Source organism: Sorex fumeus, unplaced genomic scaffold (genome assembly GCF_029834395.1).
Source record: "Sorex fumeus unplaced genomic scaffold, SorFum_2.1 ptg000067l, whole genome shotgun sequence".
In the NCBI taxonomy this organism is placed as follows: Eukaryota; Metazoa; Chordata; class Mammalia; order Eulipotyphla; family Soricidae; genus Sorex; species Sorex fumeus.
Window position 1 is genome coordinate 2,553,739 of NW_026606124.1, and position 111,661 is coordinate 2,665,399.

Here is a 111,661-nt window from a genome sequence, read left to right on the forward strand (position 1 = left end):
GCAGACCCGGGTTCGATTCCCAGCATGCCATATGGTCCCCCCAGCACACCCAAGACTAATTCCTGAGTGCAGAGCCAGGAGTAACCCCTGTGCATCGTCAGGTGTGACCCCCCAAAAAAATTTTTTAAATGACACAGAGCTGGATAGTATAAAAGTGTTCAGGTGCTTGTCTTACACTCAGCCAACCCACTTCAATCCCCAGCATGGCACCTGGTCCCCTGAGCACCACCAGGAGTAAGTGATCCTGAGTTTCAGAGCCTGGAGTAAACCCTGAGCATTACCAGATATAACCCACAGACAAAAAAAATTTTTAAAGCAACACAGAACCAGAGAGAACACAGGGTTCAGGCTCTTGTTTTATCTGAGTTTGATCCCCGGCACACCGTATGGTCCCTGGGCATGATCAAGAGTGATCCGTGAGCACAGAACTAGGAATATGCCCTAAGCACCACTGGATGTGGCCCCCAAACCAAAAAATAAAAGCTCAGAGCTAGTGAAGATTGAGAGGGCCACGAGGAAGGGTGGGCCGGGGTAAGACAGGCTCTGACTGAGTCTGTGCATTGTAAACTCTTGTGGATTCTCTGCAGCCAGGGCCACCCTCTGCACTGCCAGCCCAGGGCTCGGGTGCTCCACCATGCCCTCTGCCCACACCATCCCCGGCCTGGAGGAGCCTCTGTGGGCAGGAGACACTGCATGGATTCTTCGCCCCGAATAAAGGCCCATTGTCTGATGCCAGCCTGCTGGCAGTGGGGCCTCACACCCACAGCTGAGAGAGAAAGAGAGCAAAAAAAGGCAGGCAGAGACCAAGGAATGGAGAGAGCCAGTGCAGAGCAGCTCTGAGCTATGGAGGCTTGAGTAGGGAATGACGGAGCCATCAGGAGAAGTCTCAGGGGCTCCAGAGCAAACCAGGGGGTCCTGAAGTTGGTCCTGCTCCTGGTTGTCCCAGAGTTGCTGCTGTCTGTCCACACTAGCAGGCAAGCTGGAGCTAGTGCCAAGGATGAGCAGAGCATCCAGGAGGCAAAGGTCGGGTACCTGCAGAGGGGCGTCATGCTGGAGCCCCCAAAAGGCCGCAGAACTGGTACAGTGCTTCCCAGGAGCCCTCAGCACAGGGGTCTGCAGTCTGGAATTTACTTCAGGGCCCATATCTTTCACAGTTCCTCCAGAAGAAAGTTATGGGCTCCCATCCACCAGCTGCAGACCCCATTTCCCCGGGCAGGAGAATCAGGGCTGTCCGGCTAACTACGGAAGCAGCCCAGACCATCATGTCTTCAAAGGTTTGGTTAGTGGAAGAGGAAAAATGCTGTCAATGCTGATCATCGTTTGGTTTTTGTTTGGGGTCACACCCAGCAGTGCTCAGGGTTTACTCCTCACTGCACTCAGGAATCACTACAGGTGGGTTCAGTAGAGCTTTGGAGCACCGGGGATTAAACCTAGGTCAGCTGACACAAGGCAAGTGCTTTACACACTGTCCTATCTCTCTGGCCTCTGAAAAGAAGTCTGCTTTGGTGGGGGTGGCTGGTTTTGGTTTTGATTTTGGGTTTGGAGGCCACATGCGGCAGTGCTCAGGGGTTACTCCTGGCTCCGCACTCACGAGTCACTCCCGGTGGTACTTGGGGGACCGTATGGGATGCTGGGAGCCAACTGGATTGGCAAATGCCCCAGCCACTGCACTCTTGCTCCGGCCTCAGAAAGAGAAGTTTGTTTAAATGATTATCACAGGGCTTGTCTTGCAGGCAGCCTATCCCTTTCAATCTCCAGCACCCCATAAAGTCCTCAGTGCCCCGCCAGGAATGATCCCTGAGCACAAAGTCAGGAGAAAGCCCTGAGAACCACCAGGTAAGGCCCCAAAACCAAACACTCTGCCCACAGCACTATCACTCAGGTCCCCCAAAATAAATAACGTTGAGCCTTAGAAGACATATTCTTCCTGCCCCTTCCCAGACACCTAAGCTTGGGCAAACATTCCTCCTTACTCAGCCTGCATTTTCCACCCGGCACACCCACGAAATAAAACAAATGAACACGTGTAACCCAGGGGACATTGCTTGGTACCCAGCAAATATTTAGTAAGTGCCAGATCAGCCTCTGTGCCAGGCACCGGGAGTCTGTCCTTTTGTTGTTATTCTGTTGTTCATAGTGTTCGGCAGGCCACCAAGGTCACACCCAGTGGCCCTCGGGGTCTCCAGTTCTGCCCCCTACTCTACCCAGCAGTTTGGGGGCCACTGATCAAACCCAGGGTCTCACTGGTAAAGCGTTGCTCTTCCCTGGAGCGGCACCCTTGACCCCTGGGAACTTGCCCTTTTCTGGAGAGACAGGGGAAAGCCTGAGTGACAATGAAAGCTGAGAAAATTCCATAAGGCTTCTCAGGTGTGATAGATGTCGCCCGTTTCCATGCCCTTCGCCAAGGCGTGTCATATGCCCAGTGCATGGGAGAGGAAGTCACGCTCTCTGAGAGGACCCAGGGTCTGAGAGCTTTGGGGATGTTTAGACATCCCGTAATGAGGGAGCAGGTCAAAGGTGTCCTCAAATGGTCCAGCAGTCAGCTCCCAGCTTCTCTGATGAGCTGGGGTCCATGGGAGACCACCCAGGGCCAGTTTACAGCCAGAACGAAAAAGTGTGAGGCCAGAGAGATGGCAGAGGGATAAGGCACTTGCTTTACACAGGTTTAATTCCCAGAATTCTGCAGGATCCCCAAGCACCATCAGGAGTGATGGCTAAGCACAGAGCCAGGAGTAAACCCTGGGCACCGCTGGGTGTCCCAAAAACCAAGAAAAGAAAAAGAAAAAAAAAATAAGAAAAGGGAAGTAGTATTTATGGACAGACCCTAGTGTGTCTGAGTGAGATACTAAACCCAAGTGCTGTCAGAGCCAGAGTGATAATAAAGTAGGCAGGGCATTTGCCTTGCATGCGGCCAGCCCTGGTTCAATCCCCAGCGTCCCATATGGTCCCCCAAGCACCGCCAGAAGTAATTCCTGAGTGTAGAGCCAGGAGTAACCCCTGCGCATTGCCGGGTGTGACCCAAAAAGTTTTTAAAAATATTAAAAATATAAACCCTAAGTGTGGTTTATTCTCCGTTAGAGGAAAGCAAGGCTCCAAGAGATAAGGTGGTTTACACAGGAAATTGAATGGCTGCTTCCAAGACGTGGAAGAACCTGGATCTTTTGGCTGCACATACTCCAAGAAACAGGGTGGAGGAAGTTGAAATAAAGAAATGAAAGAATTCAATTCAGGGCACACTTTGTTCTGGAGTCACCAGCTCCCGTAGACAGCTATGGGGGCTACTCTTCCTTTATTTTATGGGATTGTCTGTCATTCAGTCTCTCTCTCTGTCTTCGTTTCTTAGTCTTTCTGTCTTTCTCATATTATTTTACTTTTTGTTTTGTTTTGGAACCACACCTGGTGTTGCTCAGGGCTTAGTCCTGGCTCTGTGCTCAGGGATCATCCCTGGTGGGGCTCAGGAGAACATAAGGGATGCCAGGGATCATACCTGGGTCTGCCACATGCAGGACAAGCACCCTATCCACTGTGCTATCTCTCTGACACTTTCTCATAAACCTTAAATTATTTACTAAGGAAAGAAAGAAAGGGGCTGGAGCAATAGCACAGCAGGTAGGGCGTTTGCCTTGCACGCAGCCAACCCGAGTTCGATTCCCAGCATCCCATATGGTCCCCCAAGCACCGCCAGGAGTAATTTCTGAGTGCAGAGCCAGGAGTAACCCCTTTGCATTGCTGGGTGTGACGCAAAAAGTAAGAAAGAAAGAAAGAAAGAAAGAAAGAAAGAGAAGAAAGAAAGAAAGAAAGAGAAGAAAAGAAATAAGAAAGAATGGAGGGAGGGAGGGTGGGAGGGAGGGATGGACGGGAAGAAACAAAGGAAGGAAATGAAGGAAGTCAAGAAAGAAAGAGGGGGGATTCAGGCTGTAATATGTTTGGGGCCAAGGCTTTTTTTTTTCAGTTTGCTTTTTGGTCACACCCAGCAGGTGTCCAGGCTCAGTCCCAGGCAGTTACTCCTGGCAGTGCCTGGGTGAGATCGGTGCTGGGAACTGAACCCAGGTCTCTCTCATGCAGAGCATGTCCTCTCTGTGATCTCTCAATGGCCAACAGGCTCCTTCTCTGGCCCGGGCAGGAAGACAGTGCATCATCCCTGCGGGGGCGTCTGGAGCAAGAGCCAAACGCACACAGTCCTCCCATCAGAGGAAGGAGGATGCCAAGAATTGAAGGCACTTCCGGTCTGCCCTCTGGGTTTTGTGGCGGGGGCGGGGGGTTCCCCATCAGTGCTCTGGGCACCACACAATGTCTGGGGTCCACACAGGGCTAGGGGCTGAATCCAGAGAGGGAGGATCCAGACACGGGAACCATCCCCTGGGTCCCACTAAGCAGTGAAAGCCCCCAGGCTGAAATTCCCCAGGGCTCGCCATTGGGGAGGACTAAGGGGTCGGGGCAGTAACAGCCGATCTAAGGCCTGGTCTGTCTGTTTGTCTGTCTGTCTGACTGTCTGCTTCTCAAGATGCATCATGGCAGCTCCAGGTAACTGGCTAGTTCTGTGGCAGTCTGCAATATAGACTCTCTCTCTCAAACAGGGGCCACACCCAGCCGTACCAGTAGCCATTCTGGAATTGCTGTGCTCAGGGGTCCCCAGAGACACATTAGAGGTATTGGAAGACACACAGTCGCAGGCGTCACACTCAGGGCCCCGCACACGTCTGCTTGGTCACTGGCTCCATCCCTTCGGCCCTAAGGACCCTGCCCCTTTCTTTTCTTTTCTTTCCACTTTTTTTTTTCACTTTACTTTGGGGGTCAGAGCAATAGTACAGAGGGTAAGTTGTTTGCCTGGCATTTGGCCTACCCAAGTTCGAACCCTGGCATCTCATAGGGTCCTCTGAGCACCGCCAGGAGTAATTCCTGAGTGCAGAGCCACAAGTAACCCCTGAGCATCGCCAGGTTTGACCCAAAAAGCAAAAAATAAAATCAAAATTAAATTTTATCTGGGGGCTACACTTTGGAGTACTCAGGGGTTACTCCTGGCTTAGGCAGACTCAGGCAGGGGATGGGTCACCTGCACGCAAGGCAAGAACCCTCCCCACTGTCCTCTTGCCCTGGCCCCTGGAGTCTTATTTCTTAAGAAAGTGCTTCCTGTGGAGCTGGAGCAATAGCACAGTGGGAAGAGCATTTGCCTTGCACGCGGCCAACTCGGGTTCGATTCCCAGCATCCCATATGGTCCCCTGAGCACTGCCAGGAGTAATTCCTGACTGCAAAGCCAGGAGTAACCCCTGTGCATCGCCAGGTGTGCCTCTCTGGAGTCAAGAGATGAGAAAGTGAGGAAGGTGCCTGGTTTGCCCAAAGTCGGCCCTGGGTAGATCCCCAGCACCACATGGCCCTCCACGAGCCAGCCAGGAGTGACCCCTGAGCGCCACTAAAAAAAGTAGTGGGAAAAAGTACTTAAAAAATAAAAAAGCGGGGGCTGGAGTGGTAGCATAGTGGGTAGGCGTTTGCCTTGCACACGGCTCCCTCAAAAAAGTTAAAGAAAGATTCTCCTCAGGTCCAGGTATGTGTCTCGGTGGCGATCCGCAGGCCTGGGGCTCTGTGTTCTTCCTGGCACTGTCCCACTGCTGGGTGCCGGTGGCAACTCTGCCCTGCCCTCGGCGACCTCTGACACTGAAACTCGCAGCCAGCACCAAAACCAAAGTGCACTCAAACACCGCCACCTAGTGGCCAATCCTCGACATAGCAGCAGCTCTGTGAAGGGGAAGGGCGGGGGTCCCCGAAGGTACAGTACAGAAGACCTCTGCTTGCATGTGTCCAACTGGGCTCCATCCCTGGCACCCCATAGGGTCCCTCAAGCACCGCTAGGAGTGGTGCCTGAGCACAGGACACCGCCAGGTGTGGCCCAGAAACAAAAGACAAGGGAAGGAAATGGGAAGGAAAGAAAGGAGCAAAGAATACCCAAATCAGATGAAAATCAGTGATACTGACACTCCATTTTGAAGTCGCCCTCATCTCCACTCAGAATAAATAATTTCGGGGGCTGGAGAGATATCACAGCGGGTAGGGCGTTTGCCTTGCACGCGGCAGACCCGGGTTCGATTCCCAGCGTCCCATATGGTCCCCTGAGCACCGCAGGGAGTAACTCCTGAGTGCAGAGCCAGGAGTAACCCCTGTGCATCGCCAGGTGTGACCCAAAAAGGGAATAAAAAGAATAAATAATTTCTCTTTCTTTTCTATATAGATCTCTCTCTTCCTGTCCCTCTCCCACTCTCTTCCTTCCCTCCCTCTCATCCTCCCTTCCCCTCTCTCATATTCCCTAATTAAAACTACTTCAGTAAAATAAGAAAAGAGGAAAAAGAATAATGGTGTGGAGAGATAGTATAGGGGCTTGCCGGAAATGGGATCAACACGGGTTCAACTCCCTAACAGTCCCCAGAGCCCAGCCAGGAGTGATCCCTGAGCCCAGAGCCAGGGAAAGAAATCATTCACTCGTGGGGACCAACCCAGTCATGGTCGGGGGGACCGTGCCCTGCAGAGGGTGCATGCCAGAGGGCCTGCATGCAGAACATGTGTTTCAGCTCTTCAAACCATTTCCCCAGCCCCACAATAAGCATTTTTTAATTTATGGGGGGGCACACCAAGTGATGCCCAGCCCTTATTCCTGCCTCTGTGGACAGGCTCAGGGGACCAGATGTGGTTCCAGGGGTTGAACCCAGGTCAGTCATGTATCCACTGTACTATTACTCCAGCCCCAGAAATATTCTTTTTTTTTTTTTTTGGCTTTTTGTGTTATACCCTGTAACGCACAGGGGTTACTCCTGGCTCTGCACTCAGGAATTAATCCTGGTGGTGCTCAAGGGACCATATGGGATGCTGGGAATCGAACCCACTGTGCTATCGCTCCAGCCTCCTCTTTTTATTTTTGTAAGTACTTTTTCTACCCCACCCCCCATCTCATGGTCCTGGTCTTGGCAACGTCAAGCTCCTTAGCACCTGTGCCAGGTGGCACAACCCAGAGTATACTGGAGACACAGTTTTTTTTTTCCATTAAATTTTTTTTAATTGAATCACCATGAGATACAGTTACAAAGTTGTTCATGATTTGGGTTTCAGTCATACCGTTGTCCAACACGCATCCCTTCACCAGTGCACATTTCCCAACACTAATGTCCTCGTAGGGTACAGGAGCTGTCCTATACCTCCTCCCCGCCGACTCTATGGCAGACACTTTTCTTCTTTCCCTCTCTCTCTCTCCGTCTGCCCCCCTCCTCCAACCCTGCCAACTTCTAATTTCCCTTTTAGGCACTGTGGTCTATAATACAGTTACAGTTACTGCCCCTTTGCCTCTTTTCAGCACTCAGTTCTTGTCCAGACAGACCATTTCCAACTATCATTGTCATAGTGGTCCCTTCTCTGTCCTAACTGCCTCCCTACCCCCGCCTTCAACTTGTGACAAGCTTTCTACTCCTGGCCCTCCTTCCTACACTGGGTATTAGCTGAGACACAGGCTTGCCTGCAGATCCATAACAGTGTCAAAGCGACTCTTCCAGTGCCAGGGGCCATCTCTGATGCTCAGAGTTCACCAGAGACCCCGCCCCCAACAGTCCCACTCCCCGCCTGGATCTAGTTTCACCTCCCATGGGAAAGCCACAGACTGGAAAGTATTTTAAAAGTGTGTATCTCAGTATCAGAACACAAAGACAACCTACAGAATGGGAAAGGATATTCACCCAATACCCATCCGATAAGGGGTTGATATCAAGGATATACAAAGCACTGGGTGAACTCCATAAGAAGAAAACATCCAACCCCATCAAAAAATGGGGTGACAAAATGAACAGAAACTTTCTCAAAGAAGAAATCCAAATGGCTAAAAGGCACATGAGAAAATGCTCTACATCATTAATCATCAAGGAGATGCAGATCAAAACAACAATGAGATATCATCTCATGCCACAGAGACTGGCCCACATCCAAAAGAACAAAAGCAACCAGTGTTGGCACAGATGTGGCAAGAAAGAGACTCTCCTTCACTGGTAGTGGGAACGCCGACTGGTTCAGCCCTTTTGGAAAACAGTATGGATAATTCTTAAAAAATTAGAAATTGAACTCCCATTTGACCCAGCAATACCACTCCTGGGAATATACCCCAGAGAGGCAAAAAAGTATAGTCGAAGCGACATCTGCAGTTGTCTGTTCATTGCAGCACTGTTCACAATAGCCAAAATCTGGAAAAAAACTGAGTGCCCAAGAACAGATGACTGGTTAAAGAAACTTTGGTACATCTACACAATGGAGTACTATGCATCTGTTAGAGAAGATGAAGTCATGAAACTTGCATACAAGTGGTACCACATGGAAAGTATCATGCTAAGCGAAATGAGTCAGAAAGAGAGGGAGAGACATAGAAAGATTGCATTCATCTGGGGAATATAAAGTAACAAAATAGGAGACTGACACCCAAGAGTAGTTGAGATAAGATCCGAGAGGTTCACTCCTTGGAGGCCAGCTGCACATGCTAGGGGAAAAGGCAGCTCAGAGAGAGAAGGGAGCACCAAGTAAGGGGTGTTGGGAGGATCCTCCCACGATGGGAGATGCATGCTGAAAGTAGACTATATAGATCGAACATGATTGTCACTCAGTGCCTCTTTTGCAAACCACAGCACCCAAAAGGAGAGAGAAAATAAAATGGAATGCCCTGCCACAGAGGTGGGGTCGGATGGGGGTGGGGGGATGGGAGGGATACTGGGATCATTGGTGGTGGAGAATGGGCACTGATGGAGGGATGAGTACTCGATCATTGTATAACTGAAACCCAAGCACAAAAATTTGTAAGTCTACAACTGTACCTCATGGTGTTTCACTAATACAAATTTTTTTTAAAAAGCGTGTATCTGATCATCTTGTATGTAGAATATCCGAGGAAGTTTAATGACTTAATAATAAAAAGACAAATAACCCATTGAAAACGGGCCAAGGATCTGAATGGACATTCCTCTAAAGATACACAGATGGCTGATAAATCCATGAAAAATGCTCAACATCATTAGTCATCAGGGAAATGCAAATTAAAACCACAATGAGATACCACTTCACCTCTTCTCGAATGGTTGTGATTAAGGAGCCAGAGACGGGACTGGAGAGACAGTGCAGTGGGTTAAATTCCAGGCACCCCACATAGTCCCCTGAACTCTGCCAAGAGTGGTCCCTGAGTGCAGAGCCAGGAGTAAACCCTGAGCACCTCTGGTGTGGCCCCAAATCTCAAAAACAAAGAACAAAAGAATCCACACATCAAAAAAAGACATAGGGGGCTGGAGCAATAGCACAGCGGGTAGGGTGTTTGCCTTGCACGCAGCCAACCCGGGTTCGATTCCCAGCATCCCATATGGTCCCCTGAGCACTGCCAGGGGAAATTCCTGAGCTCATAGCCAGGAGTAACCCCTGTGCATTGCCGGGTGTGACCCCCCAAAAAAAGCAAAAAAAAAAAAAGACAGAAAGATGGGACCAGGGAGATGGATCAGTGGAACAGAGTGAAGGCATTGCATGCAGCCACCTCCGGTCCCCGGAGCACCCTCCAAGGTCCCCAGGGAATATCCTCTCAGTGTGCCCTGTCATCTATAAAAGGAAAAATATATGCTCTGTGATTCCACTTAATGAACTTCAACAGCAGGAAAATTAATGCAATAGAAATCATAACCATGGTTGCTTGTTGAAGGCAAGGAAATGAGCAGAGGTGTAAGGGGAGAGTTTAAATCCCGTCCAGAGTAGCCGTTACCAGGTACAGAAAAATTGTCCATTGTTACCCAGCTAGGGACCCGGGAGACAGCCCAGCAGGTGGGGCGCTTGCCTTGCATGTGGCCACCCCTGATTTGATTCCCAGCACCATATCTGGTCCCCCAGAGCACAGCCAGGAGTGACCCCTGACAGATATGGCCCCCAAAAGAAAATGATCAAACTGAAATTTTATTCTGTGCAAATCAAAACTCAGGAAGGTACCGTTAGTTTAAGGAAAAGGACTGGGGTAGGGGGTGGGGGGTGATGGGAGGGAACCTGGGGGCACTGGTGCTGAGAAATGTCCACTGGTGGGGGGGTGGGTGTTGGAATACTGTAGGACTGAAATCCAATCATGAACAGCTTTGTAGGGGTCTGTCTCACAGAGATTCAATTAAAAAAAAAAATTTAGGGACCGGAGCTGTAGTACAGTGGGTAGGGCGTTTGCCTTGCATGCCGCCGACCTGGGTTCAATTAATTCCCGGCATCCCATATGGTTCCCCAAGCACCGCCAGGAGTAATTCCTGAGTGCAAAGCCAGGAGTAACCCCTGAGCATCGCTGGGTATGACCCACAAAGCAAAAAAAAAAAAAAAATTTTTTAAATGGTAAAAAAGGGGCTGGAGAGATAGCACAGTGGGTAGGACGTTTGCCTTACACGCGGCCGACCCGGGTTCGATTCCCAGCATCCCATATGGTCCCCTGAGCACCGCCAGGGGTAACTCCTGAGTGCAGAGCCAGGAGTAATCCCTATGCATCGCCGGGTGTGACTCAAAAAATCAAAAAATTAAAATAAAATAAAAAAAGGGAAAGAAATGTGGGCTGCTTGAGTCTTGGGAATAACATTTTGGGGGGCTTTTTGAGTCACACCCAGCGATGCTCAGGGGTTACTCCTGGCTCTGCATTCAGGAATTACCCCTGGCGGTGCTCAGGGGACTATATGGGATGCTGGGAATCAAACCGGAGTCCACCGCATGCAAGGCAAACGCCCTCCCCACTGTACTATCGCTCCGGCCCCGAGTATTGGGAATAGGGGCCGTTCCCAGCCTCCTGCCGGTTCCCCCAGCCCCCTTCTCCCCCCCCCCCAACCGTCCCTAACCCAGCAGCCCCTCCTGACTCCCTCTGCCTGCAGTGCCGCCCGCGCACCACACGAGGGCACCCTCGCCCGCCGCGCTCGGAGTAAGGGACTGACTCGCGGCGCTGATTCTCCACCGTTCTGGCGGGGAGAGCTGGGCATGGGAGCCCGCTGGCGGGCACGCCGCTCATTTTCAGCTCACCACCACCTCTTTCAGCTCTGAACTCGCAACGCCCCTTGCTCCTGAGTTAGAACGCAAAGGCGCTGCCCAGCTGCCGGGAGGGGAGAGACCCTTCACGGCTGCGGCCTGACTTTGGGCACAGACAGCGGGTGGCACTTGCGAGACCCACCACTCATACGCCAGGCAGGTCTTACTCCTACCTCTGCTGCCTCCCCCCTCAGCCTGGCACCTTCTCCCCTCACAACCCCAGGTCTCCTCTGCCTCTGAGGGTCTCCCTTCTCTTAGCAGCTGCTGCTATTGCAATGGCCCGGGCTGCACACTTTCTGCAGTGCCCACAGTTGTCCTAAAAGGACACTCATGGCTGAGCCTGATCACTGACTAGCAGGAAAATGGAGCATCAGGGTAGGACCAGAGTGACAGTACAGCAGGAAGGGTGTTTGCCTTGCACTAGCTGATCCAAGTTCAATCCCCAGCGTCCCATATGGTCCCCTGAGCCCCATTAAGGGTAATTCCTGAGCTCAGAGCCATGAGTCGCCTCTGAGCATTGCCAGATGTGCCCCCCAAACAAAACAAACAAAAAAGGTCATGTCTTCTGATTTACAAATAAGTTTAGAAATTAGCATTTTTTTTTTGGCTTTTTGGATCACACTTAGTGATGCTCAGGGGCTACTCCTGGCTACACTCAGGAATTACTCCTGGCGGTGCTCCGGGGACCATCTGGGATACCGGGAATAGAGCACAGGTCAGCTTCATGCAAAAGCCCTCCCCGCTGTACTATCACTGCAGCTCCCCAAATCAGAACTATTTTAAAGTGGGTAGGGCACTTGCCATTACACATGGCCAACCTGGGTTCAATCCCTGATACCCCCATGGGGTCCCTCGAGTTCTGCCAGGAGGGATACCTGAGCATAGAGCCAGGAAAAAGTCCTGTGTACTACCAGATGTGGCTTCAAAACCAAAATAAATAAAATGGCAAGAATTGCAAGTCTAAGTGAGTTAAGGAAAGTGTTAGTCCAGGTCCTCGGAGAAGCTGATACCAAAATGGGACGAAATCTGCAAGACAGCTCCCTGGGGAGCCAGGGCACTCGCTGGGAGAGAGCAAAGACCAAGTTATTAGTGTGACCCAGAGAGCTGGGGGTATGGCACAGCAGGTCTGGCGCTTGCCTTGCATGAGGCTGACCTGGGTCCGAGCCCCGGCACCCCAATGGAACACCGCTAAGAGTAACTCCTGAGCGCAGGGCCAGGAAGAATCCTGAGCATCGCCCGGTATGAACCAAAAACCAAAAACCAAACAAAAGCCAAGTGTGACCAGAGTTAAGGGAGGGAAGGCGGAGAGCCGAGAAGCAGCTGAGGGCGCTGTCCAGTGCTGTCCAGTTCTGAAGACTCTGCGAAGGCCCCGGAGGCTGGCTGGCCCGGATCTCTCTCCTTCCGTCCGGCTCCCAGGGGCTGATCTCACACCCCATCTGTGCGCCTCCGCTGCCCACGAGCAGCCCACGGGCAATGTGGCCTTGGCAAAAGCGCAGTGACGGTTTCTGCGAGCCGCAGCTGGGCGTCCACCAATCAGGGGGCTGCTCCCGGGCCGTGGGCGCTGCGCTCCCGGCCAAGCAGCCGCAGCAGCTTCCTGGCGGGGCAGGTGTGGATTCCGCTTTGCTCCGTGTACAGCATAGCTCAGACAACGGCGGCGGGAAGACTGGTCTTGTGGTGGTGTTGTCTTTGGGGGCCACTGCCGGCAGTGCTCAAGGATCACTCCAGGCGGGACTCAGGGGCCTTATGGGGTGTTGGGGCGCCATCTCCAATTGGTTGTGCAAGGCAAGTGCCCTACCCGCTGTAGGATCGCTCCAGCTCTCTGGGCTTTTTCTCCCATAATGAGATGTCCAGAAAAAAAAAAAAAGCGAGTTATCCAGGAGTCTAGGAAAGTCTCTGTGATTCTCTAGGCCTTTTTTTTTTTTTTTTTTGGTTGGAGGAGGGAGCGTTGGGGCGTACCAAATGGTACTCAGGTCTTACTCCTGGCTCCGGGCTGAAGGATCACTCCTGGCGGTGCTCAGGAGACCATAAGGGATTCTGGGGCTAGAACTTGGGGGTCAGCTGTGTGCAAGGCAAACACCCGGCCCTCTGCGCTATCACTCTTAGCCCTGACCCCAGACCCTGGTGCCTCCCATCTGCAGCCATGTGGCACGCCAGTTGCCCTACAAACAACTGCCAGCAAGAAGGACAAAAGGACAAGTCCACTGACTCTGCTCCCCATTTCATGCGCTCTCCGGAAAACCCATTTTCACTTCTGTCTGTCTGTCTGTCTGTCTGTCTCTCTCTTTCTCTCTCTCTCTCCAGAATGTCACAGCACCACCCCTCTTTCGCCAGGCAGTGACACCTTGTGACACAGCACTGCTTTGGAACCTGGCACGCCTTCCTGGCTCCTCCATCAGCCCCGTGTTGGGTGGAGGAAAGAGGGGGGGTCCCCACGGTTTCTGCCACACGTGAACACACCTGCACTAGAAGAGCGACCCAGGCGTGGCTGCACGGTATGGGCAGAGCCAGGCATGTGCCAGGCTCCCTGGGGAGATTCAGTGGCCGGGAGGTGGTGATGCGTATGCTCACTTTGGAGATTCCTTTTTCTCCAGAATGTTCCACCCAGCGTGTAATCCCACCAACGGCCAAGATCCAGAGACTATAAAATCCAGCTCCCGGAAGAGAACAGTGCAGTCTCCTGCCCCGGCGCCTGGCTGTCCTCACCGGGGCCCCTTGGAGGGGAGCGGGTTGAGCTTTCCTCCCCGCCCCGACCAGGGCTCCGGCAGCCAAAGACCTCCAGGACCAGCCACCACCATGCTGAGACCACTCTCCGCACACATGAAGGTACTGGCAGAGGGACAAATCCACACGGGTTCTGGGGCCGAGATCTCCAAGCCTACTCGGATCGGGGCTGAGCATCCTCCACCCAGATCCTCCGAATTCCAGTAGGTGGGGGTGGGGGAGTGGGGGGGGTGTCACACCCACCAACTGGCCCCCTGTTGCCGTGTAATCCCAACAACGGCCAAGACTCAGAGACTATAAAACCCAGCTCCTAGAACCGTGCGGCCGCGAATGTGAATACGGCCGCGCGACATCTTATTATGACATCTTATTATCTCATTCCGACTTTGGACAAACTGGCAGGCTACCGAATGTAGCCTGCCCACACGGCAGAGTCTGGCAAACTCCCCGTGGCATACCCAATATGCCAAATACCAGTAACAATGATGGATCTCATTCTCCTAAAGAGCCTTGAATATAATCTCAGGGCTAGGATGAAGGAGACGTTACTGGGGCCTGCTCGAGGCAATCGACGAATAACAGGATGGTCGTGATTCGTTCCACCCAGCTGAGCTGTTCTCAGGTTGTTTGTGCTCATGTCCCCACGCCCCCATCATGTGGCAGAGCCAAGCCCTCTATTGAATGAAAGAATCATCATCACTGTCACTTTCCTCCCTGAGTGACTCACTGTTGGCTCCTGTCACCAGCTGTCCTTGAAGGTGGCGCCTGCAGAAGCCCCGTGGGGAAACTTGCCCCAGTGTTGTCCATCCAGTTCTTCTCAGAGGGCTACCCCACTCCTTTAGGGCGAGATACAGCCTCCAGCCTTCCTCCTTCCTCACTGGCTGTCCCAGAAACCCTTGAGGTCTCCTCCCCAGTCCCTCAGTTAAAATCCTGACCCCGAGGCCAGAGTTAGTACAGCGGGTGGGGCGCTTATCTAGCATGCAGCCAACCCAGGTTCTATCCCTGGCACCATAGGATCCCGAGCACCACCAAGAAGTTCCCTTGAGTGCAGAGCCAGGAGTAACCCCAGAATACCACCGGGTGTGGCCCCAGGACAAACACAGACACACACACACAAAATCCTCCCCAGTCCCTCCCCACATAGGATGCAACAAGCAATCAGCTGTCTGCGTGACGCCCTCAGGCCCCTGCCTGGGGCCCGACCTCTGGCTCCAGCCTCTAAACCCTTGAGAGATAAATCCGTTCCCCATATGTGCCCCTAATGGCCCAGGCAGATACTTCCTGTGTTCTCACCCCACCCCTTAGTTCCTCCGGCATCTGAGTCCCTGAGACCCCACGTCTCTGTCTTCAACATCTTCTCACTTTCGTTTTCCCCCTCCCCAGCATCTCCCAAAAAGAAAAGCAGCATGGAGGCCAGGACATGGCCTGTGCGTTGGCAGCAAAGTGCTTGCCTGTGTGCGTGGGCCTTGGTTCGAATCCCCACTCTAAGATTTGTTTGTTTGTTTGTTTTGGTGACATACCCAGCAGGGCTCAGGGCTTACTCCTAGCTCTGCACTCGGGGATCACTCCTGGAGGGCTTGGGGACCAAATGGGATGCCAGAGATTGACCCTGCGTCAAATATGTGCAAGGTAAATGCCCCCTGTACTATTGCTTTGGCCCCCTGCATCCACTTTTAATCTGTTAGATTAAAAGTGGATTCATTCATGCAACCTTTGGAAAATTCCGCTGTACATTCATGATACAGCAAAACTGAAAAAGGCAAAAAATATCTTAGCATTGTTATATAGTTTTGCAAGATGCCTGCCCCCACGTTAAAAAAAGGGGGGGAACCATATGTGGGTGCCAGAGATCAAACCCCAATAGGATGCAAGGCAAGTGCCTTGACTCTTGGACTAAGGGCTCCCAAGGGTTCTGGCTTTCACACCTACAGAGTCCGGCCATCCGTGCTGAATGAAGACTGTCAGAGGAAGAGCGACAGATACAGAGTGACAGCTCTCCAGTGAAGAGTAAAGGTGCAAATCAAGGGAATAACCAATGGTGACAGCCCTGAGAGTCAGGCTGCAGAACCCAGTTTGCCAGGCACGTGGGTGGAGGGGAGGAGGGAGGGGAGATACACGGAAGGACACGGACACTAGCAGTGCTAGCAGTGGGGGTGGGCTGGAAACGCCCCACAGCTGAGTTTGGGTAATAACAGTATTTTAAGTCCCCGTGCCTAAAGTCAAAATGCAAACTGGAAAGAAAAACTGTGCATGCGAATTGCAGTACTTAAATTCAACATGTGGAGAAAGAAAGCAAAAGAGAAAGAAAGAAAGAAAGAAAGAGAGAAAGAAAGAAGGAAGGAGGAATCCCATCATTTTTATTTACACACTCACCAAATATCGTTGTTGTGCACGGGACCTGAGTGATACAGGTGTCCAGGGGCATGCCTTGATTGCGGTCAATATAATTCATTTCAGTTTGCTTCTTTGTATCTTTGTTTGGGGGCCACACCTGACTGTGCTCGGGGGTCACTCCTGGCTCTGCACTCAGGAATCACTCCTGGCAGTGCTCTGGATACCATATCGGATGCCAAGGATCAAACCTGAGACAGCCGTGTACAAGGCAGCTGGCCCTTTAACTGATCAAGGGCCTACGTGACTGTGCTAGGTATGGTTATCTTGACCTACGTGACCCTCGGCAGGTAAAGCCTGTACTATGTATGGTTATCCTGAGAAAGCATCTGTCATGGCTGTCACTGACGATGAGTAACTTTGTATAAACTTGTAATGCATGGTATGTCAAACTTATAGACTCTGTAACTCTCCTAACCACATATGGGCACGACCCTTTTTGTGTAACTGCACTGTGCTTTTCCTGTACTGATGGGTGTTTAAGCCCCTGCTGCCCTGAATACAGTTCTGTTCTGTCCTCTCCTATCCTGTCTGCTGTCTGCCCCTTTTTCTCTCTGTTTCTAAACTGCATGATGTCTCTTGTGTCTTGTGTTCATTCGGTCGGTCCTTCCCTGCACCTACGGATCCTAGGGCCACCTCCGCGGGCCGGAGAGTGGTCTGGCGGGGCCCCCCTGCAAGCGCTCTCCCTGCTGTACTATCACTCAGACTCCTCCACGTGCTCCCGAAAGTCACGCCAGGCGTAGGTCTGGAGGCCTTGAGCACTGCTGGGAGACCCCTCAAAAAATGACTGTGGAGAGCTGGAGTTTTAGTATAGTGGGTAGGGCGTTTGCTTTGCACACAGCCAACCCGGATTTGATCCCCAGCATCCCATATGGTCCCCCAAGCACCCAGGAATAATTCCTCAGTGTATAGCCACCAGGAGGACCTGAGCATCACCAGATATGACCCAACAGGAAAAAAAAAAAGTTTGTGTATCCCATTTGGCTTCAGACACTGTTCTGGGCGCCTCAGGTACAGCCAGGGGCAGAACAAGTCTCTGCCCGCACAGAACCCACAGCCTGCTGGGAGAATTCAGCTGGCAACAAAAGACAAGTATGGTTATGAGAGGTGACAATAAGCCTCATGAAAGGAGAAGTGGTTGAAGGAGGGGAACCAGCATTCTATTTGGGTGGTCAGACAGGTCTCCTGGAGCAAACGACATCTGAGCAGATGCTAAAGGAGATGGAGAGGCCTGGGCTGTGACTGAGGGGTGGGTGCTCACCTTGCAGGCATGGATACCGGGATTCATTGCCTTACACAGAAAGAGGGAGGAGGGCCGGAGAACAGTACAATGGGGAGGGAACTTGCCTTGCACAAAGCTGAGTTTAATCCCCTCAGCACCCCATATGGTCCCCTGAGCCCCATCAGGAGTGAGCGCAGGGCCAGGAGTAAGAGCTAAGCACAGCGGGTATGGCCCCAAATGAGAGAGAGAGAGGAGAGAGAGAGAGAGAGAGAGAGAGAGAGAGAGAGAGAGAGAGAGAGCTCTTCTTTTTCTCTTCTTCTTTTCTTATTTGTTTGGGGGCTACATTTGGTGACACTCAGAAGTTACTGCTGCCTTGGGAGGGACAACCTGGCAGGCTACTGAATGTAACCTGCCCACGCGGCAGAGTCTGGCAAACTCCCCATGGCATACCCAATATGCCAAATACCAGTAACAATGATGGGTCTCATTCTCCTAACTCTGAAAGAGCCTTGAATATGACACTTTCATAAAAAATCTCAGGGCTAGGATGAAGGAGACGTTACTGGAGCCTGCCCGAGGCAATCGACGAATAACAGGATGGTCGTGATCGTGATCGTGAAGTTACTGCTAGCTCTGCACTCAGAAATTACTCCTACTGGTGCTCTGAGAATCATATGGATGCCAGGGATTGAACTCAAGTCAGCTATGTGCAAGGCAACCACCATACCTGCTGTACTGGCGCTCCAGGGAACGTCTAAGGGACAAATTTCCCACGTTAAAGGAGCAGCATATGCAAAGGCCCAGAGGCAGAAGTGTGTCTACCATATTTGAGCAGCAAGATAGGGGTGTGGCTTGAACAGAGAATGGTAGAAAACGAGGTTGTCGGATCACATACATTTGAGTCTACTTCGAGGAGAAAATGAGGATTTTATACTCCCCTCTGAGGTTGTAGCTGTTTCTCCAAGAATAGCCATAGCAACATTTCTAGTCCCATGCTCTTCCCAAACTCTGCCATTCCTCACTAAGAAATGAAGATACTGGGGCTGGAGCAATAGCACAGAGGGGTGGGCGTTTGCCTTGCATGCGGCCGACCCGGGTTCGATTCCCAGCACCCCATATGGTCCTCCGTGCACCACCAGGAGTGATTCCTGAGTGCAGAGTCAGGAGTAACCCCTGAGCATCGCCAGGTGTGACTCAAAAGCAATAAATAAATAAATAAATAAAAATAAATGAAGATACTGGGGCTGAAGTGATAGTACAGCAAGTAGGGTGCTTACCTTGCACATGGCCAATCCAGGTTTGAACCCCAGCATCCAGTAAATTCCTCTGAGCACTGCCAGGGAGATCCTTGAGTGCAGAGCCAGGGGTAACCCCTAAGCATCACCAGGTGTGGGTCAAAACCAAAACAGGAGATTCTTTCTTTCTTTTTTTTTTTTTTTTGCTTTTTGGGTCATACCTGGCGATGCACAGGGGTTACTCCTGCCTCATGCACTCAGGAATTACTCCTGGCGGTGCTCAGGGGACCATATGGGATGCTGGGACTAGAACCCGGATCGGCCACATGCAAGGCAAACGCCCTACCCGCTGTACTATCACTCCAGCCCCAGGAGATTCTTTCCTTCTCCTGGAAGAAGTCTTCAGCGACTTCTAGTGGTAAGCAGAATGTGACAAAAGTGGCACCCGATGGGGCTGGAGTGATAGCACAGCAGGTAGGGTGTTAGGGTGTTTGCCTTGCACTTGGCCAACCTGGGTTTGATTCCCAGCATCCCGTATGGTCCCCCCCCTCCGCCCGAGCACCACCAGGAGTGATTCCTGAGTGCAGAGCCAGAAGTAACCCCTGTGCATTGCCAGGTGTGACCCAAAAAGAAAAAAAAAGTGGCACCCGAAGCTGAATAATAAGATGCAACACGGCTTAAGGCTGACTCTCCATCTGTCCTTAGATGTTCTGTGAGCCCTGGAACCCAGAAAGTCCAAACTATTCCAAACAGAGAGACCTCGGGAAAAGACCTGCAAGGAGCCTGGGGATTTTCAGCTGATAGCAAAAACCAACAGAAAAGCAAATGAGGTCATTTTCAGATTATTCTAGTCTTTTCCCTTCTTCCAGCTGAAAGCCGGACATGGTGGAGAAGAGATGAGCCATGGCCCATGCCCTGTTTAAATCCAACGCACGGAATCTGGGAGCATGATGAGTCCAGACACACTCCCTGGATCCTTGCTGGGCAGCGGGCGAGCTCAGAGCGGAAGCCTCTGTGTCCTGGAGAAGCTTCTGTACCTGGCCATCAGGGTGGGCCTGAGGAAGGCTGTGCCCGGACTTCTCAGGCCAAAGCCGGTGAGTCCATCAGGGCATTAAAAGAAATCCCAGGGCCAGAGCGGTAGTACAACAGGTAGGGCATTTGCCTTGCATGCAGCTGACCCGGGTTCAATTCCCAGCATCCCATATGGTCCTCAAGCACCACCCAGAGTAATTCCTGAGTGCAAAGCCAGGAGTAACCCCTGAGCATTACTGGGTGTGATCTCAAAAGAAAAAGAAAATCTCAGGGGGAGAGAAAGAGAAAGAGAGAGAGAGAGAGAGAGAGAGAGAGAGAGAGAGAGAGAGAGAGAGAGAGAAAGTGCCAGCCATAGAGGCAGGCAGAGGGTGGGGAGTAGGGGATGATGGGAGGGAACCTGAGGACACTGGTCCTAGGAAGTGTACATTGGTGGAGGGATGGGTGTTGGAGCACTGTATGACTGAAACCCAATCATGAACAGCTTTGTAAGGGTCTATCTCACAGTGAGTCAATAAAAAAGTTAAAAAACAAATGTTAGGGGGAAAAAAAAAAAGAAATCTCAGGGAGCCAGAGCGATAGTACAGAGGATTGGGCATTTGCCTGGCATGCAGCCAGCCTGGGTTCGGTCCCTGGCATCTCATATAATCTCCCGAGCACTACCAGGAGTAATTCCTGCATGTGGAGCCAGGAGTAACCCCTGAGTAACCCCTGAGCATTGCCAAATGTGACCAAAAATATATATATATAAATAAATAAATAAAATATAGGGGGCCAGAGCGATTGCACAGTGGGGAAGGCACCTGCCTTGCACACAGCCAACCCAGGTTCGATCCTCAAAATCCCATCTGGTCCCCCAGCACTGCCAGGAGTAATCCCTGATTGCAGAGCTGGGAGTCAGCCCTGAGAACTGCAGGGTGTACCCAGAAAAACAAATAAATCAAAAAACCCTAAAGCTTGTCACATATACAAAAGACACTCAGAGCTTTAATTTGTAAGACCCTGGACCTGTAGGGCACCGTCTGAAGGAGGGGCGGGCCAGGGATATGGTTCAAGTGGCAGAGCACAGGTCCAGCCCCAGGTTCGATCCCTGCAGATCCCCACCCCCATCTCCAGCACCGTGACGGCCCTGAGAGGTCACGAGAAGACGGGGAGAGGGGGCAGCTGTGCCTGCCAGTTCCCGTGGCTTTCCCTGATGGAATGGGGACACCCAATCATAACTCTATTATCCTTCCCCAGGCAGGCTCGGGGGCTGTCATTAATCAGCAAGTGTGCTTAATTTCTGGGCAGACAGAGAGCTTTCTCCCAGGAATCTGCAAACAAATCATGTTCTTTCCCCAGCGGAAATGTATCAAATGTGTCTTCTGGGACAGCAGCAGCTTGTGATTTACCGCAGAACCCTGGATGCCGGCACACTTGGTTGCCTTCGTCTTTAGCTCAAGAGACCGAAGGGCCAGAGCGCTAGTATAGCAGGGCGGTGTTTGCCTTGCACTCTGCCGACCTGGGTTCAATCCCTGGCATCCTGTATGGTCCCCTGAGCCCGCCAGGAGTGATCCTGGAGCACAGAGCCAGAGTGAACCCTGAGCACCACCACGTGTGGGCCCGAAACGAAAGAACAGGAAGAGATCCTTGATTATCTGGAGGTTACAGGGAACGGACATCACAGGAATTTGGCCAAGCACCTCCCGGAAATGGGCAGGACTCCCGATTTATTCAGTTCAATTTACCAGTGTTCTGGTGGGCTTGGTTTGGGTTTGGGTTTGGGGGGGCCTAACCTGGCAATGCTCAGGGCTTACTCCTGGCTCTGTGCTCAGGAATCCCTCCTGGAGGTGTTCCAGGGACACTGTGCGTGCTGGGGATCAAGCCTGGGTCAGTCGCGAGCAAGATGGCATGGTCCCTCCCCGCCATACTATCTTTCCAGCCCCAATCCAGGTTCTGAACAAAAACACTTAGCCTCCCCCACCCGTTTTGAGAAGGTACGAACAGGGCAACTTCCTGGAACAGGCGACCCAGAAAAAAAGGGAAGTATTTCTGGGTCTCTTCCCAAGGCTACAAACTTGAGGGCCCCTAGAGCAAGCAGATCCCATTGTTGACGGCAGGCTGACGCTGCAGGAAGCGATGGGAGAAGACGCTATAAATATAACACCGAGAAGAGCTGACACAGCCACTCCCCACGGAAATGAAGCGGAAAATGGTAAATCACACAGAAGCAAAATAAAACCGCTAGAAAACTGCTGGGCCGGCCGGCCTGCCCGTCTGTCAACAAACAGCTGGGACCCCGCACTGCCCCCCTAGCTGCACTGCCCCCCCACCCCCAGACGCTGATGCACCTCCACTCAGATCAAACACGGATCAAACACGGCCTGCAGCTTCCTGCTCTGAGCAGAGCTCGGTCCCAGAACTGGGTCTGTCTCTGCAGAGTAGAGGGAAGCTGCCAGGGAGGTTGGACTGAGAACCTGAGGCCTCCCTACAGGTAAATAATATCCTCATCGTTCCCATCTCCCAGGGGAGGAGACGGAGGCTCAGAGCAAGGGCACCGCCAGCCATGGCAGAGCTGAAACCCAAGCACTTGAGCACAGAGCTTCGCTGGCATCTGCTAACACAGGCGTGTGCCCGGAAGAGCAGAAATCCTGGCATTTGCACATCTGCTGGGAGAGGCAGGAGAACTGAGGCCTCGCTACCCCTTTTCCCATCCTTCTCCAGGTGGTCCGAGGGCAGACCAAACACAGACTCTGGAGACAGATCATTTTTTTTCAGAGATGGGGGCACTCTCAGAGATGCTCAGGGATTACTCCTGATGGTGTCTGGGGGGACCATCTGGGGTGCCAGGATCAAACCCAGGTTGGCCGCATGCAAGGCAAGAGCCCTACCCACTGTAGTATTATTGTTCTGGTCCCAAAGAAGAAGGTGTAATTTATTTATTTATTTATTTATTTATTTATTTTATTTCAGTTTTTGGGACAAACTTGGGGGACCATATGGGAGGCTGGGGACAGAACCCAGGTCGGCCACATGCAAGGCAAATGCCCTACCTGCTGCTCTATGACTCCAGCCCCGGATCATCTGACTTGAAGCGTGGTGCCATGTTATATGGGAATGGGGGTCAGCCTCCACGCAGTGCTCCTTGTTCTATATGAATGAGTGAAGGACCCAGAGATGTGGCTCAGAGAGTCTATTTGCAGGCCTGAGTTCCAAGTTCCACCCTCACCCAGCACAGGATCCCAACAGCACACAGTAAGTGAGATCTCCAACACACCTTGACCAGTGCTCAACACCCTTCCCCTCGCCCCCACCAAACAACAAAGGGAGAGGAGCGGGGACCGAGGGAGTCTCTGTGAGTGCCAGTGTAGTGCCTGACACACAGCAGCACTGATTCAATGTCTGCTGTGACTGACAGCTGATGCTCTGCTCTCCCGGCCCTCTTGATAGCTCCAGACCCCAAATTCCTCAAACATTCTGACTTTTTTTTTGGGGGGGGACTTTTGAGGCCACAACCCACAGTGTTCAGGGGTTACTTCTGGCTCTATCACTCAGGAATTATTCCTGGCAATGCTCAGGGAACCATACGGGATGCTGGGGATTGAACCCGGGTCAGCCCATGCAAGGCAAACAACCTACCACCGGCCTTATTTAAAAAAAAATTCTGATTTTTTAAAAAATCACTTTCTATGGAGCCAGAGAGATAGTACAGCAGGTAAGGCACTTGCCTGGCATGAGACTGACCTAGGTTTGATCCCTAGGTTCGATCCAAGCATCCCAAATACCCTGAGCACAGCCAGGAGTGATCTCTGAGTGCTGAACCAGAAGAAAGCCTTGAGCACTTCTGGGTGTGTTGCCTTCAAAAAAAAAAAAAAGAGAGAGACAGAGAGGGAGGGGTGGGAGGGGGGTTATATTGGGGTTCTTGGTGGTGAAAAATGAGTACTGGTGAAGGGAGACGTGTTTGATCGTTGTATGACCAAGACTTAAACCTGAAAGCTTAGTAACTTTTCCCACAGTGATTCAATAAATAAATGTAAGAAAATAAATATATAAAACTATGAAGGGGTGGAGTTCATGCCCAAATCAATCAAAATCAATCAGCTAATCAGTGGCTTGAATAAATAGCAGTACTCCTACGAGAGCGAGCGAGAGAGAGAGAGAGAGAGAGAGAGAGAGAGAGAAAGAAAGAAACTGGACAGATAGCACAGCAGGAAAGGCATTTGCCTTGCACACGGCCAACCCAGGTTCGATTCCCAGCATCACATATGGTCCCCAGAGCACCACCAGGAGTAATTCCTGTGCATCACCAGATGTGGCCCAAAAAGCAGAGAGAGAGAGAGAGAGAGAGAGAGAGAGAGAGAGAGAGAGAGAGAGAGAGAGAGAGAGGTTAAAGTTGATCCAAAGATAGGAAGCAGTAAGGACTGTCCTGAGAATTCACTCTGCCCTTCCTGCTAGAGTATGGAAGGAAGGCTGGGTTGAGGGTGGGGAAGGCAGCAGTCCCCCGCTTTGGGGGATGGAGGAGCGCCAGTGTCCGGTTTTGCCTGGCCTTCCGGGTCCAACAGACCGCTCTCCTCTCAGCACTAGGTCTAGGTCCCACTCAGCCCCTCTCCAGGTCCACAGGCATGAAATTGAATTTCCTGCAAGATTAATGACTCTCCCCAAGCACTGCTCAAGGGCGATACAAACCCTTCCCCCGCCTTCCCTGTCTATGGGGCTGAGCCAGCACTGGAGAGGCCTGAGGCTTGGCTGCTGTCCACTCTGGGTCCTGTCTTGGCTGGCCCCAGGGAGAGCGCAATGACCATGGTGAAGAGCTGGACTGAGGTGGGGAAAGAGGCGAGGAGCGGGACCGCAGGACCTGGAATTCAGTCTTAGAGAAGAGGTACCCGTCCCATCACAACCGCCCTCTCTCTCTACCTGTAGGCAAATCACTTAGCCATTCTGAGCCTCAGTTTCATATCTGACAAACTGAGGGTGGAAAAGAAGATTGTAAAGACTGAACTAGCGAATAACTAGGTGAGAGAAGCTGACCCAGGGCTGGGTACCGGTGCTGAATATCTGATAAATGAATCCCCTCTCATCCTGATATAAGTTCCTGACTCTTCTGTGTGTTTGTGTGCAGGGTGGGGAGAGGGTGGTGGATGTTTTGGGCCACAACTGGTTGATGCTCTGGGGCTAGAGGTTACTTCCAGCTCTGTGCTGGGGGTGACTTCTAGTGTTGCTCACTGGACCATAAAGTGCTAGGGATTGAAGCCTGGCTTCCTGCCTGCAAAACATGCTCTCAGCCCTTTGAGCTCTCTCCAGCCTTTGGGAGGGGTAGTAATGGGTCATACCTGGAGGTGTGTGTGTGGGGGGTACTCCTTAACTCCGTGCTCAAAAATCACTCCTGGCTATGCTCTAGGCATCATACGTGTGTGTGTGTGTGTGTGTAGGGGGGAGGGGGAAGGCTGTGAACCTTGTGAAAAGCAAACACTTTAACCATCTTTGAGCCCTTTTCGGTGTTCATTTATTTATTTGGTGCTAGGGTGGGAACCCGGTTCTCATGTGCACAAGGTATGTCCCTTGCTGCCAAGTCACATTCTCAGCCTGGAACATCCTTCATTTGCTCACAAGACAGTACCTAGAGACACAGAGACTAAGACCGGGGCTTTGGCAGTCTCTTGGGGACCTGGGCACCGAGGATGCCACATGATTTTTGTCTTTTTGTTTTTGTTTTTTCTGTTTTGGGAACACACCAGCCATGCTCAGGGGTTACTCCTGGCTCTGCACTCAGGAATTACTCCTGGTGGGGCTCAGGGGGCCATATGGCAGAAGCCAACTCACTGTACTATCACTCCACTCCTTTTAGGGGACCATATGGGATGGGAGATCAAACCCCGGTTGGCCGCGTGCAAGGCAAGTAACTTACCTGCTGTGGGATTGCTCCAGCCCCAGTGGCACACGCTGGAGGACAGGAATTTTCTCCCAGTCTTGGAAGAGAGGGGACTTCCCATCCATAAGGGGTGGGATTTATAGCTGGAAAGGTCCCAGGAACCTTCACAGAAGTGGGGCAGATGCTGGGCTCCAGGCCACAAAACCAGCATCTATTTTTCTGAGGAAGAAAGAATCAAATTAGTCACTCCCTAGTCCACAGCCTCCTAGGCAATGTGCTATTTTCCAGGCTTCCCCATTTCCTTCCTTCCCAACAGATTTCCTTCCCCCTACCTCCCCTCCCAGATTTTGAAAACTGACCTTGATCACAAATAATACATGAAAAGAAACACATTAGCCAACATCGCCTAGGAACTTGCCAACCAAGATTCGAAGACTGTTGGAAATCTCGCCAGCATTTCAAGTTGCTGTGCTAATCCTCTTGTAAGGATAGGAAAGGGCGTAAATTGTATCAACTGCCCCCCAAAGGGCTTCAGGATCGATACCTCACTTACTCGGGGTGTTTCAAAACTTAATTTCCTATTCATTTTTAGTAACCTTATTGTTTGGGGGCCAAAACAAAACTCAGTGGTGCCCAGGGCTTAGTCATGACTTAGTCATGACTGCACTCAGGGATCAGTCCAGGAGGTGCTTGGGGGACCATAAATGGTGCCCAGAATAGAACCCAGGTCAGCCTGCTGCAAGGCAGGCGCCCACCCTTCAAACATCTTCCTATCCTCCACCACCGGCAGTTTTTTTTTTAAATTATTATTAAAAGACTGACACTCAAGGCTGAAGCAATAGTACAGTGGGTCTACTGTACAAGAGTGCTTGTCTGGCACATGGCCAACCCGGGTTCAACCCCTGGCATCCCATATGGTCCCCCAAGCACCACCAGGAGTAATTCCTAAGTGTAGAGCCAGGAGTAACCCCTGAGCATTGCTGAGTATGACCCAAAAAGAAAAGAAAAAAGTCTGACACTCAAAAGGTGGGTGTGGCCTCCAATAAAAGATGTAGTATACTGCTTTCTACCTAGGTTTTTGTTTGTTTGGTTGGTTTTTAGGTTTTAGGGCTACACCCAGGTGTGCTCAAGGCCCCAGAGGGGAACTTACCCCACTGTATTACCACAGCACCACTAGCAGGCATTTTTACAAATGCAATTTTAGGGGCCAGAGCAATAGTTTGCCTTGCATGTAGTCAACCACGATTTGATCCCCAGCATTCCATATAGCCCCCCAGCCCACCAAGAGTGATCCCCGAATGCAGAGCCAGGAGTAACCCCTGAGCACCCCCAAAAATACAATTAAAAAAAAGCCAGTATCATGGATAACCACTCACAAACGGGAACAGAGGGTTGGCCCTTTGAAAGCAGGTGTGGCAGTAGCTGATGAAGTAGCTCAGCGATAGACCCTGGGTTTGATGCCAGCACCTAAAAAAAAATGAGTATGGTCTTAACTGTGTGTAGGGTTGGCACACAATCTTTCCCACTGCCCCTGTTTCTTAAAAGTCGCAGGGCGTGCGGGGCTATGAGGACATTAGGGGCCAAGGCGCTGGCCTTGCACTCGTCCAAAGAGCATCGCTAAAGGTACCCTGAGCACCGCCAGGAGCGATTCCTGAGACAGACCCTGCAGTAAGCCCCAAGCACAACGGGGTGTGGCCTTAAAACAAAACAAACAAAAACCCAACAATGGGTTCTGCTCTTTTAGCCTTTCCCTCCCTTTCCCCACCCGCCACCAGGGTTCTTCTCCGCTTCGCTGCGTTTCCTCCCTTCTCCCCGCACCCCACCCCGATTTCTCCGCTCCAACTACCCCCACCCCGACCACCGCCGCACCCACGCCCCATCCCCGTCGTCCCTAGTCCCAGCGCCAGGCTTGGACCGGCCAGTCCCGGACCGGCCCCGGTTACCTCGCCCATCGCGCCACCCCCCTTCCTTCCCCGCCCCACGTCCTCCCAGCCAACCTCGTTACCCTGGCTCCAGCTGCCCGAGCCACCGCGGTCCCGCCTGCACCCCGCACCCCGCGGGCCCCCTGCCACTCCGCCGCGCCGCTGGAGCGCACAGCCGGCGGGCTGGGACGCGCGCTGACAGCGTAATGAATGGCTTTGGCGGCAATTAGCGACCCCGCGGCTAATCACGCTGTACATTTACATTTTAAGTGCTGCCGAGGGAGCGGGGGAGAGAGGAGCGAAGGCGCGCGGGAGGGGCGCGGGGCCTGGGGGCGCTCGCCCTTCGCCGATTGCCGAGGGGCGCGAACCCGCGTCTTCTACGGCTGGAGCAGTGGGTAGAGGCGCTTTCGTGGGGTCCAGCCAGTGCAAACGCAGAACTGCCCCACTCTCAGCCTGCGCAAACCCTGAGCTCTGGGGTGTGGAGGGGGGGCCCCTCCTCCGAAGGGCACACCCCTGTCTGCGTCCCCTGCAAACGAACGTCGGCCCAGCGCGGACATGCATGCCCAGGGCAGGTGGGGAGCTCGCTTCTTCCCTACCCAAACAGTTCCCACGGAAGCTTCCCCGCACTCGCGGGCTTTCTCAGGCCTAGGCGACACCCCACCCGTGTCGGCACCCACCGGGGTGCCCGTTCCGACCCGCGCCGCGGACAGTTCTGTGCATCTTCTTCGGAACCCTCGGTCCTTGCCAGCTAGGGCGGGAGCTGCGGCGCGCAGAGTTTGGGCGCAATCAGAAATCCTGATTTCTGGTACAGGGTCGATCATCCGTACGTTGGGGCGCAAAGGCCCACCTGCTCCAGACGCTCAAGGGGCAACAGGGATCAGCCCTGGGTTTTGAACAGCAAGGCCGGAGACTTGAGGGTTACGGGGTGCCGGGGAGGCGCCGACAGCCGCGGGGAGCGGCGCGGAAACCGGGGCGCAGCTTCCCCTGGCACTCATGTGTCCCAGCGTTTTTCTCGGGGTCTCCGCGCCTCCCGGCCATCGCCCCCTCACCCGGTTTTGCTTTGTCTCACTCGGTTCAGAGGTTCAGAGGGCGTGAGTGGAAGTGGGCTGGAAGGATGAAGGTTGGGGCTTCAGGGTTCTCGAGAGGGTCCCGCCCCTTCTTCCCTGTCCCTCCCGCCAGTGCCACTTCAAGCCTATCCTCACCACTCGGTCCCCCCAGTAACGGTTCCCGAAAAGAAGCACCCCGGCAGCTTCAAAATGCCCCCGAACCCCGACAATCAACTTCCACTCCTTTCTCCAAACCTGCCCCTCTTTTTTTTTTCTCCCCCAGAAGACTGCATTAGCTCGGGATAGGTGGAGCTGGGAGTGGGGGTGATAATTCCACCCGGAGCACGCGCCCCCCTAACGGTGGGGTTGCAGGCAAGCGGGCAGGGGGCTCAAGGCCCCTCGGTAAAGGGGTCTCCTTGCTCGCTCGCTCTCCCTCTCCCTCCAGGTAGCTGGCGGAGCAGCGCGGGCCGGAGCCTGGCGGCGGACCGGGTTGCTGGGCCCCGCTCGGACCGCTCGGAGAGGAGACCCAGCCGGCACCTCCCGCGCTCGGCTGACCGCGCTCCCGCCGTCCTTGAGGCGACCACGCCGGCTCGGGCGCGGGCGGGACCGCGGGGGGGGGGGGGGCGGGGAGGGCGGCGAGCGCAGCCCCTGAGTGGGGGGGGACGAGAAGCCCCGCTCGGAAAGCTCTCGGGGGTCCAGGGGCGCTTTCGTGGGAGCGCGCGGGGGCGCCGCTGCTTTAAGACGAGCCGCGGGCGGGCGGGCGGGCGCCGGGGTGGGGGGCGCGGGGGGCGCGGGGGGCGGGGCGGCGCGCGCGGGGCGGGGCCTGGCGGGAGGGCGGGGGCTCCCCGCGGCCCGGCGCCCCCGCCGCGTCTCCGGGCGCCGCGCGGGAGCGGGAGCCGCCGCCCGCGCGCCCTCGCCCGGGCCGCCCGGCGCGCCCGCGGCCATGCAGCGGCCCCGGGGCTGAGCGCATGGAGAACTTCCGCAAGGTGCGCTCCGAGGAGGCGCCGGCGGGGGGCGCGGCCGAGGGCGGCGGCGCGGGCGCCGGCCCCTTCGCCGACCTGGCGCCGGGCGCCGTGCACATGCGGGTCAAGGAGGGCAGCAAGATCCGGAACCTGCTGGCCTTCGCCGCCGCCAGCATGGCGCAGCCGGCCACGCGCGCCATCGTCTTCAGCGGCTGCGGCCGGGCCACCACCAAGGCCGTCACGTGCGCCGAGATCCTCAAGCGCCGCCTGGCCGGGCTGCACCAGGTCACGCGGCTGCGCTACCGGAGCGTGCGCGAGGAGTGGCAGCGCCCGGGCCCCGAGCCCGCCGCGCCCGCCGCCAGCCTCAGCGTCCTGAAGAACGTGCCCAGCCTGGCCATCCTGCTGTCCAAGGACGCCCTGGACCCGCGCCAGCCGGGCTACCAGCCGCCGGGCCCCCAGCCCGCGCCCTCGGCGCCGCCCGCCGCCCGGAGGAGCCCCGGGGAGCCCCCCGCGGGGCAGGGCCCGGCCAAGCGGGCGCGGCCCGAGCCGGGGGCCGCCGAGGGGGGCCCGAGGGCCTGACGCCCGGCGGACCGACCCGGCCGCAGCCCGGACCCGGATCCCCCCAGGCCGGCGGGACTCCCCGCCCTCCGGGGTCCCCGCCGCTTCTCGCTCCGCCTGAAGACCCCGAGCTCCGGCTTCAGCTGCCCTGGGACCTCGTTCGGGCAGGGCCCGGCGGGGCTCGAGCGCTGCCCAGACCCCCGAGGGCTCTTGGCGTCGAGCATCTGAGCATCGGAGAGGAGGTGGGGGCAGCGGGGTTCGAGGGGAGCTCCCGGAACTTCCCCGGAGCACGGGCAGTGGAGGACCGAGGGTGAGAAAGGGACGGAGGGCGGGGGCGAGGGACTGAGTCGTGGGAGCCGCGTTCCGCCCCTCGCCCCCGGACGCTTTCCTTTCTGGCTCGTTCCCCTGCTTTTAAGGAGCGCCCCGAAATCACGACGTCCTCCAGGGGCTCCTGAGCTTCGGCTCCCCCCGTCTCGGAGCTGGGCCTGGAAGGAGCCTCTCGGGAGCTTCGCTGCACCCCAGCCCACCCCCCATCCTCAAACCCACAGCTGGAGTCTGGCTTCCAATAAAACAGACGCAACAATGGCGCTGTCCGTGGTTCTTTCCTAGCCGCTGGCCCATGCAGGGGCTGCTCTGCCAGCCGCTCGGTCCCCATTGGCATCTTCAGGGTGAGGCATGGAACGCCGAGAGCTTCCGGAGACCAGGGTTCCGTGCCCGGTCCCCAGCTGCCCTCTCCGCTGCCCTCCCAGGCTCTTCTAACTCCAGGGGCTTGTGACTGGAGGGGGCCGGTAGTGGGGAATTGTGTCCCCTCCGAGTGCGGTCACTTGGAAGGAGAGCACCCAGTGCTTTTGTGGAAGGGGGAAGGCGGATGCATTGGTGAACTGTTGCTGGGGTCACTGCCCAGGGTGGCAGGCTTGCTGGGGCACGTAGACCTATGGAGCCCGAGCTCCATTCAGGACGCTGGCACCAAGCCCCCCATCCCCAGGGTAGGTGTTTCCCTTCACTGCTCTGAGAAAGGACAGCACACCCTTGGGAGAGGGGGAGGAGAGAGACCGAGCACAAATCCCCTGCTGGAAATTACTATTCAGCAGAGAAGCCGGTACTCGGCCGTGAATCACTGCAGCTCCCTGATAATCTGCTGCCTTCAGCCCTGCACAGCTGTCTTTGGGGAGATAACAGCCTCGTAAGCTGCTGGGCCCAGCTCCAAGTCAGCAGGGAGCAGAGGAGGGTGCCGGGTGCTGGGAGAACTCTAGCCAGGGAGGGGGCACAGAGCCTCCAGTCTCAGCTGCAGACCCCACCCCAGAGGAGGCACTGGGGAAGGACCCTAACCTCATTCTTGCTGGTGACAAGAGGTAAGTGCCTGCGGCCCCCCGCAGGAGGGGCTCTTTGACAGGCGCTCTCCTCCTCCGTCCTCCCCACCAAGCTTGAGCTTTGAACCGTGAGCCCTGTCATCTACTTGCTGGTACCATGGCCGCCCTCCCACTTCCTCCCTGGTGAGTCCCTGGGAGGGCTCAGGGGTCTGGCTGTGCTTGTCTGACTCCCTCTGAGTCTGCCAAGAGGGTTGAAAGAATGCAAATGATGCCAGGGGCAAGGGGGCAAGCTCAGAGGGCTGGTGTGCATGCCTGGCATGCTAGCTTTGGGGGGTTCGAGTCTTGGTACTGCAATGCCTCCTGAGTACTGCCAGATTTATCCCTCAGGGGACCCCCCCCCCCACCAACAACAACCACCAAAAAAAGTAATGTAAGCTGTCCTGGTAAGGAGATGTGCCTTGGTCTGGAGTTCCACATCTTAAGCAGCTTGGAAGAGGTTCTGGGCCTCCCAGAACTCGTGCGGATTCTGGAAAAGAGATCAACGTTCTAAAACCACTGATGCTGGGGGCTGGGGGTGATGAGGACTGTGCCCACAGATGCTGGCCAGGGATTGGAAGCTACTAGGGCCACTCTAGATGGCTTGGGTAGGTAAGCAGGCCCCATTCCTCCAAAAGACTCATCTCAGGGCCTGGAGAGATAGTACGGTAGGCAGGGTGTTTGCCTGGCACCCAGTAGACCCAGGTTCGATCCCCAGTACCCCATATGGTCTCTGTCCAAGTACTGCCAGGAGTAATTCCTGAGTGTAGAGCCAAGAATAATCCCTGATCATTGACAGGTGTGCCCCCCCCCAATAAAACCTCATCTTAGGTGTAAAGAGAGGGGCACACTGCCTCTCAGCCTCCTGCATGCCAGCCTGCCCCTGCAGTGGGCAGAGTGCCTGGTGCCTGTGCCAGAACATGGGACTGAGGCTGCTTCTTATCAGCACACTGCTCCAGCAGCAGCGTCAGATCCTGGGCTTTTGGTAGGTGGTACTGGAGCAACCAGGCCTGCTCACTGAGGGGTCCTTGGGCCCTGCCAACCAGGGCAACCTCCCCAGGAAAGAGACAAGCCCCCAGTCCTGGGATAGGGCCTGTGATGGGGTGAGGGGAGAGGGAGGGGGCTGCAGATGCCCAGAGATGCCCCACTTCGACATAATAAGAAGTCCCATCTGGAATCTGGATATACATGATAACCTCCCAGTACCTATATTGCAAAGCATAATGCCCAGAAGGGGGGGAGAGAGAAAGAGAATGAGAGAGAGAGAGAGAAAGAAAATGAGAGAGAGAGAGAGAGAGAGAGAGAGAGAGAGAGAGAGAGAGAGGATGATGGGGGTGGAGGTCCAGGTGTGTTCATATCTTCAAATTGGTTTTAGGAGCTGTTGTCCACTGGCCATGACTCTGCCGGGGCATATTCATTACGCAGAAAGGGAAAACCTGGGTCAGACACACTTCCCCCGGCCCCCTTACACTCATCCCCTCTCTTCACCTCCAACCTTACCCAGTACCCCCTTTCTTCTGCAGTGTGGGTCACTGCAATACCTGCATTTGCCACTAGGAATTCTCATCCCCGATGAGTCACTAAAATGACTTCTCAGGTATCCGGAGTAATTGAGGGAGGAGGGAGAGGAAAGGGAAGAAAACACTGCCAGTCTCTGGGGAGCCAGCTGAGGGATGCCCCGGCTTCTCCTCAGAGCTGAAATCTTAGCTTGTAGTTGTGCTCTCAGCAGCGTGAGCCTTCGTTGTCGGTCACCTGATAAATCACAAGCCATGACTGAAGGGAGCTTACTGGCTGTGCTCCCTATGCAGCTCCAGCCACACAGGAACCCCTCAAAGAGCTGCCCATGGAAAGGCTGAGAAGAGTCTTAGCTGGGGCAAGAGCACAGTGGGAAGGGTCCTCGCCTTGCATAATTTGATTCCCCAGCAGCACCAGGCGTGATCCCTGAGTGCAGAGCAAGGAGTAAGCCTTGAGCGCTGCCAAATGTGGGTCCAAACCAAAAGCACAAGAACAGGCCCAGAGCCATAGTGGGCCGGGCATTTGCCTTGCACACAGCTGACCCAGGTTTGACCACCGGTATCCCATATTCCCCAACCCCCAGATGGGCTCTCGAACTGCCTTGATGCCACAGCAAAGCCTTAATCCTCCAGCTCTCTGGATAAAAGGTAAAGGTAAAGGCCCTCCCGTTGATCGTCGATTTGCTCGAGCGGGCCCAGTAACGTCTCCATTGGAGACTTTGTTGTTACTGTGTCTGGCATATCGAATACCCTTCTCTCCCAGGGTCCTACCTGCCCCTGGGGAAGGCTCAGGTCACCATGGTGATTGGATTTGCCTATCGAGCTGGTTTCTTTTCCTTTTTCACTTTTTGTTTGTTTTTGTTTTGGGAGTCAGACCCAGTGGTGCTCAGGCCTTACTCCTGGCTCTGTATTCAGGGATGCTTCAGGTGGGGATCTGGGGACCATATGGGATGCTGGGGATCAAATCCGGATCAAATCTGGCAAAGCACATGCTGTACCTATTGTACTTCAGCCTCCAACTTGACGTGCTTTTTGTTTTTGTTTTTTTGCTTTTTGGGTCACACCCGGCGATGCACAGGGGTTACTCCTGGCTCTGCACTCAGGAGTTATTCCTGGCGGTTCCCAGGGGACCATATGGGATGCTGGGAATCGAACCCGGGAGGCTGCGTGCAAGGCAAACGCCCTACCCGCTGTGCTATCTCTCCAGCCCCCAACTTGACGTTTCTGATATTGTGTCTGATACTTCCTGATCATCATAAGATATAGTGGGTTGAATTGTGCTCTCACAAAAAGATACTGGCACATAAGTTCCCAGTATCTGTTCATATGACCTTACCTGGAAATGAGGTCTTTGCAGGTGAAATTGGTATGTACGCTGGGGTCATACTGAAGTTGGAGTGGCCTTTAAGTCAACGTGTTGGGAATTCTTAGAGAGACAGAAAGGGAAGAACAAAATGTAAAGATGATAGAGGCAGAAGCAGAAAGAAAGGAAGAAAATAAAGGAAGAAAGAAAGAGAAGAAAGAAAGAAAGAAAGAAAGAAAGAAAGAAAGAAAGAAAGAAAGGAAAGAGGGGCTGGAGCAATAGTACAATAGTACAGCGGGTAGGGTGTTTGCCTTGTATGCAGCAGACCTGGGTTCAATCTCGGCATCCCAAATGATTCCCCAAGCAACGCCAGCAGCAGTAATTCCTGAGTGCAGAGCCAGGAGTAACCCTTGAGCATTGCCGGGTGTGACCCAAAAAGAAAAAAAAAAAGATAGAGGCAGAGATTGAAGATGCAGCTGCAAGCCAAGAATGACTGGAATAAAGCATTTGTTCCTTTCAAAACTCTTCAAGGAGAGAGAGAGAGAGAGAGAGAGAGAGAGAGAGAGAGAGAGAGAGAAAGAGAGAGAGAGAGAGAGAGAACAAGCAAAATTGGCCCTGCTCACATCTTCATTTTGTATTTCTATTTCCAGAGAGAATATCTGGGTTTTGTTTTTGTTTGGGGGTTAAAAAATGTTTGGGGGCTATGCCTGGCAGTGCTCAGGGCAGACTCCTGGCTCTGCACTCAGGGATCACTCCTGGCAGGGACCAGGGAACCATATGGGAGGCCAGAGATCAAATTCAGGTTGGCCAAATGCAAAGCAAGCGCCCTACCTGCTGTGGTATCCTCCAGCCCCAATATCAATTGTTATTTAGTCACCCAGTTTATGACACTCAGTTCCAGCAGCTCTAGGAAGCTGATACTTTCATCTTGTTCAGTGGACAATATGTGAAAGGAATATTCAAAATGTGGGCAGAGTAGTGTGGGAGCTAGCTGCTGCAGACCTTGCTCTGGGGTTAGCTGTGCGGGCTTGCAGCCCCACAGGCTTGAGCTAGTATGGCTCTGTGCTCAGGGATCACTCCTGGTGGTGCTCAGGGAACCAGATGCGGTGAAAGGGATCGAACCTTTATTGGCTGCATGCAAGACAAGTGCCTGGCCCCCTGAACTCTCACTCCAGCCCACACTGGTTGGTGAATGACATAAGAGACTGACTGGGTGCCAGTTAATTCTTTGTTCCTTCGGAGCTCTCCACATGCTCAAATTGAGCCTCAACCTACAGTGAGCCTATTCCTGGACCATGCGGCTACAAATGCAGCTGAACAATATTTCATACCTCAAACCACTAATATTTCAAGAGTGGCGCACCACATTTGATGGGGTTTAAAGTAGAAGACAACCTGGCCTGTTCCCCCTGGCGGTCCGGTGGCTGCCATCCTCCAGAGGCCACTGGACAGTCAGGTTTGGGCCCATAGTGACGAGACACACGGGGCCTCACGGGATGGGGGTGGAGCCGGCTCTTTCCTCCCCGTCCCAAAGAAACCCCAAGTCGTCACCCACAAATGGCCTCTCTGGCTCCTGATCAAGCTACTTAATGGCCATGATCACAGAGACTCAGAAACAAATCTTGAAACCCAACGGCTTTTGGCAGAAATGCGTCCGGACCGTGCAGTAGGTTACTATTGCTGGGACACCCCAGTGTGGGAAAGGGTGCTGTCCTGCCACCTGCTCCCCCTTGGCAGTTCGGTGGCCGCCATCCTCCAGAGGTCATTGGACAGTCAGGTTTGAGCCCGCAATGACAAGACACGCGGGGCCTCACGGGATGGGGTGGAGCCAGCCCTCTCCTCCCCGTCCCAACAAGACCCGGAGTCGCCTTTCTGGCTCCTGATCAAGCTGCTTGACGGCCATGATCTAAGAGACTCAGGAACAAATCTCGGAACCCAGCAGGTTTTGGCCAAAATCCCTCCAGATTTAATTGTTAAAATTTAGAAATTTCAAAATCGCACGGCCACTACTGCAGCCACGCAATATCATATGCTATTCATAACCAGCAGAAGAAAACAAATTGTCTAGTGCTGCCTTTTCAGCAGATCTGAGTGTTGGGGTAAAATCCCAAATAATAATGGTGGGTCTGGTGTCAAAATATTGAATGTAGGGGCTGGAGCAATAGCACAGCGGGTATCGGGTAGGGCATTTACCTTGCACGCAGCCGACCTAGGTTCAATTCCCAGCATCCCATAAGTTCCCCCGAGCACCGCCAGGAGTAATTCCTGAGTGCATGAACCAGGAGTAACTCCTGTGCATCGCCGGGTGTGACCCAAAAAGCAAAAAAAAAAAAAAAATATATATATAGAATGTAATCAAAGTAGAGAGAGAGACAGAGAGAGTAATGTGGAAATCATTTGCCCCACAGGTAAGGGGAGGGTTTATTGGTGGTGGAGAATGAGCACTGGTGAAGGTACAGGTGTTTCATCGTATGACAGAGACTTAAACCCGAAAGCTATGTAACTGCTCTCATGGTGATTCAATAAATAAAATGATAAAAAATGAAGATAAAAAAAATAAGGTGGAGTTCATGCCCAATTCAATCAGCTAATCAGTGGCTGAATAAATAGCAGTACTCCTACATAAAAAAAATAAAGTAGAAGGCAACCAATCTTAGAGGAAAATATATTTTTACAGATATATATTATATATATTATATAATATATATGAGTAGAGAAAGCTCAACCTTTAACATGTTAGTAATCTCTTATAGAAGGACTTCATGGCCCCTGGGTGAATTCAACAATCTTCACACACTTTCTTCTAAGGAAACTTTTTTGGATCATTTTCAGCAGTTTATTTATAACAAACAATATAAAATAAATTATTTCGGTTCTGCTTTGGAAGTTTGGGTTTGGGATGGAAACGTCCAAAATATGGTGGTGGGAAAGTGTAATGAGGGTGGGATTGGTGTTAGAATATTAAACGTAATCAAATACTGTGAACTACTGTATAAAAATAAAACAAAACTTTAAAAAATTATTTGTATCTCAAAATGAATCAAGTTGCCATGGAGATAGGTATCTAATAACCCCAGGCTTTCCTTGGTTCATCATCAGAGTCACAGAGAATACTTGATTGTTTTGTTTTTGTTTTGGGGCCACATATAGCAGTGCTCAGGAGTTACTCCTGGCTCCGAGCTCAGAAATTACTCCTGGCAGTGCTCAGGGGACCATATGGGATGCGGGGCATCGAACCTAGGTTGACCAGTGCAAGGCAAACACCCTACCTGCTGTACTATCGCTCAGGCCCAATTTGTCAAAACTAGATTGTGGGCCTGGAGAGATGGTTCAGTGGCCAGAACTCTGCATGCAGGAGCCCCATGTTCAGGCCCCAGCATCACATGGTTCCCTAGGGCCCTCCAGGAAATCTCTGGGCACCTCTGTGTGTGACCCTCAAATTAAATATATGTATATTGTAGGCAGGGCTAGCATGGAGCATTTGCCTTGCATGTGAGGCCCTAGCTTGAATTCTTTTCACCGTACAGCAAGCCAACAAATAAATACTTTTGCCAGAATTAAACTCCAGATCACGGAAGGACTTGGAAATAGTCATTTTATTTAGTGTCTCCATGTGATGTGTGTGTATGTGTGCGCGCTTGTGAAAGAGACACAAAATTCAATCCCCTTTTCTTTCTTTTTTTTTTCCCTTTATTTTATTTAATTTTTTTTTACAGTTGTAAATTTACAATTTTTTGTGCTTTGGTTTCAATTATACAATGATCAGATACCCATCCCTCCACCAGTGCCCATTTCCCACCACCATGGATAATATCCCCCCACCCCCATCCCCCCATCCCCCCTGTCTCTGTGGCAGGGCAATCCCCTGTGTTCTCTCTCTCCTTTTGGGTGTCGTGGTCTGCAAAAGAGGCATTGAGTGGCAAACATGTTCAGTCCATAGTCTACTTTCGACATGCATCTCCCCTCCTGGGAGGATCCTCCAAACATTCTTTATTTGGTGCTCCCTTCTCTATCTGAACTGCCCTTTCCTCTAGGATACCCGGCTGGCCTCTAAGTTATGGAGTAATCCTCCTGGTGCTGATCTCAGTATGAGATTAATACCCAATCCCCTTTTCTTTTCCTTCAAATTCAGGTACGTTTTAATGAATTTCTGGAAACGACCGGGAAAAGAGCTGTTGCAAGCTGCCCCCTAGAGGCCATGCAGGGAAAGGGCGGCTCCAAGCTGGGAACTGGAGGAAACCGAGAGCCAATTAGACAGCTGCAGCTCCACGCGCCAAGCCCTCAGCCCTGAGCCATTTCCTCTCTGGACACCAGGGGCGTCGGGCCTCCTGGGGCTACACAGCTCCATCTCTTTATTAAACTGGAATCTGCGCACTTTGCTGGTGAGCATGTAAAACAGCACAGGCTGCTTCGCAACAATTTGGGCTACTTCAAACAACTGAACAGAGTTGTAGTATTTCTCAGTATTCCTGGATATTGACCCCAAAAAAACTGACAGCACAAATCTCCACAAATACATGTATGAAATGCTCATAGCAGCCTTATTCACAGTTGTTAAAAAGTAGCAATAGAGGCTGGAGCATAGCACAGTGGGTAGGGCATTTGCCTTGCACCTGAATGACCTGGGTTTTATTCCCAGCATCCCATATGGTCCTCGATCACCGCCAGGAATAATTCCTGAGTGCAAAGCCAGGAGGAACCCCAGTGCATGGCAGGGTGTAACTCTACAGCAATGTAACTCTATGTATTCAGTTACCTCTATGATTATGTCATTAAAAATAATAAACTAAGGGGGTATGGTGCCGCCAGCAGGTCAATCTGTATCTGTGAGGCGAGTGCATCAGCAGCCTCATGGCGCCTTCAGACTTCCAGATACCCCAGAATTGCTGCTGTGCCTTTGGCCAGACCCCCAAAACTTGGGGCAAAGTTTACCAAGAAAGTAAACGGCCAAAAGTTAGGTATGTGGGAGACATACCCACAAACCACCTTCAGCTCAGCTATATAATTGGAGGAAAGGCCTCTTTGGTTCCTGATTGAACTGCTTAATGGACATGATCCCAGAGACTCAGAAACGAATCTCAGAACCCAGTGGCTCTAGGTAGAGATGCGTCTGGTCTCTGCAGTAGGCTACCGGTGCTGGGCCAACCCAGGTGGGAATAGGTTTTGTGCCTTGGCCTGTTCCCCCTGGCGGCCCAGTGGCCGCCATCCGTCTGAGGCCACTGGATAGTCACATTTGGGCCCCCAATGGCGAGACACACAGGGCCTCACGGGATGAGGGTGGAGCCGGGCTTGTCCTCCCCACCCCAACGAGACCCCAAGTCATCGCCCACGAATGGCCTCTCTGACTCCTGATCAAGCTGCTTAACGGCCATGATCCCAGAGACTCAGAAACAAATCTCGGAACCCAGTGGCGTTTGGCAGAAATGCATCCGGACTCCACAGTACGTTACTGTCGCCGGGCCACCCCAGGGAGGAAAGGGTGTTGTCCCTCTGCCTGCTCCCTCTTGGTGGCTTGGTGGCCGTCATCCTCCAGAGGCCATTGGACAGTCAGGCTTGGGCCCACAGTGACGAAACTTGTTGGGTCTCACGGGATGGGGGGGAGGTGGAGCCGGGCCTGTCCTCCCCACCCTAACGAGACCCCAAGTCATCGCCCACAAACGGCCTCTCTGGCTCCTCATCAAGCTGCTCAACGGCCTTGATCCCAGAGACTCAGAAACAAATCTCAAAACCCAGCGGCTTTTGTCAGAAATGTGTCCGGACCCCACAGTAGGTTACTGTCGCTGGGCCACCCCAGGGTGGAAAGGGTGCTATCCCTCCGCCTGCTCCCTCTTGGCGACTTGGTGGCTGTCATCCTCCAGAGGCCATTGGACAGTCAGGCTTGGGCCAGCAGTGACGAAACTTGTTGGGTCTCACAGGATGGGGGGGAGGTGGAGCCGGGCCTGTGCTCCCCACCCTAACGAGACCCCAAGTCATCGCCCACAAACGGCCTCTCTGGCTCCTCATCAAGCTGCTCAACGGCCTTGATCCCAGAGACTCAGGAGCAGATCTCTAAACCCAGTGGCTTTTGGCAGAAATCCCTCCAGATTTAAGTGTTAAAATTTCAGAATTTCAAAACCACATGGCCCTACTGCAGCCACACGACATCATATGTTATTCATAACCAGCAATAGAACACAAATTGTCTATTGTTGCCTTTTCAGCAGATCTAAGTGTTGGGGTAAAATCTTAAATAATGGTGGGTCTGGTGTCGAAGTAGTGAATGTGATCAAAGTAGAGAGAGAGTAATGTAGAAACCATCTGTCCCACAGGCAGGGGGAGGGTGTGGGATGGGGGTATACTGGGATTTTTGGTGGTGGAGAATGGGCACTGGTGAAGGTACGGGTATTTCATTGTATGACTGAGACTTAGACCCAAAAGCTTTGTAACTGCTCTCACGGTGATTCAATAAATAAAATTATAAAAAATGGAAAAAGAAAAAAAAAAGAAAGGTGGAGTTCATGCACAATTCAATCAGCTAATGAGTGGCTGAATAAATAGCAGTACTCCTACAAGAAAAGAGAAAAAAAATAATAAACTATGTTACCAGTTGGGTGAACCTTGAAATCATGCTATGTGTAAACTACCAGACACAGACACAAAAGAAGATAAATTGCAAGATTCTATTTATATAAAATGTTCAGGAAAATCCATAGATACAGAAGAAGTAGGTTGAAGCACTAGCACATTTGCCATGCATGCAAAAGAACCTGGTTTGATCCCTGGGATCCCTTATGGTGCACTGAGTACCACCAAGAGTAATTCCTGGGGAATGGGAAATGGAGGGGTGATTATTATGAAGCATCATTCTTTTTGGAGTAATGAAGTTGTTCTGGAATTAGTTACAACACAGTAACTATACTAGAAACAACTGAACTGTGTAATTTTAAAGTATGATGGGGGGGGCAAAGTGTTAGTACAATAGGGTGCTTGCCTTGCAAGTGGCCGACCTGGGTTCGGTCTCCATTACCCCATATGGTCCCTGAATACCACCAGGAGTGATTCCTGAGTGCAAAGCCAGGACTAACCCCTGAGCATCACCAGGATGGCTCCCTGCAAAAAAAATTTTAAAGTATGATTAGGGGTCCAAAGAGATAGTACAATAGGAAGGCACTTGCCTTGCATGAGGTTGACCTAGGTTCAATCTCCTACATTTCATATGGTTCCCCCAAGAAATGCCAGGAATAATCCCGAAACACAGAGCCAGAAGTAAACCCTGAATACAGTCATGTGCGACTCAAAAACAAAAAAGAAAATTAATTTTGAGCTGGAGAGATAGTACAGGGATTAACACACTTGCATGATGCCAACTCTGGCATGAATTCTGTCATCACGTAATATGGTTCTTTGAGCATTGCTAGGACAATCCCTGAGCCAGAAGTAACTCCTGGACACTGCTGGGTGTGACCCGAGAGGAAAACAAAACAAAACAAAAAAAGACTAACAATTCTACACAATGGAGTACTATGTAGCTCTTAGAAAAGATGAAGTCATGAAATTTACATACAAGTGGTACAATATGGAAAGTATCATGCTAAGCGAAATGAGTCAGAAAGAGAGGGATAGACATAGAAAGATTGCATTCATCTGGGGGATATAAAGTAACAAAGTATGAGATTAATACCCAAGAATAGCTGAGATCAGCACCAGGAGGATTACTCCATAACTTAGAGGCCAGCCGGGTATCCTAGAGGAAAGGGCTATTCAGATAGAGAAGGGAGCACCAAATAAAGGATGTTTGGAGGATCCTCCCAGGAGGGGAGATGCATGTCGAAAGTAGACTATGGACTGAACATGTTTGCCACTCAATGCCTCTTTTGCAGACCACAACACCCAAAAGGAGAGAGAGAACACAGGGGATTGCCCTGCCACAGAGACGGGGGGATGGGGGGATGGGGGTGGGAGGGATATTATCCATGGTGGTGGAAAATGGGCACTGGTGGAGGGATGGGTATCTGATCATTGTATAATTGAAACCAAAGCACAAAAAATTGTAAATCTACAACTTTAAAAAAAATAAAATAAAATAAAGGGGAAAAAAAAAAAGAAAAAAAAAAAAAAAAAAAAAAAAGAAAAAGAGATGGACATCTCTTTCTACTATTGCTACGTAATGGGAGTAGCTGGAACGGTAGGTTCCACTTGAGGTACCAGATGGTTTTCCTAGGCAAACACTTACATGCCATACTCATTTTATTTATTCTAATATATTTTTTCAAATTAAAGAGATGCATCATAGTTAATTGGTTGTTAATAAAAGTTATGAATTTAAAAAAAAAAAAAGACTAACAATTAAATATGTGTGTGGGCTAGAGCATAGTACAGCACAAAGGGCATTTACCTAGCACGCAGCTGACCAGAGTTCAATCTCCAGCATCCCATAGAGTCCCTTGGGCTCTGGCAGGAGTGACTCATGAGCACAGAGCTAGCAGTAAGCCCTGAGCACCCACTGGGTGTAACCCAAAAACAGACAAAAAATATTATTCCCTCAGGGGCCTTTTCTGGATCATCTTCATTTTTAACAGTCTGGTAATGAGATCCTCATCACTGGAGGTACTCAAGTACCTGAGGAAATGAAAGCAATATAGGACAAATGGCCTCCAAGGACTGCTGTCAGCCTTAAAATGGCAAGGCGTTTTTAGTTTTTAGTCTGTCCTGGTGGTCCCGGGGGTAACTCTCATCTGGGGGTCATTCCCAGGCGATGTTCAGTGGATTATGTAGTGCTGGGGATCAAAGCCAGGCAGCTCAGCCCCTTAACTCATCTCCCTGGCCATGCAAAGTTCTGTTTTTCAAACCTGAAAAGAGCTGTTCCTGAGTGTAAACTTCCTTTTTGTTTTGTTTTGGTTTTGGTTTTGGGGTCATACTGGCAGTGCTCAGGACTTACTCCTGGCTCTGCAACTCAGGGATCACTCCTGGTAAGTTCAGGCTTGGGCTTGGGAGTTCCTATGGAATGCAGAAGATCTAACCTAGTTAGCCACCTGCAAGGCTAGTTTCCTATCCACTGTACTATCTCACTGGCCCTGAACTTCCCTTTTCTGAAATACACAAGCTAGAGTATCCTTGTCCTCAAACTCTTCAATAGCACCATCCTTGGGGGCTGGAGCAATAGCACAGCGGGTAGGGCGTTTGCCTTGCACGCAGCCAACATGACCGACACAGGTTCAATTCCCAGCACCCCATATGGTCCCCTGAGCACCGCCAGGGGCAATTCCTGAGTGCATGAGCCAGGAGTAACCCCTGAGCATCGCTGGGTGTGACCCAAAAAGCAAAAAAAAAAAAAATAGCACCATCCTTTCCCCTCAGGGAAAATCTTATCACCTCTGGAATGTGGTGGTAGTGGGGCTCTACAGGAAGCTGATAGGCTGATTGACAATCAATAAAGACAACCTAAAGTGTGGAAAATCCAGAGTTGCTTCTCCTGAAACAGAAAAGGGTTTCAGTGCAGACCACAGACGCCAGATCTAACGGCCTTAGGAAAGAGTCAGGACTGGTCTGACTCTATCTGGGACAAAACTCCCAAGAGGAGCAACAGAAAAGACTAGTGATTGGAAACACAATCCGATGCAATCTTGGGACCAAGCAGGCCCTGACACACACCTAAGTCGTGTAACAGGTCAAGTCACAGAGTGTCCCCCAAGATCAGTGCTCCTGGTGAACATGCTGTGTAGAATCGTTGTGTTTTGATTAGATATCAATCCCAAAATCAGTCTAATAATCCATTTACTTTTTATTTGTTTTAGACCACATCTGGAGGTGCTTAGGGCTTATTCCAAGCTCTGCACTCTCCTGGTAGTGCTTCAGGACTGTATGGATGCTGGGGATCAAACCTAGGTTGACCACACGCAAAGCAAATGCCCTTCTTGCTATACTATTGCTCCAGCCCTCCAGTTACTTTTGTTTTGTTTTGTTTTTTAGGTCACATCCGGCGATGCACAGGGTCTACTCCTGGCTCATGCACTCGGAATTACTCCTGGTGGTGCTCGGAGGACCATATGGAGTGGTGGGAATTGAACCTGGGTCAGCCGCATGCAAGACAAATGCCCTACCCACTATGCTATAGCTCCAGCCTCACTCCATTTATTTTTTTTCCATTTACTTTTATTTATTTTTTTCCGTTTACTTTTTTTTTCTTTTTTCTTTTTGGGTCACACCCAGCGATGCTCAGGGGTTACTCCTGGCTTTGTACTCAGAAATTACTCCTGGAGTTGCTCAGGGGACCACATGGGGTGCTGGGAATCGAACCTGGGTCGGCCATGTGCAAGGCAAATGCCCTACCCGCTGTGCTATCACTCCAGCCCCTCCATTTACTTTTAATTAATCAAAAGATTACTCTGGATGTGCCTGACTTTAATTAGATGGGTCTTTAAAAGAGGATAATGGGGTCTGGAAAGATAGTACAGCGGGTAGGGTGCTTGCCTTGCATGCGGATTACCCAGGGTCAATTCCCAGCATTCCACATGGTTCCCCCCATACCCCACCAGGAGTGGTCCCTGATTGCAGAGCCAGGAGTAAGCCCTGAGCACTACCAGGTGTGTCTCCCCCATGCCTTCAACCTCCACAAGAAAAATATATATATAAAGACCAAAGAGATGTATAGGGATTAAAATACCAGCTTTGCATGCAGATGACCTGGTTCAATCAATTCCCCCAGAGTGATCCCCGAGTACAGATCGGGGGTAGGCCCTGAGCACTTGAGTGCAGTCAGAAATAAGCCCTGAGGACCATCAGGTATAACGCCTTCCCCAAAAAAGTTGTGGTTATTGTGAGAAGGCCTTTAGAGGGGGTCGTGTGGCAAGGCCTTGCCATAGTCTTTAGGATCTGAGAGTGGTCCCTAATAGCACACAAGAAAAGAAGGGGACTTAGTCCTGCAACTATAGGGAACTGGATTCAGCCAACAAGCAGAACAAACTTAGAAGGAAATCTGAGCTCCAGATGAGACCGAGCCCAAATCCCATCTGACATCTTCTTCTTATTGTTCATTTTACTATACTCAGCAGTGCCAGGGTTCAGGACCACTTCTGGAGCTCAGGGAATGCCGTGGTTCCAGGGATCAAAGCCATGGTTCTCGCCTGAAAAACATCCTCTCCACTGGCTGACATCCTGCTTTCAGTCTTATGAAGACCCAGAGGAAAGAATCAGTTATGCCACATTTGGAGTTCTGTTTTGATGAATGGTAATTGCATTCAAGGAGGTCAAAGTTTTCTCAGATGTTGGGGCTGGAGCAGTAGTATAGCAGGTAAGGCATTATCTTGTACATGGCCAACCAGGGTTCAATCCCTGGGATCCCCTAGATTCCCTGAGCCAGGAGTAAGCCCTGAGTGCAGACTCAGGAGTAACCTCTGAGCCTCACGGTGTGTGACCCAAAAAAGAAAAAAAAAGTCTTCTCAGATGTCCTTTAGTATAACTGGTGGGGATGAAGCAGGTGCTCTTAAAAGAAAGGCACTTTTTTTTTCTTCTTCTTTTCTTTTTTAATTTTTATTAGTGAAACACTATGAGGTACAGTTGTAGACTTAGAAATTTTGGTGCCTGGGTTTCAGTTATACAATGATCGAGTACCCATCCCTCCACCAGTGCCCATTCTCCACCACCACTGATCCCAGTATCCCCCCCACCCTCCATTCCCCCATCCCACCCTGCCTCTGTGGCAGGACATTCCCCCTTGTTCTCTCTCTCCTTTTGGGTGCTATGGTGTGCAAAAGAGGCATTGAGTGGCAATCATGTTCGGTCTAGAGTCTACTTTCAGCATGTATCTCCCATCCTGGGAGGATCCTCCCAACACCCTTTATTTGGTGCTCCCTTTTCTATCTGAGCTGCCTAAAAGAAAAGCACTTTTATCCTTACTCCTGGCCAGGTTAATGATGGAGGGGGAGGGGCTTGCCTTTGACCTCCTCATAGGGAAGAATTCAAAAGCAAGTAGGAGAGACAGAGAAAGTGGATTATGAAAGCAAGATCAGAGTATGCGGCTGAGGACCAGAGTGCAGGCACAACCCAGAGAGACCTGTTTCTAAAGAAACACAGTTAACTCGGCGTGTCCAGCTCCAGAGACGGTCTAAGCACATGCTATGCTGGAGGTCTGGTTTCACCCCTGGCACCGCACAGTCTGAGCAGAACGCGGGGAGCAACCTCGGGACACACACAGCCAGGAAAGCCCCGCAGTGCCACCAGCTCGGGCTCCAAACCCCCCACCCTAGCCCACCCACAGAACAGCACAGGCACGAACCTCTCCCCGTGCACGGTTCACCTGCACCCTCCTCGCTTCCCCCCTTGAAGGCCGGGCCTCCGCGGAGGGCGCGCGGAGCGCGGCGGCGGCGCGGCGTGTCCCCAGCGCGCCGCCGTACCCGCAGCCCCGCCCCGCCCCCGCCCGGGAGGCGCGCGCCGCAGGGGGCGTGTCCTCGCGCCCCGCCCGCCGTGCGTCCGTGCGTGAGTCCGGCCCCCGCGCGCGCTCCGCAGCGGCCCGCGAGCTCCCGCCGGCTCCTCTCCAGCCTGTGGCCTGCGCGCCGCCATCGCCGTCATGCTGGGCGCCTCTCTCCGCCGCTGCGCGGTCGCCGCCGCCGCCGCCGCCGCCCGGGCGGGCCCCCGCCGCCGGCTGCCCCCCGCCCCGGGCCCCGGCGCCGCCGCCGGTGAGTCCCCGGCGCGCGCCCGCGCCCGGCCCGCGTGTCCTTGCGGTGACCTGGGCGCCCGGCGCCGCGCGAGGCCGGGCTGCCCCCGCGGCCTAGACCCTGCCCCGCGCCGGCCGCCTCGCCCCGGCCCGGGCCTGCCGCCGCCTCCCGCCGCCGGGCCCCGCGGGCAGGGGGCGCCGCGCCGCCCCGCCGGACCCCGCGGGCCCCCCGCGCCCAGCCCCGGGCCCGCCCGGCCGGCAGTGGCCGTCCCCCGGCCTGCGGCGCGCCCGCCAAGGTGACATTGAGCCGCGCGCGCGAGCCCCGGCCGTTGGGGTCGGCACCCGGCGCCCGGGACGGCGGCTGCTGCCGGGTGCCAGGAGCCTGGCACGGGGCCGGGCGCGTCTCGTGTCGCCCGCCCGGGCCGCGCTGTCGCTTTGGCTCCGTCCTCCGGCCCCCGGGCGTTCGGCTGGACGTGGCCGGCTGCAAGGCTAGGAGCAGGACGGGGCGCGAGCCCGCACCCAGATGGCGCGGGGTCTGGAGCGAGGGAGGGCAAGGCTGGCAGAGGGGGCGAGCCCGCACCCAGATGGCGTGGGGTCTGGAGCGAGGGCAAGGGTGGCAGAGTGGGCGAGCCCGCACCCAGATGGCGCGGGGTCTGGAATGAGGGCAAGGGTGGCAGAGTGGGCGAGCCCGCACCCAGTTGGCGCGGGGTCTGGAGCGAGGGAGGGCAAGGCTGGCAGAGGGGGGCAGGTCCGCACCCCCGGAGCGCGGGGTCAGGAACGAGGGCAATTGCCTAGGGCTGGAAATTCCACTGGAGAGGTGAGAGGTGAGCGGTCGGGGCGGCAGGTGGCTGGTTCTTGGCGTGCAAAGGGCCGCAGGTCTGGTCCCCGCATCGCTGGGTGGCCCTGGCGGAACAGAAGCCTGTTTGCCAGTCTGGGGGTGTTCCTGAGAACATCTCGACCCCAGAGCAGTGTTCTAAACGGAGGGGCCGACCTCAGGCGGATCTTGTGGCTGGGCAGTGCCCCTTAGAGTGAATTTGGAGGTTCCACACCCCAGGCGCAGGGAGCACTCATCACCCCCTTTCTGGGCTGCTCCGGTGTGGGGGGCCGGGGAGGTGTTGCTAATTTTATTCCCGTCTTATTTTACCTTGCCCTTTTGTGTCTTCGGAGAGAGGGTTCATCGCTGTGCTGTTCAAGCCTGTGTGTGGCTGCAGTTTGGCCCTAGACCCAGCTCCTAAACGTGCATCCTTTGGCCTTGGAGCTGCACCCAGTGTTGCTCAGGGATCACCCCTCCTGGTGGGGCTGGAGCAGACCACATGCCTCCCTTCTGCTCCGTGGTGGGCACCTGCTGCCCTCTCTCCAGCTCTGAGCATGCTTCCTTAAAGACAGCTCAGCGACTCTGTACTGTTCTCATGGTTTTTTAGATTACTTTGAGGGTTTCAATTAGACTCCACCTAAGGAATGTTCGATTGAGATGGTACCTTCTAGCATAGACCCGTACGGTTGGCATACACAGCACTGCCCAGGATGGTCATCTTATTTGATAGGAGAGGAAACTGACGCATTTATTGGTGGTGGAACCTTTTCCCGTTTCTTCTTGGTATGGGTTTTTATTTTTGGTCTGTTCTGATGTTTGTCAGACTTTATGCGCCTTCTTTTTTTAATTCTTCAAAAGGCCAAATAGTTACTTTGATTTTTTGCATACACGTTTTGGGAAGCTTCTTAGAACCTGGGTAAACACTTGGGAGGTGTTCAGCAAATGGTAGATGAAGGGAGCTCTTGGTTCGGTTGCACAGAGTGGCATACCAATGGCTATTTCTAAGGTATAATTTATAACCCAAAATCTTTCCCTGAGGTATTAGTCCCAAAGATCTAAAGAATTGCCACAAGGAGGCAGCCTTCCCGCTGGGTCAGCTACTTTCTGTCTGTGTGACCTTGGACATGCTATTTAACCTTTAAACAGTTGCCTACTCAGAGATCAGGAATTGTGAGGTTTGAATGGGTTGTTATAACCTTTAGCACCTTGCCTGGCTAAATGTTTCATATACTGTTGCTCTATTTAGTTTTTGCATATTCTAGTTTTGGATTTGTAACCTTCTTTTTAGGCAGACCATACCCAGCGGTGCTCAGGGTTTACCCCTGGCCCCATGCACAGGGTTCACTCCTGGTGAGGCTCAGGGCACATATGTGGTGTCAGGGATTGAGCCTCAAGCCAGGATTGAGGCAAGCCCCTCACCAGCCCACTGTGAGCCAACAGGTTTTATCCGAAGGATTAATGTTTGTAGACGAAGTTATCCAGGGTCAAATGACTCCGTCAATGCTTGAAGGAGCTCCTGAAGGTTAATCTAGGAGACTTCAACTTCGATAAATTTCATCTAGTTAACTAGCAACCCAAATTCTGTATTTTGTCCATTAAAAAACCTTGAACTCAAAACGGTTTTCCAGCAACTGTTGAATTAGGTAATCAAGTAATTTTAAATAATAGTTAAGTTCTCTAGGCGACCTACAGAGTTCTGACTCATACCTCCTTATCCGAAGAGGAAGAGGTGTTTCCTCTTCCCTTTTCTCGGTCCTGCATTGAATTTAGCTTTTTGTTTTATTTTAGTTTCGGTTTTGGCATACCAGCTATCCTCAGGACTTACTCCTGGCTCTGCACTCAGGCATCACTCCTGGTGGTACTTGGGGCACCATATGGTCCTACCACCTGGGGTGCTAGGGATCAAACCCAGGGGGCCACATACAAGGCACCTGTCCTGTTGCTCCCAGCCCTGCATTTTCAAATCACTTTCCAACTTTCTTTGCTGCCCCTCCCGCATTTCTGGATTTCCAGCCTTTGGATTACAGTGTTCACAGCTGCTTTTAGGCCTGGATCCTTGCTAACTCTGCCTCTAGCTTTTCTTGTGCCCACTATTACTCATTCTCCCTTGCTCTTAGAATTACTACCATCAAAATGCTCATTCTTTGAGCTGGTTAATTCCAAGCTGAATAGTTGATAAGTAGAAAGCTTTCTGGTTTAGCCAAATTTAAACCAGAGAATTAATGAACCCTTGAAATTTTCTAAATATATTCACTTTTGATTTTAGCATCATGCTTAATAAACTAAATGCCAGAAAGCAACATTAGAAGTAACTTTTTAAACTGAGTCTCTAGAAATAACTCTGATTTTTCTTTTCTTTCTTTTTGTTGTTTTGGGTGACAGGCATCCAGGCTTACTCGTGATTCTGTGCCCGGGGATAACTCCTGGCCTTGTGTAAGGCAAGTGCCCTACCGCTGTACTATCGCTCTGGCCTTGCTATTCTAAATATTTATTCCAGAAAAGATTTTTTGGGAGACAACCAGTTTGTAATGGAGACGCCCAGAAGGAAGTTGACAGATTTGTTGATCTCCTTGATTTGAACTTGCTGTTGCATAACATCTTCACAATTAGAAAATAGGACAGGGGCCGGAACAACAGCGGGTAGAACGTTTGCCTTGCACGTGGCCGACCCAGGTTCGATTCCCAGCATTGCATATAGTCCCCTGAGCACCACCAGGGTGCTGAGCACCATCAATTCCTGAGTGCAGAACCAGGAGGTAACCCGTGTGCATTGCTGGGTGTGACCAAAAAAGCAAAAAGTGAAAAAAAAAGAACGAAAGAAAGAAAATAGGACAGAGCTACTAGTTACGTAGGCAGATACAGCACTGAGCTAATGGTTGTCAGGAAACCAACCTATTCCGGTTGTAGGCAAGGTCAACTTAGTAGACACCTCTGGGGTATAGATTGAGAAATTCAGTACTTAGGGAGTGAATTACTGAGTAGTATTGCAGATCTTTTTAAATTAATAAACTGCAAGAACAGTTTTCCAAAGTGATTGTATCATTTGATGCCTGCATTGTAAGTATCAAATAAAAATAATTTTAGTTTTTGAGAAAAAAAATGTATCTTACAGGGCTGAGGAGGTGGCGTAGTGGGTGGAGCACATCTTTACATAGGGGAACTTCCTGGTAGATCCCCAGCACCTCATGGCTGCCCACGCACTGCAGAAGTGTGAGGGTTACAGTAGATCATGCTTTCTGATATATTTAACGTAAATATTAGTCCCGCAAGATTTACAGTTTGGATTAAATATTTACACTTACCAAATACATTCAGGTCAGGGGCTGGAGTGACAGTACAGCCAACCTGGGTTCAGTCTCTGGCATCCCATATGGTCCCCCTGAGCATTGCTGGTGTGACCCCAAAACAAACAAATAAATTCAGGTCTAGAGATTATTTTGCTTCTTGTCAAAGAAATTTCTAATGGTATTTCTAATTCCAGCTCATTTAAATATATACTTTCTCTACATTTCTGGGTAAGTCTTTTTTTTTTTTTCTGATAAAACTGTTCATTCCCGCTAGAACTGCCTATCTTTAATCTTTTTGCTTTTAGTTTTTTTAGTTTTTCCTCTCAGAAACGGCATTAAGAATATATAGGATATTTCTAATATTTTGAATTTTAGAGTATTTTAGAAATAGCTGCCAATGATACTAATAGATCTTCCCCCCAACACACACCTTTTTTGGGGGGGATGGTCACTCCTGGCTTTGCACTCTGGGATCACCTCTGCAGGGGCTTGGGGACTAGATCAGCTACCGGGGTTGAACTTAGTTCAGCTGCTTGCAAAGGCAAGTGCTCTTCCCCCTCTGTGAGTCTGGCCCCGCAAATAACATTTTATTGAAAAACATTTAGAGAGATGTGAGAGGGGAGAGACAGAAAGATGAAAGACACGTTCAGGAGAGAATATGGCCTTCTCTAGGTAGAGGCTCTGTGCTCGGGAATTACTCCTGGTGGTGCTCGGGGAACCAAATGGGATCCCAGGAATCGAACCCGGTTCTGCTGTGTGCAAGGCAAACACCCTACCCGCTGTGCTATCGCTCCAGCCCCCAGATAGATCTTTTTAATATAACTTGTTAATAATAAACAGAAATTGTGGCTGGAGAGATAAAACAGTAGTTAAGGCACTTACTTCCCTCAGTTCAAACCTTGGCACTGCATATGGTCCCTCGATTAGTGCCAGCAGTGATCCCTGAGCACTGCCAGGTGTGATCCTGAGACAGACAAAACGGAAACTATATTAAGCTTGTCTGATTTAATACAACAGGAAAGGGTAGTGTTCGTGGGATATGGTTCCGAGGACGGAAACCAGGAACTTGTAAAAGCCACTTGGAGCATATTTCCAGCCCTGAGGGGACTTAGTTTGGTAAGATTTACCAGGATGTGTAATTTAGTTTGGGATATAATCTAGGCACAAGTTTTAGGAAGTTATCATCAAGGAAATATGTGCTGAGGCTGGAGCCATAATACTGTGGGAAAGGTCGGTGCATCTCTTGCATGAGGCGGACTTGGATTCTATCCCCAGGATCCTATATAACCCCCCGCAAGCCTTGCCAGAATTGACCCTGAGCATAGAAGCAGGAATAAATTCTGAGTACCATTAGGTATGCGCCCACCCCACCCCATCCCTCACACACACACGTACGATGCTCTGAGGCTACTCCCAGCTTGGCTGCTGTTTCTGGGATTCTTCAGGGAAACACATACAGCACAAGGGTCAAACCCGGTCCTCTTGCGTGCAGAGCAAGCATTTGTTCCGTTGAGCTTTCTCTGACCCCCGTTCTAGTGTTTCGTTTTGTATTGTTTGGTGGGAGTAGGGGGCACACTCATCGATACTACAGGGATTACTCCTGACTCTACTCCCTGGAATCAGTTTGAACCCAGGTCAGCTGCATGCAAGGCAAACGCCCTACCTACTGTCTTATCACTCTGGCTCCTGTTGGGTTTTATTTTATTTGGGAGTGGGGAGGGCCATTCCTGGCAGTCCTCAGGGCGCCAAGAAGTGTGGGGATTGAACCCGAGCTCTTGCCAGTAAGCTGCACTTCAGCCTTTTGGGCCATCTCTCCAGATACTGGAATTCTTTGGGGTTTTTTCGTTTGTTTTGTTTTGTTTGTTTTCCCTGAGCATGTGGAAGTTTCGGGGTTCAGAAGGGAAGGGCCAGCTCCCCACCCCACCCCCCAACACAGGGAAAACACCTTTCCACTATTTCTGTCCCTTCGCTAACAGGGGTTAAGACTGGATGTGACCCAAAATCCCCCACTCATGAAAAAACGACACTTTCCTCCTGAATATAACTGTTGCTCACAATTTCACACATTGTGAGAAAAGGGTGAACATGCGTAGATCATTCCTTTTGTTCTGCTTGATCTTGGTTTAGTCGAGGCCTTCCTCGGCAGTTCTGGGGTGTGGGCTCAGGCCACTGCTGGGGATGCATTGCCCGTTTTGAGCCTGAAGGTGAAAGTTCAAAGCTTGGACTCTGTAGCTTGTACAGGTGGCACCTAGGCTTGACCATGCTTGGCTCCAATGAGTTCTCTCTGGGCTCCTCTGTTTTGGTTTTTTTGTTTTAAGGCCCTACCTCTTGGTGCTCTGTGGACCTTGCATTGGCAGGGATTAAGTCTGAGTCTTTTACATTCACTCTAGCTTATTAAGCTATCTCCCCTGTTTTCTTTGCGGAAGTTCTAGGATTCCACCCAAGGCCTCACCCAGGCAAGACCGGTGCTTTGTCCTGAGCTGGATCCTAAGTTCCTCTACTGCTTCTTTCATTGTGGTTGTCCTCAGGGACTACTCTCAGCTCAGTGTCCGGACTGTGTAGTGCTGGCGACAGGGCTCCTGCATGCACAGTATTTTTTCCAGCCCATTAAGCTATTTATCTGTAACTGTATGTGTGTGGGGGTGGTTCTGCAGGGGTCCAACCTAGGCCCTTGCACATTCAGGGGAAGTGCTCTACCACTAAGCTGTACACTCCTCTACCCCTGGCCTTTCCTTGATTGATTTTTGATTTTGTTTCTGTTCCTGATCTCTGCGCCACACTCAGCAGTGCTCAGGGGCTACTTCCAATATGGTGCTGGACTCTCACATGCAAAGCATATGTTCTGTTCCTTCGTGCTATGGTCCCCTTTGCTTGATTTATTATTTTTTAAACACCTGGTGATGCTCAGGGGTTACTCAGGAATTACTCCTGGTGGTGCTCAGGGGACCATATGGGATGCCGAGGATCAAACCCAGGTCTGGCGCATGCAAGGCAAACATCCCACCTGCTGTTTTATTGCTCCGGCCCCAGCCCTTTTGCTTTACTTTATTTTTAAGTTCATTTTACTTCTCAGTACAGAAGATTTGTTTCATCTGCTGAAGAATTTCCCTGCTGTTATATACATAGTTGATTCCAAACTTAATGCTTATGTATTTGTGTGTATTTGCATTTAATGTGTGCGTATTTCTGCACAAGAAATGAAAGCGAAACAAACCCTACTGCACTTTCAGTAAGTGAGTAGAATTCCCGTGCATTGAGGTTATTGCTCTTTCTCCATTGCAGCTACCCAGTCAGCACGCTGCTACTCCCACGGATCACATGAGACGGATGAGGAGTTTGATGCGCGCTGGGTGACGTACTTTAATAAGCCTGATATTGATGCCTGGGAACTGCGCAAAGGTAACTGTCCTATTTTGACACAGAAATAGGAACTGTTCTGTAGACCTGCATTATGTAAGCTGAGGACTAAGCAGCAGCTTTCGGTTGGGGATGTCGGTCAGTTCCGTGGTATCTCCTCTGTGGCAGGGTTTGGCAGCGAGTCGAGTCAGCGGCGTGGGCCAGATAGTGCTTGGTGGCCAGGGCCGCTCTGGTACGGTGTATAGGTGCCCATGACCTCTGCTCGCCAGGTGCTAAAATTCTGCACTCCCCGTCTCCATTTCTCACAGTCGCATATGTTTCCTGAGGAGACAGAATTGCTCCTCCAAGAACCACTGCTAAGCCATCAGGGTCCAGGATGGTTGATGGGTTTGTACCTTCAGATAAGTAATGCAGATAGTTCTTGGTTCTCCAACCCTCTTGGTTGTAGTTTCGGTTTTTTGTCATTTTTATTGTGATGATTTATCTTGCCCTCATTAAGTATCAACTGTAAGTAAAATAGAACTTGTTTATTCCTAATTTGTACAGAGGCATTAAACCTGAGTTGATACATTCATGACAGCTAGTTTAATACTATTTGTAGATGAATAATTTTAATTGTAGAGCAGTTTATTTCAGACTAAAAAGTTCAGTCTTTCTTAATATCTTAGCATTGTAATCACTGGTACGCTTTGTTTAAATATTTTAAATAAAAGCAAGAAACATTAAGTACTTCAAATTTCTTTGCGTGAATAAAATGAGTACATTTTACTGCAATCAGGGAAACTCATTGAATAGTCTTAAATAAAGGTAATGAAAAGAATGGAAATTTTGCGCTTTTTTTTGAGGGCATGGTAAATTTTATGGTGTGTCATTTTGTATAGAGCGAAAAGTAATCATACCTAATTATTTTCTGGTTGAATGTTAATGAGTCTGTGTGCTAATGTTTTTCTGTAATAGCTATTTAATGGCCTCATTTGGGCCTCATTGACTCTCTCCTTAAGCATTTCTCTGATTGTTTTAGATTATTTTCCAATCAAAACTATTTAAAATAGCTAAAATATATGGGTTATCATAAGAGTTAAAAGATGTTAGTTGAGGGGCTAGAGCGATAGCACAGCATGCTGGTAGGGCATTTGCCTTGCACGCGGCCAATCCGGGTTCGATTCCCAGCATCCCATTTGGTTTCCCGAGCACTGCCAGGAGTGATTCCTGAGTGCAGAGCCAGGAGTAACCCCTGAGCATCGCCGGGTGTGACCCAAAAAGAAAAAAAAAAGATGTTAGCTAAAGACCCCCTTATGGAAAAGAGGTCAGTTAGCTATTATGAAAATGGTGTGTTTTCATTTAAGAAAGCTCTTGTTTGATTCCCATCAATCTGCATGCTACTGCACAGTTTTTTCCCCTCTCGGAGAGCCCGGCAAACTACCGAGAGTATCTCGCCCGCACGGCAGAGCCTGGCAAGCTCCCTGTGACGTATTCGATATGCCAAACACAGTAACAACAAGGTCTCCAATGGAGACGTTACTGGGCCCGCTCGAGCAAATTGATGAACAACGGGAGGACAGTGACAGTGGCCAATTCATTACGGAAGATTCACTGTGATCTTACCCTCCAGAACATGTTAACGGTAGAATCTTTAATAAATAAGAACATAGAGGGCCAAACAAGTAAATCACATGCATGTGGTTCAACAAAAATGTAAATAACTAGGATGTAAGGATATTTATGTGGTCCCTCTTTTTAATTTGGCAGGAATGAACACACTTGTTGGCTACGATCTGGTTCCAGAACCCAAAATCATTGATGCGGCTTTGCGGGCATGCCGACGGTTAAATGACTTTGCTAGTGCAGTTCGCATCCTAGAGGTTGTTAAGGTCAGTAAAATGACATTGCTAAAGTCGTCCTGGAAGTCAGTAAGCTGTTGGTTATGTATTAGCATATTCTGTGGTTTTCAGGTAATAATCTGAAAGCATACTTTCTTGTGGTTAGAGGCAGTACACATTGCCATTAGGTTTTCTCTCCACCCCACCCCCTATCTTTTTCCTCTCTTTAATTTCGGCCGCACTTGGCAATGTTCAGGAATCATTCCTGGCTCTGGTTAAGGATCACTTCTGGCAGTGCTCAGGACGATGTTTGGTGCCAGGGGTTTGAACTAGGATCCACCCAGTGCCAGGCAAGCACCTTAACCCATGTACTATTTCTCTGGTCCCCTGCAGCTCGTCTTGCAGGGCAATTTGCCTGCACTTATCCAAGGCCATAAATGTTGAGGGACCAGGGAAATAACTCAGGAGGCTGGAGCACATGCCTTCCGTTCAGGTCCCAGGGTTCAGTCCCCAGTACCAGTTGGGACCAAGCACTGGCTGGGGCACCGAGCTGGGAGTGGCCTGGGAACAGGGCTGGATATGGCCCCAAAACTAAAGTGTTGGCGGCTGGGGATATACTTCAGCAGTGAAGTGCTTTCCTTACATGTGTGAAGGTCTAAGTTTGGTGTCTGGCGTTACCCAAAAAAAAGAAAAAACATTTGATACCATTTTGTTCATTTCTATTTGAGAATTCATCTTAAGGAAATAAAGAAGTGTGTCCAGGCCAGGGATGTACTAGCAAGGCCTTGGGCTCCGTTACACACACAGGCTAGAGTGCATGTCTAGGCTCTGGAAATGTCCTCACTATCGACACATTTTTGAAAGGAAAAGAAAAGGCTGTATATAGAAAGGTCGAACTACAATTTCTCTTTGTGTTAGGAAATTCGGTGTTGCTAGTGGTGCCATTATGGCCTGTAAAGGAAGAAACTCAATGTCTGTGAGGGGAAAGTGTGACATTGCTTATCTAATATAAGTAATATAATTAAGGGTTCTGTAGGCTATCAATCCATTCAGCACCAGCAGTTAATTCACTTAGGGTCTCAAATTGGAGGCAAATTAAAAACTTTTCCTGTGTTAACTTAATTACTCCTGTTGCCTTCTGGGCATGTTTAATTATCTTCACAAAATTCTGTCATTACCATCTTTCCCAGTAACTCAAGGCTGTTCCCCCCACCCCCTTCGTTTAGTCCAACTTACATGGTCTCGGGTGTTTTTATTTATTTTTTGGGAGGAGTTGGTCTGGGGCCACAGCCAGTGATGTTCTGAGGCTGTGCCTGATCTGTGCTCAGTGGTCATTCCTGGCAGTACCCAGGATTGAATGCATGGGCAGGCAAGCACCTTAGCCCCCATGCTCTCCCTCTGACTCTCCGGGTATTTTGAATTGGTAGGTAGCTCTTTATGGACAGTTAACTTGCAAACTAGTGATTTGTATTCTGTGCTATTAGCCCGCCCTGCATGTGTAAGTAGAAGAATTTTCACGCTTGTTTTGTTAGTATAGATATCTTCACAGAGAGCTAAATGTGAATATTTTCTTTGCCATCAGGACAAAGCAGGACCTCACAAGGAAATCTACCCCTATGTCATCCAGGAACTTAGACCAACTTTAAATGAACTGGGAATCTCCACTCCAGAGGAACTGGGCCTTGACAAAGTATAAACCCTATGGTAAGCAATATGCCCCTAAAGAAGGCAGGAGATTCAGGAGGGAAGGAGGGAGAGCCACTTCAGGTTTTAAGCGAAGTGAGATCTTTTTGTGGGGGGGGTGATGTTTGTGGGACTCTAGGGGGCCAGTTCAAATTCATCTCCTGGCCCCTTGATTTTTGTTTTTATTTGTTTTGGGAGGCGACAGCCATTGATGCTCAGGGCTAACTCCTGGCCCTGTGGTCAGGGACCACTCCTGGTGGCTCAGGGAAACATACGTGGTTGCTGGGGATTGAACCCTGCATCTGATTGAACCCTGCCCTACACGTGTAAGGCAAGCTCCTTACCAATGTACTATCTCTCGGGCACCCAGTTATTGCTTTTAATTAAAATCTTCATTGAGCTGGAGAGAGTTAAGGTACTTCCCTTTGTGCGAGACATCCTGGTTAGATTCTTGCCACCATGTGGTCTCTGGTCACTGGGAGCCACCAGATGTGGCATACCTTCCCCTAGCTGCTGTTCCTGTTCCTCTTCCTTCCTTCCCCCCCTCCCCCACACACACAAGAGCATGGAATCTGGCCATTCAGGGAGGGCGAGTTATGGGATGTTCATGGATTCCTAGATCTATGGACATGGGGCTAGGGGAATGACTCAGAGGGCTAGAGTGCAAGCTCCCAGGTAGGAGCTCTGGGTTTCACAGCCAGTACCTCATGGTCCCTGTGCAGTGTGGCCCAAAAACCAAATATATGTCTATTTCCTTAAATAATTTTCAGGGCCTGAGTGATGGGTGATAATTATAGTGGGTAGGGCGCTTGCCTTGCAAGCAGTTGGCCCGGGTTCAATCCCACCACTACATAATGGTACCCCAAGCCCTCCAGGAATGACCCCTGAGTGCAGAGCCAGGAGTAATCCCTGAGCTCAGCTGGATGTCTCAAAAAAACAAAACAAAACAGTGAACAAAAATTTAAAATATTCAGGGGCCAGAGAAATAGCAGGTAAGGTGCTTGCTTTACATGTCGCTGACCTGAGTTCGATCCCCAGTATCCTATGTGGTTCCCCGGGCACTGCCAGGAGTGGTTGCTGAGTGCAGAGCCAGGAGTGACCCCTGAGCATTACAGGGTGTCGCCTCGAAACAAACAAAAAACTGTTCAAAGCCTCCTTAATTAAAAATTTAAATAACACAGTTTAGGCATTTAAGCATTAATACCATAGAATTCCTCCGCCCCTCTCAGAGAGCCCGGCAAGCTACCGAGAGTATCTCGCCCACACGACAAAGCCTGCCAAGCTACCCATGACGTATTCAATATGCCAAACACAGTAACGATGTCTCAAAATGGAGACGTTACTGGGTCTGCTCGGGCAAATCAATGAACAGCGGGAGGACAGGGACAGTGACAGTGACCATAGAACATAAATGTAATTATACCCATATTGAAAGTGAGTCACTGGATCAACCAAGTATTCACCATTAGTGCTTTCAGATGTCTGTTCATTATTTCACTACAAGGTTTTATTCAAACCTTGATTGACACCCTATTCCCTGTGGATAGACAAACTGCATAATAAAATCAGTCACAAAATAACCTAGATCTGTACAGGCTACAAAAAAGGCCTTTGTAAAACAACACATGAGTAATGACGTTTTTATTTTAACAGTATGGTGAAGGTATAACTGTGTTAGGCATGGTTTTACCTGCTCTGTAATTATTAAGTCATTTCACCCTTCTAAGTAATCCTGTGAAATACCTACAAGTTATGGGGCTGGAGCGATAGCACAGCGGGTAGGGCATTTGCCTTGCATGCAGCCGACCCAGGTTCGAATCCCAGCATCCCACATGGTCCCCTGAGCAGTGCCAGGAGTCATTCCTGAGTACAGAGCCAGGAGTAACCCCTGAGCATCGCCGGATGTGACCCAAAAAGCAAAAAAAAAAAAAAACCAAAAAAAACCCTATAGTTATGATGCCCATTTAAATTTGTTTCTTAAGAGTATACTTGATTCAAGAAGAGTGGCAAGAGGAAGCTCTAGTTGAGGCCATAGAGATAGGACAGCAGGAAGCACGATTACCTTGCCTGAGGCCAACCCAGGTTCAATCCTGGTATCCCATGGTCCCCCAAGCCCTCCAGGAGTGATTCCTGAGTGCAGAGACAGGGGTAACCACTGAGCATTGCCAAGTATGTGATCCCAAAATAACAACAAAACGTCAGCTTTCGCATTTGGAAAAGACAACTGCAGGAAGTGCCAGGGGTACAAATAATGAAAAATCTGGAGTCTATATAAATTCAGGACCCAGTAAAAGCAGAAAAGGCTCTGCCGAGGCAGTGTTTTTTCCTTGGGCTGTAGCTCTGAAGTAGCATTTCAGGGATGTGGAAGGCACGTGCATTTGGGTTCAGGGACTGTCCAGGCTCTGCTCAGGAGTGACCCCTGGCGGTGCAAGAGATGAGCCAGTGTCGACCGCATGCAGGGCAAGCGCCTTAACACCCTGTGGTAGCTCTCCAGGGTCTGAAAGCAGCTTTTTATTTCTATTTATTTTTAATTATATTTTTGGGGGGCTCTTTGGGACACACCTGCCGATGCTCAGGGGTTACTCCTGGCCTATGCACTTAGGAATTACTCCTGGCGATGCTCGGGGAACCATATGGGATGCTGGGAATTGAACCGGGTCAGCCGTGTGCAAGGCAGACGCCCTCCCCGCTGTGCTATCACTCCAGCCCCGGCTTTTCTTTTTTTTTTTAAGATGGTTTCTACCTTTTCTTTCCTGGCTAATTTGTTTTCTCTTACAGATGGGCTTCTCAAGAATTTCTGATATACTACTACTTGATTGTAAAGAGTCACCTGGAAACGTGAAGAAAACATATTACCTTCTTTGAACAAGTTTTCCTTTATTGAGTTCCAATCCATGTCATGGTTACTTGGACTTTAATAAAAGGGAAACAAGTTTGAACTGAAATCAGGTCTTGGTGCTTGTCCCTGTTGTATTTGCTTTGCAAAGGAGAAAATGAACTAGTGCATGACCATTGGTTCGTGGTTCTGTTGCCGTCTGAGAGAAATGCTTGGATTCTCCAGACACCACATGCCCTTCTCTGATTCAGGGGAGGTGACTTGGGTAGTGGAGCACACCTAGCCCTGCCCCTCATCCCCAGCTCTGTAAGGTGTGGGCCATGTGAAAAACAGAAGTCGAAGAATGGAGGCCTGGGCTGGGGTTCTGTGTAAAGGCACATGACAGCCATCCATACCCCAGCCCCCCCTTAAAAAGGGTAGAAATGTGAAATAAAGCAGCTACGGAAGCATATGGGTGTGTAGCAGGGAGGCTGGATTCTTTTCTTAGGTTTGAGATCTTGCCCTCCCTCATTTGCTCAATCCATCCGTCACTGGAGATATTAAAGCAAAGGCTTGTGCCACTTCTTATCAAGGATATGGTGGTTGGGGACCTGAGGATAGTGTTTGCTTTGCGTGCACCCGCCCAGGTTCAGTCCCTGGCACCCCATGTTCCCCTGAGCACCACCAGGAGTAGTGATACATGAGTACCACAGGGTGTGGGGTTCATTTCCCCTCCTCCAGAAAAAAAAAAATCTGCTGTTCTGGTGGTCAAAAACAAAGTGGAAACCAACGTAACAGCGACCATTCCTTTGTGCTTCGATTTCCCCCAGTCTCCAGCCTAACTTTTCGTTTCCAACCCTGGCCTAAAGCATAGGCCACTGTATGGGTGGCCCAGAAGTCACACACTGTTGACCCACCCTGCGGGAGGTCAAGAAATTAGCTCTGGGACTGCCGCATGAGATTTGGCAGTTCTACAAAGGTCTGGGGCTGCTTTCCAGCGGGCCACAAGGACATCCCTCGGGGACCAGACAAGTCAAGAGCCATGACAGCGGAGCCCTCCAACACAGCCGAGGGCCAGGCCTACCCCCACCCTCCTTCGAAAGGCCTGTTTTGCCCGTTTTTTGCTGTCTGATGGGCAGTGAGATCAGTTCCAGTTTAAACCCCAAACGGTACTCCGGAGGGCGGGTCGCCTGCCTTGCACGCGGTCCACTGGGGTTGGATCCTCAGCACACCGTCTGGGTGGTCCCGTGGCACAACCAGGAGTGATCTCTGAGTGCAGAGCCAGGAGCACGGCCCGAGCACCCACGGGTGTGGCCAAAAAAAAAAAAAAAGTAAAAAAAAAAGTAGAAGCAGGGCAGACCTCGTCCAAGGTCACACGCACCGCGGGGCTGGAAATAAACGTGCGCGGGGGCGTTAGGGCATCGGTCGGCGCCGCCTTGGGTGCCCCCTGCCCCCGCCAGGGCCCTGCAGCTCTCAGGGCAGCGCGTCAAAGCCTCCCGCCTCGGGGTCCTGGGGGAGCGGCGGCTGCTGCCCGCGACGAGCGCGGCGGGTGCAGTGCGCGTGCGCGCGCGGAGGGGCGGGCGGGAGCGCGGCGGGTTCCGGAAGGGCGCACTGCGCCTGCGCGCCGCCCTCTCCCCCCTGGGGGCGCGGCCAGGCCATGGCGACGGCCGAGCGCGGCGCGCACGCGGGCCCGGGCCGCGCGGGGCCCGCGGGGGCGGCCGTGGAGAAGCGGGGGCCCTACCTGGTGCCGCGCGCGCCCTCCCTCCAGGCCAGGCTGCGTGAGTGCGGCGCGCCGCGGGGGTCGGTCGCGGGGGGCGCGGGGTCGCGGGGTCGCGGGGGCGGCGCCCGGCCCGGCCCGCCCCGCCGCGCTCACCGCGGCCTTTGCCTTCCAGAGAAGCACCGGGACCTGGCCAAGGCCGTGCTGCGCAGGAAGGGCATGCTGGGGGCGCCCCCGAAGCGCCCCGACTCGCCGGGGAAAAGGTCTCCGCCCGCGGGGCCCGCGCGCTCCCGTCCGGGGGGCGGGCGTGGGGGTCACGTGCCCCGGAAGGTCGCGGCGGCGCCGGCCGCGACCCCGACCGCGCAGGTGTCTGGTCGGTGGGTTCTGGGCAGGCCTCGCCGTTGGCGGGGTGCCGGCGACCAGGCCCGGGTTGGGGTCTGGACCCCGCCCCGCGGTGCTCTGGAGCCGCCCCCAGCTCCGTGCCGGGCGGGGCAGACCCCCGTGCACCCCCCGCTGACGCCCCCGGTCCCCGCCCCGATGGGCCCGAGCTTGCACCCCTCCCCGCTCTCTCTGGTGCCCGGGAAAGGCTTGTCGGTGCCTGGAGGCCATCAGTGTCCCCCGGGAAGGGGTGGGGGAGGAGCCTGATCGGAGCCCCGGGAGCATGGGGTGGGGGGCGCTCGGTCTCGGGCTTTTGACAGGTGACAGCGGGAACTCCAAGGAGTTTGCCCCAAGACTTGCAGAGTCTCTGTTTCCTGATTCGAAGAAGTTTGCGCGTGCGGGTAGAGGGCGGTTCTGCAGTCCCAAAAGAGGAACCGAGCCATGGGGGGTGGGTGGGGGGAGGAGGCTTCTGGCACTGTCTTTGCCCAGGCACCCCTTGACCCCTTGTCAGGGCCGGAAGCTGGTGCCTCATCCCAGTGTGGTCTCCCCACTTCCCCCCAGGTCAGTGAAGTTTAACAAGGGCTACGCCGCTCTCAGCCAGAGTCCAGATGAAAACCTGGTGTCCCTCGATTCCGACAGGTGAGTGCCCCCCTAGTAAAGAGCCCTTGGGGAGTGACAGGTCAACTTGGAGGTGGCTGGGAGCCTTTGCTTCTTGCTTTGCTCTTCCAAGAGCCTGCCCGTGTGTCCCAGGGCTGCTCCGGAGCGCCGGGATGTGGGATGGCTCCGTTTGTGGCTGTCGGCTGCTCTCAGCTCTTGGGAGAACGTTTTTGGGGAACCACACTCACGGGTGCTCCCTCTGCAAGGGATGTGCTTGGGCCCTTGGAGCTCTGGGCCCTGGAGGAATCAGGCTCTACCCCGCTGGGTAGCAGCAGTGACCATGTTGCTGCTGGACACAAGAGTCTGTGCATCACAAGACCCCAGCCCCCATCGTGTGCCTCGCCACCCCTGCAGCAACCCACCGGAGGCCGCCTCTGAACTGACTGTCTCCCTCTTCTCCTAGTGATGGGGAGCTGGAATCCAGATACTCCTCCGGGTATTCCTCTGCTGAGGCAAGTCCACAGCGCCTCTCTGTGCGGGGCCGCCCCTGCCCAGTGCTCGTGCCGAGACTCCTGTCCACTCTCAGTGCCTCCCCCAGCAGAGAGAGGTGTCTGTGGGGGGGGCTTCTGAGAATCCAGCTCACAGACCCTCAGGGCTGGAAAAGACTTGCCAAGGTTTCTGATCCAGCCTGCCACTTAGAAAAGGATTTCTCTCGATTAAATCCTAGCTAAGTGTTTATCTGCCTCTGCTTGCTTGAACGCTGCTTATAAGGGGAACTCGTCTGAGTACCCAATTATAGGCACCTCCCTGACTGCCCAGTCCCCAGCATGCACGCCATCCACCAAGATCCAGAGAAAGTACGCGCAAACACCCCGTTAGCTGGGATCCAGAAAAAGTGTGTACACACACACACACACACACACACACACACACACACACCATTAGCTGGGACCTAGAAAAGGTGTATATAGACATACACACAGTTATGCACCCCATTAGCCAAGATCCAGATAAAGTCTGCCACTGTTTCCTCTCATTGTTCTTCTCCGTACAAGTGAAAACCAGGTGGACATTCCACTTTGCAGGGAACAAGCTCTTCTGGGCTATTTGGAGGCTGGCAAGTCTGACCAGCAGCTCGGCTGTTCCCCACCCACCCTGTCCCCCAGTACTCACAGTTCCGCTGCCTCCCACCCCATGTGCTGCTCTCATTGTATGCAGCAGGAAGGTCAGTGGATTGATTTTCAGGCACAAGCTGGAACCTGATATACCCCTCCGAGGAACCCTCGGGAAGCCTCTTCCCCGGCCAATGACAGCAGCCTGCCGGGACAGTGCCCAGGCACTCAGATTCCCCCAGCTGGCTGAGGTCCCCCAGGAAAGGAGGTTCAGTGGGTGGGCCTGGGCGCAGGGCTGTGGCCAGAAGCTCTGGGAGGGAAGGTGGGCCCGGGCCCTGCACTGTGGCTCATCCCTTTCTCCTCCTACTGTTAGCAGGTGAACCAGGACGTGAGCCGACAGCTGCTCCAGGATGGGTATCACCTGGACGAGATGCCGGACGATGAGGACTTGGACCTCATCCCCCCGAAGCCTATGGCCTCGTCCATGTGCTCCTGCTGCTGGTGCTGTCCTGGGGACTCGCCCTCCTGTACCCTGCAGTAGACATAACCCCTGAGCTAGGCCCTGTTGGCCATTGTAAGCCGGGGAGTTCCCCAAGCATTGCTGCAGCCCCAGGCCGCTGACTGCTATCCCCCTGGGAAGGTCAGTGACCTCGGATACCCCTTACTTGGTGCTTCTCAGACCGGGGAGCTTCCATCACCCCAGGGGGGACAGCATGCTGCCATTACGTCCGCTGCGGGGGAAGTCTGAGGGCAGGTGCAGACGGACCCTGGGTCTTCTATTTTTATTTTTGGTTTCCGGTCACATCTGGCAATGCTCAGGGCTTAGTAACCTGGCTCTGCACTCAGGAATTAACCCCGGTGGGGCTCGGGGGATTATATGAGTTGCCAGAGACCCAACCCAGGTCAGCCACAGTGCAAGGTAAATGCCCTACCTTCTGCACTGTTGCTCCAGCCCCGAAGCCTGGGTCTTCTTGAGTTGGCTAGGAGAACCCTCCCAGGCCTCTTGGTGGTGCTCGTCCTTTGGCAGGGAGGGGACGAGAACTTTTCTGCCCGGACTGGGCTGGCTGCTGGTATGTGGGGGCAGAAAGTTGCTGTTGGGGACTCGTGGCTGGGAATCTTTGTCAAAGAATTGATCTGAGACTGTTCTGGTGTTCCCCCGTGCTCCTCCTCTGCTTTGCCCCAACGTGGGGTCTCTGTTTGGCCTCCGCGTCAGCATGAACTCAGCACCAGGGGAAGGTGGCCCAGGGGTAATGCAGGCTTCGCATGTCACAGGCACTGAGTTTGATCCCTGGCCATTCACGTACAAGAAGGAAAAGGACCAGGAGCCGCACACAGTCACCTCTGACCGTTTCTGGAGGTGCCTGTCTGTGCGGGGTCTACAGGCCCATCCTCCCAGAATCCCTGAGCTGATATCTTCCCCCCGTGTGACCACCTGGGACGCAGGTCAGCCTGGAGCGAACACACTGCGGTGTTTGTTCCTTTCCCTGAACACCATTCTCTGCCTTGGTCTTAGCTACTTTCTCCACTTAGTCGTTTCCTTTTTTTTTTTTTCTTTTTCTCCAGTTGAGAGGTGGAGGCCGTGTGTTGGGCCACCCTGGTGCTGCTTGCCACTCTCAGCAGAGCTCAGGGGATCGTGGTGGGCCCAGAGATCAAACCAAAGACTCACAGGCCATCGTTGAGCTTTTTAAAAGATGTGGGCGGAGGGACTAGCCAGAGGCCTGCGGTTTTCGTGATGACCAGCAGAGGGAGCAGTGGAGGGCTGTCGGGAGCCTTGCTTGTTTTTATTTTGGGGCCACGCCTGTCTGGTGTCAAGGGTCCTCCTGCCACTCCCGGATGGTCTCTCCGGGCAAAGCACACACTCAGCACTTTGAGCTCTCTCCAGCCCCTTGTTCCTCTACTTCAACTGTTGGGAAATAATTGGGTGAGAAGCTTGCCAGGATGGAGAGGGGGGGTCTATGCCACGCCCCCGGCACTTCAGGAACACGGCAGAGAAGATGTCCCTGCCCGCAGCCCCCCACTCCCCCCCATTGTCTGCCAGGCCTCTCTGGAATTGGATTTTTCTTGTTCCGTTTGGTTTGGGGCCACACCCAGTGGTCCTCGGGATCATTCCTGCCGGTGTTCGGGAGGCCATATGGGGTATCAGGGATTGAACCCAGGTTGGCTGCATGCACGGCAAGTGTCTCTCTGGCCCCCAGAATCGAGTTTTTCAGTGATTCTCTTCCGGGGGAAGGGGAGTCTCCTAGAAAGAAGCAGCCTGGTGAGGGCTGGCTGAGTGGGTGGGGCTCCTGGCCCCCAGGAGCTTCGCAGTGAGGATCAGAGTACTGGCCCCTCTGGAGAAAGTGCCTGTCTGTGGCCTCATTTCTGTCCTGACTGCTAGGGGCAGAAGAGGAGCGGGTGCTTGGAGCTACTCATCACCCCAAGGTGACAGGACAGTAGTCTTGAAGGGTGCGAAGCCACCTTGCTAATCCTCCGAGGGTGGAACCCCATCAGCAGCGGACCGCCTGTCCCACGGGGTAAAGCGGGCTCCGGGCGCTGAGGCCACAGTGTCACAGGCAGGCCAGCAGCGTCCCAGCCAGGGGAGGTGGAACAGGGCACAGAGGGGATCCTTGTCTATCCAGAGTGAGACCGCACGGGCACCTTGGGGAGCAGCAGCTCCATGAGGAACCCCTCTAGTCCCTGACAGGGCATCCGAGCCTCCTCCGGCACGGTGGAGAACGTGCCACGTCAATGGCTCGTGTCGGGGCAGCATGACCACAGACGGGCAGAATACATTTCAGACATGGGTCGTGTCACCTGAGCATTTGGCAGCTGCTGGGGGAACCCAAGACCGGATCGCTCAGGGAAGCCGCTGCTGGACACCAACACTGGTGGGCACTGTGCAGGGGGACCACGCAGTGCGACAGGGCTGGACCTCAACAGTCAGGGCACCAAGGTGCCCACTGCCGTAGCCAGAGTGCTGGGTGTTGTGCAGGGAGACGGCCGTGGGTTCCCTGAGAGGGCACTGAGGGTGCGAGGACTCTCCAGGACGCTCCTCGGTTTCTCGGTTTCTGTATGTTTATGAGAATAAATACGATCAAGCAAGTGGAGGTGTGTCTATCTCAGTAGGACTTGTTTGGGGCTGCATGGGGGGTACTCCTGGAGGTCCTCGGGCACAAGCCCTGTGGGACTGCAGCCTGGAGTTCTCTCACCCTGCGGGAGGACTGGTTTGTGGGTCATACTCTGAGGTGCTCAGGAATCACTCCTGGTAGTGCTACGGGGAGCATATGAGGTACGGGGCATTTGAAGTGGGGTGGGCAGGATGCACAGCAGATTCCTTAACCCCTGTGCTCTCTTCCCCAACCCCTGCAGTTAGGCCAACACTGGTCATTCCCCTTTGGAACTCTAGCCTGAAGAAATAACTCAGTAAGCCAGACCGAAGCAGCCCCTTTCAGGCCCACTGGAGACCAGGGGTAGAACAGGCCTTGTCCCATCACTCAGCTTTGATTTGAGTACACACCTGGCTGTGCGCAGCACTTACTCCTGGCTCTGTGCCCGGGGGTCATTCTTGGCCATGCCCAAGGGGCCACAGGGGATGCCAGAGACCGAACCCAGGTTGGTGGCATGCAATGCCACTACCCTGTCTGCTGTACTATCTCCCGCGCCCTATATCACTCATCTTTAGAAGGGGGTCCTGATAGCATGTCATCTTGTTCTTTATTCTGAAGAAAATTTGAAGGCTGTTAAAAAAAAAAAAGGCAACAGGGCAGACCTGGACAGAGCGTTTTTGGAGGCAGTTTCCTGGGATTCTGTTGATTCTGTTGTGCGGGAGCCCCCGTGGGGCATCCACTGAGAAAGACCCTCCTGCGCAATCAACTCTCCGCCCACAGGAAGGAGCCCACAGCCTGGGCCACGGCTCAGTGTGGGGGGCAGGACACGAGGGTGTGGTCAGAACCTCAGTGCTCCTGCAGAAGTGGGTCCCCTCTCCAGGGGCGCCCCAGCAGAACAGACGCTCTCCCTGGGAATTCCTGCTAGGTTAAAAAAAGTAGCTAGGTTTCACTCAACTGGAACTGGATTGTCCTGTTCCCGAGTCCGTTTCCACAATGACTGGACGTGCCGTGGGGAAGTAGGTGACACACTTTTTTCCCTGTAAAGGGTCAGTACCAGTACTTTGGGCTTTGCAGGTACAGCCTGGCACGTATACACAACCTCGCTTCAGTGGCCTGAGAGCAGAATCTGTGGGGGTCTGTGGATGAGTGATGAGGCCACACCGCGCCCACTGGCCTTAGTTTGCTGACCAGGCCTGTGAGCTCACTGCCCAAGGAGAGTCTTGGCTTCCAGCCCGCCTGCCTCCTGTGACCCAGCTCTGGAGCCTTGACTGAGAGCAACCACCCGCGGTGCCTGGGAGGTGGCACTGAGGGCGCAGAGGCCCCGGGTTGTCAGCCACTCACCAACCATCTTCAGGCACCACTGGGGGGTGGGCCCTGGTCACTCCCAGGTCTGCTGGGCCTGAGCAGAACTGGGTTGAGTGTTGTCTGGAGTAGCTCCAGGCCCTCTGACCCCTGCTTGCGAGACAACCCAGCCCCCCAAAAAATAAACCAAGGGAAGTCAGGATGCAGCAGTGTGGTGGTGGAGGGGACTCTCAGGACGCCAAAGGCCAAGGCCATCCCACAGCCTCGACACCAACATGTGTCATCTTTAATTGTTTTGACATCAAGAGTCGCCAGGGTAAGTGACACAGGCACCCCCCTCCGCCCCCTGGGCCTCTGCAGGCCCCGGGCCAGAACCCTGTTCTGAGGGGTGACCTGCCTGGCCTCCTGACGCTGGAGGGTGAGAGATTCCCACCAGCCCATGGGCGGTGGCAGCAGCAGCTGGGTGCCAGGGGAGCCTGGCTTGGGAGTGTGTGAGGCCTCGGTCCTTGGGCGTCTCTCCCAGAGTAGATGCCCTGCCCAGGCCAGCTCAGCAGTCATGCTTCCAGATTCCTCCCTCCATTCCTGCCACAGCAGGGGAGAGGCCTGGGCGGGGCCCCTGGGCCCAGAGTGACCTTGGTGGCTACAGCAGACAGCAGGCGCGGAACATGAGCAGCGCCTCGGCCCCCGTGCGCTTCAGAGAGACGGCCTCCTGGGCTGCGATGAACAGCACCCCACCCCGCCGCAGGGGGGTCCCCGAGGGCGTCGAGCGGGAGCTGGCGGTCGCTGCCCCCTGCACCATCAGGAGGATGCTGGCAGAGTCCACGACCAAGAGGTTATATTCGGTGACGCTGGCAGGGACCTGGCAGGAGGAAATGGCAGGGCTGGCAGCCCTGGGCAGTGTTCGAGAGTGCTGCCCCGCCCTCGGCCCCGCAGCCTGAGGCCCCTGAGTGGCCCCTGGCAGGTGGCCATGCCAGCAGTGGCCTCAAAGGAGGAAACTGAGTCCAGGGTCCTCCACATACACTACTACAGAGGACCCTGGGAGAAGGCTGTGAGCCCCTCAAATACCTGCCTAAGCCCCACCCCCTCCTTCCCCCGGTCCCCTCCCTTCCACCCACCCCCTCCCACTCACCTCCATCTTCAGGATGGTGAAGTCCGGCACTGGGGGGTCATAGATGGAGAGGTAGGGGTCCTCCTTGCTCTGGGTAGGAGGGAAGAGCCGGTCCCTACTGGGCCCAGGGGTATAACTGAGCATTTCACACAGCGTGGGAACGTCGATGAACTTGGGGGTCAGGCCGGCACGCACGGTGTTGTCTGAACACGCCATGCACTCCACACAGTCTGGGGATGGATGGGGTTGGGGGCAGCTGACGGAGGTAGCCCTGCAGCTGGGTTCCCAGCCCGGGGCCACAGACTCCCTGCAGACTTAGCAAGAGAGGCAGGAACACAGGGCTGGAACCACAGAACATCGGGGAAGGCACTTGCCTTGTACATGGTCAAGCTGGGTTCGAGCCCCAGCACCCAGATGGTCCCCTGGGCCCTACCAGGAGTGATCCCCTGAGCAGAGCTGGGGGCAGCCCTAAGCACCGCCAGGTGTAACCAGTCACCTGCTGTTGTCAATTGGAATCGTGCTCACCCCCATGGAGCCCCAGCCCGCCCAGACCCACTCCTGCCAGTGGGTAAGCAGCTGGCATTCCAGGGCGTGTGCCACACAAGACCTCTGGGCAGACTGACGGGCAGTGAGAGGGGTGTGGCAGCCGTGACCCAGCATGACCCAGCCCTGTCCACCGGGCTTCCACCACCCTCCGCCGGCCTGCCACCGGGTCCCAGGCTGGCACAGGGCCACTGTGAACTTCAGCGGTGCCCAGCCCCACACTAACGCTCATGCCTTCAGTGCCCACGCCCTGCGGGTGCCAGGAGCCCCGGAGGCCAGAGCAGGCCGTGTCCTTAAACAAGGTCTCCTTCAGCCCCTCCCTGGCACTGCCCAGCCTGGAGGCTCTCCCGGGGGGGGGGGGGGGTCCCGAGCAGGCGGCCCACCTCCTTTCAAGTAGGCGTGCGGCACGTTGGCCTCCAGGAACATGGCCTCCCCGGGCTGCAGCGTGAGCAGGTTCAGGAAGTAGATGGCGAAGCAGCCGATGTCCCCCGGGTACTGCTGGTGCAGCTGCAGCAAGAGCTCGCCGCAGATGTCCTCCATCTTGTCTCCAGCAGCCACTGGGGGTCACAGAGCACCCCACGGCACCTTAGGGACACTCGGCCATGTCCACAGCCCCACCTTGGCCAGGGAGTCCTAGCATTGCCCCTGTCAGCAGAATCCAGAAACCGGAATGTCGCGGCCCTGTTCCTCGGGTCCACCAGGACGCCAACTTCCACTTGGACCATCCGTCTACCCATCTCTACTGCGGGGGCTGGAAAGACCCGCCGCAAGTGTGAGCAGCACCGCGCCCCCCTGCCCCCGTGAGCAGCGCAGCCATGGCTGGTGTGCCTTAAGGAGTGTTTGGGGCTGGAGCAACAGTGCAGTGGGCAGGGCGTTTGCCTTGCACGAGGCCGACCTGGATTAGGTCCCAGCATCCCATATGGTCCCCTGAGCAGTGCCAGGAGTAATTCCTGAGTGTACAGCCAGGAGTAACCCCTGAACATTGCTGGGTATGACCCAAAAAGCTGACAAATAAAACTATTTAAAAAGAGGGGCTGGAGCGATAGCACAGTGGGCAGGGCCAAAAAGCTGACAAATAAAACTATTTAAAAAGAGGGGCTGGAGCGATAGCACAGTGGGCAGGGCGTTTGCCTTGCATGCAGCCGACCTGGATTCAATTCCCAGCATCCCACATGGTCCCCCGAGCACCGCCTGGAGTAATTCCTGAATGCAAAGCAGGAGTAACCCCTGTGCATCGCCGGGTGTGATCCAAAAAGAAAAAAAAATTATTATTAAAAAAAAAAAAATAAGGAGTGCTTTCCTGATTAATGGGGGCGCAAACCTCCCTCTGGTCACCCTACGGCCCAGTGCACCCTGCAGCTCATGCTAAGGGTGAGTCTGGGCAAGCACCACAGCTGAAAGTGAGGCCCGACCATCAGAACAACGTCATCATGGAGGGGGCCAGCTGTCCCACTTAACCCACAGGCCTTCCTCTTGTTTGGGACACTGTCCAAACTGCGTCTCACCAGATGACCGGTCACCCCAAGAACAGGAGGTGGAATGTACCATGGGCCAAGTGGTCCTGCAGGCAGACAGCAGGGGAGAGTGACCGGGGCCACGGCCGGCTCCCTACGGTGGCCGGGGAGGGAGGCTGCCTGCTTCCGAGAGTGCAGAGACGCCAGGTGATGGGCCCAGCGATGTGCGCACACAGAGGCCATGGATAAGGCTCCATGGCTGAGCTCACTACGCCTGACAAGGGCGAGAGGTCCTGGGCTCGGCCCCAGCACCACAGAGAAGGAGACAGACAGGGGCCCTGGCCTGGAGGCAGACGCGGGTGCCCAGGATGACAGAACTAAGGTCGATGATACCTGACACACACACGGGGGGTTACTGGAACTCCAGGCAAGAGTAATCAGCTCTGCTGGGAAGGCAAGAGGCCCTAAAAGGAGAGGCATGCAAACAGAAAAGGGGAAAAAACAAAGGAGACATAGGGGACACTGGGGTCAAACAAATACTTCCTCGGGGCAACAGGGGAGGTGTGTCAGAAGAAGCCGGGACTCTGGGTCCCTGAGAAAGGGATGGGACCTCACTACCTGTGCCCATAACTTCACAGCTGAGGATCCTGCTGCTTCGGGCGGAACTGAGTCCCAACCTCAAGGTGGCCAGACCCCCACTCCCCCGTGTCATGCCCTGGGTTCTCCTTTGGTACCGGAGGTTGGGCGCCAGCAGGCGTTTAAGGACTGGGCAGAGCTTGTGGCATCAGACCCTGGGTGAGGGGGCGGAGCTCTCCGGCCCTTCCTGCTCTTCAGCCCCAAGCTCAGCCGCAGGTGCAGAGGAGCAGCTACGGGCAGAACCTCAGCGGGAGCCTCAGGGGGCTCCTGTCTTCCTTCACCCCTGGGCCTCCAGGACACCTCACAGGCCTGCTGTACACCTAAGGGCAGGGGTAGAGAACCCCGACTCCACTGCCCGGAGTCCGTGCTGGGGGAGGGGAGGCTGGGTGGGCGGCCAGCTCCCCCGCCAGACCTCAAGCACACCCACCTTGCTGGGAAATCCGCTTCACCAGCAGGTTGAGCTGTTCCACCACCTCCTTCTTCTCGCTCTTCATCAGGTGGGAGAAACAGCTCCGCAGGGCGGCCGCGTCCCTGCTCTGCTTCAGCCGGGCGGCCGCGTCCGCTCCCACGAGGAACTGGAACTCAGGCACCCCTGCGGGAAGGCCAGCAGCTGGAGGAGGGGTCCCCGCCCCGTCCCCAACTGAGGATCTGGGTGAGGGCCTTGCTCTAAGTCATCTAAGGCAAAGCTAACGAACTACGCACCCCAGCCCAGGGCAACAGACCTGAGTATGTCCTCCCAGCCCAGCCCAGTGACCCCTAGAAGTCACCTTAAGCGGGCGGAGCAATAGCACAGAGGGTCAGGCGCTTGCTTGAACACAGCCAACCTGGGTTTGAGCCCCGGCTCCCCAGATGGCCCCATCAGCATCACTAGGAGTGACCCCTGAGCACAGAGCCAGGAATAAACTCTGAACACTGTTGGGTGTGGGCCCAAAAGCCAAATAAAATAACCTACATTTTTCTTGAGATATATATATGTATATATATATATATATATATATATATACATATATATATATATACACACACACAAACACAAATCAACACTTTAAATGATAGGGCTGGAAAAAGAGTACAGGGGTTAAGGGGCTTGAACACAGCTGACCCTGTTTCAACCCCCAGCACCCCATATGGGTCCATGATCATGACCAGGTCTGACCCCAAAACAAAACCAAACGAGAAACAGAATTCTTAGCAAGCACGCCCCCCGCTCCAGGCATTCAGTCTGGTTCTCCCAACAGCGCAGCTCTGCCCAGGGCCCTGGACATCTGGCCATGCCAGTCTTACTTGTCAGAAAGGTCACGATCTCCTCCACGGGCCTGAAGCCACATAAGCCCTGGAACGAGGTGAGGGCAATGGCCATCTCGGGCTTATGGTTGGCATCGGGGTAGTGTTCTGGAGCCTGGACGTGCAGCTTCTCCGCCAGCTCCTGTAGGGTGGCCAGGAGACAAGGTGGTCAAGGCCTGGCTATCCCTGACAGGACACCTGAGCCACCAGCCCTTGCTTTCTGCCCAACCCTGTCGCTAGAGGGCGGTGGCAACCGCACCTGGCGACCAGCCCAGTCCTGCCCTATGGCAGAGCCGGGGTTCAGATAAGTCAGGGTGGAGACAGAGGCCAAATCTGTGGGAGGGCTGGGCCTCGGCTGTGACTCAGGAAACCAGAGTCATCTGAGCTCATAGGCTGTGTGACTTGGGGTGAACCCTCCGTCTCTGGGCTCCCTGTGCCTGCCGAGAATAAAGGGTGTGCCGGACACCTGCCCGGCCGTGACTCAGGCAGAGGCTGTTGGATGGCGTGGAGGTAAGGGCGGGGTGCCAGCCCTGTCCCCAAAGGGGAGCTCCCCCAGAGAGCCGGGAGTAGAAGTCTAGATTCAAAGAGTGGGGACCCCAGGGGCGCCCTGGAGGAGGCCGGGGACACAGCCCGAGCAGCAGGGACACCTGTGTCCTGTGAGCAGAACTAAAACGGGAGCGGTCAGGCCTGGATTTAGCTCTGGGCTAGAGCCTGGCCTGGGTGAGGAGTCAGCAGCAATAAAAGAGTGGGAGGGCCTGCCCCCCAGGGCCCCACCCTGAGCCCCACCTTGTTGGGGTGCGCCTGGATGGACAGGGCCGTGTCCACGGACAGCACCTTGAAGAGGAAGGGCAGCGAGGCCTGGAAGCGCGCCTTCACCTTGGCGCCCAGGCAGTCGGGGTTTGCGGCAATCCACTGGCCCAGGGTTTTCTGAGGGATGCGGTTGTCGAGGATCTTGGCATCTCCACGGGGGTGTGTTCCCATCCACAGCTGAAAGGACAGGACACATGGGAGGGAGGGGAGGCACCCCAGCCCACCCGCTGGTCCATCCCAGCACGAGATTATCCTGTGCGACCCCATACAGCTGAATCCTGGGGCAGGTCTCCCAGAACTAGGGGTCCTCAACCTTGGGGCTTCAGTGATAGCACAGCGGTAAGGCGCCTGCCTTGTATGCAGTCAGCCTGGTTTGATCCCTGGTGTCCCATATGGTTCCCTGCGAACTGCCATAGCCCCAAAAACAAAAAACAAACAAACAAACAAAAAGTTCCTCAATCAAATCGAAGCGGTCAATCCCACAATACCAGGAACTGGAAAACCAAAGCTTATTGGGGGGGGAGGCGGGAGGCGGGAGGCAGAACACCCCTTCCCTCAAATTAAGTAAGTAAATAAATAAATAAAATGTTAAAGCTAGTCAAAGTGAGGTTTGAGTTTAACTTCTGGTATCATGTGTTCCCTGCCACACCCTCCCCCCAGCATTTCTGGGTGGGGGGTCCTTTAAAATTTTTTGTTTGTTTAGTTTTGGGGTCACACCCAGCTGTGCTTAGGGCTTACCCCTGGCTCTGTGTTCAGGGATCACTCTGAGTGGGCTCAAGGGACCATACGGGGTGCCAGGGATGGAACCTGAGTCGGATGCATGCAATAAAAGTGTCCTACCCACTGTACTGTTGCTCCAGTCCCTATAACTTTTTTGTCAGAAACAAAAAAACTTGGACCAGAGCAATAGCACAGTAGGTAGGGCACTTGCCTTGCACGTGGTCAACCCAGGTTTGATCCCTGAGCTCTGCCAGGAGTGATCCCTGAGTAGAGCCAGGAGTAAGCCCTGAGTCAGGTGTGACCCAAAAACAAAGAATTTAAATCTTTCGTTATTTTATTTATTTTAACACTGGAGCACATTTTTTGTAATAGCAAAGATGCCAGGCTATAACACATAGGGCAGCATTTGCAGGAAGTCTGGTTTGTTGCTTTGACCATCTAAAAGGAATTTTAACATTTTAGATTTTATTTTTTGGGAGTGAGTGTTTGAGCACCTACTGGTGGCTCTGTGCTCATCAGGAGGGACCCTTCAGAGGACCATATGCCCGGCAGGGGATGGAACCTGGGTCAGCAGCATGCAAGACAAGCACCTCACCTCCAGTACTCTCTCCAGCACCCCCCCATAAAAATGTGCGATCTGGGTTGAAGCATAGTACGGTGAGTGGGTAGGACATTCGCCTTGCCCGTGGCCGACCCAGGTTTCATAACTGGCATCCCATATGGTCCCCCGAGCTTCTCCAGGAGTAATTCCTGAGTGCAGATCCAGGAGTAACCACTGAGCATCGCTGGGCATAATGCCCTCCCCCACCCCAAAAATAAAACATCTAACCTGTCTATAGCTGGAGCCCAGGTCAGCAGCATGCAAGGCTGCCTTCCCTCAGCTCCTGGACTATCTCTCCAGCAACGCCCACCCCCCCCCACACACACCCCATAAAAATGTGATCTGTCAACTGCTAAATTAAATTCTACAAATACTGAGTGTTTGGAGGTGGGGAGTGACCTTACAGGAAAGCCCAGCCTACAACAGCAAAACCTCTTTCTTTCCCTTCTGGGGGTCACCATCCGGGTTCGCCACACTGGACACATCTTGCAGCCCCTCGGGGGGCCTGGCTCAGAGCTGGAGGGCGCTCCCGGGCCTCAGCTGCGGGGCAGTGGGTGGGTGGCTGGGTGAGGGGGGGGACGCAGGGGTCTCACCTCGGCATAGGGCTTGTCCTCCTCGATCTGGACCAGGGGGTCGCTGCTGGCCAGCAGGCGGGCCACCTCGCTGCTGGAGCCCTTCTTCCCCCAGGCATACTGCTGCACCGCGCAGGAGAGCGGGAACACTGCGGGCAGAGAGAGGCTCAGCGGCCGCGTCCCCCCCGCGCGCGTCCCCGGGGGCAGCTGGGGGCCCGACCCGGCCGAGGTGGGCTTCGACTCCCGGCATCCCATCTGGCGGGGAGGGGGCGGCTGCTCGAGGGGCCCCTTCTCTGCCGGCCTCGGAGCCCTCGGTCAGGGGCTGCCAGGCCGGGGCGCCACCGTTGGGGCGCGGGGGCGATGCTGGACACGGCCTTTCCAAGTGACCCCCGGCCCGCCTCTGCGCGGCCACGAGGGCTCGGGCGCCCCGCGCGGGTGCCCCCTCCCCCGCCCTGCACCCATCGGTCTTGCCGCCGGGCCCCCCACAAGCGGGTTCCACCCGGCACAGCAACACGAGAAGCCTCAGGACGCGACCCCCGGAGCAACCGCCCACCTCGCGGAGCTGCCATACTCCGGGTCTGGGACGTGGCCGCTGTCACGGAGGCTTTTTCCCGGCAGCCCCCGCGCCCCGCGCCCGGAGCTTCATGGGAAATGTAGTTCCCGCCGCCCCTCCGCGGAGTCAGGGCTGCCCAGTGAGCTGGGAGATGCTCTTCCGGCTCTGGGTCTCTCCGTCCCGTTCCCCGTTATCAGGAGGAACCCCCTACCGGCTCAAAGGCTTCCAGTCCGCAGTCTCGGGTCTCTTTCATTCTTTCCTGCCCCATAGGCACTTACTGAGGACCTGCAAAATATCTCCAAGGTGGTATCTGGAGAAACATCAGAGAAGGAGATGGTCTTTGTAGAACTTACGTTCTGGCAAAAGACAGGCAAAGGCATGTGCTCAATAGGCAAATCGTATGTCATATGGAGAGACAAATGCTCCAAAGTGTCAAAGTGCTTGTTTTCTGACTTTGAAAGGTTGCTTAGACGAGCCTTGCTGAGAAGGAAAGATGAAATGTTTGGGAGGAACATTCTCTGAGGTGTTCAGGACCAGGAGTTAACCCAGGGTATCACACATTCAAACAAGTACTCTAGCCCTGACCAATCCTTGGCCCAAAATTTGGGCACTTTTGGGACAGTGACATGATAGGACAGGGGTTAAGGCGCTTGCTTTACATGCAACTGAACAACTGAAACTTTTTCAATCACCAGCACTGCATATGGTCCCCCAAAGACCACTGGGAACAACCCTTGAGCAGAAAACTGGAAGTATCATCAAGTACTGCTAGATGGGTACCCCAGAATCCCTCCCTAAGATAGAATATTTGGGTGTTTCAAATTTGGAGGCAGGGGCTGGAACAATAGCACAGCTGGTAGGGCATTTGCCTTGCATACGGCCACCCGGGTTCAATTCCCAGTATCCATATATGGTCCCCCGAGCACTACTAGGAGTAATTCCTGAGTGCAGAGCCAGAAGTAACCCCTGTGCATCTCTGGGTGTGGCCCAAAAAGCAAATAAAATAAAAATTAAAAATAAACTCAGAGGCAAGGGGTTAGAGAGAGTTTAACAGTCAGAGCACATGTTTTAAGTTTTTTCTGTTTGTTTTTGGACCACACCCAGCAATGCTCAGGGATTATTTCTGGATCTACATTCAGGAATTGCTTCTGATACTCAGGGGACCATTTGGGATACCAGGGACTGAACCCCAGCCGGCCATATGCAAGGCAAGCACCTTACCCACTGCACTGTCACTCCAGTCCCTGAACACAGGCTTTGGATACAAGATGCCCGGGTTTGATTCTGGCACTGTGTGTTTTCTTGAACACTGCCATCTGTGGCCTCAAAACCCCAAATATTAAAATAAACCTGGATATAAGAGAGGCATGTACTATCCCGTAGATCAATGTTACTTCCAAAAGCAAAACTGAAAAACAAATTTGAAGGTAAGGAGAGATTGGCTTGGGAAGAAAAAAACAGCTAAGGGGAAGGCATTAAGGTAGGAATGTGGTTGTCAAGTTCTGAAGCAGCCAGCGTGGCTGGAGCAGATCAAATAGTCATAATTAGAAGCTTGAAACTTTCAGTCCCACTTCCTATTCTCAGGGGAGAGAAAAGGAAGAGACTGAGTTAATAAGGAGCCCATGGGGCATGCCTATGAAAGGAAGCTCAATAAAAATCCCTCAACTGTGGGTTCAGAGAGCTTTTCTGGGTTAGAGAACACACCACAGGGCTGAAGGGTGATGACCCCAACCCCATGGGGAAGGAGCTCCTGTACTCAGAACTGGCCCTTAGAGATCATTTCTCTTCATCTGGATGTTAAAGCAGCTAGAGAGGTGGTTGAGTGGGTAGGGTGTTTGCCTCGCACCTAGCTGACCCAGGTTTGATATCTGGCATCCCATATCTTTCCCTCCTTGCCAGGAGTGATTCCTGAGCACTACTGAGTGGTGCTGCTAATTGAGCAAAAATAATTTCTTTAGCATATTCTTGATTATAAAGTAAACTGTGTGGGGATGGAGCGATAGAACAGCGGGTAGGGCATTTGCCTTGCACAGGGCCGACCCGGGTTTGATTCCCAGCATCCCATATGATCCCCTGAGCACCGCCAGGAGTAATTCCTAAGTGCATGAGCCAGGAGTAACTCCTGTGCAATGCTGGATGTGATCGAAAAAGCAAAAGCAAAAATTAATAAACAGTGTGTATACTGAATTCTGGGAGCATTTCTTTAGCATATCCTTGAGTATAAGATAAACAACGTGTTTATTGAATTCTGGGAGCTGTTCTAACAAGAACATGAAGAGGCAGACATGAGAGCTGGTCTGTAGTTATGTGGGAGGCAAGCGATGACTCGAGATTGACGTAAGTAATGAGTCCTTCGAGTGTGGGACCTGAGGCCAAAGTGTCAGATGTAAGTGAAGATGCACCTGGTGTCAGAGAACTGGTTAGCGTAAGGGGGGACACCCACCCAGCTCGTCACAGGATCTGTGTGAATATTAAAGGCGAGGGCCATGCAGGGTTGGGCATTTGCCTCGCACATGGCTGACCCGGGTTCAACTCCCAGCACCATATATGGTCCCCCAAGCACTGCCAGGAATGGTCATGAAACACAGAGCCAGGAGTAAGCCCTGAGCACTGCAGGTGTGGTCCCCAAACTATATATATAAATACATATATATATATACATTTGCTCGAGCGGGCTGGAGCGATAGCACAGCGGGTAGGGCGTTCGCCTTACACGCGGCCAACCTGGCCGACCCGAGTTCGATTCCTCCGCCCCTCTCGGAGAGCCCGGCAAGCTACCGAGAGTATTCGATATGCCAGACACAGTAACAACAAAGTCTCCAATGGAGACGTTACTGGGCCCGCTCGAGCAAATCGACGATCAACGGGAGGGCCTTTACCTTTACCTTATATATACATATATATATATACATGAGAGAAACACCAGCATTTTTCCTCACACTCCCCTCAGAGGGCACTCACACCTCTGTGAGGGAAAAGGCATAGGTCATTTCTGAGGGGACACCTACATGGACCCCTTCTCATCCTCCCACTTCAGGTTACTTCCTCAAGAAATGTTGAGATATGGTGCTGGAGCGATAGTATAGCAGGTAGGGTATTTGCCTTGCACGCGGCCGACCCGGGTTCGATTCCCAGCATCCCATATGTTCCCCCGAGCACTGCCAGGAGTAATTCCTGAGTGCAGAGCCAGGAGTAAACCCTGTGTATTGCCAGGTGTGACCAAAAAAAAAAAAAGTTGAGATAGATAAAAGGATGATTGGGATTTAGACAGGAAGGCAAGAGAAAAAATCAATGGTAACAGTAAATATTTTCTAAATGCCTGGCATGTACTTAGTGCTATATTAGTGCCAGAAATGTCCCACTGCAGGAGCGGAGTGTTAGTACGATGGGGACAACATTTGCCTTGCATGTAGATGACCTGGTATCTCATAGGTCCTCCATGCACTGCCAGGAGTAATTTCTGAGTGCAGAACTCAGATCACATCAACTCACATCACATCAACTCACATCAACAGATGTGGTCACAAAAAGAAAAATGAAAGTAACACTGGATAGAACAGACCCTATTCTGGTCCTTGGAAAGCTTAGAGCCTAGTAGGAGAGCCAGACATCAAAACCCCCTTGTACAGTGTGTGTATTTTCCATCTTCAATAACTACTATGGAAGAAAAATAGTGGGCAGGGGATTGAGCTAACTCACAGGGAGAGGGGTCAGTCAGAAGGCTTGAGATGAGGAAGGGCATCTGACTTTGGATCTGAAGAACAGTGGGAGGTACCGCTGGGATGATGATAGGGTGGGGTGAGAGCTTACTGGGAAGAGAGCTCATAAATGGCTAAGGCCCTGAGGCAGGAGAAATGGAAGGATCTGAGAAGCAACTGGAAAGGCTGGGTGCACGGGGGACCAGCCAATAAAACGTGGAATATACATGTGAGATAGATCTTGCAGGACTTAAAGAACCTAAGAATTTGGGTATTTTTTTTATCTTATTTTTATTTTTTGGGCTGGAGCGGTAGCACAGCGGGTAGGGCGTTTGCCTTACAAGCGGCCAACATGGCCGACCTGAGTTCGATTCCTCCACCCCTCTCGGCGAGCCCAGCAAGCTACCGAGAGTATTCGATATGCCAGACACAGTAACAACAAAGTCTCCAATGGAGACGTTACTGGGCCCGCTCGAGCAAATCGACGATCAACGGGAGGGCCTTTACCTTTTATTTTTTGGGGGTCACACCCAGTGATGCACAGGGGTTACTCCTGGCTCATGCACTCAGGAATCACTCCTAGCAGTGCTCAGGAGACCATATGGGATGCTGGGAATTGAACCTGGGCAGGCCGCATGCAAGGCCAATGCCCTACCCACTGTGCTATCACTTCAGCCCCTATTTTTTCTTATTTTTTTGGAGATGGGGGTTAGGGCCACATTTGGGCTCTGTTCAGGAGCTCCTCCAGCTGTGCTGGGGGGACCATACAGTGTTAGGGATCAATCAGGAATAAATCAGCCTTCTCCTCTCCCTCCCCCTTTTGTTTGTTTTTTGTTTCCTGGGCCATGCCTGGTCATGCTCAGGGTTTTCTCCTGGCAGTGCTCAGGGGAGCATCTGGTGGATGACCTCAAACCTGGGTTTTCTGCATGCAAAGCATGTGCTCGCCCACTGAGCTAGTTCTTTGACCCCAACAAATGTTTTGTTTGATTTTAATTAATGAACCAATTTTGATTTGGGGTTCACACTCAGCAGTGCTTAAGGCTTACTCCTGGCTCTCTGTGCTTAGGGATCACTTCTGGCGGGGCTCAGGATACTATCTGCTAGGGTGCTAGGGATCAAACTTGGGCTGGCTGTGTGCAAGGCAAATGCCCTCATCACTGTGTTCTCTCTCCAAGCCCTTGGGTTGCATTCGTTTTGGGGGAGGTTTGGGCCATACCTGGCGATGGGCCACACCTGGCGAGGCTCAAGCATTGCATCTGGCTCTGCACTCAGGTATTATTCCTGTGGTGCTCAGGAGACCATAATAGGGTGTGGGGATGTAACTGGGTCTGCTGCCTTCGAGGCAAGTGTTTTGCCTATTGCTCGGCCCCTCAGGGAGGTCTATTTAAATTTTTTTTGGTAGGGGGCTACATCCTGAGGTGTTCAGGGGCTTTTCCTAGGTCTGTGCTTGGGAATCACTCCCCGCAGCGCTAGGGGACCATGTGGTGAGGGTGATCCAACTTGGGAGTGCAGCATTGCAAAGCAAGAGCTTTAACCAGGTACCCTCTCTCTCTGTCTTAGCCAGAGCAAAGGTCTACAGGGAGCACTCAGGAATGCACCAGATGATGTCTCACTGATGCTGGGCCCCTGGTGGTGTCATCAGGGCTTATCTATAGTCTGTTCTTCTGGAAAGAACCCCGCTTTCCCAGGGCTGATAGGTCCTCTCCGATCAGGAACGCGTCCCATCACTCAGAAGTAGGCTCACACTCCAGAGGCTTGCCCAGACCAGTGCAGACCAATCCCCAACTTTGGGGAACTTCCAGCACAGAGGTGAGTTATCACACCGGGACGCCCAGTGGGGAGGGTTCTGATTTTGCTTCGGGTCCTCTAATCTGGGGGAAAGGCCAGAAAAAAAAAAAAAAAAAGAAATCACACGCTCCGAAGTGGGCAGGGCAGGGCGGGGGCGGGGCGTCTGTGACGTCACGGGCCACGCCCCTCCGGGCGGCCGCCGCGCCTGCGCCAGAACGGCCCATTCGCTCCCGGAAGTGGAGGCTGTGGCCGGCAACCGCGGCTGGGTCGGTCCGGGCGCCTGGAGGCAGGAGCAGTCGCCGAGCGTGCCCGTCGGCCGCCGGTCGCCATGTCGTCCTTCGACACCAACCCCTTCGCGGACCCCGTGGACGTAAACCCCTTCCAGGTAGCGCCCCCCCCCCCCCACAGCCTCGCCCCCGGCGCCGAGGGCCGCCGCCCGGGCCTCCTTGGCCCGAGCCGAGAGACGTGGCGTCGGAGGAACGGGCCGCCCGCCCAATCGGGAGAGCGGGCTCTGAGCGCCGGCCTATCGCGGCGTCGCGGGGGCGGGACTAGCAGCAGGTGGCTCGGCCGAGGGGGCGGGGTTCTGCAGCCTGGGGAGCGAGCGGAGGGGGCGCAGCCTAAGTTCGCGGGAGCCCCCTCGCAAGGGACGGGCTCGTGGGGGGAGACGGGGACAGACGCCAGCAGGGGCCCAGCATCAGAGAGGCAGCATCTGAGCGGGTGGGGGGAGGCCTGGGGAGGCACTGGCCGCCGTCCCCGTCGGAGGTGGCGGCTGCGACATCCTGGGGAAGTGGAAGCCTCGAGAGGGATGGAGAAGTGGGGGCGGGGGGGATCCCGAGCCCCTTCGTCCCCAGCAGCCAGACTAGCCTGCAGAAGAGATAGGCGAGCTCCAGAGAGGTGTCAGGCGTGGAAGGACGGTCACGGTCACGAGGGAGAGGCCAGAGAACCCAGCTGACCCAGGTGACCTTGATAAGAATCCCACACCTGGCCCCGGGGTCTAGGGAGTGTTGGTTTGCTGGACTTGTGCCTGGTGGCCGGAGCTTGGGGAGATGCTGTCAGCCGGCCCCACCTTCTGAGCAGGATCAGAGGAGGAGACCCAGCGCCAACGCCTGTCTCCCTTTGCACAGAGAACGCGAGAGCCGGGGCCGGTACTTCCTCCTGGCGCCAAAGCTCGTTTTATGTCTGCCAAGAACCAGTTTGCATGGTTGCCCACCGGTGATTTGTGGGCCTGAGGTTGCTGCTCTGTCAAGGTGTCACCAGGCACCTGAGCTCGCCCTGCTTGTGTTCGAATTTGGTCCCTGGCGGCTCTTTAAAGTCCCCTGCTATAAATAAGAAGGGAAGCCCCTGGAGGGGTCCTTGCAGCTTCTCCCAGCTTGAATTCTTCCATCTTCGATCTTTGGAGGGTCAGAGCAGTGACTATGGAGACCAGAATGAAATAATCTCATGGATCAGGAAGGTGAAGGTTTTTTTCTTTGTTCTTTAGAATGTCAGGGAATTCTGAACGCACGTAACACACACACACACACACACACACACACCCTGGCTTAAACATCCACCCTGGCTTACACACCCGCCTTTCAGGTTACGGTTTATTGACAATCTTTGCAGAAACCTTGTCTTATCTAATGCAGTCAGTCATCTGTATTAGTTCTGTCAATAAGGACTATTTGCGTTTCTTTCTATCAGTGTCTTCTGCTGAGCGTTTTAACTGTAAAACTGCTGTCTAATACTGGAGCTGGAGTGAGGATCGAGAGGCCTTTTTTTAGTGTGTAGGCTGTGTGGTGATTTGCCTGTATTTCCTTAAATGTATTTTTCGCTCCTGTCAGAATCAGAGATAAAATGTTTAGTGCTACCTGACAGCCAGAGGCAGGCAGATGTCAGAAGGTGCAGAGAGCCTGTCCCAGTGCTAGCAGCAGGCAAGATAACTGGCCCGAACTGTGCCTTGAATTACTAGCAGCTTGAAAGTCTTCAACCGCATCAGCAGTCCCAGAAATGACAGTGAAGACACTGGGGAAGTCACTTCTGCATTCTAGCCAGATAGCCCGTCCATGCCCCAGGGCATGGCAGAACAGGAAGCAGCTGAGGTCCTGGATATAACAGCATCTGCTGGAGGGCCTGTGCAGGCTGGAGGGCTTGCTGAGTGCAACCCAGTTCCTCCATACCCTGCAGTTTTCTTCTTGGCACACAGTTGTGGGGAGAAGGGCTCACAGTTTGGCCGTGGGACCCCAAGCCCTCGTTCTTGGAGCTGCCCTCTCTCCCTGGGATGGCAGTGTCTGCCTCTCTGCCTGCCAGGGCTGGCTCATTGGGAGGGGTCAGCCCTCGGGTGACCGGCTGAGAGGGCAGCTTCATTTACCCAGGGTGTTGGCATGGCGTGCAGGAGAGCAGCTCTTCAGCTGCGGTGGGCGTGGAAGCCCGGCACCAGCCTTCCAAGAGGGGCTGTTCCGGTGAGACCACACCAGAAGTTCCACATCTGTGGTGAAAGACTAGAACAGGACACAGTCCACACATCTGTTCTGACCCTTCCATATAGAGATGGAGAAAGCAACAGCCCACGGAGGCTGGGACATGGCAGAGGCAGCAGGCAGGGCCCAGACCTGGCTCACATCCCCAGGACGGCGCTGTCTGGGCGCCTACTGTTAGAATCGGGCGTGTGTGGTCTGCCGGGGTTATTTTAGGATAACCAAGGAAAGCACCCCCAGTGACACCATATTTTTTTTGGACGAGGGCTTTGGGCCATACCCAGGGTTCTCATTACAAGTTTTCTCTGTATTGGTGGAAGAAATAAATTAGCATTAGCCAGTCTACTTTTACTGTGCACAGAGATGGAATATTAACAAATGGTGATGTGCCTGGGATTGAACCCAGGACCTTCATACTTGTGATGCATATGCTTCTTCATTGAGCCATATCTTTGTCTTGTATTCTGCTTTTTATTTTGATTGTATTTTGATTGTAGCCTGCCCACAGGGCAGAGTCTGGCAAACTCCCCTTGGCTTACCCAATATGCCAAATACCAGTAACAATGATGGGTCTCATTCTCCTAAAGAGCCTTGAATATAATCTCAGGGCTAGGTTGAAGGAGACGTTACTGGGGCCTGCTTGAGGCAATCGACGAATAACAGGATGATTTGTGATTTGTGTGATTTGTATTTATTTGGGAGAAGGTCTGGCCATACCCAGCACGATTCAGGGGCTATTCCTGGCTCTGCGCATAGAGATCACTCTTGTTATGTTCAGGGAACCGTTTATGGGGTGAGTGTGGAACGGGGGTCAGCCACTTGCAAGCCTGACCCCTGTCCTGTCTCCAGCCCCCGTACTGTCTTCTTAAAGTGACATCTCCTAAAGTGTTTGAGTCATACCAGTTCTGAAAGGTCGTCGGGTCTATGGTCAGTCAAGGTCCGGCATGTGGTTCAAGGGTAAAGCACATTCCTTGCATGCATGCGATTTGGGTTTGATCCCTGGCACCGCCAAAAACTTTTTTTTTTTTTAAGAACAGAATCATTGCTTAGTCCATTTTCCTTGAAGATATACAAATCAACCGTGTGCCTTCTAGCCAACTTCCTTGTCTGTGTTCTTTGCCCCACTCCACCAGCCTGCCACCTCCACTCCAATTTGTGGCACGACTTTTATGACCTCCTTCTTGCACGGGCTTCCCTTCAGGATTGTTAGAAAACTTCCTTCCCAGTAAGAGCTGAGGCTGGAAAGTGAAGTGGCCCTAGGTGTAGCCAGGGTGTGACCAACTCTTGGGAGGAAGCAGGAAACACACCCCGCAGTGTGGTCCTTTACACAACCTCCGCTGACACTCCCCAACCCTGCTGCCAACTGGGGCGTGTCTGCCCTGCACACTCCTGGTATGTGGGTCCCTATTCAGGACTGAGTCCAGCACGCTGCTTCCAAAGGATCTCCGAAAGTCTGGACCATTTCCTGTTTTAGTGACCCCCCTCAAACGGTGATGGGCCGGCCAATGCCAGAGCTGATTGGCTCCTGGGTGTCTGTGCCAGGTTATCCCATACAGATGGCCGGGGTCTTGAGGGCACGAGGACTGGCTGCAGGGCGTCTTGCCCTGTCTGTGAGCCACCCCATCCCATATGATGACTTGCACACGCTGCTCCCTTGCAGCTGAACGATAATCTCGGTGGGGAGGTTTTGAGATGCCGGGACTCCAGGCGTCTCTCCTGGATGTGCAGAAAGAGGTGGCCAAAACATGATCAGTCTTCTGCAGAATTACACCAAGTCTCTGGGCTGTGCCGTTTGCCAGGAAGGTGGCTGCAGTTGGCGGGAATGCCCAGCATCCCCAAACCTACCAAGGCCCAAGGTAAAGCTTTCCTGAGACAGGAACATCATCTCGCGAGATTGAAAACAGCAGGAGGTCCTTGCAGCTTACTCAGGGTTAGTAGGGTGTGGCCCAGACACCGGGACCTCTTGAGTCCCTGTCACATCACCAGGCCCCTGCCGCTCCTCAGCCTTGTCGGGACACTTGTTTGGCGAGTTTCTCTGAGAATCTTCTTTCTTGCCTATTTTTTGGGTTAATTTTTTTGGGGGGGCCACACCTGGCTGTGCTCAGGAGTCACTGTTGGCTGACCTCAGAGACCCAAGCGGTGGCAGGATGGAACCTGGTCCTCAGGTGTGCGGGCAAGGCGGCCACTCATGATCCCCGTCCCCGTTTCTTCTCCGCTGGAATGCTAGGGCCTTGCCCCCCCTCTGGCTTGTGTGTTTCAGGATATCCTGGAATTCAGTTTGTTTGGGGTCGTTGTTTGATTTTTTGTTTTGTTTTATTGGTCACACCTGGCGGTGCTCTGCACTCAGGTATCACTCTTGGGGGGGCTTGGAGGACCATGTGAGGTCCCGGGGACTGAGCTCTGAGCTTGCTGGACCATGTGTAAGGCAAGTACCTTGTATTATTGCTTTGTCTGGGAACTCAGTTCTTGCGGGGGGAGTGGGGAGGGGATACACCTGGCAATGCTCAGGGTTTATTCCTGGCACTGTGCTCAGAAATTACTCCTGGCAATTCGGGGGACCATGGAGGATGCCCGAGATGGAACCCGGGCCTGCCGTGTGCAAACCAAGCACCTTACCCGCTGTCGCTCTGGCCCTGGAGTTGGGCTCTTGAGCTCACTCTGTACCCTAGAGACTTGTAGCACTGCTCTGGGCCCACAGCACCTGCGGTCCCCGCCCAGGAGCTCTCCCATCCCCTTTCCCTGCGCTGCCCACCAGCGCTTCCAGCTTCCCAGCTGTCCCCACAGATCCTTCCTCTGGCCTCCCCCGTCTGACTCAGTGTCTTCTCAGCTCCTTCCCTGCTCCCACACACCCAGTCCTGAAAAACCTGTTTCCTTTCTGCCACAATCTTTTACCTGTTTCTTCTTTTTTTCTTTTCTTCCCCCCCCCCCCCCCCTTTTGGACTGATGCTGGGGATCGAACCCAGGGACAGACAGACGCTGGCTTCTGAGCCCCATCCCCAGCCCCTCGTGGTCACTTACTGTAAAGGCCCCTCGTGGCACTGTTCACCCTTCACCCCAGTCACTCCAGAGCCTCCCACTGTTCTCTGACCACCCGTAATGATCCTTTCTGTGTGTATATTTCGCTGGTGCCCTCTCTGTGCTCTAGCCCTGGCCTTGTGGTGTTGTTGTTTGTTTGAAGGCCGCATCCAGGGGTGCTTGTGGCTTACTCCTGGCTCTGCACTCAGGGGGTCATACATGGCATAGGGTGTCAAACCGGGCTGGCTTTGTGCAAAGCAAGTGCCTTAACCCCAATACTATCCCTCAGTCGCTCGGTGTTTTTAAAGGAGTCTGTTCTGCAGGAAGGTGGGGAGGGAGTGGAGGCAGAGAGAAAGGTGAAAGTGCTGGCTTTGCTTGGGGCCTGGCAGTTCTGTCCCTGGCAGGCACCGTGTCTGGTCCCCTGAGCATCACCAGGAATGATCCCTGAGTTCAGAGCCAGAAATAAGGCCTTTGCATGCCCAGGTGTGACTCAAAAAAAAAAAAAAAAGTCTCCTTCCTCCTTTCCTCCCTCCCCACACCAAGTAATGCTCAGGAACTACTCCTAACTTAGTGCTTAGAGGATCAAACCTGGGCCTCTTCATGCAAAGCTTTCAGCTCTAGCCCAAGAGTGTTGGGATTGTTTATGTTTTTTTTTTTTTTACCAGTTGTTTATAAAAGTCTGTTGAAACCATCAAGTTCAAGTTCAGCTAACTTTTATCTCCTGAGGATCCATTCAGGTGCCTTTCAAATAGTTCAGTAGCATGATTGCTACGATGCCCTGGATAATTCTCCACGGTGAGGGAAGATCTGTCTCCTTGTTCTCTGTCTGTAGCCAGCCTTGCTCTTCCTACGGGTGTGTTCTGGATGCAGTTCTTGCCTCTCCTTTCAGTCCTTGCTCAGTTCCTTCCGTGTCTCAGTCCCAGCTTGGCTCCAGCAGCACCTGCCTCTGGCTGTCTTGGCATCTTGTCCCTGTTGCCTTCGCCTCGTCAGCCGCTGTCACACCGTCGGGCCAGACTGTGACTTTACCTGGGTGTCCTGCCCTGTGCTGGGTAGGGGTAGTTTGTGTAGGGAGTGAACAGATGAACTGGAAGGAAATGGTAAGTGGCTGAGCCTGCATTGAGGACAGGAAGAGTCTTGGCAGGCCTCAAATGTCAGTCCAGGTCCTTTGAAAGCCATTTTTCTAGAGGATTCTGGACATCACTACAGTGATGTCCATGGCTCTCTTTAGAAATAAATGTCAAAGGGCCGGAGTGGTGTGTTATGCTGGTTTGATCCCCCGCATCCCATGTGGTCCCCCGAGCACCACCAGTTGTAATTCCTGAGTGCAGAGCCAGGAATAACTCCTAAGCATCACCGGGTGTGGTCTAAAAATAAAAATAAAGGTTGAGGAGCACAGAGCCAGGAGTACGCCCTGAGCAATGCTGGGTGTGGCATAAAATCTGAAAATAAAATAAAACAAATGTTGAGGGCTGGGAAGATGTTTCACGTGGCAGAACACATCCCTTGGCTGTGCAGGCTAATGAGTTCGAGCCCAGCATCATGGGCCAGCACTGAATAGTGGCACCCAGAAGACTTCATCACATGGTCCTTGAGCACTGTATCAGGAGTAGCACCCAGTATTGTTGGACATGGCCCCAAACAGAATTTTTTTTTTGCTTTTTTTGGGGAGGTCACACCCAGCGATGCACAGGGGTAACTCCTGGCTCTGCGCTCAGGAATTACCCCTGGCGGTGCTCAGGGGACCATATGGGATGCTGGGAATTAAACTCGGGTTGGCCATGTGCAAGGCAAACGCCCTACCCGCTGTGCTATTGCTCCAGCCCCTTTTGTTTTCTTTTTTCCTTTTTCTTTTTTCTTTTTTTTTTTGTGGAGGGGACCACGACCAGCAGAGCTGGGGTGCTGGTTCCATTTTCTGGGGTCCCTACTGGTAGAAGCCGACTGGTGAAGTGTCGCAGATGGAACCCAGGCTCTTCATGCCAACTGTGGACAGCAGAAGGGCAGCGGCCAAACCCCAATTGTCTTGGTGTGTCCCCTACACTGTGCGTGACTGTTTGCCGAGTGACCAGAGCTCAGCCGTGACACTGTCTGTGTTAGAGTTGGCGGAAGGCCTGATCCGCTCTCCTCTGAGCGTGGGGAGAAGGGGGAGGAGGAAGAAAGGAGGAGGAGGGGGGAGGGGGGGAGGAGGAAGGTATTAGTTTTCTTCTTGGAGCTGAAACTGAGCTCTTCCCTTCCTTTGAAATGCTTGCGTGACCCACTTACAGAGCCCACAGCTGCTCCTGTATTCCCACTGCGACTCGGAACCCGGCCCTCTCTGGCTAGCTGCGTGGACTTTTCTCACAGGCCCCATGTGTGGCCTGCCTGGGGGATTTCCTCCTCGGGAACGCGCTCTCTGTAGTCTGGGGACAAAGAAAGACACAGGAGCAGCCGCCTGATCGCACAGCCCTTTTCAGGGATGTTGCTCTCCGTTCCTGGTGTTGGGATGCGCAACACACCCCTTGGCACTTTGTCCATGTGACAGGAGCTTCTGGGCTGGGAAGCCCACATTGCTGCCTCCTGGGAAGGCGGGGAGGGCCGCAGAGGGAGAGGCCAGGCGTCACCCGGAGTGACCAGTCATCACCCTGAGTGACCCCAAGGCCCGGAGCCCCACTGGCTGTGGCCCCTTTAAAAATTAAAGAGCCTTGGGGCTGGAGCAATAGCACAGCGGGTAGGGCGTTTGCCTTGCACGCGGCCGACCCGGGCTTGATTCCCAGCATCCCATATGGTCCCCCGAGCACTGCCAGAAGTGATTCCTGAGTGCAGAGCCAGGGGTCAGCCCTGAGCATTGCTGGGTGTGACCCAAAAAAAAAAAATTAAAGAGACTTGGGGTTGGAGTGATAGTACAGCAGGAAAAGGACTTATCTTTTTTTTTCTAATTTACCTTTATAAAGTTATTCGTGATGATTCATTACATTCAGTATTCCAACACCAGTCCCACCACCGTTATTTCCAGTTTTCCCAACCACAAGCCTGCCCCTATAGCAAGCCCTGGATAATTTATTTTGTATTGATAGTTATAAAAAATTCGCTTAAAATGGTCAAAAATATTTCCTTAGAAGGAAGTGTGTGAATATTGTTGTGTCTTACCATGGGCCACAATGCCCTTGTATAGGAGATTACTAACGTGTTGTCATAAGTTAAGCCTTGTGTGTTCATATTCTCTTAATTGAGATTGGGTGTCTTCTGCTTTACATCCCATCCAATGTGATGTGTGACTCCTGGTTATCAGTGGTGTCGAGTGTGACATGTCACATGGACCATGTGCTAGGGCGCTTATCTTGGCACACGGTCAACCCAAGTGCCATCCCTGGCACCCCACCGCCCATCAGGAGTGATTCTTTTTTTTTTTTTTTTTTTTTTGCTTTTTGGGTCACACCTGACGATGCACATACACAGGGGTTACTCCTGGCTCTGCACTCAGGAATCACTCCTGGCGGTGCTCAGGGGCCCATGGGATGCTGGGAATCGAACCCGGGTTGGCCGCGTGCAGGGCAAACGCCCTACCCGCTATGCTATCGTTCCAGCCCCACCATCAGGAGTGATTCTGAGTGCCGAGTCACGAGTAAGTTCTGAGCACTGCCAGGTGTGAGCCAAAAACATATATATGCAATGATAATAGAAATAAAAGAGAAGCAGCTCAGGGAGGCTGCTTGGGCGAAGATGCAGGGCCCCGGCTGCCGGCCGAGATCCACTGGAAGAGGAACTGAGGACCCCGGGAAGGGCTGTGGTCCGAGCACGTTGTTTCATTTATTTGAAAAGGGTCCAGAAAGGAAAACAAGCCAGCAGCGTTTTCCTGCCTTTCAGTGGGCGCTCAGCCTCATTCCTAGCAGGTGTGTCTGGTTGCATCGACTTAGTCCTGGCAGCCGGCAGCCTGCTGTAAAGGACCCTCTAAGAGAAATCAGAGGGATCAGTGCTGTCTGTAAAACAGTCAGAAAAGCAGCACCAAGTTTCTCAAGCCTCCACACACACCACCCTCTCTCCCCCCTTTGAAAACTGGAGCCCGGGAGCGCACTCCCTTGAGGTAAAAGCATAGGTCTCATCCAGAATGCCCCTTCTTTCCCAACAAGGGGAAGGAGAGCAGCCCGCTGCAGCCTGGGTGGGCACACCCAGGACCTTCCACTGAGGCTCCCCAGGGCACCAGTGGCGATGCCAGCAGCCTCTTGAGCACCCGCGTCCCTGGTATCACCGCTGGGCCTGGGGCGGGCCAGCTGAGCTGACCACGGTTCTCTGCTTTCCAGCTAATGGCTCTTTTCACCCCCCCAGGATCCATCTGTGACCCAGCTGACCAATGCCCCGCAGGGCGGCCTCTCTGAATTCAACCCTTTCTCCGAGGTGGGTGAGCACGCCCTACTCCCGGGTCCCCTGTCTCCGGGCAGGCCCGGGGTCTCTGCAAAGCTGCAGTCCCCAAAGGGATGGTTCTGTTGTGGACTGGGGTAAAGGGTGAGGATGAGAAGTCATTGATTCTTCCTTTGGGCCCTCCCTGACGAGGGCAAGCGATACCCACGAGCTCTGGGTCCAGTAAGCCAGTGGTGCCTGCTCACCTGGGCTGGCTGGCCCGGCGCTGCAGAGGGAGTCCAGAAGGTGGGCTGTCATTCACCTGCTGCCATCTAGCCTACGCCCACTCACTTCCCTCCTTTGCCCCGCCCCTCACAGACAAATGCAGCAACAACGGTTCCTGTCACACAGCTCCCTGGACCCTCGCAACCTGCTGTGCTCCAGGCCTCTGTGGAACCAACCCAGCCAAGCCCCCAGGTAGCATTGGAAAACAGCCCTTTGGCACCTTTGGCACCTCTAATGTTTCTAGGGAAACATCCCCAACGGTGGAAGCCTGAGCTGGGGGGAGAGGGCAGGAGGGCACAGAGCCTTATACGCCCTGGCACTTCTTTAGGGCCCCCCTTGCTCATCTCTTTGGTGCTGAAATGAAACTCACAGAGTTGAAGGTCTCAGCCCCCAGCCCACTACCACCACCAAAAGTTAGGCTGGGCCTGTGCTCTTCAGAGCACATTTACCTCTGTCATGCCATTCAGGTCCCAGCTGGGGGCTTTGGTTTATTCTTTCAGACCCCAGGATCTAGCCACCTACCCACCTGTCTGTATTCCTACCCACCATCCACTCCCTGACCTCTTTACCCATTCATCCACCCATCCATTCACCTTTCAACCCACCCACTTGTCCATCTATCCCTTACTTATCCATCTCTCTACCATCCTTCTGTTTATCCGTCATCCCATGCATCAGCCATCATCCATCCATCCATCCATCCACCTACCCATATGCACAGACATCCACCCACTCATCCATCCACCCTTTTAACCATCTATCCATCCACCCATCCATCCATCCATCCATCCATCCATCCATCCATCCATCCACCTGTCCATATATCCCATCCATCCATCCATCCCTCCATCCATCCATCCATCTCTTCATCCATCCACCCACCCACCCACCTGTCCATATATCTATCCATCCATCCATTCATCCATCCATCCATCTACCCACCTGTCCATATATCCATCCATCCATCCATCCATCCATCCATCCATCCACTCCCTTCCATATATTCATCCATCCATCCATCCACCCACCCACCCACCTGTCCATATATCCATCCATCCATCCATCCACCCACCCACCTGTCCATATATCCATCCATGTATCCATCCATCCATCCATCCGTCCGTCCGTCCACCATCCGTCTATTCTTCCATCTACCCATTCATCCATCCACCTTCCCATCCACTTGCCCACCCATCCAGCTATCTTCCTGCCTATATCTTTTTCTGTCTAACCCCTTCACCAGACACTCGGGGTTTTGTCTGCACTGCTCTCCACCACCGGCTTTCCTTGCCCCCGTTCCTTGCTGGCCCTGCGGGTGCATGACCACAGTGGAGTTGTATATTACAGCTTCTTAGGCAGGCCAGCAAATTCCTGCCTGTCCGGTTCCTGGCAGTGAGCGGGCTCTCGGAGAGGCAGAGGCTGTTAGGAGGGACAATGTTCTCAGAGACAGCTGCATGCAGAAGCATTCAAAAGTAGGCAAAACTGCAGCAAGAACCAGCACCTGGTGCCTGGAGCCTGCCCACGCTGCATCAGCACTCCAGGGAGTCCCAGGCAGCTCCCGCTAAGGGTCTGTGATGGGGCTACATGTCCAGGCCTGCTCTGAACGTGCTATTCCTCCATGGCCATAGGGCCCTGTGAAGAGTGGCACGCTTCTGGGCAGCAGCCTTTCTTACTCGGCTGGGGCTGAAGTAATAGCCTTGGACAGGGCAGTTGAGCCCCTCAGTGTGGTAGGGAGAGCGGTCAGTCCTGGGGCCACCTCTGCCCTGATGCCGGGTCTTCCTTCAGGAGGCTCCCATGGCTCTTTGGAGAAGGTGGTCTGCAGATGTGCGCGTAGGCCTGGCCCTCCCCAGGCCCCAAGAGCAGGGCCCCTAGGTGGAAGGCCAGCCCAGACCAAGCTCTGCCCAGCCTCACCATTGTTTCCAGCTGCCTACCCAGAGCCCTGCTCTGCCTGGGGAAGCTCGGACTCTGCACACCTGTGAGCACTGGGCCGAGTAGGCCGAGCTTGAGGGGCTGTCCCGGTGCATCCACCACAGTGCCGGTTTGCCCCAGGCCCCCGTCCCCCTGAGGCTCCAGTCTAGCCGGTCCACTCTCCCCACTTGGTGCTAGAAGATCATCTCCTCCACATCTTCAGGCTCTTCCATAAGGCGCTGGGTTTCTGTCTGGCCCAGTCTCCTGGGAGCTCCCGCTTTGCCCTTCGCCCTGAGTCCCCACCCCCGAACTCTTGCCAGGTCTAGCTGTGCTGTCTCCGGTGCAGAAGTAAAGGAGAAACGGGCCCCCGTACAGCTGAGCGTCCAGCAGTGCTGTGGACATAGGACACAGGTCCCCTTGGTCTCCCTGTGGTGGTCTCCAGTCCCCTGACCCAGGGGTCTGGGACGCCACACGGGGGCAGGACCCCTCTGACTTCCCTCTGGTCTCGTGTCTGGCCGCCCCCTCCAGGCTGTGGCCTCAGCGGCCCAGGCCAGCCTGCTGCGGCAGCAGGAGGAACTGGACAGGAAGGCCGCGGAGCTGGAGCGGAAGGAGCGGGAGCTGCAGAACACGGCGGCCAACCTGCATGGTGAGCGCCGGCTCGGGGCGCAGAGGCACGCTGGGTCTGTCCCGGGGGCGGGGAGGAAGGAGGGCGAGGGGGCCAGCGGCAGCTTCTGCATTGCCTTGGAAACGGGCGCCGGGGGTCCTGGACCATGATTCTCCACCCCTGAGATTGACCCCGGGTACCACAGACTCACTGGGGGGCCAGGGATGGAGATGCCACCCGCGGGCTGCAGCACTGGCTCTGAGTTGCGGGGAGGGTCCGGGTTCTATCTCCAGCACCTCATGGTCCCCTGAGCACCACAGGGTGTGGCCCCCAACAAAGCAAGGCAAAAATTATCACGGAGAGGCCTCAGTGTTCGGGTGCAGGCCTTGCCTGTGACAGGTTTGAGTCCACTCCCTGGTACTGCCCTGCCAAGTCCTTTCCCCAGCCACAGCTGCAAAGTGTGGGACCCCCACCCCACCCCACCCCACCCCACCCCACCGCTGTCTCGTCAGCAGTCTCTTTCCCGGCTTATTCGGGGTGGATTCTCTTGGCATGAGCGTGTGGGGGAGTCTCTTCGTGACCAGTCCCTTGCCCAGCCCAGCCCCAAAGACTCCGAGCCGCCAGTTACTGTCATCTCTCAGCGCGCCTCGGTCAGGCCCGTAACCTGGCCCGCTTGTGTCCTTGGCCCCTGGCCATGCTGCTGCCCAGGCTGGCCTCACCTGCTTCCTCTTCCCACACAGTGAGGGAGAACAACTGGCCACCCCTGCCCTCCTGGTGCCCGGTCAAGCCCTGCTTCTACCAGGACTTCTCCACGGAGATCCCGGCCGACTACCAGCGCATCTGCAAGATGCTTTACTATCTCTGGATGCGTGAGTCCTGCAGGCGCTCCCGGGGGTGGGCGGCCAGGGTGGGCACCGTCTGGGCTCAGGCTGCTTCTCCCAGTGCACACACATGTCCATGCCTCTCCGCAGTGCTGGGGTGAGGGACCCGCAACCCCCACGACTGGCCTTTTCCCTGCCCTGGGTTCTCTGCAGAGGGCAGAGCAGGCCGTGTTGGGGGCGGGGGAGGAGTTCCTGTGGAGCTGACTGCACTAACGGGCCTCTGAGGTGCGGTCCCTGCAGTGCCTCTCGGCTTGGGACAGAGAGGATGGAAGGCTCGGGTTGGGGCTGGAGAGGGAGGACAGGAGGTGAGGGATCTGCCGCGTGCTCAGCTGTGGCAGCCGCAGCCCTGATGCAGATCCTGGCACTGAGCGTCATCCCCAGGGCACTGCCTGAGCACAGGGCCGCAATAGCCTCTGAGCACTGCCAGGTGTACCCCGAAGCCCCCAGCCCACAAATGGCTTCAGCTTCCTCTGTGGTCCTCCAGGGCCAGGGAGGAGCTGTCCAGGGCAGGAACACGATTCTGGAAACCTGCCCTGGTGTGTGTGCTGTCAGCTCTGGAACTAAGCCTGTGCCCTGGGTTGGAGGCGCCCCCAAAGCCAGGGTTTGAGAGCGCCCTGCCAAGGTACCGAGCAGACAAGGTGCTCTTCTGTCTCCGGGAGAGCCCAGTGGCACCCTCGCTGTGGGGGTTGTGTGGAGGGGTGTCGCCTGCCGCTCTGCGCCAGCCCAGCCCTTTCTCCGTCCCCAGTGCACTCGGTGACTCTGTTTCTGAACCTCCTGGCCTGCCTCGCCTGGTTCTTGGTGGACACCGGCAAGGGGGTAGACTTCGGCCTCTCGATCCTGTGGTTCATCATCTTCACCCCCTGTGCCTTCCTGTGTTGGTACCGACCCATCTACAAGGCCTTCAGGTGAGTGGGGGTCAGGGGTGAGTGCACAGCCACGGGCCAGACTCCCGGGGGTCCCATCCGAGTGTCTGCCGGGCATGTGCTCTTGCCCGTTCGTCCCTGGAAGGGGTGGGCGGTGAGCCCTTTGCCTCCTCTCTTGGGCCTGAGATCTGCTCCGGGAGTGGGCACTGGAGCTGGTCAGAGCCACCCGTGATGGTCAGAGCTCTGAGCTGTCCCTGAGTGGCAGAATCGCACCAGTGACCTAGACTAGAAAGCGAAGTGTTTTATTTTCGTTCATGTTTGTTGGTGATGCTGGGGAGTGAGTCCAGGCATGTGCTTCCCCGCTGAGCCACACCTTTGACTCTATTTTTTGGGGATTTTTTTTTTTTTTTTTTTTTTGCTACACGTGGCTTGTCTGAGGGATCCTGTGGTGCCTAGGATGGAGCCTGAAGCTTCCCCAGGCTTGTGCTCAGGCCCGTGAAGCATCCCCCGACCTGATCCCATGAACATCAGTGGGTCTCTCACAGACCCCCTTGGGCCTTGAAAATTAGTTGTGCCTCAGCATTAATGCTTCCAGGAAGAGGCCGCAGCTGGACCCTGTGACCATGTCACAGGCAGGCCTACACCCTGAGTTAGCCCTCAAGGATGCGGCACAGAGACGGCTTGTGTTCCTTACACCTCAGTATGTTTTTTGTCCCCTAGGCCTGTGGTCTTAGTAAGAATTTTAAAAGGCTTTGACTCAGATTGTCTTGTCTGTTATGAGTGCAGATAAGTACGAGAAGGCAGGATGGGTGCAGGACAACCTTATCATCTGTGTAAGGATGGGCTCAGACATTGGCCCCAGGCTGGGGATGTGGTTCAGGGGTAAAGCCCCATACTCAGCACCACATGGCGCTTCCGACCTCCCCCCTCCACCCCCGGTACCAGGTGTACCCATGGTGGCCCCCAGCATTGCCAGGTGACACCCCCCACACACACACCAGCACCACCACAGAAATACTGACCCCTTCCATTGTGAGGCAGAGCAGGGCAAGTCCTTTATGCTGATGGCCGTGGGCATCTGCGCCTGAGTGCATGGGGGTGAGAGGCTGGTCCCCGGCCATGTGCTCTGTCCTACCTCCAGGGGACGAGAGTCTCTCCCGAGCCCTCCGTGACTTCTGTCTCCCTCTCTCCACAGGTCCGACAACTCCTTCAGCTTCTTTGTGTTCTTTTTCATATTTTTTTGTCAAATAGGCATCTATATCATCCAGATGGTCGGTATCCCTGGCCTGGGGGACAGGTGAGGCCTGGGCTGTGCTCTGGGAATGCAGCCTTGGTGGGGCAGGGAGTGGGGCTCCCCGCAGGGCAGCGCCTTCAGGTCTCTGCTCTGGGCCTTGACCCAGAGCTGCTGCTCTCTTCCCTCTGGGAGCCGTGGGTGAACGCACCCTTCACCCTCTGCTGCCCTGTGTGGGACAGTGCCTCTCCCATTCCTCACGTCCTTGTAGAGGCGGCTCCTGGGGTCTGGGCCGCTGCTGGGGGCTGCCTTGGCCTTTGCAGACCTTCCTGGGCCATGGCTTTTTTGGAGGCATTTTGTGCTTCAGGCGGGGAGGGGGGCATCCCGACAGCTGCTCCCAGACTGACTCTCAAGCATGTCATTAGTTTTGTTTCCCAGGAAGGTGCTGCTGTCCTCACCTCACCTGTGCCCCCGTGCCCAGGGCCTGTTTCAGAAAGGCCAGGTTGCCCCTGGCCTGGCAGGGGCGCCTGTTTTGATCCCTGCCCCGTACTAGAGCCGGCAGTGTTGACGGGGGGAGCAGCCCCTGGCACCTCCAACCAGTGCACGCTACCCCCACCCCCACCCCCCACCCCAGCTCTCTTTCTCCTCACCTTGCTCTTAATTTCTTTTGGTTTTGTTTTTGCTTTGTTTTGTTTTTGGACTATACCCTGTGGCTCTCAGGACTGACCCCTAACTCTGCACTCAGAGATCACTCCTGGTCGGACTCAGGAGATGAGGGGCTGGAGCGATAGTTCAACAGGGAGGGTGTTCGCCTTGCATGGGGCCAACCCAGGTCCGATTCCCAGCATCCCGTATGGTCCCCTGAGCACCTGAGTGCAGAGCCAGGAATAACCCCTGAGCATCACCAGGTGTGACCTAAAAATAAATAAAGGACTCAGGAGATGATACAGGGTGCTCATCTATGATGGAACCCGGGTCAGCCATGTACAAGGCAAACACCCCACCCACTGTACTTTTTTTTTTTTTGACTTTTTGTTTTTTTGGGTCACACCCGGTGAGGCACAGAGGTTACTCCTGGCTCTGCACTCAGGAGTTACTCCTGGCGGTGCTCGGGGGACCTTATGGGATGCTGGGAATCGAACCCTGGTTGGCCGCATGCAAGGCAAACGCCCTACCCTCTGTGCTATCGCTCCAGCCCCCCACCCCACTGTATTCTTGCTCTGGTCCCTCACCTTGCTCTTTTGGGGCTTTGCTCTTTGACCGATGACCCCCTTTAATTTCTCACTATCCTAAGCGAGGTCTCGGAGGAAAGCTTGTGATGAAGAACTGCTGTTTGGGCCCTGCACCGGGAGTGCTAAGGCTTTCCCTTCTTTGCCCTTTCTTGTCATTGCTACATCTAGCCATGCTCGGGGGCTGTTCCTGGTTCTGCACTCAGAGGCCACTCCTGGTGGGGACCCTCTGGGGTGCTGAGGATCTGACCAAAGTGGGCTACTTTGGTCATGTGCACATCATCTTGCCCTTGTGTCATCGCCCCACTGACAACTGAGACCCCCGGCTTCAGCTTTGCTCCCTCTCGGTCCCGCCTCAGTCCAGCCAGCAGTGTTCTGCTCCCTCATAACACCAAGTGGAGGAGAATATAGCAACACTTTTTGTGCTATATTCTTTTGTTATTGTTAATGAAATATATACAACATAACCTCGTATTATTTAACACTTCAGAGCCAGAGTGGTAGTACAGCTTCTAGGGTGTTTGCCTTGCACGTGGCCAGCCCGGGTTCAATCCCTGGCACCTTATATGGGCCCCTGAATCTGCCAGGAGCGATCTCTGAGCGCACAGCCAGGAATAAGCCCTGAACACTGCTGGTTGTGGTCCAAAACAGTACCACCAAAAATAACATTTTAGCCCTTTGCACGTAGACAGTCTAGCTTCGTGTCTACCATTCACATGATCCAGTTCAGTACACTCATAGTGTTTGGCAGTCATCATAATCCCGACCAGGAGCCGATGGCGTTCTGTGTCTGATTTACCTATTCCAGATTATTCTAGATGTTTCCTACAAGTAGAGTCAGTACAGCTTTTGCCTTTTTGTATCTGGCTTCTTGAATTTAGTGTAATATCCCTCCGCCCCCCCGCCCCCCCTTTTTCTAGACCACACCCAACAGTGCTCCAGGCTTACTCCTGGCTCTGCACTCAGGGATCACTGCTGGGAGCACTTGGAGGACCATGACGGTGCCCAGTTTGACTGCCTGCAAGACAAGCTCCCTGCCCTGTGTTACCCCTCTGGTCCCTAATTTGGATTTTCTTTTGGGGGTGGGTTTTGGGCCACCCTCAGGACATGCTTAAGGGCTACTTCTGGTGGCTAGGGGAACTGTCCATGATGCCAGAAATCGAACCAGGGTTGACCACGTGCAGGCAAGACCCTTACTCCTGTGCTCTCTCTCTCCAGCCCCAGTTTGTTTTATTTCATTTTGTTTCGCACTACTCCTGGCAGTGCTCTTGAGTCTCACTCCTGTTACTGTGCTCAGGGATCATTCCTGGGAGGGTGCTTGGGACCCAATCCGATGCCAGGGATCAAACCTGGGTGGCCACATGCTTGGCAGGCACCTTAACAGCTGTATTATTTCTCTGGCCTCCATTCATTTTTTAAGTAAAATAGTTCAATTTAGGAAATACAAGAGGAAAGAAAGAGAGCCCTGTACAAGAAGAGAATTGACACCCCAGACTGTGCTAGTGACCTGAGAATGGCCTGGGTGGGGGCGTGCCTGAGACCTGCAGTGGGGTGCGGTGGGGGCGGCTTCTCCCCAAGGCAGCCCATTTTTCATGCACCCGAGCCCAGAAACGGGGCAGACTCCGGTTCCCACAGGCAGAGCAGGGCACTCACAGCCCCTGGAGTCCTGGCCTACAGGGGTTGGGGGTGTGGGCCCAGGAGAAGAGCCCCTCCTGGGGGTTACACCCACTCCTCCCTCTTCTCCTGTCCCTGCAGTGGTTGGATCGCAGCCCTGTCCATCGTGAAGACGGACCTGGCCGTGTCCATCATCATGATGGTGGTGGCCAGCTTCTTCACCCTCTGTGCCGTGCTCTCGCTCTTCCTGCTGAAGCGGGTGAGTGGTGCCATCCAAGGCGAATCCCACCTGGGTCCCTCGAAGTCCAGTGGACTTTCCCCAAGCCTCTGGGTGGGCGGTCAGGCAGTGCGAGGTTCCCGGCGGACCTTGAGGGGGGCAGTAGCCAGGGGGGCTCCTCTCACTCCTTACCCCTCCCCCACCCCCAGGTGCACTCGCTGTACCGCAGGACCGGGGCCAGCTTCCAGCAGGCCCAGGAGGAGTTCTCCCAGGGCATCTTCAGCAGCAGGACCTTCCGCAGCACCGCCTCGTCGGCTGCCCGAGGCGCCTTCCAGGGGAACTAGGCCTCCAGGGCGCCGCCTCCACCCAGCCTCCTCTCACCTGCCTTCTGAGCTGCACTTTGCATGGGTGCCTTAAGCAGGGGTTCAGCCCGGTACAGACCCCAGGCGGATCTGGCTGTGGCTCTTGCTCCTTCCTCAGCAGCCGCCTTTCCCTTCCGCCCAAGGGAGTGGGAGGGAGGGACTGGCACTTGTTGTCCACAAGAGAGAAGAAAAAAAACGAAGCTGTCTTTCCTCTTCTGGTGGCAGTTCGGTATGGTAGGGTCCTTTTGTCTCTCTGAAAGCAGTGGGACTAAGCTCCCCCCAGTACACACATCACACATGTGCACGCTCACACTCACACACACACACACACACACACACACACACATACATACTCAGATCCCTGGCTGACCTGGGTCCACCCAGCCGGTGTTTTTATTTTGTTGATTCTGGGGACACACCTGGCAGCGGTGCTCAGGGGCTACTCCCAGTGGTGCTCGGGGACCAAGCAGTGCCGAGGATCAACGCAGGCTTCCCATAGCTGTGCTCCAGGCCTTTGAGCTCTTGGAGTTTTATCTTCACCCAGGTCTTGGGACTGTGCTCATTGCCCAGCTGGTCTGGCCTCACCTGAATTTGACTGCACAGACCCAGCCTGTGGTGTCAGCAGCGGCCCCACTTCCTGCCCAGCCTGGAAGGATGCGCAGGAAGGGCATCCCTTTAGGAGAGCCGTCGTGGGCCTGCGGCCAGCTCTGTCTCCGCTCACCCTCTCCGTCTCTGGGCTCACGCTGGTCCCCCAGGCGCTTCCCTGCCTGTGTTTCTTATACACAGACTGGATCCCCCGACTCCCTCCCCCCAGCCCCACTGAGCAGGGCCTGTGCCTGCTGAGCCCTCCTTGAGCCCCTCTGCCCTTCCCTCCTTAGACTTACTGAATGTGCAATGGGATCTTTTGGGATCGGGGGAAGGGAGGGTAGGCAGATTGTTGCCTGTCGTCTGTTGTCTTACACAGCCTTTGACAGCCTTCTTGAAAGGTGAGGTCTGACCTGGGGTGGTTGGTTTGGCCTGTTCCCTTGTGTCCTGGGGGTGCGGGCTGTCATTTGTCTGGCCTCGGGTACCCCCCTCCGCCCATTACCTACCTTGTATGAGGCGTCAGAACATGGGAATCAGTCCAGAAGTACTTCCTTTAGCTGGAACTGATGGGCCCCCACTTTCTGAGGGCTCCAGCCTAGTACTCCAGCCCCACTCAGTTGAGTGTTTGTCACCTACTGGTCTAGGGTTCCCCCAGAGGTTGTGTTACTGCCATGTGGCCTCGGTTCCCAGACCCTGTCTCCCAAGAACCAAGGGGCCTTCTCAAAAAAGCCAGCCAGCCTCCTCCTTCCCTAGGCCCCCAGACCTTCGAGGCTGCTGGTCCGCCCGCCCTGAGCCACTGAAGGTGAACGGCAGTGACCAAGGTTTTATAAATCCTTCTGGTGTTCTCCATGTACAAATGTATATGTTATGTCTCAATATTTGTGCTTAAATAAAGACATTTTAGACGCACTTGTCCGAAGTCTGGTCTACTTGGGAGAACGGGGGTGGCCCATGGGGGAGGGGCAGGGGGAGTGGTGACAAGGGGCCAGCCACTGAGAGGGAACACTGAAGATGCTGTAGCTGACACCCCCTCTCCAGCTGCTCAGTGACTCGGCCTTAACCTGGGGTGAGCACCGGAAAACAACACAACCTGGCTGCTTAAAAATGCCTTTTTTTTTTTTTTGGTGGGTGTGGGTGGGTGTTGGGCCGCACCTGGTGATGCTGGGGACTTGGTCCTGACAGGGCTTAGGAGGACCACATATGATGTGGGGGTGAGGATAGGCGGGTTCCTGGGCCACCAAGCCCTTAACCCCTTAACTCCCGTACGATCTCGCCATCCCCAAGGGCTTTTTCTGTTCCTGATACCACTGCTTTTCAGAGCAGCTGGTACCGGGGCATGGGGCTCGGTGGTGAAAGGTGGGGGCGGGGGGGCGCTCAGCAGGGCTGCTCTTTACACCCTCATCCCCAAACCTCGGTTCTCTAAGGGACCGTTCTCCGGAGGCGATCGCGTCCATCCGCGGGGCTCGACCCACTTTGGCGGGGGAGGGGCGGCTGCACCTGGCGCACCTGGCGCACCTGGCGCACCTGGCGGGCGCGCTGCAGTGCCGGCGGGCGGCGCTGGGGGCGCTGTGGGGCCGGCGGCCGCCCGGGCCGGAAGCGGGCCGGGAAGCCGGAAGCGCGGGGCGGCCGGGATGGCGGCGCCGGGCTGGGGGCCGCCGCGCGTGGACGGCTTCGTCCTCACCGAGCGCCTGGGCAGCGGCACCTATGCCACGGTGTACAAGGCCTACGCCAAGGTGGGTGCGGGGCAGGGGCCCGCGCGCAGCTGGGGGGTCGCGGCGGCCTGGACGCGGCCGCGCGCCCGGGGGCGTCCCGAGCGGTCGCGGTCACCGCCCGGCCAGTGCCCGGACGACTAGTCGGACCCGGGAGCGGGTCCAGGCCGGGGGTGGCCCCTGCGTGCAGAATCGGGAGTGGCCGCAGAGCAGAGCGTTTCCGGGCGTGGCCCTGACCCAGCAGCCAGCCGGGGTTACCTGGGGGCAGGGAGGGGGCGCCGGGGGCCGCGGTCCAGAAGGGGACACCGGACAGCAAGCAGAGTGGGCAGCTCCAGAAGGCCGGGGGCTGCAGAACGCCGCGTCCAGGGTCCCGGAGCCGAGGCCGGGAGGACCCCGAGGCGGGGTGGGGCGGCGTGATTCCAGCACCCCGGGCCTCGCTGGCCTGGGAAAGGGTGCTGGCCGACCTGGGGGTATGCTTCGATTCAGCGAAGGGGAGAAGCACCTGGAGCCCCCTTTTCACCGGAGCCCTGGCCCCATGGCACCCAGAAAGGCTCTGTGGGCCGGACACTCGCTGGCCTTGGGTGCAGGAGGCGGGGTTTGATCACCAGCATTGCAGAGTCCCCTGAGCATTGCCCGGAGCATTGCAGACCCCAGCACTGTCGGGTTTGGCCCCCAAAACAAAACAACTGTAAGCACTGCACTCTCCTAGGTTGTTCATCGATTTTGCTCGAGCGGGCCCAGTAACGTCTCCATTGTGAGACTTGTGGTTACTGTGTTTGGCATATTGAAGATGCCATGGGTAGCTTGCCAGGCTCTGCCGTGTGGGCGAGATGCTCTCGGTAGCTTGCTGGGCTCTCCGAGAGGGGTGGGGGAATCGAACCTGGCTCGGCCGGGCTGGCTGCATGCAAGGCAAATGCCCTGCCGCTGTGCTATCAGCAATCTAAAAAAAAAAAAATTCCTACAGAAGGACACTCGAGAAGTGGTGGCCATCAAGTGCGTGGCCAAGAAGAGTCTGAACAAGGCGTCTGTGGAAAACCTCCTGACGGAGATTGAGATCCTCAAGGGCATTCAGCACCCTCACATCGTGCAGCTGAAAGACTTCCAGGTGGGGAGCGGGGGCAGGGGCCAGCCCAAGGGGCCAGGAGAAGGGGCGCGAGGCCACAGCACCCCATCTCCCCTCTCCGGCAGTGGGACAGCGACAACATCTACCTCATCATGGAGTTCTGCGCGGGGGGCGACCTGTCCCGCTTCATCCACACCCGCAGGATCCTGCCCGAGAAGGTGGCTCGCGTGTTCCTGCAGCAGCTGGGTAAAGACTCCCCACCAGCCTGCCCCCTGCCCGGGCTCTGCCCCTCCCCCTCCCCACACACACTGCCAGCCCTGGAGCTCTGAGAACACTCGGCCACCCCGGCCTGGGGTGCTGGAGCCCCATCATTGCGTGTGTCCAGCCTGGACGTAGAGACTGAGGGATGGGAGGAAGGCCCCTCCTCTTCCCCCACACGGTGCTCATCAGTACCCAGGGCCCAGGGGATGAGGACTCAGCCTCCCCCAGCACTGAACCAAGAAAAAGAACAAGAGCCTAAAGGACTGAGACGTGCAGACAGGCCTCACAGAAGAGGGGGTGCTGTCTACCGGGCCCAGAAAGGAAGAGAGCACCGAGCAGGGGAGCGGGGAGCAAATTCTCAGGAGTGGTGGGAGCCTGTACTCGCTTCTGAGTCCTTGGGGCTGGACCCGGGCCTGGCTGTGAAGCTGGAAGACGCGAGTAAATGCTGGGGTGTCAGGGGTCGGTGGGAGCTGGGACCCCTGACCCCTCTCTCTCTGCGCGGGTCCTCTCGGCAGCTAGCGCCCTGCAGTTTCTGCATGAACGGAACATCTCTCACCTGGACCTGAAGCCACAGAACATCCTGCTCAGTTCCTTGGAGAGGCCGCACCTGAAACTGGCAGGTGTGAGTCTGGAGGTGTGGGGTTGGGGGTGCCTGAGACCGTCTGTCGCCATGGTTCTCCTGAAGGCTCTGTCAGAGTGTCAGTCGGGAGACAAAGGCGGGTGATAGCCCCCATACACTTTTCCCCTCCTTCCAAGGTTGGGCCCCTTCCAGGCCACCCAGACTGGACTCCAGAGGACAGGGGACAGGCGGCAGGCTCGGGGGCAGGGGTCTGTGTCGCCAACCAGGATTGGGGCACCAGATTGGCCCCGGTGGTGGTGTCAGGTGTGTGAGGGAGAAGGGCTGCCGTGCCCCTCATGAGAGGCGGATGAGAGTGAACTCCGGGCTGGAGGCTGGGAATGTGGTGACAGTGCCTTGGGGTTCCAGCCTTGGGGGACCCTTATTTGTGGAGCATGTGACTGGCATCCTCCCCAAGAATCAGGAATAGGGGGCTGGAGAGTGATAGTACAGCTGGTACGCTATTGTCCTTGCACCCAGCCAACCTGGGTTCGATCCCCAGCATCCCACGTGGTCCCCCAAGCACTACCGGGACTAATTCCTTAGTGCAGAGCCAGGGGTAACCCCTGAACATTGCTGTTGTGACCCAAAAAGCAACAAAAAAAGAATCAGGCGTAGGGAGAGGCTTCCTGGAAGACATCGGGGGTGTTCCAGGGTGCTGAGGAGGAGGGACGCCTGGTGGAACAGGGTAGCCTGAGCAGTGACGCGAGCCCTCGGCCTGGCCCCCGCCCGCAGACTTCGGCTTTGCACAGCACATGTGCCCCCGGGCTGAGAAGCACGCGCTCCGAGGGTCCCCACTCTACATGGCCCCCGAGATGGTGTGCCAGCGGCAGTACGACGCCCGCGTGGACCTCTGGTCTGTGGGGGTCATCCTATATGGTGAGGACGCGGCCCCCTCCCCTGCCCCCAGGGAGGCCAGGCCCCCCAGCCCCCGCCCTGCTGATGGGCCGTGCTGGGCTCGGCCCCGGCCCCTCGCAGCCCGCCTCTGCTCCCTCCACAGAAGCACTCTTCGGACAGCCCCCCTTTGCCTCCAGGTCCTTCTCGGAGCTTGAAGAGAAGATCCGGAGCAACCGAGTCATCGAGGTGAGCGACCTGGGCCGGAGCCTGTGGGGCTTGGGGACCTCATCACCATTCCCTAGATGGGAGTGGGCCCGCATCCCGGAGTCTGGGCCAGGGAGAGGACGGGGCTCGGGGACAGCTCGTAAGAGCAGCCCCTGACCCCTCACTGTCCCCCAGGCCTCTGATTCTGCCCGGGGCCAGTTGGTCCCTCTACAGCATCTTGGGGCCGGGGCTGCGGGGCTAGAGCCGAGTGTGACTTGGGGGCCCCCCTCCCCTCCCCTCCCGCAGCTCCCCCTGCGGCCGCTGCTCTCCCGAGACTGCCGGGACCTGCTGCGGAGGCTCCTGGAGCGGGACCCCGCCCGCCGCATCTCCTTTCAGGACTTCTTCGTGCACCCCTGGGTGGACCTGCGGCACATGCCCAGCGCCCAGAGCCTGGCCCAGGCAGTGAGCGGCCCCAGGGCAGGTGGGGGGCTCGGGGGCACCCAGGGGGGGTCTGTCGTTCCCACCACCCAGCACAGGGCCGGGTGCGACTCCGGGTCTCCCTGTCCGCAGACCGCCCTGGTGATGCAGGCCGTGGAGAAGGACCAGGAGGGTGACGCGGCGGCTGCGCTGTCCCTGTACTGCCAGGCACTGGACTTCTTCGTGCCTGCGCTGCACTGTGAGTGCCCGGACGGCGCTGGGCGGCTCCCGGACATTCTGGGGTGGAACTGGGGGCTGGGCGGGGGCGAGGGCTCCTCACCAGACCCCCGCTTTCTGCAGATGAGGTGGACTCCCAGCGCAAGGAGGCCATCAAGGCGAAAGTGAGTAGCGGGCGGGCGGGCGCCTGGGCTGCGCGGGCTGGCTCCTCCGCAGCCCTGCCCCGGGAAGGGGGTCCCCAGCCCGCAGCTTCCTCAGCCCCCGCCCCCCGCAGGTGGGACAGTACGTCTCCCGGGCCGAGGAGCTCAAGGCCCTCGTCTCCTCCTCCAACCAGGCCCTGCTGAAGCAGGGGGCCTCTGCGCGCGACCTGCTCCGAGGTAGGACCCCCGGGACCCCGGAGCTCCAGCCGGGGGGAGGGAGAGGCAGGTTGGGGGGCTCCTGGGACACAGGTTGGTCCCAGCACCTGAGCCCCTGCCCCTCATTCCAGAGATGGCCCGGGACAAGCCGCGGATGCTTGCTGCCCTGGATGTGGCTGCAGCTGCCATGGCCAAGGTATGCACCCGCAGGGGGCTTCTGGGGGCCAGGTTATGTCCTTGAGTGACCCTCAGTGACCATGGGCGGGGGGGGGTTGTGCCTTGTGGCTGCAGGAGGAGGAAACTAGTGCGGAGCAAGATTCTCTGGACCTGTACCAGCAGAGCCTGGGGGAGCTGCTGCTGTTGCTGGCGGGTGAGACGCGACCCTCCCGCAGCCGGCCCTGCCCTCACCCCTGCCCATCTGCCCTGATCTCTGCTGTACACCCCTGCCCACCCTGCATTTAACCCCCACCCACTCTGCCCTCAGCCCTGTCCTGCACCCCTGCCAACCCTGCCCTCACCACCCTCACCTCTCACCCGCCCTGCCCTCACCCCTGCCCAGCTGTCCCCACCCCCAGCCCACCCTGCCTTCCCCACCCTTATCTCCTGCCCTCTCTTTGCAGCGGAACCCCCGGGTCGCAGGCGGGAGCTGCTTCATACTGAGGTGCCCCCCCCACACCCCACCCCAGGGCCGGGAGGGAGGGGGTTCCTCTTCCCTCTCTCCCTGCTCCCAAATGGATCTTCTGCAGGTTCCCTGGGCCCATGTCCAAGTGTGGGCATCAGGCTTGGTGGGCGGTGGGCGGTGGGCGGTGGGAGGGTGGCCCACGTGTGTCATTCAGGCTGGAGGCTGGAGGCGGGGATGCAGGGAGACAGGCAGGGCCTGGGACCCACTGGCAGGAAATCTCCTGGAAGGCTTCCTGGAGGAGGGAGCAAGTCAAAACGCGGAGTGCCAGAGAGATAGTAGAGCGAGTAGGGCGCTTGCCTTTCATCATGTAGCCGACCCGGGTTTGATCCCCAGCACATTCGATCCCCCAAGTCCGCCATGACCACAGAGCCAGGAGTGATCCCTGAGCATCACCAGGTGTGACCCCAGACAAAAACGAGACAGAACTCAGAAGTCCCTGTGTTGCGGCGGCACCCGGAAAGGGCTGCACACATGGGCTCGTCTCTCCCGGCAGATCCAGAACCTCATGGCTCGGGCTGAGTACCTGAAGGAGCAGATCAAGGTGGGCAGCAGGCGTGGGGCAGTGGGGGCGGGGCTACCGGGGCCCCCTGGCCCGCGTCTCCTGTGTCCCTCCCACTCAGAGGCCATTTGTGGGCCCCTCGGCCCCTCTGCTGCCTCTCACCGCCGCCGTCCATCCCTAGGTGAGGGAATCTCGCTGGGCGGCCGAGGCCCTGGACAAGGAGCCGCTGTCGGAGTCCGTGCGGAGCTGTGAGTCCACAGGGTGGGGGGATCGAGGGCGGGAGCGGCGTGTCCGGCTGCTCCGCCACCCTGACCCTGAGCCTCCCCCCCGCCCCCCCCCCCCCCGCTCTCCCTACAGCTTGTACCCTGCAGTGACCACAGGACTGAACAGACCACGAGCCACCAGGAGGACCGACGCAGGCTCCCCGGGCCCCCTCAGATCCCCCACCGCCCCCTGAGCCTTTGCTGGGTCTGGGCCAGCCTAGCGGGCAGCCAGGCTGGGGCCATGTTGCCTTCCCTGGGGGCCCGTGATGCATCGAGCTGGTTGCGGGGCGCCCGACCTGGCCTAGCCCGAGGAGATGCGGTAGGCCCGCGGGGGGCTGTGCTGTGCCGTCCGTTGCCGGCCCCCGCCTCCTCGAGCCTCACCGGACCCACCACCCTCCTTTCTCTGGAGCAACTTGCACCAGGACCCTCAGGGACCACCCGCCTGTGGACCCCCAAGTCCGGGAGTGCCCCCCTTCACCCTCACAGCTGGAAGTGAGACTCCGGACTTCGTACTTTGCCAGGGCAGAGCACCTCTTGAGGAGCTCATGTCTGGGTGCCACTGGCGCAGTACGAGCGCGGGGAGACGGCCCCAGGGCTGCGCGGGCCCAAGGCCTCCTCTGCATGCGGGAGGCCTGGCTTCCATCCCCAGCACCCCTGGGAGGGACCCCCGAGCACTGAGCCAGGAGCAGTCCCCGAGCACTGCAAGGGTCATCCTCCTCATCCCTCCCCTCTGTCCCTCCTTGGGAACATGCCTCCTTGCCACAGCACAGGGGCTGCGAGACACTGAGACCACGGCTCAGCGTTAGGGCAGCAGCACCCAGCCTGTGTCGCTCCCATCCCCCATGTTGGGCTAGGCCCTTTCCTCTCTCCTGCCTCCTCTGCCTCCTGCAGGGACTCTCAGGAGGACGAAGTGACTTTAGCTGGGAGGAGGGACACAGCTGACATTACTGGGGGCCCGCCCTCTGGGTGAGTCCGAGGGTTCTGGTGACCTCGAACCCTCCCCAGGGCAGAAGCCCGCTGCCCGTCCACGCATACTGGCTGCATTGTTGGTGGAGGTCGTTCTTGGTTTCTCAATTAAATTATTTTCCAAACCTCGGCTTCACTTCTTGCCCCTGGGAAACGAGGGTCAGAGGGGCCCCAGTAAAGTCTGGGTAATCAGGGCTGGAACAATAGCACAGCAGGTAGGTCATTTGCCTTGCACGCAGCTGACCCGTGTTCGAATCCTGGCACCCCAGATGGTCCCCTGAGCACCGCCAGGAGTAATTCCTGAGTGCAGAGCCAGGAGTAACCCAGGTGCATCGCCAGGTGTGACCCAAAAAGAAAAAAATCTGCGTAATCTGGGGGAGGTAGGAGGGATGGCCACAGGGTAGGGGTCCCCTGTCCTCTGGCTATGGGGTTTCTGACCCAAAGGGCCTGGCAGGACCAGTAGTGGTGACAGGGTGCTTCTTGTTTGGCTCTGAACCAGTGTGGGTCCCTGCCCCAGAGGGTAAGAGGGGACAGTGAACTGCACCATCTCTAGTGCAGGCCGGGCTGGGTTCCTCCAGGAGCGTCCTTCCCACTACCAGCCCACAACCGCTAACTCCCACCCCAAGCCTGGGGCTGCAGGACACACACATCCCTGGACATCTGGGGACCCTCGCTGCAGGCGTCAAGGGCTGGTCACAGAGGAACAGGCCAAACAGTCCCTCTCAGCCTGGCCCCTGTCTCCCGGGGAGCAGACTCAGCCCACTCTCTCCCTGCCTGGCCAAGGGATGGACCTACAGAGGCCGTCCAGAAGCAGCCTGTCCCCTAAGGATGCTGCTGTCCAGCCCTGTCAGCGGGAGTTGGCCTGACCTGCAGCTGGGTGTGAGGGAAGGCAGTGTCCCCGTAACTCACAGCTACACTCTTGGAATCTCAGCAACACAGACACAACCCAGTTCCAGTACCGGGGTAAGGCGACTGCTTGGCATGGCGCCTCTACTGGTTCGGTCCCAGGCACCACATACCAAGCACTGCCAGGAGTGATCACTGAGCACAGCCTGCTGTGGCCCCAAAGCCCCTTGCAGGTGGTCAACCCAAGTTTGATTCCTGGCACCCCATATGATCCCCTGAGCTCCGTCAAAAGTGATCCCTGAGCACAGAGCCAGGAGTATGCCATGAGCACCATCCTGAGCCAGGTGTGGCCCAGAAACTGGGAAGGAAAAAAAAATGGCGAGTTCACAGACCCACGCCCAGCTGCCGAGTGAGGCCAAGGCTGCTCCTTCCAAGCCCACCCTGGCTCCAGCTTGCTGGGTCCCGCAGGTATTGCACAAGGGCCATAACCCCCTGGGGGCACCGGGCTAGCAAGGCCGAGGGCTTCCCACCCAGCCTCAGGAAACAGCTTGTCCCAGCAAATAACATTCCCCCAGATGTCCCCAGAGCCCCTGGGCGGGAATGGGGGAGGGCGAGCGGGCAGTCTCTGAGGAGGAACCATATGGCT

The 111,661-nt window shown here is 54.5% G+C and overlaps 6 protein-coding genes across 8 annotated transcripts; 5 read left to right on the forward strand and 1 right to left on the reverse strand.

Moving 5' to 3' along the window:
• The first annotated feature begins 29,403 nt into the window (after positions 1–29,403).
• On the forward strand, positions 29,404–29,990 carry RPP25 (ribonuclease P and MRP subunit p25). The gene has a single exon (XM_056128732.1). It carries the CDS (start codon positions 29,418–29,420, stop codon positions 29,988–29,990), a length of 573 nt encoding a protein of 190 aa, XP_055984707.1. The 5' UTR covers positions 29,404–29,417.
• Positions 29,991–46,594: 16,604 nt separating this feature from the next.
• Positions 46,595–60,669, forward strand: LOC130036888 (cytochrome c oxidase subunit 5A, mitochondrial). Its single transcript, XM_056128819.1, has 5 exons — positions 46,595–46,785; positions 54,147–54,263; positions 55,971–56,092; positions 57,624–57,745; positions 60,503–60,669. Exons 1-4 carry the CDS (start codon positions 46,677–46,679, stop codon positions 57,735–57,737), a joined length of 462 nt encoding a protein of 153 aa, XP_055984794.1. The 5' UTR covers positions 46,595–46,676; the 3' UTR covers positions 57,738–57,745; positions 60,503–60,669.
• Positions 60,670–62,185: 1,516 nt separating this feature from the next.
• On the forward strand, positions 62,186–67,418 carry FAM219B (family with sequence similarity 219 member B). Its single transcript, XM_056128817.1, has 5 exons — positions 62,186–62,317; positions 62,432–62,519; positions 63,196–63,273; positions 63,695–63,743; positions 64,717–67,418. Exons 1-5 carry the CDS (start codon positions 62,197–62,199, stop codon positions 64,882–64,884), a joined length of 504 nt encoding a protein of 167 aa, XP_055984792.1. The 5' UTR covers positions 62,186–62,196; the 3' UTR covers positions 64,885–67,418.
• Positions 67,419–69,333: 1,915 nt separating this feature from the next.
• MPI (mannose phosphate isomerase) lies at positions 69,334–77,076 on the reverse strand. The gene is made up of 8 exons (XM_056128814.1): positions 77,013–77,076; positions 76,481–76,608; positions 74,543–74,743; positions 73,757–73,898; positions 72,900–73,064; positions 70,766–70,939; positions 69,861–70,069; positions 69,334–69,590 (listed from the first exon to the last, which is right to left on the reverse strand). Exons 1-8 carry the CDS (start codon positions 77,026–77,028, stop codon positions 69,372–69,374), a joined length of 1,254 nt encoding a protein of 417 aa, XP_055984789.1. The 5' UTR covers positions 77,029–77,076; the 3' UTR covers positions 69,334–69,371.
• A 5,677-nt stretch (positions 77,077–82,753) lies between these two features.
• SCAMP2 (secretory carrier membrane protein 2) lies at positions 82,754–102,958 on the forward strand. Its single transcript, XM_056128815.1, has 9 exons — positions 82,754–82,883; positions 92,269–92,337; positions 92,659–92,757; positions 95,002–95,119; positions 95,818–95,946; positions 96,704–96,863; positions 98,017–98,118; positions 101,037–101,154; positions 101,322–102,958. The coding sequence occupies exons 1-9, from the start codon at positions 82,827–82,829 to the stop codon at positions 101,454–101,456; spliced, it is 987 nt and encodes a 328-aa protein (XP_055984790.1). The 5' UTR covers positions 82,754–82,826; the 3' UTR covers positions 101,457–102,958.
• A 725-nt stretch (positions 102,959–103,683) lies between these two features.
• On the forward strand, positions 103,684–109,425 carry ULK3 (unc-51 like kinase 3). 3 transcript variants are annotated; one of them, XM_056128813.1, is made up of 16 exons: positions 103,684–103,792; positions 104,736–104,873; positions 104,957–105,077; positions 105,608–105,712; positions 106,444–106,587; positions 106,709–106,791; positions 107,056–107,211; positions 107,320–107,425; positions 107,527–107,567; positions 107,678–107,780; positions 107,891–107,955; positions 108,051–108,129; positions 108,380–108,420; positions 108,935–108,982; positions 109,122–109,188; positions 109,298–109,425. In XM_056128813.1, the coding sequence occupies exons 1-16, from the start codon at positions 103,691–103,693 to the stop codon at positions 109,312–109,314; spliced, it is 1,416 nt and encodes a 471-aa protein (XP_055984788.1). In that variant the 5' UTR covers positions 103,684–103,690; the 3' UTR covers positions 109,315–109,425. The 3 variants fall into 3 exon arrangements, 2 of the variants coding, with proteins under 2 accessions (XP_055984788.1, XP_055984787.1); XM_056128812.1 differs by having other exon boundaries at positions 104,733–104,873; positions 109,298–109,423; XR_008794464.1 differs by lacking the exon at positions 108,380–108,420 and having other exon boundaries at positions 104,733–104,873; positions 109,298–109,385.
• The last annotated feature ends 2,236 nt before the right edge of the window (positions 109,426–111,661 follow it).

Excerpts from the sequence above, each read along its gene's own strand:
- RPP25 (XM_056128732.1), top strand. The coding sequence starts at position 29,418 with ATGGAGAACTTCCGCAAGGTGCGCTCCGAGGAGGCGCCGGCGGGGGGC.
- LOC130036888 (XM_056128819.1), top strand. The coding sequence starts at position 46,677 with ATGCTGGGCGCCTCTCTCCGCCGCTGCGCGGTCGCCGCCGCCGCCGCC. Across the intron at positions 46,786-54,146 it reads GGGCCCCGGCGCCGCCGCCG|CTACCCAGTCAGCACGCTGC; the intron begins GTGAGTCCCCGG and ends TCTCCATTGCAG. Across the intron at positions 56,093-57,623 it reads GCATCCTAGAGGTTGTTAAG|GACAAAGCAGGACCTCACAA; the intron begins GTCAGTAAAATG and ends CTTTGCCATCAG.
- FAM219B (XM_056128817.1), top strand. The coding sequence starts at position 62,197 with ATGGCGACGGCCGAGCGCGGCGCGCACGCGGGCCCGGGCCGCGCGGGG. Across the intron at positions 62,318-62,431 it reads CTCCCTCCAGGCCAGGCTGC|AGAAGCACCGGGACCTGGCC; the intron begins GTGAGTGCGGCG and ends TTTGCCTTCCAG. Across the intron at positions 62,520-63,195 it reads CCCGACTCGCCGGGGAAAAG|GTCAGTGAAGTTTAACAAGG; the intron begins GTCTCCGCCCGC and ends ACTTCCCCCCAG.
- MPI (XM_056128814.1), bottom strand. Across the intron at positions 74,744-76,480 it reads AGGACAAGCCCTATGCCGAG|CTGTGGATGGGAACACACCC; the intron begins GTGAGACCCCTG and ends CTGTCCTTTCAG. Across the intron at positions 73,899-74,542 it reads TCCAGGCGCACCCCAACAAG|GAGCTGGCGGAGAAGCTGCA; the intron begins GTGGGGCTCAGG and ends GCCACCCTACAG.
- SCAMP2 (XM_056128815.1), top strand. The coding sequence starts at position 82,827 with ATGTCGTCCTTCGACACCAACCCCTTCGCGGACCCCGTGGACGTAAAC. Across the intron at positions 92,338-92,658 it reads AATTCAACCCTTTCTCCGAG|ACAAATGCAGCAACAACGGT; the intron begins GTGGGTGAGCAC and ends CGCCCCTCACAG. Across the intron at positions 101,155-101,321 it reads CGCTCTTCCTGCTGAAGCGG|GTGCACTCGCTGTACCGCAG; the intron begins GTGAGTGGTGCC and ends CCCCACCCCCAG.
- ULK3 (XM_056128812.1), top strand. The coding sequence starts at position 103,691 with ATGGCGGCGCCGGGCTGGGGGCCGCCGCGCGTGGACGGCTTCGTCCTC. Across the intron at positions 103,793-104,732 it reads TGTACAAGGCCTACGCCAAG|AAGGACACTCGAGAAGTGGT; the intron begins GTGGGTGCGGGG and ends AAATTCCTACAG. Across the intron at positions 107,956-108,050 it reads CTGCAGCTGCCATGGCCAAG|GAGGAGGAAACTAGTGCGGA; the intron begins GTATGCACCCGC and ends TTGTGGCTGCAG.